This window comes from Metopolophium dirhodum, chromosome 8, assembly GCF_019925205.1.
Source record: "Metopolophium dirhodum isolate CAU chromosome 8, ASM1992520v1, whole genome shotgun sequence".
Taxonomy (NCBI): Eukaryota; Metazoa; Arthropoda; class Insecta; order Hemiptera; family Aphididae; genus Metopolophium; species Metopolophium dirhodum.
In genome coordinates, this window is record NC_083567.1 from 13,919,238 (window position 1) to 14,063,416 (window position 144,179).

The window sequence follows — 144,179 nt, forward strand, 5'->3', positions numbered from 1 at the left end:
ACAAAACACGGCCAATTATCACTGCAGGAAATCCTCTCTAGAGGTATTCGCACACACACACACACAAACATTTACACATTTACATATTATTATTATACACACCGAATGTACGACCCATCTCCCCCCCCCCACCAACCATCACTATATACATATTATTATTATTATAATACTGCGCTGGCGCTGCAATCCGCTCTAACAACCTGAACAGCAGCAGATACCAACACGGACAATGCACAGATAAAGCTGAAATAACTTCAGTTGACATGGGTACAGACGCCAACGACACAAAGCGTCCTCGCTACGTGTACAACAGCCTAAGACTGTGTCACTCCTATTATATACTTATGCGCACCCACAACCGCTCCTCGGCTGTTACGACAGCAATATCGTTTGCTTTGTGTGCGGCGTGAAGTACGATTTTTGAATAATATCTCGTTTTGCGGTCCTGCGTATTTCTATTATCTTAATTCTTAATAAATATATATATATATATAACCTGACCTAACTGTAGTGCCACTGCAGTGACATCCGGGCGAACATACGAGTACAGCCGCAAGTCGCAACGACGTTGTGACGGGCCCCTCACATATCGTATTGGTGAATACAGACACACCATAGGCGGAGAATGGAGGAATCTAAGGGAGCTATAGCTTAGCCCAGCTGGAATTTGATTCAGCCCCCTATCCTAGTAATCTTTTTTAGTTACATTTTTAGAATATAATTTGTTGTGTACCAGAAACAGTGATGCCCAGACAGGTTAGCAAGTCCTGCAACTGCATGTGCTATCGAGAGGAAAAATTAGTGGAGTCACAGGGAAGTTTTTAAATGTATAATATAAACTATAATATGGTCTATAATAATTAATTTTCGTGAACTACAGTGATTAATAAGTGAGTGGATGAATATAGGTGGGTGGGTAACTTTTTTAACTATAAAACTATTATAGATGATGTACTTTCTAGTTCAAACAATATGTTTCTTAAATCCTACCTTAAATCAGTATCATCACTGATAGAGAAAGAAAGTCTTAATGATAAACTATTGACCACGCATCACTGATATTTAGCACTCACGCCAAATTCCTAACCTTTTTCATATTATTTGATACAATAGTTATAGTAAAGGTGTTGTACAATAACTTAAAATTCCTCATACAAGTTCCTAATGCATTGAGGTAGGTTCTAGTTATCAGTAAATACAGCAGTCCACCATCTAGTTGTATATAAACTGTGATAATAGTGACAGTGAAAATAATATGTAATTATTACTCGTGTCATTTTTACGAGAGGATAGTGTGATTGACATAATACCATACAATAATTTGTATAACTAGCCATTAGAATACAACTTTGAAGGTTTAAGTTATGACTTATGGACTTATGGTCATTACTCGACGATGACCCATACACAATATTGAGGCCACAAACAGTGCAACAAATTCTTGATTTTCATTTGGTAGTTAAAATTTTAAAAATTATAATATGTAGAAATAAAGACCGTGTCGAGCATAATTATTTTGAAATATATCGTCCAACTTAATTTTCTACGCTGATCCCATCGCACTAATTTTATTACATCATTACACTTGCAAAATATGAGTTTAATAAATTGTATTGCATTTATTTTGCTTTTTAACTAGGTAACAATTATTACAACATTATAGATTGGTAGGTACCTACATCAAACTTTACGTCTTCTGAAAATTGTTCTTACTTGCTCTTACACTATTCTTTTATAAAGGAGAAAATTCGATTTATGTAAGTTATTACCCATCTTTATGAACCGTTTAGAAAAGTATAAAAAGTCGGGAGCTAAATCTGATAAAAGACATATAATATAATATTATATACACGAACATAAAGTGCTTTAAATTTTAAATATTTTAGATTTATAAATGTTTGCATAGAATTTACCATTTTTCCAATCTAATAAAATGTTGACCTTAAAACTGAGTTTTTAAAATAATAACTATGTACAATATTAAACGTAATTATTAAACGTAATTAGGACCAAACTTATCGCAAAGCGGGCAGCGGAGTTTGAGGGTAATTAGTGAATATTATAGTAACACAGTACCACAATGTGTAATAGGGGAACAATGAAAACCGATGATGATGCATTATTGCATTAATATAATGGTTAGACGTCGTAACCTACATTTTGTGGTTGTATTAATTCTTCTCTATTATTAATTGCACCTAGTTACTACCTATACTTGGACATGAAGAAAAGTTTTGAACCGGAGAATTGTTTTGTTTGGACAGAGACACAAAGTATTACGTATATAGTAAATATTATCGTACGGAAATTCGCCGAAGAATTTACTAGAGTATTACGTATATTGTATAATATTATTATGGTTCAACTTTGTGCCGAGTACTCGAATTAAAATTTAAGCCAATCGGTTTTCAAAACTATTTAATATTGATGTGGATCTTACAAGACGTACTTTTGTACATTGTATTTTACAGGGTGCGTATGTGTGCACAAATGTAATAATTGTTACGTACAATTATACACATCACGTGCATTGTAATATTATATTGTGCAAAATTCGTTATATGTTATAGCAAAATATACGATTTCCGCAGTTTCATCTACGACCATCTTCAAACTATTAAAAATCTGACACATTTATCACTCCGTAAATCTCGTGCGGTTTTATTTATGTTATTATTCTGTAGTCTTTTGTGTGCCCGAATACTGTAGCTGTTTTCAATACGACTACGTATAAGTGCATAATACAACGCTTATAATTGCGGAAAATATTAAATAGTACAACTGACGAAACTACTTATAGTGTTTTATGATTTATTATCCTACACGCTGGCTTAAACATACAAGGTTATTGTTGCACACAACCTATATTGTTATCAAACAAAATAAAATGGCATCGCAAGGTCCAAGGCTTGAATATAGATTGCCCCCCCCCCCCCCCAAAGTATTGTAAAGTACTTGATCAAAAGTATTTAAATACTCAAACACATGATTTTAAATACTTTTTCGAAGTATCGGTATTTAAAATGAAATACTATTTTTTAAATGGTTTAATAATTCTTTTTAGTTTATATTATATTTTCTATTTGTATTTTACGTGATTATTTATTTCGTTAGGTTTAACCGTAATACATACGATTTATTTCTATATTTTATAAAATATAATTTCAAATTTTTCAAACACGACATCAATTTATCAATAAAAAAAAAATATTATTTTACTAGGTATTAATTTCATGATTATAATACCCAAGTTCGAATTTTCCCCTAAACTACATCAATGCATTAATAAAATAAATTCAAATAATTATATTATTTTATGTTGCGATGTCAAAATACTAATTACACATTCATATTGAGTAGGTAAGTACACGTCTAATAGCAAATTTTGTGTTGAAAATTCGGATGACGCCACACTCACTTTATATATTATAATGTCAGTCATCATGGCGTAGAATAAAACCACGATTCATTTAGAATATTATATTGCTTTAAAATGTATAAAGTTGTGCGAGAAATTCTTTTTTATAAGACATAATCTTATAAGAATAATTAAAAACGAATTGCGGATAAAATATTTTAAAATATAAATAATACAATTAAAAGTAAAAACATGTTTATTTATAATTTTCGACAAAGTAATGGTGGCATTTGAATTTTAAAACACAGCTGTTTACATTTACATTTTATTAAATCTTGTTTTTGTTATCTTGATTCTTAAATAATTGTACTCTTAGTAAGCACTTCGAACATTTTTACTTTTGTAAGACTGTTCAGCTACTTCGAGACCCATCGTAGGTGTATTTGATTACTTATTCTCACAGGATTTTTTAAGTTAAACTGCATAGGCGCAATTTAAACTTTTGAATTAGGCGGGGGGGGCTGAATATGTTAAAGGCAAGCAGACCATTGCAATATAGCATTTTTAAATTTTTAGCATTTTTTATATCTCCTAGGTTGTTTTTTTTTTGGGGGGGCTATGGATAAGTTTGGGGGGGCTTAGCCTAGTTCAATGAACTGGATCAAACAAATGGTCATCAAATTAAATTATGTGTTCAATTCATTATATATTATTAATTTAAATGTAGGAATATTAACTTTTGAAATAGAAAACCATAGAAATTATATTATTCTATTTCCCTTCAATAACAATTTTTCGACATATTCATTAGAACATCAATATGAACACAGCATGAGAAAAAAATATCACTTTAAAAACAAATGATAATATACCAAGTGGTTATCAATAATCATTTTTGATTTTGTGCGATGAACGTATTAGATTTACAATATTGTGTGTGTGTTTTTTTTTTGTGTCTGTTGTCAGTTATCACCATTTGGAGCAGTACAATTATTATGCTTACTAATATTCTACTTCAAGGGTAGTTACATATTGGATCTAACTTGTACCTATTTGTGGGAGAGAGAGAGATGTCAAAGTAATTCCCCGTACTTTACTTAATCATTAGAAAACTGAAAAAAAATTAACAAAATAAATAATTTTATACCGTAGATACACGAAATATTTTCCAAATTGTATTCAAATCAATATTTTCTAGACATGGTAACATTTTCAAAATATTTTAGCTCTTTTTCCACTCTTAAAATGTTCAACCATTTTATTTACCAACCAACATATTTTTGAAAAATTGTATGCTAGGTCAAAAAACACCTAATCGAAGATTTCTCATAAGTTGTTCTTACCACAATTAAACTTAAAAAGTTTAGCGTAAAGCCACATTATTTGATTATAAACTTTTAAAGTTCATTGGGTATTCCGTACTTATGTGTAAAATAATGAATTTTCTTCAAAAGATTTTAGTTTTTTAGTTACATAGTTGTACGATATTCAAAAACTAATAACAAATATGGAAATGCTCGGTAATTTAATTTATAACACAAATTTCTGAAAAAATAGCTAATTGAGAGTCAGAAAATTGCTCCATTATTCTATACGTTGGACTAATCTACTTCCAATAAATATGATATGAAACATGCAATAAAAACAATTTTTTTGTTTGCCCCACCAAAACTTCAAATACGCAAATAATCTTCAAGACTTTATAGATTTAAAAATAATAAGACAGTCTAGTTGGTATTTAATTAAAAATAGCTATTAATAAAAAAATTATTGTTAATCGTGTATAGTATTATACTTTCCATCAACAACCATTCATATTAAAGAATCGACTGCTTAAGTTTGTAATAAAGTTGAAATTATCAAATGAATCTTGACTATTTCAATAAAGACCATTCTATCAGGAAATTCAATACATACTGAACCATATTAGAGAATAGTTCAGTCAATTGATCAACATGTTTATTCAAACAATAGTTACTCTGTCCTAAATCTGGATTTCCTAAATTATCAATTCTATGAAAAATTAAAAATATAATGCCCCCCCCCCCCCCCCCCCCCCGTTAATAAATCAAAACTTAGGAAATATTTAAACGAACTTATTACATTATTTGAATTTTTAACCAAACGTACCTATGATGTATGGCACCTATTATATATATAACGTACCCCTTTTATAGATTCCTTATAGGATCGAAACTCGACTAAGGTTCGATTTTATTCTCAAACTCTATCTCGAACGTTTCCAAATATGTTGGACACTGTCGATAAAGTAAAAGTTAGATGTTCAACAAATCTACAGAAATGTGTTCAATGAACTAACAAAATTCCGCTGAACCTAGCACCCAAATCTACACCGATTCATCCATGACTGAAGCCGGCGTAATATAGTTTGCTGTATCAAAATACGAATTAAGTTTAAATTAAACAACCATAGCAGTTTAGGCATCTACATGACTGAATATAGTACCTATGTGACCCCTCTTAAATGATACTATAGCCCTTGTGACAGACAAAACAAAAATGTACTTCTGTTCCGACTCACTTAGTGCAATATCCAATTTGAAAAGTAAAAACTGATCCTCTAACTTAAACTATCAGTCCCCTTATTGACCTTATTTATCAATCAAATAAAAATATACGTTTCATGTGGACGTAAAAGGTAATGACGTGGACTGTAAAGGCTGACAAAGGAGCTCGAAAAGCAATAAACAACACTAGTAGCGAACCACTATTCTTTAATACGCAGAAATATTGATAAATTCATTATCAATCCACGGAATACCGCCGAATGGACCGAATTTACAGTTGAAAACAAATTGAGAGAAATATAACTACTTCGTTGAACTGTTTCCTATCTACATTAGTTCAGACCATAAGAAATAAATTACATTAAAATAATATGCTCACCGTTGGTCCAACGAGGATTTCACACGGATATTTGATGGCAAAGACTCGACCTCCATTATGTCCATCATGCAATTTCCATATAATGACAATAAAACGCATTGTCATCCACTGCCGGATGCAAAAAAACGAATTTCAAATACCATATCCAGAACATTTGTAAATGAAACAATCGGACCATCATAAAATTGTAATAAGTTAATCTCTAATAAAAAAAAAAAAGAACTGAAAATTGGAAATTAATCCGGTGTAAATAACTTGATCTAGGCTGATAATAACCTTTGTAGTTTATGTTAAAAAAAAAATAAAACATTAAATATTAATAAGTCTAATAATTAATACATAATATATAGGTAATAGTATAATAAATACAAATTGCGCAATATTATATTATAACATATTATTATATCGTTATATTGTTGTAAGTATGTCAAAAATCAAGTTTACCTAAACTATTAAATATCAATATACCTCAGTAAAATAAAAACAATCACATTCGTACTTATATGAAAATAATCAAACACACGACGCATTAAAGAGTATTTATGAGTTCAAGCATGAGAAGATCCGATCGATATTTTCTTTTAGAATAATATTATAATTTGTAATTTGATTATGAATATGCATTATATTGGGGTTCAAACGCAAAATTTCCATATGATGATAGAAATGACATCATGAATACAGCTGCGAGAGCACAATTTTATATAACCATAATTCTTATTGTTTTATGTGTACCCACCCACATATATTCTATACATTATATTATAAAGACGATTAAAAACTATAGCCGTTTGATTTTTTTTTTAATAAGCTCAAAATAAACACATATCTTATTTAAATTTGTTTCGGTGTATTTCTTATCTCGTCGGTACATGTAGTTTGCTTTGAAAATGCGATGATTTTACATTTACTCGGTTGTGACGGAATTTATTCTATAGCAACAGCGACAATCAAAAAATGAAAAAAATTATGATGGTGACAATGATAATAATATAGGTAAAAACATTATGCATTTAACTTCGATAAAATCGATGAAAACCATTTTGCGTATAGGTTAGACGCTGAAAATTCAAATTAAAAATTGATTGGACGTCGTTAGACATAATAGCAGTACTTATGGATAGACATATTTTGTCGTTTGCAATTTCTTGTGTCGAATACTACCCGTTTCATCAATATCATAGATAATGGAATAGGTACATCATTAAAAACCAGCTTCTGTCGTCGTTTATAGTCGCAAACAAAAATCATTATAATTTCAAAAATCTAAATTTGTATACATTTCTACTATTCAATACGTAAGTACTTACTTCGGGTTTATGGCTCGTGCATAATAAATTCTAATTATTACCTACCGATTCAGTTATTGTACAATTCCATTATACTATTTCAATAGAAATAATAATAATTGTATTTTAAAAAATCGAAGGCTCTTGCCAATATTGCCGGTTTAAGTAATTTATTGTAAAAAAAAGTACTTATTAATTAGATATATGTACGTAGGTTAAGTATTTATAAGCAAAAGTAAATTTAAACATATTTTGCGAAGAAAATGTACGCAATCATTAATGCCAACTCGTTAGTAGATAATATTTAAATACGTACCTATACTATTAAAATAATATTTAGTCAATATTATTAAGTACTTCTTACTCAAACAATAATTGGTAGAAGTATCTATTACACATTTACAACACTGATGTCTAATAATATATTCTAGGACCTAGATGGGTATTACAGTTTTAATTACATTAATTTGTTTAGAGGACAATACCGCATGACACCCGGGTGTAGTATTGTCTCCGTCTTACTGACGCGAAGTGCACGACAAATTGTACGTTCAGAATAATCCATTTTACTCTGTTATTTTAATATTAGAGAGAATTTAAAAGTGAAGCTATTATGAAATTTGAAGGTAAATATATTATCTAGGTCCCACGAAGGTTTTTTTGATTTAATTTTAAAGCAAGTTATATATCTAGGCATTTTAAAATTATTGTAAATTTATACTATTGCCTAACTTATTTCACGTAAAAATTGTTTATATTACCTAGTCTACATTTTAATGGTATTATAGGGGTTTGTTTTGTTATTTTATGACCATCATGATTTGGCTAGGTACTGAAAATGGGAAATTTCTAATTAATATTCTTTTAGGATATTAAAATCCTCAGCTCACAGTGAAATTATTTATTTATTTATTTATTTTCAAATATATGGGCAATAAGTCCTATTACAAAATTAAAATATGCTAGAGTATAATTACAAAATAATTTTACACATATTTTGTAGGCAAAGAATCATAATTGTATTGGTAATTTATACTGTATTAATAAACATTAAAATAATAGTAGCGTTGTATACGTCTCACATATGACTAACAAACAATAAAATAACTGATTCAGTCAAAAACATATTATTGTTGTGTGCAATTATTTTAATACAATATGAAAATAAGTTTTCGGTTCACCACAGCAGATGATAATGAACAATAATATTACTAATACCATTGAGTATATTATATTAATATGTAAATATATGTACATGTTAATATTTATTTGTTATATATATATAATACAATATATACTCAATGCCAATACCTATTTTAAGTGGCTAGGGGTGATAACAGATGAAATTCTCTCTTGAAAAAACCCAAAGATTTTGATCTGATTTGAATTTGGTCGTTTTTTCTGTTTTTTTTTCTAGGCACATTGCATTTTTAAACGTTGTGAAAATAATACAGAAAAAGTATTAATTTTTATTATCAAACGAAACAGCTTTAACCACCCAAAAGCCTGTCACTTATCTGCACGAGCACGCAATAACGATATTACGGTATTGCATTATAATTTTTAAGAACCAAGAGAAAAATTGGAAAATTTCAAAAATTAAAATCCAAACTTTTCCGCAAACGAAAAAACCATAAAAACACAACGATAATAATATCGTGTTATGATGTATTTTGCACACGCGTCGCGTATTAGGGGTGGTCAGGGGGGTAGGGGTGGACTCCTCTTGCCGAGCCGGCCGGCGGAGGGGTCTCTGCGGTCGGGATGGATATCGGGGTGGGGGGAGGGACGGGTATCGGCGGTTTAAGGTGTACGGCGGCGTATATATATATATATAATATATCGGCACGCCGGCGGGGCAAGCTTGCGCGGCTTTCGGACTTTCGTCGGCTCGCGGGGGGGGGGGGGGGGGTGAGGGGGGGGGGGGGGGGGGGTGAAGGGTTAGGGGCGGGGGTGGGCGGGGGTTGGTATAAACGCGCGCCGCGGAGACTGCGAGCGCGCGACTTGGTTACGACGGGACCGGCATTAGACGTTTCGGCGTGCGACTTATCGCACTATATACCGCCGGCCGCCTCGCTGCAGTCGCGTGATCCGCGGGCGAAACCGTTATTCCGACGGGTGTTCGTAGTAAGTACGTGTTGTTTGCTTGAAAAAAAAAATGTTCGATACGATTTTTCGCACTAATTGTTCGACCGCCGCTGTAGTCGCATCACACCACCACCGCACACGAACCGTTCACGACGAAACATTTTAACAATCGGTACTTATTAAAAATACACAAGACTATTATAATATTATTGTTGTTGTTGTCGATAACCGTTTTGGACGGTAAAACACTATGAGATAACCGCGTCCAGCAATATTATGCCGTCGTAGAGTCGCGTGATACAATATTATAATATTACAATAGTACTATTATTATTATTATTATGTGACAATTTATCTGGTACGACATCACCCGCGGGTTCGTTATACGGACGAAAGACGAGTGCTGACACTGTCATAAATCATATTATATTTTTTACTATTATGATAATAATATTATTTTACAATCATTGTTGTTGTCGTTGTTGTGTACGACACTATAATATACTATGCCACGGCGAGCCAACGCGATCTTCGGAGGACGAACAATAATATTATTTTGAAACGGTAAACGTGTTCGGCACGGATTTAAATCATTATTAATTTTTTCACTTTAATTCCGTTCTTAGACATTACGTAGGTTTTTGTTATTGTTGTTTGTTTGTTTGCCTCACGTTACGTCGGTTTCTGTTTGTGACCGACACCTACACACAACTCTAAATTATACTTATTATTATTATACCGAGGTCGAGGTATGGTGTTTTCTCGAATATCGCGACCAATGTTTACGACTACAATTCCGACGCGTACGATTATAATAATATTATCTCAGTTATTCGTTTTTTACATTTATTTTTTGAGATTAATTTTATCGCGATACGTTTACCCACCCCGTTTAAATCTATACAACCGCCTTGAACGTTAAAATGTTAAAATTAACGGCCACGTTGACATCGACATTTACCTGCAATTTTGTTTGTAGTTAAATTCAATAGTCCTCCTCTGAAGAAAAAATATTTTTTAATGTAATATTGTAGTTATAAAATCATCAAAGTCGACCCAGTTTTATGTAAAATTCAATTTTAAATTTTCATCGTATCTATAGTCTGCACATCATATTATTATATATATTATAATATATACCTAAATATTTTGATACATTATTTTACTTGAATAGAAGTATTGTACCTTTTACAAGTTTGTTTACAAGAGAATTCATTTATCGTTTTTTTTTTCAGATATTGTTTAATTTAAAACGAACGGAATGAACGCTCTATTATATCTATTCACGCTGTACATACTCGGTAAGTAATTAAAATTTATAATTTTTTTTTTTCAAACTGGTATTTGGTTTGAGCGGTAAATTGTAACTCGAAAAAACAATAGCTGATATTATTTGATCTCCAATTACCTACATAATTTCATTATATTAAAATATTACTCTGTCGTATTAACAACCATTACATCTATAATAATCAGTCATATTATCGTATTTACCCGAATTTGTGCTCCTTTGACCTATACACAATTGCGTTATGTTTAATAAACGAGATTAGTATAAGTTTTAGTACCGACTCCTATAGTGACGTATCTAACGGTAGCATAATATTATGATGCGGTGTACACATAAGACAATACAATTTTGTCACAAAATATTTATTTTTTTTGTAGTAGTAGTAGTATAGTGGGTGGTTTAATAAAATGATTTTTCCAATATTGTGAAGAATTATTTATGTGATTGTCAGTTGAATATGTATCGACAGTTCGTAGAGTTAACAGCGTTTGACAATGACACACCGAGAGTATATATTTTTATACAAAGAAAAACAAAAAAGTCAAATATTTTCATAAAAAATATTATTGCCCTGCACTTCTTTATTCTAAATGCATGTTGTAAGCAAATAAATGTGATTGAATCACGTAAAAATTACTTTGACCACAAATGATTTCAAGACAAAAATTCGACGATAAAATGAAATCGTCTAATATTATTAATTGCTCTGGGAGATAAAATTGAATTGTTTTATACATTTTGCAAGACGTGAGATTTTATTTTAGTTCAATTATGTTGAATTTTCGTCATTATTATTACCACCGTAATACATAGCTAAATGTATAATGGCATGCATTGAATACAATAAAAATGTAATAACAACTAAATTACTGTTCAGATACTAAATATACTATTTGATTGATTAAATAATTGTCGTAAAATATGAAACGTAAAATTAGCGAGTTTAGGTATTTTATTTCCTCGTTGGTTTAAAACACAATCATAATAACAATTCACAATATCAAATTTTTATAACTGAGATTAAATCTTACTACATCATTGATTAAAGAAGGACACGTATAGTCTAGAATTTAGATCATAAATTATTAATAAGTTGAAACGAGACTTACAAGACTAATAAATAAACTACCTAGGTATAGTATACCTGGTATACAATATACAAATTAATTATAATTCATAAATAGTAAGGTTACCGCGATTTTATAATGGCTGATCAGTACCTAGTTAATTATGTTTCAGATACATTTTATCTTTTTACTCTAAAACTAAATACAATTTGTTCAACTATACTAATTGTATTACATAGGTAATTGATAAAGTTCACATTAGGTATGAACTCAAAAATACATGTGATTCACCATCTATCCATTTAATCGATTAATAACGAATTTTAATAATTTTAATTAATTATACTATAAACCAGTTATCTTTATCTAGTGCATAATATATGAACTGTAAAGTTTAATAATTCAGAAACTATAGTCGTTCAAATTGCAATTTGAATAGGCATAACAAAATTTAAAAAACACATCTGCTTTCACCTGCTTAACCTTTCGAAGTAAGGAAGGACGGCTCTCATTTGACAAAAAAACTATTTTATGTCGTCTCAGAATTATCCTTAATAAATGTTATAAAAGTATTTTACAGTACCTATAGTATTTATGTACACCTTATTTATAAATTCATAAAATCGGAATTTAAAAATATGCATAATTAAAGGAACAAGTAGGTACCTATATTTATTATTTGGCGAATGATTCTGTGTATTAATTATTATGGGGATGGAAGGATCAAGCAGAATAGCAAATTTACAATTATTATGTAATAATTTTCTATCTCTATAAACCAATTAATTTACTTGCACAGGATTTCAATTTTGCAAGACAGTCATTACTGTACGTACGTAGGATTGCCAAAATGTTCTCGGAAATTGCACTGTGTAAATCAAAAGTCAAAACCCGTGCATTTTAAATTGCTTTTCGGAAGGATGTTTGTGTTTTGTTTGCATGTACTTGGTTTGGGTTCACTTTAGGATTCGCTTACGGCAAAATCATTTACTCAGTCAGCTCCCGATTACTCTTAGTTAAAAATGTTTGAATCTAAAAACATTAACAATTTTACTGGGTTTAATATTATGTAACCGATAAATAATTTGATTGCATCAACTGATCAATTGGCGGTAATTTCAAAGTTAAATATTTATATATAAATTTATTAAAACCAATTAAATTATATAGATATTACATATGGAAATATTATAATATGAAGCGCTCTAAAAAATTTAATATCTTTAATATCAGCAATAGTATTACACGTTTTTTAAATTCTCGAATTAATGGTCTTAGGTATAATACGTATAGAAAGACTACCTATGCGAATTAAAATATATCACAATTCATATTATTATTAACAACACTTATTTTATATTGTGTATGACATATTTTTCAATTTCAATCAAGAACGTACCTATTCGTTGTAAAACATTTTATTGAAGATAGTGATTTATCAATATTTGTATATAATATGTAACAACATATTTGATGAATTGAGTGAAAACTTAAAAGGTAGAAATTGAATTAACCTATCTCACGTTGTTGGAAAATGAACATCTCGCATGTGTGTGCACTAAAACTGTTCACATTAAACGAAGGAAAAAACACGGATCGACCATTAAAATCGTCTTACTAGTTACTTACGTAATAAAAAATGCGTAATTTATTGAAACAAAAAAGCTGTTTGTTTTTACGGTATTTCGTGACTGTGTATATTATGTTATATTATATTATATACAATGGCAGTACATGATACTCCCGTTGCGCGTGGGAGGGTGGGGAGGGGGCGAATGGAATGAAACAGACGAAAAAAAGAAGAGAAAAAAAGTAAGTTTTCCGGACATTGAATTTGAATAACCGGCCATCTGAGTTATAAGTTTCGGGGTTGTCACATAGAAGCCGGAGAAAAAAAGAAAACTTGCGGGGCTTTCTCCCTCGCGTAGCGCAATCTTTGCTGTATCTGCTTGCCCTTCCCGCCAACGGTGTATATATACCGCGATGGTTAAAAACTTTGGAGCTTTGCACATTCACTACACGTATTTTCGATTTTCTACCCCGAGATGATACTATTATTATTATTATTATTACTATGCGTGAAACAAAAAAAAAATAATGATAATCGTTCGATTGATAGTGCGCAGAAAGAAATCGTGGAGTTATAATTTACCGTCTTGCGGGTTCGATGCGGTGCAGCGCGATAACACGAAAATTGTATGTGTACCGTGCCTAATTCTCTCTGTTTAAAGTGTGTGTGTGTAGACTTTATACCAACATAATATGTTATGGAATTTATTGTGAGGCGCGTGACTCGCACGTCGTCCGATTGCAATACGTATTATGGCTCATACGATCGTGTCGATGATTGGATAATAATAATAATAATATGTACCTGTCACGTAATCGTTTTTATTTTTAAAGTTCGATTTAACTTTTGTGACTCGAAAACGTGTAAAATCTACTAGGTGGGTACTGTTATGTATGTATTTGAGTAAGCTCTCTGTGATTAGCCACAACGATTTAATGGGGTCGCAAAAATATACGCTTCTGAGGACTTGACGAATATTAAAATATGCATCATTATGAACGAAATACAAGTTGAACACCTACTAAATATTTGCAAAAAATAAATTCATATGTGAGGGTGCTGGATAAGTATGTGGAAAAATAGAAACCAGCATTAATTTACCGTTAATATTCAAACACCAGTCTATAATATTGATATAACAATCACCAACAACAAAATTTCTAGTTACGGTATATAAGTTTATAATAATAGGTAGGTAGGTACCTAATATATTATTTATTGTTCTTATTGCTTATTAATATGCCAACGGGCTACGAGTGTGTATTATAATATATTATTCAAATTGTTTATTTTTAAATCTTTACCACTTACAGACTACGGTTAAGTGCCATGACGATCAGTAAAATATTATATACTATTACATTCCCAAAAGTCACATTTAAGAGACTCAACAAAATATTTTAAGCCGATGTCTCCTCCGACGAGGGCGAACATTTTCGGACCCTCGAGAATATTGTAAGCCCTCTAAATATAATATCCTGTGTATCTATTGTTATAATATCTTCAATCTCTTATACGAAATTTTTTCCCTAAAATTGCTTACGACCGACGGTATCGCTGCATGGAGCCGTACCGAAAATGGCCTACTTCGATAATATATACTATCGTTATCCAACGCGGCCGGTGCGATTTCAAAGTATTTGCCGAGGAATTCCCAAACGGTCGATTTACCTACTTCGAACTTAGCTAAAAATCGATCGATACAGTCAATAACACGTTTTATTTTGGTTGTCTGTTTGGTAAACATTCGGAGGACCACCGTAATAATTTACACGATTTTTATTTTCATTACTGTAATTCGTCGGTGGCGATGAACGGGGTTTCAACACTTCAACTTTCGATAAGATACAAAACGGTCCATCAAAAACGGTTTTTCACTTGCAATCGACAAATACGATTTGTATCGATGAAACATTGGCAAAAATACATACAATATAATGTAATGTATTACTCCTGCTGCTGCTGCTGCAAATTAAATATTGTTGAATTACATTAAATCGTTTTGAACTGTTTTAATTATTTACAAGAGCTTAAAATAAAAACTATTTAAAACCCTTAAAGCATACATTTTTCTCCGGGATGTCGTGAGAAATTTGGAATTAACAGATTTAATCGCATCTTATAATAATATATATATAGAATGGATGTAATACGCGTATACTCAATACTGTGTAATAATATGATAATATATGTGCACTATTTAATTAACGTTAGCTGAACACCGTGAATATTAATTAAAATGCGTGCATGTTTATCTTAAGGATGGATTTATTTACCCGTAAAAATTCGTCACTTCGATGAATTTTAAAAATTGATTCCATATATTATGCAAATTGTATAGTAGGTATATTCAAAAGCTAGTAGGTAATAGTAAATTAAACATAATTTACACCAGCAGATTCCGTATAAAAGTATATAATTTTAAAATGCATTGCTATTTGAATTTGGTGGATTTTAATTTTTATCCATGCCTATATTGTATAATACAATAAATAGTTGCTACAATTAAAAAAAAAACTTGTAATTGTACACTATTCGTATCATTATTATGGCTGTATCCATGACTGAAGGGCCGCATAGTATAGTCAGCTTAAAATTATATTAAGTGATAATATTTGTACTTTTTATAACCTATTACATACCATTTTAAGACAAACCATGGGGAAATAAAATATAATATACCATATGTGAATATGTGATAATAATGTATTCCAGCATCACACACCGTGCCGTGTTTTTAGAATTGAATATAATATATACTATTATTTCTCCAGAAGATGATGACGAGGGTTGACCTCGACAGTAAAAATAATAATATTATTGTATTAAATATTTTTATTACTGATGATATGATTTTGGCCATTTGGTTAAAATTAATCGAACTAAATATGCATAAAAACGTAGGCATGAACGCGTGTTTAAATAGACTTGTGCTTCCAAAATATATTTATGTATTTTTAAAGTAGTTATTAAACGGAGAAAAATACAACGATTTATTAGTACATTAATATTACATCTAAAAGTTTTGAAAGAAAAGAATAATTTTTACTAATTCAATTGTTGAATTAATAAAAACTAAAGTATTTAAAGTTTATATTCCTATATTTATTTCCAAAATATTTACATTTTGTTATAATATTGAAAATAAAAACATGACATAGTTATTATTTTATAAAAATAAGTATATATATATTTTAAGTGTTTATAGCGTGTCATTATGCTTAAGTTATATTTTATGTAAGCATTAAAGTGTTCAAACTATTAAACTACCTACCTAAATTATTTTAAAAAAGGTGATATTTTAGTATTTCATTTCAAATTTAATCAGAGTAACATCGTTAATATCACTCTGATATTATTTCTTAACAGTGAGTAGGTACCTAACATTACAATATTGATGAATGTGTTCGCCAATGATGCCAATATTATGATTTTCAAACAGGAGGAAGTATACAGGACTGTATGTTTTTGTTTTCCAATGATATGGAGGGGAGGGTTACCACGGCTAAGTATCGGCCACTTGGGGACCCCTAGAGGTTTTAATGCTGGTTTGACTGCGTATCATAGTGGCTCGTCGGATATTCCCACTTTCCCACTTTGAGAATATTCCTGCGGGTGTTTTTAAAGCAAAACTACCCTAAAAATTCAAAATCTTCTATTAATAATTTATAGGATATATGTGCAATACGCGTGTGTGTACCTGTTATAGTTTTTTAAGATACGTCTTGAAGTGCAACGGTGCGTTTCGCTCGGTTCTCGTTTCTTTATCACCAGAATATTTTATGCACTTTAACGACAATCTAAAAGGACTACCATATCCTTTTGTGGGCACATTATAAATATAATAATAACAGTAAGTATTATATTTTATGAAAATTCTTAGAAAAAACATAAACGTATAAGTACATATTATATAAATATGTATAACAATATGCACATTGCATATAAACAAGTGGTATTAAAAAAACTCGATAATATGTAAATAATATATTTTTTTGAAAGTCAATTACAGATAAGTGATATTAATAAACTGTAGGTACACATTATTCCACGAAGTTTGCATAATATATGTTCAATTACGTAGTTAATAATTTGTTACTATTGTTTGTACTAATTTCGACCACTTAAATAAAACTCGCTTAAAGCCCCCGCGATTCACTTAAAAATTACAACTTTAATATTATTACTGTCGTATATAATATATATAATAATATTATGTTTGTTTTCTTATTTTTTTTTTTTTTGTTTAAATCACTTCGGTCGGTCGGTAAACGTTCATACGGTTTTCACTCGGACGCAGAAACCGATGGGTACAAACAATAATTTCAATTCCGTATGATACCATTCAGATAGATCTATTCCCTTTATAGTTCAGTGTACCTATATACAGTGTCTATCTCGTCTATCTACCTATGCTTACGTGGATAATGATGCAGGAGTGACTATAATAATGAGACCTAGAACGGCTAAAACGTTAAAATACGGGCGATCCACCACCTTCTCCCCCCCCCCCACCACATACACACACACAAATCTAGGCGCATTAAAATACCTTTGACGTGTCCGATGGCTTTGAACCAAATCTGATTCAATTACGTGTCACGATAATAATTTGCGATGAACATTTCGGTTAATTACAGACGAATGAGCACGCTAAGAAGTACTAACTGCCGCCGGATAATGATTAGTAGTTGCAGTCGGTCGCGATGTAGATTGCGCCGCGCGGGGAGGGGGCGTGTTGTATAAATCCTTTCATTTCCGGTCGATCCAAATTGCTTAACTCGAACCCGTACCTACCTACATCGGTGGCTATATATGGGTTGGAGTTTACCGCACGCCGATATAATTATATAGGAGCCTAAAGCTCGTAAAACTCGGTCATAAAACACGGTGTATCAAAATATTCTACAGATCATTCAGAGTAAATCGCTCGGAAAATCGGCGTTAAGACTCATTGTCGTCCATCGCTCCGGAAACGTTTTAGCACACCGCCCCGGAGGAGTCAGATTAGGTTCGTAATAATTCTAACTTATGTTCTACATGCATATTGCGAATATATATTATGTGGTATATATAGGCAGTAGTGTTTATAGTGTTTATACCTACCACAACACTGTCTACTCCTGGTTAACACGCAGGACGATCATATTATTATTGACCTAAACAATTAATGTAAAATTAAAACATATTGGCGTGTCATCTACATAATTATTCTAAAATAATTACGAACACGCTGCATAAATTATAATCACACTCGTATGTGATATTGTAATATATCCTCCTCCGACAATGTTCTGCTTGCGAAAAAAACCATCCAACATTTATTTGAACAGTTTAACCAATTCTTTATTATTTAGTGTACCTACCTTATTCCTACCGCCTACTACAGTGCAATAAACAAACAAAATATAATTTTAACGTCACTGCTAACTGCACGATATTCGATAAGATTTATGACGATGAGTTTGTCCCGCGTGGCTTAAAGCCTCACAGAGTTAAGTTAATATAGTCGTTTAATTGAAAACCTGCGTCACGTGCACGAGGTTCTTTTGTAAAGCAGTTCTCAAATAACTCCGTTCAATAATAGGTGGTTTTCATATTATTAATGATTTAATTAATTTCGTGGCATAACAATATCCAAATGTAAGTACACCAATAAAATAGTATATTATGATCTTCTGGAGAACTCGAATGATTGGATTACAAAATGATAGTATCAAACAAATATTGTTGTTAATACATAATATTGGATATACTGTACCACGAAAGCCTCGGTATTTCTCGTCAAATATCATAATATTGTTTCACTATTATTTGTTTGTTTTTTAATTTAAACGTTGACGTATACAAACAGACTAAATGTGCATGGTTATAACAATGTTTTTTCACCGCATACATTAATTCGATTTAAATGGGCTTTTGATGTTTAATTAAATTCAAAACTCGAACATATAATTTTATAAATTATAATGTGTGACAATAGTAAATTTATTCGTAGCGATGTGTATAAGATTATAACTATATTACAACTTGTAATATAGCATATAATATAGTTATTATTGTTCATTAATATGTTTAATTTATCACGTATTTTGATGAAGCTTTTATTTGTTCGGCTTATATAATAAATTCATCCAAACAAAACTATTTTAAATCTCAGTCCACTTCTATTCATCTATGATCGAATGTATACAAAAATATATTCCCAACGGTTGGGTTTTAAAAAAATTTTAACAACAATTTTATAGTAAGTTGCATTATTTATGATACAATTATTACTTTTGATTTAAATTAGTATTTTATGCGTAGTTCTGATACAAATGTCAAATACGTCAAAATCAGTATATTAGCTCTTTATTATCATTTAATTTATTCACTTTGCAAATATTTTTTTTTTTAAATCTACTGAAAACTTCTAACTTATGCATATATTTACTTTTCAATGGTTATTCATACTTCAAAGTTTCTTATAAAAATCTTTCTTTATCAAATACATTCAATACAAATTCACAAGATTTTTTTCTCTGTACCTACTTCACATTCAATAATTTATGTAGCAATATAAAAATGACCATAATAAATCGTATTTTAATATATACGGAAACGAAGACTGACAGAAGATTCAAATTATAATAATATCTTTAATATATATTTGATTTCTCACGTAGGTAGGGTACCGACTGTGCGTGTTTACAATGATGGAGTCGATTCAAATAAATAAATAAATAAGAAGCACACCGACTCTGCTGGATTATACAGACATCACGCCTATATCTTGTGTAGATCTTACAAGTTTCCATCTATACTCAAACCATTTATTATATTATAAATAATATTCGCTTACATTATAATTTTGCATATAAAACATATTATAATATTATCAACGAAAACCTCATTTCGACTAATAATTAGGTGCGTGTGTGTGTGTTGGGATGGGTGGAGGGTGAGAAATTGCGTCGTAAAACAATAGTTTCGTACAAATTATAATAACTTTAAAAGCCAAAGCGCATAATATATATTAATATACTATGCTCGTGCGCATAAAAGAAGAGAGTTATTTCGGATTCGGTCCGTCGTATCCGCCGCCGCGGCCTCCGCCGAGAATGAACAATAAGAGTCGGCGAAACAGCCCTCCGAGTCCGACCAAAAACAACAAATTGGTTTGGAAAATCGACCGGACGACGACTGCGGCGGCGGCGGTGGAGGAGATGGGGGCCAGGAGACGCGTTTATGCGTATAGTATTATATTATTATATTGTAAATAAATGGACCGTCGTCGTCGTCCGCCCGTGTCTATATACACATGCCCAGCACAACATATATTATCATATAATACAGTTGTTGTATAGCATAATAATATGTAGTTGTAAATGCGACCGGAGCGGTAAAACAAAAACCTATACCAGAGAGGAGTCGTCGTTAATTCGGATTCGGGCTTGGATGCCGTGCTGTGGTGTATGGCTGCCGGCGGCGACAACGACGACGACGACAACGGCGCAGTACATGTGGATTAATAAAAACGTGCCTATACACCGAAACACAAACACACACACACACACACACACGTGTACAGACGATTGTCTGGGATAACAATAATAACCGGAGGGAAAAAAATGAGATAAAAAGAATAAGGAGGAGATGAAAAAAAAGAGAGACGGTGAGAGAGAGAGAGGATAGGACAGAGACCGACCGGAACGGCGAGCGAGTAATAAATAGAGGGTGCTGCTGTGACGAAAATATCTGCCGAGGGAATGTCAAAATAAACGATCCCCGTTTATTAACTATATACGCACCACCTATATATATTATACCGTGCACACAGTGTTGTTGTTATTATTATTATTATTATTATCATTATTATTTTTTTTTCCCCTTTCGCGAGACTGTAGTTAATGGCCGAGACATTTGGACGGGGATTACGACACGTCGGGCATCATCGCCGACGTATTTTTAAACTCTATAGTCTATATACCTATACACGAAGAACCTCGAAACTCGCGTGCAATAATGTCACATCCGATTACCTGTGTTTTTTTATTTCTGAATAATTTTTGGTCGAAAACCGCCAGGAATCATGATCATCTATAAAGCAAAACAATTATAAGTCTAGGGACTGGATTTAAATGCCCTAAAACCTATACAATAAAATGCTCTAAAAAATAACAAAAAATTTCTTTCAACGCAATAATGCCATAAAAAATGAACAAAATTTTTTTTTAAAGGCATTACACTATACGCGAGCGATAGGAAAACGATGGTTTAACTTTTGGCATTTTAACACTTCTATATTATTATCTTAACTATAAATATAACAATAATATAAAAACAAAATACCAATCACTTAGGCACGCACAATAAATAAACTGTACCTACATTAGAAATAAATGAGATCCCGGTGACGAATCTCCAACTGACCTATAATTAGTTTTTATTTGTTTGAGTCCCGGAAGATAACACTTCCGATCATCGCTGGTGATTGATATTAAATATGTTATCACATTCATATTATATATAGAACGATTGAAATTTTATACGGATGAAAATTACCTTTAGACTATAAAAGAAAATATTGTAAAAACAATATTTCTTGATGTAATATATTTTGAATTTCTAAAAATTGTTGAAAAAATTGTAAAGGTTCACTCTTAAAGTATCTGTGCTGCGTACTGGCGTCTCGCTATCTGAATTATAATAATAATAATAATAAGAGATTTTACCTTAAATTACTATACGACTATTGACCTCAGAGGTGTAAGACAAGTAGTTATCACAATTCTTAGAATACCGACGACGAGAACGCATTATGTATAATATATCAAAACTCCAGTTGTCGTCGGAGGTTGTATGAAAGTTACGGAGAAATCATTTCTAAGAAATGAGATGGAATGGTAATATACAATAGTACGTACGCATAACCTGCGGGAAGGGTGCATGAAAAGACGGGCTTAGTAACCACATTACAGAATACGGCAGAGTGATACGACAATGTCAAAAGCTATGAGCTATATAAAAGCTAATTGTTAAATAAATTAAAATACAGAATATTGTAATATCGAATTTTATAATAATATAACGGGGTCGGGGCACACATAATATCATGTGATCCGCTGCAATAATGAATCAGTAATATTTTATATAATAAAAACCACACAGTATATGATCGAAAATGCAGGACGCACACTCTTATCCGAGATAGGGCTGTGGGTATTTCCGAGAATCTCGTGAACGGACTCTGCATCCGTGGGAATGAAACTATTATCGCGAGGGTTAGGAGAAATAGAGGGTAGGCCTATTATACATAGGAGAGCCCCAAACGGCCGATATTCAGACGCGATCTGACGAAGCCAGGACGAGTCCTTTCGCGACGACATTCACACTTTTGAAGATTCAGACTTTGAATAATTTTTATCGGCAATATTTTGGACTCGGAAAATAAACGTGTCAAATCGATTATTTTCCAACTACTTAGAATATTATTCGCTATTATAAACATTTACAGTTGAAAAATACGTGTTTCGTTTTGAAGCATTTGAAATATTCAATTTCATAAAATACAAGTAAATAACCAGTCCACGCAAGTTAATAATTGACTTGATGTGTACATGTAAATTGTTTACATCTCCACATCGTCGCTTGTTCCCAACAACGGTACCTTTACGCGGTAGATCGCTATAACATCTGTTACGTATTATTATGAAACAACGAATTGTGTACTTGGAATACATTGTCCTGTAGAACCGCCCAAAAATAATGCACTTATCATTAAGAAATCCTGTCCTTATGACTTTACTAAATTACCTATTATTATTATTATTATTGTATAGCGAAGTCCACGTGCGTGTCTCCATGTTACCTATATATTAATATTATATTATATACATGTCGTGCGATACTACCACCGCGACAAAGGCTAGAAAGTAAATGGAAATCGCAAAACTTCTCGTGTATTATGTATGAATACTGACTGTATGTATAAAGTGACTAAAATATGTATAGATGTGTGCATAAAATGTACATGTACGAATCTATAACGCCGGAGGATAACTGCACCGCCACCACCGATATTACACTGTGTATTTTGCTTTTAAATTGCTTGTCGTCTCCGTCTATAGAGGGTAGAACCATTCCTATAAACACCTACGAAACGTTGTCAAACGATGATGGCGAAGGACAAGTTTTTTTTCTTTTATCGAACCCGACAAATTTCAATATCGTTTTATTAACACGCCAGCACACACACACCCGCGCACGTGTTTTCATTTCCCCGCCACATTATTATTATTACTATTATTATTATTATTATCATTATTATTATTACTATTATTATTATTATCATTATTAATATTACTATTATTATTATTATTATTATCATTATTAATATTACTATTATTATTATTATTATTATCATTATTATTATTACTATTATTATTATTATCATTATTATTATTACTATTATTATTATTATTATTATTATTATTATTATTGTTGTTGTATTACAGATTCACATAATATATAATGTACACAGTACGTATCAATGTATTATGATTATGTTATAGTAAACCATATATTTAAAACGACAAGTCAAAAACCTCATAGGAACTGTTCGTCTGCCTGCACGGTATATCATCAGGTGTATAAATGTATAATATATATATAAATATAAGAATTCGTATAGAGGTATACGTGTATAAATTTCAAATCGTGCGATTTTCAGCAGCCTTATTGGTGTCTAATAAATCAGAAACGAAATTACCCGAATGTGCGAAAACCCGTCTCCAAGAGATGAGCTTTTATTTTCACGTGCGGATGCGACTTTAGTTTATGAAATATATAGTTATATGATATATATATAACATACTTATATATGTATATATATATATATATATATATATATACATATATATAGTATATACACATTACACGCAGACACATACAAAGACACAGTTACCAGCCACAGCGTTACATCTAAAAGAATATTGTATACGATTTATACAGAACCGTGTTTGCGTTATAAACCATTACACATAATATATTACTGTAAATTCACACCGTTTATATCGGGCTATGTATTAGTATGACGCGTACATAATTATTATGATGCATTTATTATTTCAATCGATTAAAAAATCATTCGATCATTGTGAGTATTATATTATGGTATAGTCGATATGACGTCGACTTCGTTTCACTCAAAAAGTCTATAGTTCACAAAAAAATACATATCAACGCGTTTCCTATTCGAAATAAAAATCACCACGTGTATATAGCCCACGTATAGCATCGAAAACTGTTTTAGAATTGAACAATAATAATAATAATATTATGACCATGAGTATTTTATGACAATTATTGAAACCCCGTGGTTATTGTATGTTTTTAGATGCCAATACAATACTAAATATAATATTTTATTAAAGGTGTTTAGACGTATGTGTATAATAGTAATTAATTAATTATAATATTATAGTAACGTTATGAATTGTTTATGATTTGTTAACAATATTAATATCTTAAATCCATAATACATTGCTATAATAATACACGTCTGCAATAATACTTAAAGTCGCAAAGTACAATATATCTTGTATAATTACTACCTATACACAGTAATTACTGTTAATTAACCATAAGATCTTTGTTACTTCGCAAATTTTTATTTTTTTTGGTTCTTTAATGGTTCGTTCAGTCAATGCACTATTTAACCTGAAATTACATTTATCATATTTTAAAATTTCACATTATTCAATTTGTTTTCGTACACCACTTTTTTCCAAAAGTATATTAATATATTTATATAAATAATATTATTATAAAACTAACACTGAACTACCAACAAAAGATATCAATCGATATAAATAATAATTTTTTTTTTTTTTAAGAAATTAAACTTAAAATGTTGAAAATGTATTCACATTTTTTAATGATCTCTATCTGCCAAATAAACTTACATAAACGTAAAACCATCATACATTTCTTATAAATTCCACTTGAATAGCCTACATATTATAATTATTAAGTTTTAAAGATATTTGTTTATTTCCAAAAACGTATATTTACTAATATGATATTTTAATTTTGATGATAATACAATATTTGCGTTAATACTTATATATTTTGTACATAACATATATTATAATATACCTACATCAGGATATTTTCAATTAAATACCGTTATTTTCGTTATTTTAAGACATTTATTGCACAGTGATCTATACGGCTATAGGGGACCAAACAACATAATTTAATCAATTATCTAATTGTCTCATCTGATAAATATACGAGTGATTATTAATGTGAATAAAATTAAATAATATTATTCCTTCGAGTATGTTGGTGATTTCATTATTGTCGTTATTATTAGTTTAAAAGCTCTTAATTTTAATTATACAGAGGTAGGTACACACAAAGCATTATATAGGTTAGTTTGGACTGAAATATCCGTCGCAGTATATAAGTATTGAAACAGAATAAAACAACAGCGAAAAAGCTTTCATCACATTTTACTATGAACATACCACGGAACTTCGCAATTTGAAAAATTACTTCAGATGCGATTTTTATCTTTTGAAAAAATGATTCTTGCGTACATCTATACCCACTATTTATAATAAAGTTTTTTCTTTTTCTTTATTCCAAGGCTATTGAGTTTTATTTGGACTGCCGGGTAAAAATTTCTTGACGTCTCCATAGTTTTCGCTGTATGCATATTACTAAGAAAAATATATTCTGCACATAGTACATTATTATACTCTAACAAACATCAAAATAAAAATGTTTATAACAGCCTAGAAACCATATAATGTTATTTGTACATGGTAAAACTACAGTACAAGTAGGTAATATATTAGTATTTAGTAATAACTAATAACTAATAAGACCTAATATTATGTTGACAGTTATTACAACATAATATCATGTCGTGTATTTAATCATGGTATAATAACGATACCACTACTTTCAATCATGGTACATTGTACTTTGAAATCAAATAACCAACTATTACCTATTTTAAATTTAATTAAATATAAGAATTTAATAATATTTTATTAATAAAACATGGTATGTTTTTTTCTAAAATAGATTGTTAACATTTACGACAATCTTTATTCCGATTACTGCAGAAACAAGTACATATTTACCTAAACTTTTTACTATCATGGTCTATATTTATATTTTACCGAGAACTAGAGTTATACTTTACTTATGACTACTCATTAATTTTAATAAAAAATTAATATTTTATTCAACCCATCACTCCTTGTTTATTCAAAATAAAATTATAACGTATTGTACGGCTATTATTGTATATTTTCATTTAATCATAAACGTAGAGTTTAAATTGAGTTATTGATTTTCATTCACATTCAAATATATTTAAAATTAAAATATAATAAATACGAACCTCATTACTATAATGACAATAATAATTACGTAATTTCAGAAAAGTATTGTGACTAGGGTTACTTCCTGGACTGTAAGCGCAAACGTTGATATTAAAAAATGAAATATGCGAAAGACGGGGTGGGTCAATGCGGAGTCTTGGGGTGGATGTATATGTATTTCAATTTTAAAATAATGATCAACCTTGTATTTAATGTGTAAAACTCAGTTTATCTTCAAATATTTAAAACTTCGTTGATATACGGGTGAAAAATATGTGCAATAACAATCTAAACTCGACAATTATATTTGTAATATTTTTATTTTATAAACTTGCGCTGCGTGGAGCTTTTGAAGATTTTAACAGCCCCAACAAGTGTTTTTTTTCGAAAAATGCGTTATAAATAATACTGTACTGTAATCTATTTTTAAATGAAAAATATAATTTTTGTATATTACACATAAATAAGACACTCATTTTGGGTTATTACTTATTAGCAACAAAAAATATAATATTGTACAATCTATTTCACACTTTCACTACTATATTTATTCTTTAATCATTGTGGTCTATAGTAGTTATATCAAATATAGATTTTATTAAAGTTTAGAAGTACATACATAATTCGATGAATATTCTTTGAATCCATAGATCGCCGTCACTATTTCCGTCTGAAATTAATTTAATCACTCGTAATAGTTTAATATTAAGTTTAACCAGTTTAAATGTTCAAAATGTCTATAATATAAACATTATTTTTAAAAAAATATCCTATTACCAAAAATGCAACTCAAAGTAAAACAATTAAAAACAAAAACTAGGTAAATGATAAAATATATTAAAATGTTTTTTGCACAAATTTAGTGTTACAACTTACAATTAATTATAATTTTAATTAAAAAATGTAAAGACAAACATTTTGACCAAGTAAACATAATATGTTTTAGGAAAATATAACTTTTTTTGTACTCAATAAGAGCACTCAACCCGGCTTAATTTTATTTTATTAGAATCACATATAATATAGTAGAATGTTTATGGTATTTTATTTATAATTTTAAATACTAAAACAACAACCTTCATAACATATGTATTACCATAATAATACATAGCTAATTTATTTTTACAGCATATGTCTTGGTTTTGCTTGAATTTATTTTTAATATGCAAATTGTATTGTATCATTATAGAATTAATTTAATTTTTCTAAAATTTAACAACATAATATATAAATAGGTATGTTTCAAACGAAATAAACACTGATGAATTATTAGCTGGCACTTAAATAAAAAATTGTACTAAGCAAATTACTAATGGAAAAATTATGAAAATCTGAATGGTTCATTTATATCATAATTATATTTTGTTAACCAATAATAAAGCAAACATTTTTCAAGTGTAATCTTACAACGTGCAATATATTTTAAACGATAACAACTAATTTATTACAACAGTTGGAATTCCTGAATTTAATTACTTCTCGCCCTTAGTCTTTTAAATAACCGTCACAATTTGAAGTTACCGCTCCTATAGATATATGATAACAATAAAGTTTATAAATTAAAAGTTTAGTTAAAATTGTTTTATTTTATAAGGTCTTATACAATTAATTTAAATACCAATGTTTTGTAAAAAAAAAACTACCTATACTATGCGACACGAAAAATAAAAAAATAAAGGTAGATAAACAAGTACCTATATTTTTTTTTTAGAAAACCAAAGTATAGATTCCTTTTGTTTTTACATTTAATATTTATACTGCATAAATGCTATTTTCTCCTCTATACACGAGAGATTAAAATAACATTAAATGAGGGAAATTCATCATTTATTTACGAAAGAGTACCAGCAGATGAGTTTTTACCGTGTTTATAGAACTGTTTCATCGCACGGTTAATTATTATTAAAACAATAAATGATAAAAATAATTTAATGTGTGGTATAATAATTTAATTTTGTGTTTACAACCTGCAGTGTTCGTAAGTTGTGTGAAAAACGGTTCGTTTTAATTGAGAATTTCCATTAATTAAATATCCCAAGTGTCGTTCACATTTATATTGCAATCGAGATGTATAATTGAAATTTTAAATAACCTCACGCTCTGGTTGATAAAGACAAGTAGCTGTCGAGTAAAATTATTTAGAGCCATCTTTGTAGGACCCATCTTGTTTGAGAAAAATTGAATTAAACGTATCGCGAATTTCCCTATTCTAATATAAATTAGTATGTACCTAATATGTGATTTACCGCATTGGTTTTGTTCACATGGTTGTGCATAAAACTTTGACAAGGCTTTATTGCGTACGTTGGAGAGTAGAGGGAAAAGTTTCAGTTTGAAAAGAAATCACATCACCGTAAAACTAATTTCATTCCACTATACAACTATAGGAATCGGCGGGGGTTGTAGTTAGCGAAGCCACCTCATAATAAGTTATAGTGTTACATACCCTATATTTTGGGAATTTGCCAGAATAATTTACATTAATTCGAGAACAAGTACCCCGTAAACTTTGAGCCAAGCGGAGACGCTGCAGTGTTATAAAAAAAAAAATAAAAAAAATGCTAATGCATAAAGTATTAACCGTATTAAAACAGTGTTTTTAGTTTAGATTACCGTTACTTCGGTAAGTCAATATTTTACACGATGATTTATTAAACTAATAATGTATATAATGTACCTACGAGTAACTAACTTCAGCCAATCCGACGCGTAGTACCTAACTGTTTTGTTATCGTTATCGGTAACTAATGTGGTCTAATGATTTTGGTGAAATTAAAATGACCCTCTGGAATAATTAAACCAAAACTTAATAACAAATGGTTGTGCTAGAGCGTTTAATCATTAAAATTACTTTTACATTGTAAACAAATTTTGCTAACAATTTTTGTACACAAATACTTACGACATTAAAACATTTAGAGAAACTAATAAAATATAGAGGAACAGCGACAATTGTCGTCCATTGTATAATATATTATAGTACTTAGATCCTCCCATTACTCAACACGGAATTAACATCGTGTTTTCGGTAAAAAGGAAATGGCACAAATTAAACAACTTCCGAAAAAAAACTAAAACAATTTTTAAAACCGACGCAAAACGAGAACGATAATATTTGGATACGTATAAATTATGCGCTATAACTATAACGATCGCAACGTTGAAGAAATCTTACTTCTAAAAAAAAACATGTATATTACCTATATAATAAAAATTATTATTATTATTATTATTATTTACCAGTTAGAAAACCAATATTTCTCTTTTTCGTAGTAGATTAAATGCACAACATATTTTGTTAAATTTAACTTCAAACATTATTTGAAGAGAAAAAAATATTTCAATCGTCTTATTAGCGCTTTCGGGTAGGAATAATTATACTCGACGAGGTTTTGACATTTTTCTTTTAGCGACGTCAAAGACTGATATTAAAATAAAATAATAAATAAACTGTAATAAAAAAAAAAAAAAAGTAAACTACATTATTGAGTACAGTCGTATCAAAACCTAATTTAATTTTTTTCAATCGCGAAATGGATCTAAAAGTGGACGTTAAAATTATTCGCTTCGGATAAGGATAACTATAAATGCAATATATATACAATATATGTATGCCTATCTCGAACAGAGCATTGGCGAGTCTCACCTGCTGTACACGCATAATAATTTTAATCAAATTGAATTTATAATTACTTCATTTGTCCGTTTTAATTAATAAATATACATTAATAATAATTGGAAAACGGCCGAATGTTTTATGAATGAAAGTTAAGTTATATGACCAAGGAAAGGGGTGGAGCACTTGCAGTTTTTCTTGCTTTCCCAATATTCCAAGGACTCGCTCGACGGGTCTCATTGGAGCTATTGTCCATATACACAATTCGTTGGACGCATTGTATTAATTTACATTAAATCCATACTACAATGGGTGGTTTGGAAATAATTTATTTTGGTTCAAAAACAATACAACCGGTGCCAAATGTCCAAGTTTCTTTAATTTTATTATAATTTGTATTTTTTCGAATAATTTATCAGACGTTAAACATGTTCCACCAATAAAAGTTTCGATAAGTATACGTCATTGATCTAGGTTCCAGACCAAATTAAAACGTATTTACTACATAATAAATAATGTACAATATGTATGTACGCAAAATACTTCAACGCGAACAATATTAAAATATAAACATGGTCTAGTACAATAATAATTAAAAGTTGTATAATTGTTTGAAAATGGAGTTGTTTAACTTCCGGTCTCATCAAATAGCATTTTAAATCATTTTTCAAATAAGAAATTATGACTTACTGAACAATTTAAGTTTAATTTATTTTAATCTATTTAAAATTAATTTATATTAAAATGTTGTTCAAAGCCAGATGGTTATGATTTGAAATTTGAATGTCTAACAGTATATATGCATTAATGTCTTAAAATAAACCACTATGAACATTAAATTACGCATATATTATTATAGACTAAGTATGAATACGATTCCAAGTACACAATTAATTAGTTATAAATTATAACTTGAATAATATTAATAAGTATTTAATGGTAATTTTCAAGTTATTTAATAAGACACAAACAGTTTTGTGTTTTTGGAAATGTAAATTTTACGTATACAACATTGTAACTCATTATTTTCACTTACTCGTATAATATCTACGTATAAATCTAAATCGATATTCAACTTTTTAACTGAATTGCGGTGCAAAAACTAAAACCACAAAAGCAGTATATAGAGGAGATAAACAAATGCCAGAGTAATGGACAAATATCGATAGTTAAACAATTATAAAAACAACCAAACAAATAGCTTTTAGTTTTTGCTAAACTGATTGAGTTTCTTATAGGAGTTAGAGGACGGAGGGATAAATGTATAATTTATTGGTCGACAGTGCATCGGAATGGTTTACATTCCACTTTAATTTAAAAAAAAAAATTACGTGATCACATTTTAAATAAAGATAAATGTTCTACTTTAAAGTTAATTTTTCCTCCATTCAGAACGAAGAAACGTAAAAAAGACACAAGTATAATAATTTAAGCTGTTAAACTTTTACATTACTAATTAATATAATTATTTTAAGAATTATAAATATATAATTAATATTTTTCCCAAAACTTTTTTGAGTTTATTTTTGTAGATGAAATTATTTATTAAAGATAAATAATAGTAATTATTACATATTAAAGATTTTTATTATCTAAGAAACATTTAAAAAAATCAAAAAAAAATCGAATTCCTATTAACGTGGACAACCGCGAAACAATTTCATTAGTTCAACCAATAAAAAAAATACTAGAAAAGAATATAGAATAGTTGCATGTAGACAAAGATTTATCTTTTTGGATGGTAGATATGATCAAAACTACTTTGTGCTCTAAAGTAGGTATAGTTGCTATTATAATAATAATATGAAATATCCAACTTCATGAAATCAATTAGAAAAAAACGAGAGTAAAAACATTTTGAGTTACTAGGTATTTATTTAATCCGTCAGCTTAACTTATCAGTAAGACCAATAAGATATTTTAAACGAAAAAATTCTTAAACGATTATGCACAAATATAGATGAATATAGGTATTATAATGCACCTTTAGGTAGTCGTTTTCCTGTTTCGAACATTTCCTGCAATTAAGAAGTTTTTCTTTGAAATTTTGTTTCGTCAACGAAAACGCAATAAATACCATTAAAGGCTATTTATTGGTCGGGCCTAAGACATCGTTCTAAACGCATTATTCAAAAACGTGGTACGGACCGTGCGTATAATATAACAGCACTGAAAAATATTATAATATTTACGTTGCCGTCACAACACACACTCATCGCCGTTTTCCGGTCGAAGTAAAAACTCTATAATATTAATATATTATAATACGTAGAGTTGCGAGTCATAATATAATATTATACCACGTTTGATGGACGTGTATCGTGGTCGAGAAAAACTGAATCTGACCGTTATCACTCGCGGTCTCCGGCCGTATTGCCTGTATAGTAAAAAACGGGCTGTTTAAATTGTGTACACAGCTTTTACTCTTCGTCGTCCCCCGAGCATATCTCCTCCACCGCCGCCGCCGAAGCCTCCGAGACCAATATAAATGCCGATCCGAACGGAGAAGCCCATAAATCAGAATCCACACACGCGACATAATAAACGCCCCCCCCCCCCCCCCCCCAAGAACATGATAAGTTATTATTGTTAGGTATTATATTATTATATTATTGTTATAGGCTCGAGTAAGCGGAAAAAAAAATATACCGATAAACGCGGGTACGCTTTATATATTATATTATTATTATGTTTAAAACGTTGTATTAAACTATTATATATTATTAATCCGATTGGGTCGTCGTACGGCGATTACGCTCGTTTCTGGTGCTACTGTTTATGTGCGCCGCCTCCGTCAAGAGGACGCGTAAAAAGGATTTGATAGATATTATATTGATATTGTTGCCGGGCAAACGTTTGCGTAGCTACTAAACTCCAAATCCCCCTACCCCCCTTCACCTCTCACCAGTACCCCACCCATCGACACACGCCGGTGGTTTTTTTTTTATCGGTATATGCCGCCGCACACTTGGTAATAATATAATAATAATGGTAAAAAAAAAAAACCACGACAATACTAATAATAATGATAATATACAAACGTTTCATTTAAAAAAATATAATCTTTTTATACGCTCGCAATCCTATACGACATTAATAATAATAATAATAATATAATGATAACATTTCGTTTCGATCAAACGGCCCCCGCAATCGTTCACGCGAAACGGGTTCCTTAAAACCCTATCTGTATACCGCGGTTCGGTTCGCGGTAATAAAATAATATGTTAAACCGCATTAACGCGAGTAATTCGATTGTCACGGCGCGTTGTTGCCGTTTAACACAGAAGCGATATCGAGCAAACGGAATATTAACGGATGACGATTTGAATTCATTTTTGCGACGACCTCCGGTTGTGGCCGGTGTAACAATGCGTCCATTTTTTGAATGATATCCAAAAACCAAACAATATTATTGACAGGTGTATTTATTATTATGTGCGCATATTATTATATTTTGGAGTCGTCGTCATCGAGTATAGCTAGGGACAGGCACGTACACAAAAAAGAAATCAGTGTGTGTGTGTGTGGGGGGGGGGGGTATAGTAAATTTCGGGGGAGGGGGGGTCATAATCTATATATTATATATTATATAAATAAAGTACAGAAATATTAATTTTTTTTTTTTGGGGGGGGTTGAACCTACTGTAGGCAGTATCTGAGTTACATTATAATAATATATATTGTACGAGCATCGTAAGGTACAACATTATATAATTGTATGTCGCGGTACTTTTTTATCTACCTATTTAGGTATAATTAGGCATCGAATATTTCAAAAATTAATATTGACATGCGATATTCGCTTAAACAATAAAAATATACTTTGCAGGACAGGACTTCAGGTGTTTTAAACGTCGTCGCTGTGCTCTGCGACGTGCCGACGTACCCTCCCCGAAAGTTTTATCAACAATTATTTTCATTTTCCAATATATTATCATATTATAGAACTGTAATTATTTTTTTTTGGTTGCCATGTCAACGGAAAACTCTAATTAATATTTAAAAAAACTTTTTTGTATAACTTGTAGAAATATTAATTAAATAAGATAAAATATTGCATACGTGTTAATTCCCGCTGATAATTAAAATATTAAAATATTATATTTACTTATATAATTTATGAGTTTATACTTCTGATTTACTGGCTTTTGTCGTAAACCATCAGCATTATAATACTTAAATATTGTAGGGTAACTTGGATAAGCCCGTATCAATTGGTTGCCTCCCTACAGGTGGAACATAGAAGTGGTAATTTTTATGAGTTTTTTTTTTGTCTAAATAAAACACTACGTAATGTACATTGAATGTATTTTATTGTCAATTTGTTGGTGGAAATTTAAAAACCAAATCTATTTATCATTTTTATTGTAAGTGGTGTGAAAGTAAACACATGGATGAACGGTACCATTATATTATTATTATTATTATTACGACAGATAATTACATGTCCTATTGGCTATGAACCTATTTTTTAAATATGCATACAGAATGAAGATGTAGTTGTGTCGAAGTACCAAAATATCCAAAATATGAACTGAACAAATACTAATATACTAAAAAAACTAAATACTAATATTTTTGAAAGTTTCATCATAATATGAATATCATTTTTTTCTTTTAAATGATCACAAAAATATTTTTAACTGTTTTTGTTTACCTCAAAGCCATTAGTATTCGTTAGCTCCTTTGCCTTTTTTTTAAACAATTCAATACAAATTGATGTTCTTAAAAAGTTGTTTCGTGTATGAAATTAGCTCATATATTTTTCGAAATAATTGTCATTGAATTTGTTCTGCATCTGTATAACACTATATAACCCATGAGCTACACAAGTTATCTGCTTGCCTATTCACATATTTTATAAAACGTTGAACAATGATTATTTATATTTTATTTTGTAATTCACTTTTTGTTGAGTTTTAAAAAAATTATGACTGTATATTTAAAAAAATCCTAAAAATGCAAAAATATGCAAAATAAAATTGTATAATATACGGAAACGTTAAGTCATGGAACACATTTTGGTATAAACTAGGCATTTTTTTTCACCAAACAATAAAAAAGATGCAAATTTATATAAATACCTGTCCTAAATAATATATAGGCACAATTTATATAAAGTTCAACGATTTATACTTTTAAAATTATTTTTTATAACAGAACAGTCGGCACCAACCTTAGTGTTTCCATAAGTCCCCGGTTTGACCGGAACTATACTGGGTTGGCATATAGAGTTCCAATAAAGTATTTCGGGTCAACCAATTTTCCTAGAATTAAAATAAATAATTCTTTCTTCTTCTTCTTCGGTAAACTTGGCCACTAGGACCATCCTGACATACATCCTTGCCTCCAGTTTTCTCTATTCGATGCCTGTAATCTCCAATCTTCTGATGAAAGAAAACTCTTAGTTCTGGAAAGAAAAATACTGAGGAAGATCTTTGGACCAGTAAAAAGACATGCTTAGTGGGGAATGGAGAATAAGGAAAAATGATGAACTAGAGACACTCTTTCATAAACCCAGTATACTCGAAACAATAAAGAACAAAAGATTGCTTTGGGCTGGGCATGCCTGGCGTAGTAAAAACCCACTCATACGTATGGTACTGGAGGAGAACCCTAATGGAAAAAGACCGCTGGGAAGACCACGTCGGAGATGGGAGGACGGAGTTAGGGATGATGTGAAAATAAATAATTAAACCTTCAATAATTAATATTAATTATATATTGTTAACATTTGTAGTAGAAAAAAACACAAAAAAGTTTGTTCTGTTTTAAGTGAAGTAAAATATGTCAAATTCCTTAAACTCGTGATGGAGTTTCATAAGTGTCCCGTGATGATGTCGAAATTATAAATACGTCCCTGTTGTAGGGACTTTATAGTAGTAATATCATAGAATGATTAAATTCTGATAATGAACTGATTTTTATTTTATTGCGACCCGCTTAAATAAAATATCCTGAACACCATTTATATACTAAAAAAGAAAATTACATAAATAACCATCATGGAAATAATCACATTTTTAAATATTTTTTTAAGGGGATTCGATACCGTGATTTTCTGTTTTTGTCTAACACACGCGTGACATAGTATTTTAGACATGTTTTTTTGCCAAACATTCCAATTGATCTATTGAAGCGATAAGAATTCTGAAAACAAATTTGAATTCGTCGTCAAGTCTACTTGAAATCAACTTTCCCACATTTTTGATAATATCCCCCAAAATTCCAGAAAAACGTCATATTAAAAAAAATGTATTTAAACATTTTTGTATTTCAACTTTTGGAGAAGCTAAATTTAAAAAATCAAAATTGTGGGAAAGTCGATTTTAAGTAGACTTGACGACGAATTCAAATCTGTTTTTAGAATTCTCATCACTTCATTAGATCAATTAATATGTTTGGCAAAGAATCCGTCAAAAATCCTATGTCACGCATGTGTTAGACAAAAACAGAAAATCACGGTAAGGAATCCCCTTAATGTACCTACTCAATTATCTAATATTTAGTAAAGGTTATATTTTCAGTATCGAATATCTAGTATTGCGAATCCCCTGCAAAATCATGACACATTTAGTATTCTGCAATGGTATAATTGTGATACTGATTTTTAAGCATCTTGCCCGTTCCCATGTGTTGATATTTGATCGGTTATCGTATTGCTTTTCCAGCTATTCATAATATTACATAGACTAAATGAAAATTAGATTAGCGCCCCTGCAGATTATGATGTGAAAAAAAAATGTTCAATAATTGTCATAATAGTTATTATAGTTATTATTATAATTATTAATTATATTATGATGGAAGTAGTGAGCGGTTATACCTGCACGAGGGTGCTTGATTGATGTTCTTCTAAACAATACAAAAAATAAACTATGTTTTTATTCAAAACGTAAGATGCGTGTAACGCCTTTAATATTAGATTGTTCTCTGAACAGTGAATATTTCGACGCGTTTATTATAATATTATTATGTGGACATATTACGGTTATCAATGCAAGAGTGAATAATATATTATATTGTACGACGCCCTTTACAACGATCAGTGGCATTTTATACCTGAAATTCCAGTCATAATATTACCGTTGTTTTTGCTGGATAAACGGAAATGCCGTAAGACGACAACCGCATTCGGCAAACTATTAAAAGCGATTGAACGATGTATTATATTGATTAAAAGTCCAGGGGGCGGATCCAGAGGAGGTGATTGGGACGATCATCCCTCCAGTTTAAAAAAAAACTCAATTATTGTTGAATACGTGTTTAAACCTAAAACAAATACTGTATAAACCCGTAAATACGGTACACCCCGACACGCTGTACATATAAAGAGTGGTGAACAAATTGTTATCGACATGGGGCATACTTTTGGGTGGCTAAGCAGTAACCTAACCTATAGACTACCACCCCCTTTCGTGATCTCGGGTTGGATCTGGCCCGTGGATTGAAAATACCGAGACTGTGGATTCGGATTTAATCTCCACGGTGTCGACATGCACCTTGGCACCGATGTGATGTTATTCAAATTTTGTCAAAAAAAAAGGTTAAATAATTGTCATAAACATTACAAATATGAAAGCGGTGAGTGGTTATACCTGTGGCGGCTGTGCGGCGAGACTGCACTATACGGATGTTTTAGAAAACTTTAAACCACTATACCTATACCAACTACTGTATACCTATATAGTCGTCGATTATAACGTCGGCATCGGTTATTTTATTCAAAACGCAAGGTGCGCATATAACACCTATTTGATATAAGATTGCTTTCGCGCGCGGAACGGTGAATATTCAGACTCGTTTAACATAACATTATACGGTGATCAGAGTGTATAATAATATATTTATAATATATCGTACGACGCGGCCTACGACTTACGATCGGCGGCGTTTTGTACCTGCAGAAATGTACACGATAATATTATCACATACCATTGTTTTGCCGACAAACGGAAATGCCGCGGAGACGACGACCGCACTCCGGCAAACCATTATAAGCGATTGAACGGCGGTGTATTATTATATTGATTAAACACACCACGACTGCGGATACGGATTGGATCTCCTACGGTGTCGACGTGCAGCTGGGACCGATGTGTTATTCAAATTTCGACGTTGTACAGAGTTAAATTTGCATGCGGCAACCGTGGGGAACGCTTCTCCGTGTATAAAATATGCGATTTATTTTCGTTTTGCCGCAGACCACAATACGCGGTGTAACCATTAATCATACCGAAATGTGTACAGTACTATCCCGACGTTTTCGCCGACAAAGTTTGTATAACAACTCGTAATAATAATATTGTCGTTACTATATTAAACAAACAATTCGATAAGATAAGTCACTGGAGTGGATTTTTCGAGTGCAACGCTTTTCGCCCGAAATCGCCTTTCTCCAAGTATATACTTATCTCATTAAGCGATTTTACCTTTTCACGCACGATTTTAAAATCTTCATTATAGAAATCGTCACTCAGTTAAATTGATCTATATTTATTCATTCATTCAAAAAAATATATAGGTGTATATATAATATATTTATAAGAAACACTTACTCCATTTCACTGATAATAATTTCAGTAACTGAACATAACCGCATGAAATCGGAAATAAAAATGAATCATTGAATTGCCTTGCCGTATCCTGGAAGTCTGGAAAAAACTCCACAGGTTTGGTGTATTTTCATTGATTTGTGTGGTGGTATAAATGGTAAATATAACTCTATACGACTCAATAACGTACAATCAACCCACAAGGCTCGAGTGTTCGTTTACGTATTTATTTATTTGTTTTAATATTTATGCATCAATGACGACGTTTTTAAACAGTACAAAATTATATTATTTAGGTAATTATATATGATTATATTAGACTAGTAGGCGGGGATCAGGTTCGTTTATTATATATCTTAAAAGTGCATAACTGCTTTTATTGACGGTGTGAGAGTCGTAGATAGTTTCTATAAAGTTTATGTGTGTGCCTTAATTTGGTAATATTGTAGGCATTTTAGAAGTATGTGTATTTGGCCACGAGGTGCCATGTGTGATGCGAGTGTAGCTTATAGTCAGTTTGTTTATTGTTTATGTCATATACATTTTTTTTTTAAAGATTCCAGCAAATAAATGTCCACTTCTCTTGACTGTGAAAACCCGTTCCAAATAAATAGTTTATGATCGATGTCCCACACGTGTACGGAATGGCTATTGCAGGGTACAAAACATAACATATTGAACCTGTGCCGAGTATATTATAACTTCCGCTGGTCTGACATTGACTCGTTTGACTCGTTCGAGTCTCGGTTATGAGATGTATAAATTTGGTTCATTTTTCTGACACATGAAAATCTCATGAATATGATATTTTTTTTCAATACATTTCAATAATAATATTGTTGTAACACGGCGATTCAGATAGGCAATATAGCTACACTAAGGTACAGTTTTCCAGTATCTCGAATAACAAAAAAAAATAATACGATCTTCATTCGTTACCTACATTATTATATTATTCTTATGAGCAGTAGTGATTTAAAACCAGAAATCTGTCAGCGTATGTTACTATAAGTCTTTTTTCTTCATTCTTCTTTTATTCTTAAAATATCAACTAGATCCAATTCACTGGGTAGTGGAAACCATCCTTAAAGTTGAAGATTGAAGAAATCTATTTACACCAACACTTGAAAACCAACGTAAATTATTTTTTTTTATATAAAAATATCGTCTACCTTTTTTTTAGATATTTTTAGTACATATCATATACTACATTATACGCCAATTTAATAGTAAAAGGACATATAATATATCTACTTTAACATAGTACTATATTTAAGTACCAACCATATTATATGTAAATTTAATCAACGTTCAACTCGAATAAAAGCCACAAATTATTAAATGTTGCTACTAAATTGGTCATATTCATGTGATGTGCTTTTAGGTCTATAGTTAAAGTGTGAAAAACTTCGTCCAAAAGTTCAAACACATAGGTGCAGTAGATAGTATGTAATTTAGAAAATTACAAAGCTTTTATAGATGCAATTTTTATTTGATATAGTTTGTTTCGTCTTTAAAATCCATTTAAATTAAATAAATGTATAACCTAAACAGGAAAACATATCACTTTTTATATTTTTAAATGCATTCGTACAACAATATTATTATACTTAATGAAAATTTACAACCCTAATTATTTTTCAAAACTAAAACAAAAACAATAAAAACCATACAATACGATAAAACTATTAAAACAATATTAAATATAGCAATACATACCTATCTACCAGTAAATAAAATAATAATAAACAAATTAATAAATAATATGTATCATATTGTATAGAAATATCACTCATATTTATTACTTTATACTTGATATATTGCAAGCTTATTTTTATATTATTATGTAATATTATCCACTTATATCTATATAAATAATAATAAAAAAAATCACTCATAAAAAAACTCGTAGGTAATAGATATTTTGTACCTATCAAATATCATACCAATTCTAAAATAATTCAAAACGTATACTTTTATTTCTATCAACTAACTGCCAAAAAAATATATAAGATCAAAAATAAAATGAAGTAACAGCTTTCAGATTAAATAACTACAGCATAAATCAACCCCAATTTTCGATTTCATATACCTCTTATAAAATAAATCACAATGTCTTTAACTGCAACTGTGCAGTCCAATTAGATGGAATTGTATTGTATTTTATATAAATGTTTGTTATAAGATAAATATTTCATACATATTAGTCAAGTCTAATGAAATGCTGAAAAAGTTATTTACAATCTAGTACGCGTATAATACAGTTGATGTTTAATCAATAAACAATGTTCGCCGTTAACGTAGATTAAATTAAGACGTCTCGTAGAGAAAAAATATTATTCAGCTGATTTTTTTTTTTTTTACTATACAACAAACAATTATTAAAATAATATTAAAAACTGCAAAGATAGGCTAAATTCGATGTATTTGTTTTAAATATTATACGAATTTATCGTCAACCGTGCCGAAGTGATTATCCGATAGGTAGGTTACTCATAATCCTTGTGCATTCAGCCATGACACCGATACGGAGACCCGAAGAGAAAATTATTTCACTATCATCATTTTATAATAAACATATAATATATATTTTTTTTTTAATCGTTATCCTGAAATTCATCTTCGTCGTCACAAAAAATAAAATATTATATGCACACATTTCTTTTCTTTTCTTTTCTTTTTTGTTAAGATAGACAATCGTGATTGATTAAAAATACTTACCGTATAGAAACTTGCCGTTACTTGGAAATATGTCCTGCGGAATAATAATATATCCAAACAGATTAAGTAACATTTTGTGTATACAATACTATCATAACGAAAAACGCATTCTGCTGTACAAGACAACAACATACCTAAAACAAACGAAACTAAAATATCTAAGCAAGCATTCCTTATTCCATCCTTATGTTTGAAACAACAAAAATACTGTTGTATTTTGAGACTCTTCGCTGTTTCACGTCGGCCCAAAACTTTGAGCCCATCATCCGAACGAAAACATAGTAACATACATTGTATGCACATTTCCGTTGGGGTGAGCATTTATTCAGGAATATTTATATTTTGAAGAGCGTACACTTTATCAGCTTGAGCATGTACCTATTGGACCAAAGTCTTCGCACGCCTTTGATCATGACGACGGCAATGAAGCCGCAAAAAACAATGAACTCGTGATCGCGTATATGCCCCGAACGCGCATCATCCCTCGCAAAAAATCGTCTTAACCGGACTTCCGAACTTTGATTGTTACAAGAATCGCTCTTCTACGCAATAAACAACTATCAATTACGTTTCCACGTCGTTCGTTAGATTTCATTGTTTTTCGTTTTTACTTACATAATAATATTATATACCTACACATACGTACCTACTTCATATCCGTCGCACGTGTCTAAACGTGTACAACAGTTATAATATAATAGGTATGTTCAATAGTATATCGTTTTATATTTCTCCCGCTCACTCACCTACCCCGACAAAGCAATTCGCTCGCGTTTGGCTACACACAAAGGACACACACTCACAGAGAGAGAGAGAGAGAGAGAGAGAGAAAGAGATCAGTTTTTTTTTTCGCTCCTACTTTTTGCGCTACACACGCGCGCACGTCACGACAACGACTGCGGCGACGACGACGACGACGACGACGACGACAACGACGTGTACAATGCGTTTTCAATTGCCGCACATCCGCCTCCGCGTCGCTTTCAACATCAAAAGGCACATATTATTACTATTATTATTATTACATTTGCCAGCCGTATGACACGGCGAGCGGCGACAATACGAGCCTCACGCCCAAATAATATATATATATATACCTACTTATAACTTGTATATAAGTATATGTATATATTATATATTGTAGGATAATATACACACTTGTCGGCAACAGATGCCGAAATCTTGTATGTGAAGCTCGCGCTACGACCTTTGTGTAGCAGTAGTTTTTTTCCCTATCGCAATTATATACATATAATATATATATATATATTTATATCCGTGTATATAATATGATGGGTTTCTCTTCTCCGCGTATACAGGCACTTACAATATTAATATAATATATCGGTGTATCTCGACAAAAACTCGCCAATGCGCGAGACGCATGGGTCGTGGCGGAGAGGGGTCGGGGAGAGAAAAACTCGTATTGTAAAATATATATCTATGTACACGATCGGTCGTGCAGTATAATATTATATTATACAGAGTGGTACAAAGAGCGGTAGCATATTAATGTGTTTCCATAATAAAATATAAAAGTATATTACTATTATTATATATCGAATATCGAGGCAGCTTTTGAAAAGTGTATAAACGAAAAGGAAACGGAAAATCGGGAGAGGAAGACGACTGGCACGCATATATACCTATATCATATTATACCGTCGGCGGCTGATAAAACATAGAAGTCTGCGTAGGTAGCACGGCAAAGTCACGGCACTACTCGGCAGCAGTGTATTATATATATATATATATTATATACGTATATAATACGACCTACTGGCTCCTGTACGCACAGAGTTTATTATTACGTTCGTTTAATGCACGTTCGACGAGACGTAATAATAGCTTATTATAAGGGTTTTTGTTGCCGTCCGACGATTTTTGGGTCGTTGGATGTATCATTTCCAGGTCGAGATAGAGTGAGTGAGAGTGATAAAGAGAGTATTGACAGAGAGGAGGGTGGGAGTGAAAGAGAGAATAAAAGGCTACCGTCCATTATACATTACTATAGTGTAGTACCTATACAAATGATATACGCGTGCGCATACCGAGAAAAACCTCAGAAGAAGACTTCGTTTTCGCTATGATATTTGTTGTACATAATGTACAGTATAATATTATGAATTATATATTATACGTAGCGAAGATCCTTTCGGCTCAGGGTCTATAATCAACCACTGCGTGGTTCAACTCACTCGCGATCGTCGAAGAATACGCCATTAATCGTCGGTGCAATAATATACCTAATAAAGTGTTATAACGAGTAACGACCGACCGAAGTCTTCGGTATGCCACCGAATGGCCATTACCCTTCCACTCTATCACCCATACTACAATACACTTTTTGTCTGTATAGCATATACTTGACGGGAGTATAAAAAAAAAGTTGGAAAAATACACGATTTCCCCATTATCTATTTGGACACCGCTTTCCGTGGACAACTATATACCATATTGTGCGACGAATCGTGTTTGGTCGAGACGTTCATTCGTTTTTCAACCAATGCGTCTACATTATTCCTAAAATATACATATAAGTTATTGTATGCTATTAATGTTATCAAACGGATCAACATGTGCACGCTGTAAAACAAGACGATTCACCAAGCGTGCTCACCCAAATTTGCACACCTCAATAGTATATTATTCTTAGATATAACTGTAATCAACTTTCAAACATCGATATTAAGTACCTAGTAAAAAATGTAACTCTAGCGTAGTGAGAAAAGACATTTTGCAGCCTATCTAGTACCTAAACTTATTATAGTATGTAAGTAGGTATATATCTAACCTAAACTATATAGGCTATAACCTATAACTATATTTTAGTACTTTACTGTGTACATTTATTTAACGAAACAAACTAGTATTATATTATACTTGGTATATAAAATTATATTGGTAAAAATTATTTTTCATATTTAACAGACCACTGAAGTCCGCTCTGATCCATAAAGTAATTAACAGAACTTTTGGTTTTTGTTGTTTAAACTGTATCCACAAAATCGATTTAATCGCACCCCATTTAAACTCAACATTTTAAAATCGAGCCATAAATAGAAAAATTGACGATAAAAAAATAAATACTTTAAAGCTAGTACGCCTTTTAGTATTTGAGTCTATTTAATTATATGTATAATAATATTAGGTATATGGCATGGTCTTCATCGGACAAAATCTAATATTATGTAAAACTTGTAAAGTATAAATAATAATAACTATAATTTACGACATTTTCATGTTAAAATGCTAATTCTCGTATCTCGATGGTTTATACCTAACTTATAGTATATATTTGTTTTTATTTTAATACTTGAATAGCCAATAAAAACATCTCCGCGATTTCGCTCTAAGAATTTCGAAAATAATTGCATTCAAAATAATTACGTTGGGTTACGGTTTAATGTTATTTTTCCTCGTGTTTCCCTATAGAATACACCTACATCGAACAATAATGTAGGTATAGGCACCGACTATTAATCATTATAGTACTGTGTTTGCATAAACAAAATACAAAATGATAATAAACCCGAGTTCATATAAGTACAACAATATACAAAAGCAGGCCCGCACTGAAAGTTCCATAATTGGATTACATTGAAAGGGAAAATGGTTTAAGTACAAAATTTATCGGATTAAGGACGAATTTATTGTTTTAATATTCACGGATAATTATATCTCTACCTACCTTGAGTTCCTTTTGAAGAAGAATCGTCAGTTGCCTACCTAGTTATACGACCGAGTACCTATATTATTCAGTTATAAATTATATTATAATAGTTCGTCGATTCAGCTTTGCGTTTCCGGGTAGGTACCTCTCTACCTATGATTTCTCAATGTCCGCAAATCGCTTATAAAATAAGACATCAGTATTTATTCCCTTGTACCACAATAAAAATATATTATACTTGATGTTTTGAAAAAGCCAAAACGAATTAAAACTGCTTTTATAAAAACTATTAACTTTATGACCATGCTTGTAATAAAATATCTAATTTTCGACGATCTTGTGTGTGTGTGTTGCACGTGGTTGTCAATGTGACGTATATATATTATATACGTATAATATTATGTTAACGTTTTTCACGAGGTCGGTGGGGGGGGGGGGGAGTTCGGCGCATGAGACAAAATAATAGTAATTGTTGTTTGAAACATATCGATGGTTTATATCGAAAATTACTATGAATTTATTGTTCCTTGAAAATGGCATGATATTTGACAGATTTACGACAGCGATAGTCGGGCATTATACCAATATAAAATGTCAACATTCCGCATTCGATTTTTTTTTGTTTTGATTTTTTTTTTTTTAATCTCATCATAATCTATTTATTCACATTATTCTTTTTCTTGTATTCACTATTATATAACGCATTAATACTTCTCAAAAGTATACATAATATAAGATTTTAAGAACCAAAATTATCTACACTTACTGACAAATTACGTAAAAAAAAATTTTAAAAAACTCGGTCAAAACAAATAAAAATATTTTGTTGTCACAATAACAAGTTTCGAGTACTTACGGAGATTCCAGATGTTGATTTCAGTGAATTAACAAAAAATATGTTTGAAAACCGGAAGTAATACAAAAACTGTGGCGCGAATTTTACTTTTAAGATTTAAGAAGTGAAAATATTTTTTTTAGACGTTAACTGTATTTCTTTTATTTTTTCTTTTAATGGTTTACGGCTAGGAAATAAAGTGAATTTTAAATTTAGTTTTTTTTTTTTTATTATTGGGTACCCCGCAGCAACATAGGCCATTGGGTGTGGGGGAGGACACTATAGGTTTTTAAATTGGTTAGGTTGGTACACGTGTGTGTTCTGTTTTGGCAGAATTTCTAATGGGGCACCCGTAGGTTTCTGCCGTGCCCCGGGCGGGGGGATGGCGGCACTTGTTCTCCGGACTCCGTGACTTGCCCGAAGAAAAATGCCGCCCGCGGCCAAGGTATCGAACTCGGGTCGGCTGTGTCGCAGCCGACGCCTTAGTCCGCTACGCCACTCCGTCCCCCTTAGTTTTTTTTATTAGTAATAGTAGTAGTAGTATATACCGTATGCATAGTTGTAACTTGTAGTTTAATAATGCACAAAATATTTCCAATAAAAATCACTTTAAAAAAACTATATCTGCTGACTGCAAACATATTTAATATAACATTTTTAACTTCCACAATATTTTAATATAACTTATACGCATATAATTTGAAACATTACATATTTACATCGAAGATGCCTATACAATACGTTATAGATACACAATGTACTTCCTAAAATTTAATTTGTTCCAGAATAATTTCCACTATATTTAAATTTTTTTTTAAAGTACTAACTGCAGGTTTTAGTTTAAGATATTTAATTAAAAACTGTTTGGAAAACCATAAATATGTTCTTCATAGAATATTATTATAAGTTTGAAACTATAAGTAAGAATACAAATATGTGTTTGATGTAATAAAAATTGTATTACAATGAAATACAATTCTTCAGTTAGTTTTTGCCAATTCATATTTTGTGTTTACTATTGAACTTTAAGCGAAGCCAAAAAACTATTATTTTTACAGTGAATGTCCTTATTTTTTTTCTAAGTATTCCTTTCTGTAAGCAATGTTACCTTTTCCATTATAGAGTATTTAGTAATAAAATTATCAAATATCATATATTAATTGTTTCTTTAGTTTTAGTAAATTTCATTGAATGCCTTTGATATTTGTTACCCTGACACTTCTGGAGACGTTGAGAAATGTAATATAATATCATTAGGTTTGGTTTGTCAAGTTTTTAAAATCGCCCAATGAAAATAAAACTGTCTTTTCAGCAAACTGTAAAATCTAATAAAATATAATTATTTGGTTTTCGAGTTTATAAATGTAAGTTATTATATTATTGTTATTAGCTTATAAGTTATAACTCAACACCACAACATACTGTAGAACTGTGTGTATATGTTTTTGGTATACATTTTTTAAAATTATTATAAATATTTTGAAAGTTTCATTATGTATGGCAAATAATATTGTACCAAAAAGCGAAAAGTTGCAAGTCCCTACGATTAATATTTTTATTGAGTTACAACAAACAACCAAAAACATTTTAGATTTCAATCCTTAGCTACAAAAGTTGAACATTTTATACATTTTCAACTACAAAATAATTATTACATTTAAAATTTGATAAATTTTGTCAAAATTTGAACTTTAAATGCTTATAAAAAAAAATTGTGCCTATGTATTTTCAATATTTTTCAACTGCTATTGTAACAATATATCAGGAGCCTTCTATTAAATTTTCAAGCTTTTTTAACCAACAAATAATATTTTATTGATATTTATAGAAAAAAAACTAAAAAAAATGGAAACTGAAAATGTCTGTAAACAGCTCGAAATAAGTCAAAATATTTGGAAAATGTTAGAGTGTATAGAAATTGTTTATATAAACATTCAGTCAAAATTGCATGTACCTACGATCATTTTTTTTAGAGTTGCACCAAAAACCAAAATCGATTTTCTCGAAAACAGATTTTGCGTAAAAATTCCCGTTTTTCCTTAATTTTTCTTTTGTTTTTCACGTCGCTTTTGAAAACTACTGGGAAATTTTTACTTTTGACCCCCCAAAGTACCAACTAGATTCACTTTCCAATCAGAAAAGTTACTGTTGAAGAAAATTCTAGCACTTTTACTGTACCAAAAGGTGATGACAGACACAAAAAAAAAATTAAAAAAACACACATCATTGTAAAATCAATACATCATTGCTTCGCTCAGAATCTTAAACCATCATCAAAGTTGAATATTGAAGAAATCTATTTACTCCATAACAGAATGAGTGATGACCAACATAAATTATTTTGTATGATATGCAGGTACCTAGTGATTTAGTATTTTATTTTATTATAATTACTTATTTGTAATTTGTAGTTGAATAATGCTCAACATATTTCAAATAATAATCATTTTAAAATAATTAGGTAATTGCTTCTATAAATTAACTACCACAAAATTGTAATATAAAATGTATACATACGTATTTATGAATTTCTAGAATCATTCAATCAATATAATATGAATATGTAAACCATATTTTTAACTAAAAAACACTATAAATCAATTTTTAAATTTAAATTAAACTGTAAAACTAATGTTGCGAATTGACTTTTTTTTTCATCTTGTATTAATAAACTCCTAATCCTCTGTTTTCCTGCAGAAAAAAATATTCATTTAAATTTTTTAATTTTGACAAAAATACTCTACTTCCAATATTGTAAGTCAAAGAGAGATTAATTAAACTATGCTCATAATATAAATGAACAATTTTATTTTAATATCGAGGTTTTTTTTTTTTAAATGAAAATTTAATAGGTACAGTACCTATCTATAACATGATATTATGTTTCAATGATAAAATTGAACATAATTATTATTTATTAATTATTACTTAAACGCCTCTAAGATAGGAACGGAGTAGTGAAATATTATGATATTATATATTATCAATATAAATTGGATGTAAGTACCTACATATTAATATTTTATAATACAGCGTGTACGATGTTATAATAAATAATAATATAATCTATATAGACAAAACACTTGAAATGTTGTGCTAAAAACTGTACGATAATTAATTCGACCATAAATTACAATGATTGCGCTTAAACCACAATATTATCTGGCAGACAACATGAGCGATAATTTAAAGTTATCAATGTCTAGGCAGGCTGTCAAAATTTAGGGATTCCATCCATCTCCACGACCGACTATAGTTAATAAATCAGTTTACTGCGAAATTAAATTACGTGCTTGGTATGTAAGCGCTGCAGCACGGTTAAACACCGCGACTGGGTATAATTGGGATGGCGAAGGGTAAAGGGGTGGACTCGGTGGCCAAGTAAAACGAATGAAAAAAAAAAAAATTTAATATGAAAAAAAAGTACAGGACTTTCGCGAATACCCACGAGTTGTCCAGCCATAGTAGAATCTTGCGGAACACAATTATAATGGCGACGGACGAGGACGTTTTCTGAATTTAAATTGTTTACAATACAATATATTATTATTATTATACATACAATATACATAATATTATACCCGTTTTCTAAATTGATACACCCACACAATTCGGTTAAGTCTGATTGCTTTGCATGTGTAATTGCTATATTTGGCATGACTATTTTCACACGTCCGTAGGTAGAACCCATAGCAATAATAATATAATATTATTAACTTGCAATTCTTAAAAAATATCTATTAAATGAGTAATATTCATACTATTCGACAAAATATAAGCTGAACGCCAAAAATAGAGACATAGGTATAGAGTAAACATGGGTAGGTACGCACGTACAACAATAGTATGAAATCCACAAAAATTATGAATTGTTTTAATTTCTTGGTGATTTTGCATTATAAATGACGTATAGATTTCGAAAATTTTTTTTAAAAAATGTAACCTATTTTATATAAAAATTATAATGTATGTTTGCATGTTAATTAGTTGTGTTTTAAAATTCTATTTTGATGGTTTGAAAAACAGGTTCATAGTCTAGCTATTTCACCTCGTCGAAATATATTTCGTCAATCTTATCCACAATATAGATAGGTAGTGACAGACAATAGACACGTTATTAAGTTTTCTATGTTTTTGAACGAATATAACTTATAACAAGTGTTTTGAACTTCTACATTAAAGAATATTTATAACAATGTTTATACATTTTAACATTTTATAGATTTAACATCAATTAACTAATAATTAGTCACAAAAAATAAAAATTACACTGATACAATAACTTAGACGACGTTATACCAAAATTAGTTGTCTCTATACTGATAGTTAAGACCCTAACGCAAAACAAAATTTACAATTTTAAAATTATGATTACTTGTTTTTAAATTAAAATATCAAAACAATCCTTCTTGAAACCCTGGATAAATTCTTACCTTTAAATTTAATAATAAATTAATTCACTCTAATATCAAAAACAACAGGGTAAAATAGATTCTCCGAACGTTAAATTTCAAATTTGACGTGTTATGCATTAGTATGACGGAGTCAACGGAGTATGTTCAAAGTCGACGATTGAGGGGTGATTAGGGGGGGGGGGGGTGCTTGGAGAGCGATTTAGTCCCCAAAATTAAAATTATTATTAAAATTAGAATTTTTATTAATTGGCTCATTTCATAAATTAATGAAGATCTTGTCACTACTAAAATTCAATCAAATCGCTACCGTATTCGCTGTTTCTTACTATTTTTATTTTCTACAATCAAGATAAAATTAACAAATTGTAATGATATAATCAGTAAGAGAAAAATATTGATCAGTGAACTAGTTGTATACAATAATAACAGCTAAGTGTATATTATACGCGATATTACTGATGTAGGTATAAGTACAAAGCGTTATCAGTTTACGAAAAGCTTTTTGAAACAACAAACAATCTAGCTATTAACCTTTTATATACGGTGCGTATTTAATTGTCTTACCCCATTTCGGGAATACATGATAAAAGACAACTTGTAATGAGAAACGTTTTAGTGATTACTTTAGCTTAGCCAGCTGGCTGGCTGGCTGGCAATCACGGAACCCGAATAACGGCGGCGGCAGGCGTGAAAGCGTTTTATGTACAAAAGGAAGTCTTTGCGTTCCTGAAAATGTTATACATCGATGTAGACCCGAAATTCACTTAAAAAGTCATTAGTTATCGAGCTGCTCAGCTTGCCCAACGACTACAATCAAAAGGGATAAAATGCTTCGTGGCCGAAAGCGCATTCGAATGGCGCTTAACAGTTTACGGAACCTTTTCACCGCTGAGAAAACTTTTCGAGTTTAAACCACCAAACGCCATGGGAATTAAATATAACGTTCTTGAAGAATTTTCGAACCTTTTTTTCTCTCTTCTGTAATCCGTGCGTATTGTGCTACTCTCGGTAAGTAAGTGTATTTAATATTAAATTTATGTTTACTCGAGTATTTTATTTTTTTTTTAACTCAAAATTAGCTACCTAACAAAATATACAAACGGTATCCTTATATTACTATTATTATATACTCGTCCAATTAATAATTCAAACAAATTATTATTATTAACTTGTGTAGACCTTTCGCGCGCAAATTTATAGGTACACGCTTTAAATGCTTCAGCCCCCAGTATAATCAGGGCTGCTTAAACGCCCCGAACCCATTGGTTTTTTTCTAAAAACTCCAGTAAGGCCCGTGGTAATTATTAAACATCAATTAATTTAAATGATTCAGAAAATATTTTAATAACACCATCATAACATCATATCTGGGAATGAATACCGAAGTTCACATATATTCACGTATCTTAAAAGTTTTTAATTGTAAAATAAATAATATTATTTTATCCATAAAAGAATAAATATTACTGGTTTTGTATAGATTACGTGTCGTACCTATATATATATTATGTGCAAAGCTATTAAGGAATTAGTTTTATAATTACCTATATGTTTTTTATTTTTTTGTTTCTGCATGAAGACACTTTTTACAATAGAAAAATGCTTTGATCTTCAACTTTGACTTTCGTGGGTGGTTTCTGGTAACAAATTAGAAGTAAGTATTAGTCAAACGTAAAAATAAATATACCGGACTTTTCTTAATAAAACTACCTACAATATTTACACTACCTCGGTTTTTGAAAAACCTCTTTTTTTGAAAAAATCAACAACAACATATGATAATTTAATACAAGATTTTTCTTACAGCAACCTGAAAACATGGATAATAGTATAATACATATTGTGTTTTTGGGCTGGTTACACGTTTTTTGTTTCAGACTGATTTTTTGTAAGGTTTTTTTGTCATGGTTATACTTATTAACAAATCATATTTATGATTCATACATTTTTCTTGTATATAATGTAGAGTAGTGTGGTATGATTTTTTATAGATATTTCTAGTTCAATTTTTATCCAAAATATATAATATTATTTAAACGGAAAATAATAATTTTAGATATTTTGTTATAATTAAAAAATTCTTATTTGTAGCGACTTGATACATTTCGTCATTTCGTACATTTTCAAAATAATCAAACAGTTGTATGTTCTTTATACCACATTACCATGAACCTATTAAAACCGTTCTACGCCGTACGTTGATATTGCCTTTTAAGTAATTAATAACAATAATTTATACATGACATCGTGTTATAATTATTAATATTATAATATAGTAGAGTGATACACTATAGTCTATAATAACTGACTATTATCAGTGCCTATAAATATACAATAAAATATCCTTAGGCCTTTATACTTTTTCCATCGTATGCAATGATTTATCATTTAATTCTAAAGACGTAAAATTCACAACTTTAATATTCAAGGAATTTCTAAACAGAAGTTTCTGAAAATGTATTAATAAAGCATACTTTTTGTTTAAGTCGTGTAAAAATTAGTAATATTCGTGGAATTTTCTAAGTACATTCCATAATATTAAAAATATACGGTACAAATTAAATTAGTTTAAATATTTTGTTTTTAAACATAATTAATAAACACAGAGGTAATAATAAAATTTAATATTTGAATGGTAGTATAGCAATAGCATTCACAGTATTGCTGCGTTGTCTGCAGCATCACAACCAAATTAATTCAAATAAAAACAAATAATAATATTTTTTAATGGAAATTTCCTACTTACATCACTATTTAATTCATATTTTACACATCCATTACAATAACCTACTGTAAGTGGCGTGGGCTCTTCCCCATTTTGGACTGTGTAATAGTGTAAATAAATACGTAATTACACGAATAGTCGTCAAAAAATAAAACATTTATTATAAATATAAATTATTTCATGTGTATAGAGGTATTAAGTGTGTAGAAAATCAAATGTTTATACACACATTTTTTATACACAATCTGTAAATCGAATATTTACAATAACCGATATAGGTATGCGCATAATTTATAACATGTGATATGACTTGACATTTTATATGAAAAAGGATCAGCCACCTGATAGTTACCAACACTAAATTTAGAAAATACCTACATTTCTTACCTTTTTTTTTCATCACACTTTTAACTTTTTCATCGTTTTATTACCTCTAGTCTAGATTAGATTTTTAATTATTATTTTAAGTTTTATTTTAACCGAGTATAATATTATGTAGGTAATATTATATAGATTCTTATTTAAATTTATTAATCGTTCTAAATATATATATTAGTTAAGAGTATATTATAACCAGGTCGGCGCTACACTGGGTGTAGCAAGTGCTCCCCCAACATTTTATTTTGCTCCTCTTTTGCCCCCCCCCCCTCTATAATTTAATATTGAACATTTTAATCTAATCTGAAAATGCATTTTATATTGATCATTTTATTAAATACTATAATATATAATATAATACTATCCTAATAATTTTTAATTGTCTATATTCATGTCATACTAATAACTAACGATATGTTGATATTTAGATTATCTAACTTAGATAATATAATCATAATAATTAAATAAAATAAATAATGCTAACATAATAAATTGCATTTATTGATTTTTATTTTCATAGGTAATACCAATATGTTGCTATTTAGATACTTAAAAAACCCTCTCTGTATTTGTTTAATTGCAATGAACATAAAATATGAATGTGCATATAACACATTCGTATGTTACAAGTCATATAACCTTATTACAAATTTATATAAAACATATTATAAGTACTTTAGGTTATACCTTATACCTACTTTGGATTCAATTATGTTAAAAATATGTAAGTAAATAAAGCCATTTTATTAATTTATTATTTTATTATTTTTTTTATTATTTAGAAATATAGCATATTATACCCAAAACATTTTTAGCAATACTTTCTGAATATATGATATAAGCAAATAAGTGGGTGATCGAGTAGCGATACATAAATGCCCCACCAGAAAAAAATTTCCCCTGTATCGCCCCTTAAAATAAAAATATCTGGCGCCGCCACTGATTATATCAATAACTTATTAACAATATAATATTCAACATAAATGTAATTAGTTTTCTCAGTTTAAAATACTCGAATGGCATAGATACAATAGATACATTAAACTTTAACAAAACATAACATTTCTTTGTAGTAATTAGTTTAAAAATCGGGAATTAAATTATTCGTCCTGCCGTATACGACTTACATACCGTATAACTAATAGACAAATAAATCATGGACAAATGAAAGTATACCTAATATTAATAAACTATTAAAAATGAAGACTGAAACGCCATCTCCGCTGATAATCGTTCTTGGTATGCAACTTATACACAAATTTATCATTGAGTTCAAATGCAAACACATCAGTAACCAGTAACCACACTCGTTGACCCACTCGATGAAGAGGTACACTCGAATACATCTAATATACATCAGAACGACTTCTCCGGTTTTTTGTTTATAATATGCGTTTTTATGTAACATAAAAGTTATGTTCTAAAAATTACGTTACGCAACTCATTAATATTAAATATTTATATGACGATTATTTAATTTGACATATATAAATAATATACAAATAATTCCTAATCTAAATCATGGCAAGTAAAGTAAATATTGAATATGTAATAATTATTACTTAAGTACAATAACATGATTATTACCAAGGCATTTAACTAAAAAAAAATTTAGTTGTACGTGTACCTCTTATACAATTGTGATTGTTGAATATTTACAGAATAAAATACGATAATATATTTAATACAACAAAATAAATATGATATCAATATAAGTACCTGGTACCTGATACCTATAATATAGTATATTTATTTATTTAAACTTTAGTTATATTATATATTTTAAAAATACCAAGATTCTTGCTTACAAGAAATTGTCTTTTATATTTTATTCTCATATAAATCTCTTTCAAGGCTGTTTATAGTTAATAGTTTTATGAGATCATCTCTTCACTTATTTTATCTCTATAAATGATTGATGAGACTTGTTACAGCAGATTCTCGAAGAATAAATAAGTATGTTCAAACAACAATTTTTCAAGTGGGTTTTTTTACTAGTAATTACTATATCAGTATCTTCAGAACACAAAAAAGAAATACATCCAATTTTGTTTATGGTATACATAATATTTAGTACTTATGTAACTTCTAAAAATTATTTTGATCGTTATTCGAAATTAATACAATTCTACTTGGCTCGTAGAGTTTCTATTGGAAAATTGGAAAAAGTTTTAATATATTTCTGTGTGTAATGTCTTGCAAGTTGGGCATATTGACTTGAAATATAGCATAGTATGCTATAAACTCAAAGTAGAACTTTTATGACGCAAAGACTTGTATATACCATTTCAAGCTTTAATTTCCACGAGATTTTGAGCAAGAAAAAATATCTTACATTTAACTAATTAACATATTAACCAATTAATGTCATTAATAATACAAAAGTTACCTATTTAATATTTTAATATAAGTAAAATAATATATTTCAAATTAATAATCATAATTTTTTTTTAGGTAGGTAGGTAGATACAGATAATATTGTATGTGATTATAAAAGGAGTGGTCAATAATTATCATTAATGATATTTAAACTACATAGATATTAAATCAATAGAATAAATTAAATCCTCGGTGTCCGTTAGGGGTATGTCTTATATTAATGAGGGGTGAATATCGTGTCGTTATGAATCTTTAGTATTCTCACATTAACCCTGGCGCTTTTAGGCATACCTATCCTTGGACATCTGTTTTAAAGAATTTTTATCTATTTTATTTTAGTAGATTAAGCTGACGTTCAAATAGGGCTTTTGTAAGGCTGTGATAACGGGTTATCAGTGGCCTGATTATATTTAAGTGTATAGAAGGAGGGATGATTTGATTTGAAGTTTATCAGTATACATATATAGGTACAGGTAGGTACCTTATCATTATTACTTTTATGATATAATATTATTTATGAATTATTTAATATGAGCAATGATGATGTTGTTCTGCACATATTGTGGTAAGTCTATACCACAATTATAAATACAATGAATACATGTCATACATATTTAATAACACTTACTGAGTTAATATTTTAATAAGCGATTGAAAAACAAAATATTGAAATAGATAGGTAAATTTATTTTGAAACAATTACAATGTAAAATAAGTAAGTATTTAACTGTAAAACTGACATGAAAGAAAAAAAATTATGAAACATACAGAAATTGATATTATAATAGAGCGGTTGAATTAGCTATTAGCTAGCAGATTTATTTTCTAACGTACTCGTATGTCTGTGATGATATTTTCTTAAATCCATTATCCATACAATGAGCGTAGTAACCACAAGAACCCGACACGTCTATATAGCCATATAGTTAATTTTGTAGGTGTTTCGTGTTTCAGACCAAACACAAACATCTTCTGTTCCTCTCCAATGACGTAATTGGAGTGTTGCTACACATGGCAGCACTTGCAGTACCAAAGTATTTTTATGTGTTGCAAAAGTATTGTTTTACATATTTTAAATATAAGATACCTATGCTATTTACGATGTTATTAGTCTAGGTATTCAGTTATTTATACCGAGATAGGTATACCTGTTTAATTATGTAGTTTATATTAAATTTAGAATTTTAGTCTTTTCCAGAGTCTTTTAGGTTAATAATATTTTGTTGAACAATTTTTTTAAAAAATTGGTGACCCCTTCCATACATTTTTGTAACAGAGTATCAAATAACGGATGTCATTGAGAGAATTTAATATACATCATTCACTACCGTAAAAACATCGGAAACACCAAAAATATGTACCAAATTATTCCACCACTGACCTCTTCTATAGTCTTACTTCGGTCAAGTGTTGGTATTCATCAACTTCAAACGTAATTGTCCAACAAATATGACATCATTTATATGTTACATACTTTAAATTATCGATAAAAAATTTAAACATCGAAAATACAAGGCTGTTTATATAATTAACCGTACGACTACAGTGCAATTATTATTAATATTCATATATACTGCTAATTTAATTAGCCGAGTTAATCAATTTTCACAATTTTTTTTCTACCGATTAAATAATTATTATATTATAGATGCATAAGGTACCCTAATTATTACTATAAATATACCTGACAATTTTTCATTTCTTAAAATAAAGAACATAAACATAAAATGTTTTTTAACTGTTTTCAGAAACATATAGTTGTTAAGTTTGAAATTGTATATAGTGTTATAGTTTCATTTTTATATTAATGGATAATACGAAACGATAAGAAATATTATGCATGTTTGAGAGTTTGAGACCAGCTGCTTTAAACTACCTATATACAATATAACATATTTCTTTGTTATTTAAAAAAGGATATGAGAATGATTTATGTCGTTTCATTAAACCAAAAACAAACATTACCTATAGTATATCTTATGCGATAGGTACATGTCTTAAAAGTTATTTTAACTTTTGTTTTAAATTTATAAACCCAAATGTTTGTGTTGAATTCACTGAAATGTGTAGGTATACCTAAATAGTAAAAATTTAATAGAACAGTTCTCGTTAAGGTAGGTAATTTTCTGACCTAACGATGTACGCGAACAAAGAAAGTGTAGAAACTACAAACTAAACTATTCATTATAATATGTCAAAAATCAAACTTGATTAGGAATAAGAAAAGAATTAGAACCCGCAATACCCTCGTATCGTCATACACAATTTAATAATGAATTCACAAACGGATAGATCGTACGTCACGAAGACCAAAGTCGTCATATTTATACAGCAGAACTACATATTTATATGATACGAAATTGATAAAATGTATTCGTGTGGCGTATTTATGTCAAACAATCACCACCAATCATACAGCTAAATTGTATTATGCCAAAAGAAAGTTTTTTTTTAATACAACGACTCAAAATTCGAAAAAATAATCTTTAACACTGCCGGTATTATGCTCGTGTGTTGTAGTTATTAAACTGCAGAAAAAAAATATCAAGGATATAATAGTTACAATCATATGATTTAGTAATTATTCGTTTAGAACTATCAAATTAGGTAAACATTATAAAATCGTCTTTGCACTAATTACTCACCGTACAACATAATATAATGGCTTATAATTTAACGATAATGGATGCCACGAATCGTGTAATCAAATGAACAACTATAACGATGGATGTGATGGCTTTAAATCGTGTACCAATATCCGGGGTAAATGCTTTCTTTGAAGTGAAATAATTATTAATAAACCAAAAACTATAATACTTCAATAGTTCGCATAGATGTACGTGAAATGTCGGAACAGTACAGCAACGTCATATAAAAATTTCAATATTATATTTTTTGTGCAGTTTTCTAAAAAAAAAAATAAAAATAAAAATATTATCATTTCACCTGGCACTTTCATAATGGAAGGTATTAATTATTCAATTAAAAACCTCAATTACTAATACACCTCGTTAGTATCGTAACGCACTCGAAGTATAATTTATTGCGAAAAACAATAATTGATCACCAAATTATTATTACAAATATTTACGGCGGGATTGATTGGAATATACATACAGTCACGCATGAACCATTTTTCTCCTCAAAACAAACATTTTTAAACTATTTATTATTATTTTTTTTCGTCCGAAAATGACGCTCGTACAGTTTATTAACATTTTAAAAATGGAGTGCAAATAAATTTATTCACAAACCGCTACAACACAATCAATGTCAGACCAAAACTTTTGCAACTGTTGTTTCGTATATATAGGTAGGTACCTCCTTTTTTTCAGTTTTAACCGACGACGCCGCGGGAAATGGTAGGTACCACCTACCTATCATAAAACGTACCTACCTAGGTAGTTTATTTAGCATTATTTTAATATTTAATAATTACTAATATTGTAAACGACATTGCTACCTACAATTTTGCTCCGTGTAAGCGCGACCTATATCTAAATGCATCGTGACTTTAATCATTACTGTTTTTCCGGGGCTATAATATACAATGACAAAATAGAATAATTACAATATTAAAAAAAAAAACAAAAAACATTATTGTAAAGATTTTTAAACTCAAGACTAATGGTTTTGTAAACGGCATGCGTATAATTTAAACTGTGTTTCCCTTACAAAGTGCCGTAATCCTGTCTAAAAGAGTTATAATATTCAAAGTACCTATATACTCTTGAACTTCGAAGTACCCCTACTAACAATAAAAGTTAAAATAAAGCTACAACTTGTTTTCTGCGGTTTCGTTTTTAGATCAAATACTCCGCGAAATGATAACATTTTATCGCAACAATAATGTTCATTATAACATATTATTATCCATCCAACGCGACGTCAGTGGCGCGAGGCTAAGTAAAGAAAAAAGAAAAATCGAGTAGCCGCTAACGCATATTAACAGGTCGAGCCAGCGAGTCGTACCATTGAAAAACCGCGTTAATATTTTTGCTAATCCGCTCTACGGGGCAAACGGCTGAACACATAAGGTCACACAGGGTATCAATCGATCACAAATGTTGTGCAAATATCAACGGAGGAACTCGCAAGCAGATTGATTGGATGGCTGAAAAGTTACAACCAAAAATGTTCAAGTACTCTTAAGTGACTTTTTAATCTTTTACGTTGTATGCGCCGCCCATATTTCTCCTCCCAACCGGACTGTGATTTCGTCCCTATGCATAATGATTTCCGCTGAACGTCTAGGTCGGTTGCAATCGGGTAATATTAAACGAGATTTTCTAGGAAGAAATTGGAGTTCAAGAGCGTTCAATAAGTTACACGCGTGCAATATTCAAGCGATACGTACCATAGGTGCCCAGACTTGAATACGACTATACGAGTGGTACGAAACTATTCCATATCGAAAGGTATCGAATTTTTCTTCTTGGAAATCTTCAAAGCTCGGTAGTGGGGTTAACGCCGACGACTCGCAATTCATCAAATACCTATACAAACTATTATAAACAATTTAAATACTAACGAATTTAAGAAATTACTTAGCCCCTTTTCGATATCTCAACTTTTCTAACTTGAATTTTTTTGTTTTCTAAGCTAGGTTCTTTGCACGTAGTGTTTTTGTTGAGATAGTGTATACATACAGACGACATATTCGTATTGAAAATATTAAATTGTACGCCATAAAATATATTGTTATTAGATAGGTAGGTACGCGAATCATTTTGACATTGAATAATTTCTATAATACACGTTCAGCATAATATTTAAAGCTTAAACGAATAAAATATCTTTTGTATTAATCAATTAAAAAAACATTTGGACCATTATAATACGCCTATATTATTATAATTTCTCTCTTGATACTCTTTATAAAATCATTAAGTTAGAATCTCTGCAACCCTAATCAGCCTAATGAGGCAAACTTTTTGGATAAGCAAAACAGGTTAATATAATAAACGATTTATTAAAATGTACATTTTTCAAGCTGATTTTTATAAAATAAATAAATCTTTCTTTATTTTCACGATTATCTCGTTTAAGTATTTATTCGTTTCACTATAAAAATATAAAATTGAAAAAAATAAGTAATGCGTAATTAATTTTAATGCGCTACGCTTAATTTTTTTAGTTAAAAAAATCAGTGCAGCGCATTATTGATATGTAAGTACTTACGCACAATACATATATAATGCAGTGTGACCTCCCTTAACGTACACCTCCAAATAACAGACGGTTTTTTTAGGAACAAGCTACAAACTTTTTACGAATGGAACCCTCTGAATAGTGGACACATCTAAATAGAGTAGGTATACAACATTTTAACGTCGGAGAGTATCCGGTATTAAAAGGTTTGACTATTATATTATGAACGTAAAAAACAAACCTAAGGTTCCCAAAATATATTTATGAAATTTTTATGATGACTGAGAAATACGAGTATATTAAGTCAAAATAATATTATAATGAGCAGTTAAAGTAGTTAAACAGCCGCGGATCTCTGGTGATCGAGTGTTGGCGTTTAAGGTCCATTTTTAAGGCGTTTAATATAAAACGTTGTTTTCAGAACTCGAGTAGAGACATTTATTTTTTGATGACTAACTACAAAAACCACAAAACGAGAGTAAACCCGTTTATTCGCGGACATCATGTAGGTATGTATTATAATATACGACGACGATTAGTTATAGGCCAGAGAGTGGTAACTCGAATTACCAGTGCACTAATACCAGTGCCAGGCATGTATACAGGGGGAGTTTTGAGGGATCAACCCCCCCTCCGAATTTTTTGTATGTATACGTGCCTGATCAGTGTAAATGATAATGCGTATTTTTTTTATAAGCCATTATACAGTATTATAGTTTTAGACTTTTTCTAAAAATCATTTCATAACATTTCTTCAAAATAAATAAATACATATTGGGGAACCAACCCCTCTTGTATACGCTACTGATTTATCTATATAATACATATTATAATATATTGTATCCATTTATAATAATAAAATTTCCAAAATAGCATTGAGTAAAACATCAAATGATTATGACTGAAATAGTTGATTATAAATAATCTTTAATCTCTCTCTCTCTCTCTCTCTCTCTCTCTCTCTCTCCCCCCTCTCTCTCTCTCTCTCTCTCTCATCATATTATTTACCAATACTTAGATTTTTTCGAATCATTCAAGAAGAATCTACTTCTTTTTTTAAATGAAAACGGCCCTTTTTTATTGTAAATTGTTACTTGGTCAATTTTTCTCGACGCATCTAAATCGAAATTCCAACGAGTCGTTTCTCAGTTATTAAGCCTTGTGGAGTTGTGTACTAGAGATAATAGTCCTGAATTATTATGAATTATTATTCGTTTAAATTTCAAATCAAGTACATCAACATTTACAAAAAAAAATCAGTTGTTTGATAGATTATAGTAAATAAGAAGTTTGTATTCCTACACTTCAATAATGGCGTGAAAAAATCCAAGTAGGTAGGTGTTTAAAAATATGGTAGTAAAAGAATAATTCTTAAAAAATCTAAAAATCAGATTTTAAATGAATAAATAATTTTCAAAAGCAAAAATCGTGATGATCATGACCGATGAATCACCCTGTACAGTACATAGGGAATTGCACTAATCGGAAAAATGCCGTCTCGGTAGCTATATAGCAGTGAACCACAAGCGGGCGTGGTGTTTCGAGAAAACCCCATTTCGCAATGGAAATGAGCACAAATAATATTATCATCGTCTATATGTGTGTTATATTATATTTCCCGTTAAATTGTTACGATATAGCAATCAAATTATTGCTGCAGTTGCAGTATGATCGTCGGAAAGATATTATTATTAACGTCATACGCACTATACAATATATTATATTTTGGCTCAAATTTATGAAATTTGTATCGGAAATGATATCGTTTTTTTCCGGATGCGCTTGTGTGACCGTCCACCCACATTTATATTATATAATATATAATATACGTCATACCTATATTATGTATATAATATATATAAGAAAAAATGCACTGCGCATATCGTTCCACCCCAACTGTTCGTAAGTATTATATGACGTCGTACGAAAGTCGCAAAACGGTTCACCATAAGATATGTCTGACACCAGTTATCCGGTGTACCGATGGCGATGGTGGCGGTGGCCAACGCTGTCGTATGCGTATACCAGATAGTATATACCGCACCCCTGCAGGGGGGGGGGGTGGTTTTCTTCCGCAGTCTTTATCCGTTGCCGCGTTTTATTATGATAATTACACCGCAAGGTGGTGTGGTGGCGTATATCATTATGTGTTTATATAAATTATTATTTGCAACCGGATGATTTATACCGTTTTGGCGCAACGTAATAATTCACCGGGCGATGCCAAGGCCATGCGGAGCTTTAGAAAATATATAAATGAAAAAAATCAAAATCATTCTTTGCTAATAGTACCTATACACACGTCCCCAAACACAACGCAAAACTTGGCCTCGCGCGAAAGCCGATATATTTCTGTGTGGTTGTCAAACGCAGTTAAAATCAACCGTTATATATACCTAGGTAGGCAGTGTGATGGGAACAAACCGCCATGCCGCGGCGGTGGCGGCGCTCATAAAATTAAAAACCAACACCTGGAAAAATGAATCGGAAACCCTATATAGACGATAAATCTCGAAACTATAAATCACTTTCGTTCCAACGCAAAACAATAGGCATCGGAATATAAAGGTTTTTCGAGCTGTTGTCATATTAAATACACATATTTCACGCTATATATTCTGCGTGTGTGTGTGTCTGTTGTATTTAATTAACCCGCGTGCATAATTTTTAGATAAAATTATATTTTTACAAAGTATTTAATTAATCACAAACACGGAATATTTTTTTTATTTAAACGATTGTGTGTCCATGTAATATGATCACTACTCTCATTCAAATATATCTATGACATTACATTTTTGTTCCGATCCAAACCGTGTAAGTTAAGAAATCTTGCACATCATTTTTAAATGGTGTGAAACATAAATTAACCACAATATTAAAATTCAAGTACACAATTATCATATTAGTCAATGGACAATCTTATTAAAATTTAAAAATTACGGTTTAAATTTTAATATGATACTATAATGTCTACATCGCTTATAATATGTCCAACAGACAATTCTTTAAAACTAATAAATTTCAAAATTTTATTTGAAAATTATACGTTTCACATTAAGTGCCTATATATTATATCCACTAATATTGTATTCAAAATAAAAATAAACAGAAGTAATAAGATCCACTATCATATAACATAGGCAAATATTAAATTAAGGTATGATTGGGTTCGCTCGTAAAATTAAGTCTGATCACATCACTCACGTGTCATTGTTTTGAAATATTAAAAATTATCATTATATTATATTATATATTATGTATGTGTATACATTTATATTCAATATTGTATATAAAACACACAATATTGCAAATTGCATGTGACAATAGTGGTGGGGTTTATATTGGTTCTTGTGCGATCCCCGCCATTTTTGCTCTACAAAGACGTTTACAATGAAAGAAACTCAAAGGTAAGGGAGGGGGAGGAGTGTGTACTTTCAAACCTCCTCGTCCCTGCGCAGTGCATATAGGTACCTTTGTTTCGTATAGGTGTACCGTAAAGATATAAGTAATAATAATAATATATTTATTTTAAATTACTTTTAACTTTTGAGGATAATAGTAACTTTTGTTTGCAAGTGAACATTGTAGTATATTATTGTTTTTATTGACTTACAGAATGTGTTGGCTTAAGGGACTTGAAAATCCACGTCCCAGTGGCAGTACGATCTGGATCCATACTGCGAATGAACTGTACATACGATTTGGAAAATACGGCACTGTATTCAATAAAATGGTATCTGAGGGATCAAGAATTCTATCGATACGTGCCAAAAGAATCGCCTCCCACCCGTGTTTTTCCAATGCCTGGAATTATAGTTAATGTGAGTAAGAATAAATGATTTTAACCCCCTTCTATATTGTATCTATTATACCGAATTAAACTGAAAATCGAATAACAGTTTAAAATAATTTCATTCAAATAGTCCAGTATAGTAAGTTCAAGAGTTTTAAATGTCAATTGATTTTGAGCTAAATATATTTTGAATTTTTGAATCATTTTCAGAAATTTGATTTTTTTTTTTTATTACTTTTTACTCATATTTTTTTCTATACTATTAGTGTATTAAATTATTTATTTGAGAAATAGAAATGACTTTCGTAGTTTTGTATACCTATTGAGAAACTTTATATTATATATATTATATAATTTATTAGATAAATTACTTAAATAATAATTTTATAAGTTTAGTAAATTAGCTGATTAGTTAAAAGTTTTCATATTCTGTATTTGTATTTATAAAAAAACATATATTCTGCTTTGAAATATGAAATTATAAAGTAGGTAACCGTTCTGATGTACAAGCTGCGTATGAGTTGATTCCCAGCTACCTGTTTACCTGCACCAATACCGTTGAATAATTGATTCCGTGGCTATGTTCGAGTTGATTCTTTTATTGTTCTATATCAGTAGGTAACGAAAATAATAGGTATTTTAATCCAAGAAAAATAAGTTTTTATGAGAGAAGTAATAAACAAGTATACCGGTAATCTCATTACCAGTTTTTAAAAACAATGTGTTTCACATTTTCACCTAGTGCAAATTAAAATGCAATTCGCTAATTTTTTTTTACTATGACTTACTTTTTTACAAACTATATGGCGATGATTACCCAAAATATTTAAAACAAAAATTCTGTATGGTGATTTTCAAAATATGAAGAAACTAAAAAGAAGAACGTTTTTTAGAGATTTGTCAGCCAACCTCCAGATGGTGTCCCTTGGATAGGTAACGCTAATAGGTTGAAGTGTTCATTCAACATATTATCATATACATATACATTTATTATATTACTGATCTACAACAATAGGGGGATCAACTCGTACATACCTATTAATAGCCAGGGAACCAACTAATACGTAAAGTAAGTCTCGATAATCAACTCAACAACAGTGGATGTACAGTAGCTGTCGAGTGTACCTTGTCAGTCCTCATTGAGTGTAAGTCACTGTGTAATGTATATTGTGATAAATTTGAACTCAATGATAAATCATTGCAAACGAGAAACGTTTCTGATTGAAGAAAGTCTGTCAGTCTAAATATTACTAAGTAATAATATATAAGTATAATAATATTAAATATTAACCCTACCTATGACGGCGAATTCCCTTTAAAAATATATTTTTATTTGTGATTTATCTTGCATCAAACAAATTACAAATTGGAACATTATTTAGGGTTAAAAGTGGGATTATATGCTTACACAATCACTGTTTATACATTACAAATACATTAGACATTATACATAAAATTATAAATGCAACCCTTAAAACTATATGGAGACATTAGTCCTCCTCTAGAATTTGTTCCCACTTAATAAGCCCTGGATAAATGCAACGAATTATCATTAAGTTCAAACTTAACACATCCATTAAAGTGACTTACTCAACGATACCTACACTCGACATATTATTCTACTACTCAGCAGAGTGATTGCTCCTGTTTTTTATTGCGCATTAAGCAATTAGGTTCAAAATATACATGTTTTTAATCGTCGTCAGTTCTAATCATAATAATGAATTCCAAAAAAAACATTATTAAATATTTATTTTGACTACATTAATAGGTGGGTTATAGACACTACGCACGAATAAATTAATCGATAACGCCATCTAGACATGGGGACATAGCTTTTGATTTTATATAATACCAGGGCAAGTTTGCGGTTTAGTTTTAATTATATTTGTGCACGTACAGGTTCATTAAAATAACTTCTATAGTCTTACATTACAATGCCAGGTTTTTACATTTATTATTGAACTAATGCCAAATATGAATTTCTGTGCCATTTGTTTTGTGTACACACACGTGCATAACAAATACAACGAGTGATTAATTATTTTAATATTTTATGTACGGTGCCTATTTAGAAAAGAAAATAATAATGTACAGTATTGTATTTACATGTGAGGTTATATACTCGTGCATCGTGCATGCATTATCACGTCATATAAAGGTGTATTCAAAGGTACACAATTGCTTGTGGTATGGTAGGTGCCTAACGGAAGGACGTCGGTTATAACAACCCATTTTTAATTTTAGTTTTAACCGAATGATTGGTAATTAAAAATGTATATTCCGTCGTTTCAGCAACAATATTATATTATTATTTATTTGTAGGTACAAGCTTCGCAGTAATTTACTATTACTGACTACTGTAAAAAATTACGAATAAAAATTCATAAATACTATTAATTCAGTTGAATTGTACGGCCAATAATATATTGTATTGTGATGAGATTCACGATTCGTTTTCACAACTAGTTTTCGGCCATAATCATTGATAAAAACTACAAAGGGAAAATATTATAGAGAGAAAGAGGGCACTATTGATAAATGTGATCTAATAAAATACAAAAGGAAGGGATTATGGTCTATAGTGTTCAACAACTTCTATATCGAATCAAGTAAAAGTTTTATATAGCTCCGTTCTGTTGGACTATATGTACAATGAATAGAGCCAGTTTTATATTTCATTCGATTTTTGACGATTGAACTCTTTATTAGATTGTTTTTTTTCCTTTCACTTGTATTGATTCATGTATCGTTTCTGAAAACCCATTTCGTGTTTAATTTAAATTCAAATAGGGTTAATGTAAGTGTTATTGTTGTGAATTTGTAATAACTTATATTGTGACCAGTTTGATGTACAAGAATCAAAAAATATTGCAATTATTGATGACAATTCTTAAATCATAATAGTCATAAATAATACAAGCATATATTAATATAATTTATTATGCAGTATTAAAAAAAAACAATAAAATGATGATAAAACTACCTATAGTCAAAATTATTTGAATTACACAAACAACTATATATCAACTTTATAAATATTAAAATAAATTTTACCTTCAGTGTCGGCAATCAGTCATTCTCAGTATAATGACTGGGTAATCATTATTAACAATATTTGTAATAATCGAACGTAACTATCTATTACACTATCATAACCATACATCTTTCCCCTGTGGTTTTGTTATTAATAATTATTTTTACAATAGTAATTAATAACAAAATGTTTATTATAAAATAAAATCTTTACTATATAGTTGTATAAAGCGTTTCCCTTGTTCTCGGCCCTCTTTCTTGAACGCCTAGACTACAGTTTGGTTTCATTGGTTGAACTAGTTTCTGACTTATTTCAGTTTTGTCAGGTTGAGATTGTGTTCATCTTCGTTGATTATTTTAAACTTTCAAAGTGAGATACATTTCATGTTATTCGATTACTATCCTTCTATATGCTGTAACCATTGTAGTGGAAAAAAAACTCATACATTATCCTTTTTCGACCACGCCATTGTAGTAATCGAACGAGATTGTTTATTAATGTATTATGTCTATTATTACATTGTAATATCGTAAATAGGTCTTATCATAATTATATGATTACAACAACGACTAATTGGGTTAGGCAATGTTGACATTACGAAAATGACTAAAATAGATATTCAACGCGAGGTAATTATTTAGTTTATTTATGATTATATTACTTAAACCATATTATAATATTATACTAATGTATTATGACATTATTACACTATACTTATCTATTAGTAATATTATATTACCTATTACTACAATGTATTACTTAAAAAAAAATTAAAAATGTTATGTCATAATATCTTTAATTGACAAAACCTATATTTTAAGCAGGTATAGGCTATTTACCTACTTAGTATGACATACTAAAAGAAAAAGAGTGGGTAAGTGGATGTCGCTCTGCTGTACAGTAGGTTACAAGTGGGTCACTGTAATGGATGGTGTTAAATTTGAATTCAATGATATAAAAGAAAAACGATTCTGAGTGAAAACGGTCAGTCAGCCTATGATATTACCAAGTATATTTGATGATATAATTGTGTAAAGTAATTTATATATAACCTATTTACGTGGAACCTTGTTTTAAATTTTCAATCCTTAGCCATAAAAGTTAAACATTTTATACATTTTTAACTACAAAATAATTAATAAATTATAAATTTGATAAATGTTGTCAAAATTTGAACTTTAAATGCTTATTAAAAAAAATTGTGCCTATGTATTTTTAATATTTGTCAACTGCAATTAGAACGATATATCAGGAGCCTTATATTAAATTTTCACGCTTTTTTACCCAACAAATAAAATTTTATTGATATTTATAGAAAAAAAAAGTAAAAAAATTGAAAACTGACAATGTCCGTAAACAGCTCAAAAAGAGTCAAAATATTTTCAAAATTTTATGGTGTATAGAAAATTCTAATATAAACATTCAGTGAAATTTTCAAGTATGTTCAGTTTTTTTAATTACAATAAAATAAGAAAATTGTTACATGAGAAATCGAGTGAATATCAAATGTTGTAAAAATATAAATTTCAGACGCTCATAAAAATTTAATTTAAGTTTCTTATAGACATTTTTTTTTTTTTGATAAAGGTAGACAAACTTATGAGAAATCTTATATTACATTTTCAAATCTTAGATTTAAAAAGAAAATTTTTCATGAATTTCTAACTTAAAATAATTTGCAAACTGTCGTCATTTTACGTATTTTATCATTATTTGAACTTTAAATGCTTATAAAAAAAAAATTATTATTATTATTGTGAATAAAGTATTTTATATTTAACCTATTTACACGGAGCCTTGTTTTAAATATCCAATCCTTAGCTATAAAAGTTGAACATTTAATAAATTTTTAACTACAAAATAATTATTAAATTTTAAATTTGATACATTTAGTCAAAATTTAAGCTTTAAATGCTTACAAAAAAAAATTGTGACTATGGATTTTTAATTTTTTTCTTCTGCCTTTGAAACAATATACTAGATTCACTTTTCTATCAGAAAAGATACTGTTTAAGAAAATCCAAGCACTTTTACTGTCCTAAAAGGTAATGACAGACACACAAAAAAAATTTTTAAAAAAACACACATCATTGTAAAATCAATACATTAATTTTCAAATACCCAGACACCAAGTTGTAAATAAGTTGTATTTTTAAAAATACTTTATACATTCGTATCTTGGCTCTAAGATAAACTTTAATTTAAAAAATATTTATTTTATTTTAAAACTAATACGCGTTTCTAATGTGTATGTAATATATAATAGAAACACTAAATATCTGAGTAAAAACCAATAAAAATATTTTAACAGTGAATAGAAAAGTTTGTAATCTTTTTACTTTATTTAGAAATGAACTGCAGCTGATGTACCATATAACGTGATATGTAGCTATGCCGCAATAACATTGTTTGAATTCCCATGTAATTTGCATAAGCACTTTCAGTAAACAAAAAAAGAGAAAGACTTATTGAAGCAATCCATTGAATCAAAGCTTTAGACCACTTAGTTTTTCTGCACATATATATGTAAAAGTAAATTTTCCATTAACCTATTTAAATATTCAAAACTCCTTCAGAAACTGTATAGATTATTGTGAAAACGTTTTTTTGTTGTACCTAATTTGTATTATTTATAAAAAAATACTATGTATTTTATGCATACAATCATTTATTTAATGACCTCAATAAATTATGTAACAGTAATTCAGTTTATTTTTATCTTAATCCAACCATTTATACCTACTTTTATATTATTAACATTATATAAATAGTATTATGAAATCCCAGCTCATAATATTGAATATTACACGAAATGTTTAAGTATAATAGCTAGCTAGATACTCAACCTAATAGGTTAGGTACACAATTATACACTAGAAACAACTTAAGAAAAAGAGTACCTATAAAAAACTTTATTTCAACGGTGTTGCAATGAAAAAAAAAATTAATGGCTGTATTAATGTAGTAAAGTTCCAAGACCTTTCGTAATTTTACATTTCCAAACTGTCTGTTTTTAGATTTAAATTTTTTTGTTGGATATCCTGATAATTTTACTCAAATTTGATCATAAGATAGTCACATACACAAGACATACAACTTCGTTATTTCTCCAAAAATCAAGTGAAATTACTAGCAATTATATTGATTGTTGATATGATATTGATTATTGACCTCGGAAACTATATCAAATATTATGACCAAAGAAGGCGTAACAAAATCACAAATATGGATTTTTAAACTCAACTCGGTAAACTTTTATAAAAACAACTTTTTCAAATTTTTCTAAATATTTTTTATTAAATAACAAAGTTTTTTTGTTCAGATGTAAGGTATTATTCAATAGTATAGGAGACCTGGGCTAAGAGAAAAAGGTTAATTTAAGTTGTCAAAATATAATACTAACATTTTACACAAATAACTTTTATTTTCATATTTAGGTAGGTACTTTAAAAGAGTTGTAAAAATACCATGCTTTGACTTTGGAAAATAAAATAAGAATATTTTAATAGTTAAATAAAAATTTGGAAAATGTAACACATTAGTTACTTTCTTTGTGTATCAGGCAAAGTGAAAACAATTTAAATGAATATTATATAAAAAATACTTTATTGTAACCACAAATTTTTTTTATTGACAATTTTAACATGTTATTACAACTACATTTTTATTTATAATTATTATAACTACCTAGATACCAATATAGTATATAACAAAATAATTAAAATTTACTGACAATAGGAAAAGTGAACCACGTTTAACAACCAAATACATACTTTAACTTTCCATATAAATACTTAATATATTATTAACTCAAAATAAGTTTGAACAAATTTAAAAAAATCATAAATATTGATATATTTAAATATTTCATATTATTCATAATATTATATTAATGCTGCACTTAGTCTGGATTATTTTTTTTTTTGATAAAAATAATTTGTATTTGTTAAGCCACAGCAAAATATCAAGCTCCTTATAAAAATATATTTCTCATTCCGGTAATTTTTTTTAAAAATAATAAGTATAAAAGTTAAGAATTTTTATCACTAATGAATTAATAGATTTAAAACTTGGTTTATTTTACTTGTACAACTATATTTAATAGAATCTTCTTATCACTTTCTAAGTCGTGTCTAAGAGAGTACCTACCTACCTACCACACCCGAACATAGTGTCTCGTTGTTTTACAAACGTTCAACGTTGAAAATGTGTGTTTATAGCAGTTCCAATTTTGTGTTGTAAGTTATAATATTATAGTAAATTGACCTATTATCACTATTTAAGCCTTAAAGTAAGAATATTATCTGTTTTTATCAATATTTTATATTTTTAAGCGAGATACAAGTATGTGAAATATCACAATTGGAACAAAATGCTAATATCTCTCGCTTTAATATTAAAATATTGAAAAAACATGTTCTTAGGTACTTTTAGGTTTTATAATAAGTAAATTCTCTATTAAATTAATACTATTAAACACCACATTGGAACTTCTGAAAGCAAATTTTGTATGTGGTACTATTTAAGACTGAGGCATCACCTGCGGGTGCGATGTCCTCTTACGCATGGTAAAGGTCATACGTATTTAACGTTCGTGTTGATATGTTTACAGTGTCATATCACTGACTTACTGTACACAATAATCGTATTGTTATATTTTAAGTGTTATTGACATTATTCACTTTACCCGTGTCTCCCCTACCTAATATTAATCATGTAATCCTATATTGATATAGTGTATAAACGAAACTAGTAACTATATACTTCATAATTATATAGTAACTAATAATGCTTTTATTATTTTTAATTTTAAGCATGCAAGTAATGTGGCTTTGACTTATAAGGTTATATTAGACAGAAAAACAATAAGCTTAATACACAAATAAAATAAGTCTAATGGTTATTGTTTTAAATTGTATTCTGTACTACCATTATTAAATTGACACTAATGTTTAAACTATTTTTAACTAAAATTGATATGCTTTGTCATTAGAAAAATGTAAAAGTTTATTATTGCAAAAATCATTAAATTGTATTTTAAAGAACATACTGAACATTCTATAGTTAGGTACCTAGGTATAAACATCTATACCGGATGATCCATTTAAAGTAAGATTTAATTAAATTAAATTAACATTTAATCATTATTTCAAAAACTCTAAATTTTTTTCAAAACCTTTTTATAGATAATTAATTATTTACTTAATTAAGTCTTTAAAAAAACATTTTTCTAAAACATATATATATTTTACTATTTTGTTCCGTTATCGGTTTTTTTATATTTTTTAAATTTTAAAATGTCATAATGGTTTATTAAAAAATAATAATCCCTAAATATAAATAGTTAATATATATTTATTATTTATTATTGGGAATGTTACACATGATGAACATTTTAATATTTTAATGTAGTCATTAAGACTATACACTATGACACAATGCATTATATATAATATGATGTATACAAATTACAGATTAAAAGTTTAAATTGGCCAATTTGATGAAATGTAATTTTGTATTTAGGTACAAGAATCCGACGAGAACAAAGTAACCATTGAAAACGTCCAAAGGGAATTGACGGGATATTATAAATGCGAAGTCTCAGCGGACGCGCCGCTATTCCACACCGGTATTAAGACAAAACTTACATATGTCACTAGTAAGTAAAACATTTTTTTTTTTAATAAAAAAAAACATAGGGAACTCGTTTTTGCTGCATAATAGACAATAGTTATAGATTTTGAGTGTACCTCTTCCGTGACAAATTCATTGTAATTCTAATTTAAGATAAACCAAAAATCAATTATACGAAAAACAATTCTGAACAAATACGTAAGACGAGTGGGTCAGCAAATATTTAGTGGATATAAAATATATTTAGTGAAAATATCAATTTTACGGTTATTCCTTTCTGAGTTACAACAATTAAAAACGAAAATTGTAAGGTACTGTAGTTGAAAACTGGTGCTACGTATTCCCGTTTTCCTACTGTTTTTGATGATTTTCTGAAAAGTATTTTTTAGGATTTTCCTTCTTTAAACCCCACCCCCTTTCCCCGCGATTTTCTCCAAAGTATCCACTAGATTGAATTTGGTACCAGAAACCAACCCCCTAAAGTTGAAGAAAACGGCAAACTATTTACTCCAAAATGAGATGACAAACCACATAAAAAAAAAAAAATCAGTTCTTTAAATAAATTCAATATACATATTTCTCGCTACGCTCATGAACTATAAAGATCAATATTCTAACAACTGATTTAATATGTACCTCTGGTTAGGTACAGTACCTGGTATCGTATTATTATTGTTTAAAAAGTGCATGAACAACAAACACCAATTATACTGCACCCAGCACCCTGTCCCCTGAAACCCGCCAAGCCTGCAATAATAATAATAATCATCATCATATTATTATTATTATTATTATTATTATATTCTTACTATTGCAAAACCATATTACAACGTGAAAGGAAATTCCAAAGTTATTAATACGCACACTTCTGCAGTTCTGCAAAATGTTTAATTATTACATCGTTGTTCGACGACTACACACTGTTCCATAATATTATAATATGTATATTATATTCTATATAATATGTGTGCATATATGTGTATATACTACACATACAAATGTATAGATATATAGGTATACATCATGAATAGCGTTTGAGCATATTATTTTAAAGCACAAAACCGGGATGATACCATTGTTATGTGTTATATACATGTATATTGCGCATACAGTATAATGTGTATACGTATTTACTACTACTGTTGCCGCCATCACTTTACACTCCCGTTTCCAACTGGGTAATAATAATAATAATAATAATAGTAATAATGTTGAAGGTGGTGGTGGTGGTGTTGGAGGTGGCGGTGGCGAAATTTCTCTATTGTCCCCGCCCGTCCCTTCGGAATCGGTCTGTAGGATCGTTCACATTTACAATCATTATTATTATTGTTTTAAGTCCTAATCCACGTTGGACATCCAAATGTCAACATATCACAACCGGCTGCTAGACTGATAGATTGCATAGACATACGGTTTAAGACGTGCTCTCAAAAAATCAAAACGAACGAATTTAATCAAACCCCAAAGTTGTTTAAGGTTAGTCCAATCAGAAACACGATAAAAAAAAAATTAATGCATTTCATCACCAAATCTAAGTGAAACCATATGAAAAAGTTTTCAACAAACTTTGGCGAAAAACTACTGATATTATTTCAACGAAAATGGTTCGTTACGATTTTCATTGAAAATAGCCTCCAACTATATATCCTAATATACAAGTCTAACCAAAGGCATAATAATCTTTATATCAAGCCCTGTCATATATTTTTCCTAGCACTTTTTCCGATAAGAATAGGTAGGGAAAACTACGCGGGTATATCATAATTCATGAGTAGTATAAAATGCGGATAATTTTAACAGTACATATATTATTACAAGACTGTAAAAACAATAACAAACATTATTAAGCAATGATTAATGCTAGGTATTGAATATTATTTAAAAAATATTTGAAGAGAATTAATTTTAATAATTAAACTATTGTTATTATATAATATATTATAGGTATTTACTACGCCTTACTACCTTTACGGCTTTATACCTAATAATAATGTAACTTAATACTTAGGCCTGCATGGTGGATATGAAAAGAAATTAGCAATCGATTGCCAGTTACATTTTACATTGTTCGCGTAGAATAACCAACTTGATCTGAGCGATTTCTCGCTATAGTAATGGACCAAAGAACTGTGTGTATATTTTTGGTATTATGAATAATGTATGAATATTAATTCAAAAATATAAGTTTTGGTGAAAAAAAAACCATCTGAACACTCTCAGATGTACATTTGGGAACGCATTACTGTCAAAGAAATTCAGACTTGCTGCGTATCGCTTGTGTATGCATGAAAATGTTTCGTCCCTTTTGTAAGTGCCCGTCAAGTTTCCTAGGGTATCATAAAAATCTATAGCATAATACGTCGAATATTCGCTTCGAGAAACGCATACTAAATGTTTTTTAGCCTTCGTGGTATTTAAACTTGTGCACGACGACGTGTTCGGTGTAATTTCGTGCAACTTTTATTTTCTGGAAATAAAAAATAACTGGGTCAGTTAAACATTGCAGTGACATGATTAATGAAACGTATTGAGATAAGCTGCAAAAATCCGGACTAAATCGGTTAATGGATTGAATCATTTTTCTAGCGTCTCCCCCAAAAACAGGGGAAATAGATCCTATCATGCAACGTTGCATTAATAATTTCAAAATATTGTGGTGAACGAGCATTTTCCAATAATGCTAAAATATTGAATAATAATAAAAAAATAAATAATAATTAAACTTATTACACTGTACGTATTATACACATGTTGTTGAGGAAGGACAAAAAACATTATATAACTTTATTAGAATGTACGATGGTATTATACTATTATTATCATACATTGTTTTAGTTTTATTTCCATAATTTTAAATAACACAATTTTAACAAGTTAAAATCAACAAACTGTTTGTTGATAAAGAACAACTTCCCCAGCACTAGTTTCTAAGCCTATATATATTATTGGGTGGGCTACATGAAAGTATATATTATTTTATTTTTGCTTATATTTGTACGCAATTTTTTTAAATAAAATTAAATATAATATATTCTTTTTTTTTTTATAAAACAAGAATATATACATTTGTAATAATCTATACAATGGGTAATATGGGGGATACAAGTATACAAGATGGGACGGCGTGATAGAAGGGGGGGGGGGGGGAATCCAATGACCCTACTTCAAAATTCTAAGCCGGTTTTTTTTTTTTTTTAGATTCTGAGTGAAACGATGAATGTATTGATTTTACAATGATGTGTGTTTTTTTTTTTATTTTTTTTTTTTATTTTTTTTTTTTGTGTCTGTGTACACGATAAGTAGTCGAAATAATGCTTCGATTTTCGACTTCAGTATCTTGTTCGATGGTAAAGTGAATATCGTTGGTGCATTGGGGAGGTCAAAATTTTAATTTCCCAGTAGTTTTCAAAAGCGATGTGAAAAACAAAAGAAAAATTAAGGAAAAACGGGAATTTTTACGCAAAATCGATTTTTAACAAAATCGATTTTGGTTATTGGTGTAACTCTAAAACAAATGACCGTAGATGCATGAAATGTTCACTGGTTGTTTATATTTGCATTTTCTATACACAATACAATTTTGAAAATAATTTGACTTTTTTTGAACTGTTTACGGACATTGTCAGTTTTCAGTTTTTTTAAATTTTTTTTCTATAAATATCAATAAAATTTTATTTGTTGGGTAAAAAAGCTTGAAAATTTAATAGAAGGCTCCTAGGTTATTGTTTCAAAGGCAGATGAAAAAAATTAAAAATCCTTAGTCACAGTTTTTTTTTATACACGTTTAAAGTTCAAATTTTGACAAAATACGGAAAAATCACGAAAAATAGCAAATTATTTTGATGAGAATTCATAAAAATTTTTCTTTTTAAATCTAAGATTTGAAAATGTAATATAAGATTACTCATAAGTTTGTCTACCTTTATCAAAAAAAAAATGTCTAGAAGAAACTTAATTTAAATTTTTATGAGCGTCTGAAATTTATATTTTTACAACATTTGATATTTACTCGATTTCTCATGTAACAATTTTCTTATTTTATTGTAATTAAAAAACGAATGACTGTAGATACTTGAAAATTTCACTGAATGTTTATATTAGCATTTTCTATACACCATAAAATGTTGAAAATATTTTGACTCTTTTTGAGCTGTCTACGGACATTGTCAGTTTTCAATTTTTTTAGTTTTTTTTTCTATAAATATCAATAAATTTTAATTTGTTGGGTAAAAAAGCGTGAAAATTTAATATAAGGCTCCTGATATATCGTTCTAATAGCAGTTGAAAAATATTAAAAATACATATGCACAATTTTTTTTTATAAGCATTTAAAGTTCAAATTTTGACAACATTTATCAAATTTATAATTTATTAATTATTTTCTGGTTAAAAATGTATAAAATGTTTAACTTTTATGGCTAAAGATTGAAAATTTAAAACAAGGCTCCGAGTAAATAGGTTATATATAAATTACTTTATTCACAATAATATCATCAAATATACTTGGTAAAATCATAGGCTGACTGACCATTTTCGCTCAGAATCGTTTTTCTTATACAATGATATTATATCATTGAATTCAAATTTAACACCATCCATTACAGTGACCCACTTGTAACCTACTGTACAGCAGAGCGACATCCACTTATCCACCTTTTTTTTAATTATTTTTATTTTTATTTATTAAATGTTAAGGAGGTCCCTGGGCCAATTTCGTTTGAGACGACGAGGTGAAAATATATTCTTTGAAAATAGCTTTGGTAATTTATAGAATATACCTAATACCTATTATTAATTTTAAAAAAATACTATTAATATACTGTTATTGATTACTCCGATTACACATAATATTCTTACATAATTCTTACCTAGGTATTTTTTTTTTAAATTTCCAAGTATTTATTTTATTTGTAAAACTATATTTTATTTTTTTTTTTTTTTTTTTTTTTATTGATCTGAAATATACATCGACAACTAGGCCATTAGTACATGAATTTTAGATTACATTGTTAGTATTTTAGCATTTACATGGTTACATTAAATTAAATTGTACAATTCTGTTTTTTTTAAGAATAAAATTAAGTTTTTAACGTCTTGTGGGTTTGGTCCTAGTGCTTGACAAATTTGTTCTGATATGTGGTATTGATTTCGATACATGTTGTATTTTTGACATTCTGTGATGACGTGGTTGACCGTTAAAAGTACATTGCACGCGTCGCATAGTGGAGGATCGTCTTTGGTCATCAAATAGCTGTGAGTTAGGTGTGTGTGACCAATTCGGAGACGGTTTATTATGGTTTCTTCTTTTCTACTGAGTTCAAGATTTATCCATAGATTTATATTGTTTTTTATTTTATTGAGTTTGGTGTTGAGTTTTCGCCAGTAGGAATGCCATTTATTGTTTGTGTGTAGTTTAATTTCGTTTTTTGCATCTGCAAATGTGATGGACTTTATGGTTGCAGTTAATTTGGAGGTGATTGCATTATGGGCTTCTTGGTCAGCCATTTCATTTCCTGGAATGCCGATGTGGCCCGGAATCCATACAAACTGGATGTATATATTTTTATTTTCTGCAAGAAAAGTTTCTTCTTGTATTAGCTTAGTGATATCTGTTTGGTTTCGAGTATTTGTGATGGCAATTAAATTGCTGAGTGAGTCGCTAAGTATTATACATTTTGTTTGATGGTTTGAATATTCAGTGTGGAAATATTTTACAGCTTTGTATATTGCCATCGCTTCTGCTGTGAATATTGATGCTTGGGGTGGAAGTTTGTATGCTATTGTTTGATTGTTTATTATCATAGCGAGACCAACACCGTCATTTGTTTTGGATGCATCAGTGTATATGTGTACACTGTTTGGGTGTTCTTGCAATATGTTGTTGAGCATGTTTTTATATATGGATGGCATTGTGTTTTCTTTTTTGAATTGAGTTAAAGTAAGGTTAACATTGAATGTTGTGTTCCAAGGGGGAAAAATGTACGGTTTTCTTTCTAAAATATTGTTTATTTTTATATTTTCTTTTTCGGCTTGCTGTATGTGTGCATTTATTACTTTGATGGCTGGATTGTTGATATTTCTTTTGGTTCTGGCACAATATAATAGCAGTAGTTTTTCTCTTCTAAGGTTAGGTGGGATTTCATTAGCAATGTTTCTAATACTCTCAATTGGGCTGGATTTGAATCCCCCTATTGAAAGTCTTATAGCAGTATTTAGTTTAGTTTGAACCATGTTTAAGTGGTTGGTTTTGGCATTTTTTAACAGTATTGATCCATAATCTGTTTTAGATCGAATTAACGCTTTATAGATCATTAAAAGAGATGCGCTGTCACCACCCCATGATGTGTGGGCAATTATTTTGATTATGTTGAGTTTTTGAGATAACGAGTCACGAATATTTTTTAGATGAGGTATCCAATTGAGTTTGGAATCGAATGTTATTCCTAGAATTTTAATTTTATTATGGTGAGGTATAACTAAGTTGTCTAGTATTATATTGAGATCTTTTATTTTTTTTTGTTTTGTAAATATAATACTTTTGGATTTGAGGTTAGAGAATGAGAAGCCAGTTTTTTTTGACCAATCTGATAAGCTGTTAGCACTTATTTGGAGTAATTCTTGGACGGTTTTTAGGTTTTTGCTTCTGCAAAAAATGTTAAAGTCATCGGCGAATAAATTAGCTTTTACAGGAACTTTGATTGTTTCGACAATATCATTAATGGCCAAGAGAAAGAGTGTGACTGCCAGTGATGATCCTTGTGGGATGCCATTTTCTTGGTAGAACGTCTTTGATAGGGTATGTGATACTTTGACCTGAAATTGTCTTTCTTTTAGGTAGTTTGTAATATACATGAACATATTGCCGTTTGTTAAGATTTTGCTTAGTAGAGCTAGTATTCTATGTCTCCATACAGAATCGTAAGCCTTTGTTATATCCAAACTGATCATTCCGAGTATTTGTTTATGTTCGAATGCATTTTCTATTTCAGTTTTTATTGTAATTAAGTTGTCCATTGTTGATCTAGTGTGGCGAAATCCACTTTGCTCTTTAGAAAGTATTTGGTTTTTTTCTAAGAACCATGTTAATCTTAAGTTTATAATTTTTTCCATAATTTTTGTCATTGTGTTTAGGAGTGTGATAGGTCTGTATCCTTCAGTGGAATGTTTGTTTTTCCCTGGTTTAAGAATAGGAATTATTATTCCCTTTTTCCATTCTTTAGGTATAACTCCTGTGTGCCATATATTGTTATATATATTCAATAGAAATTTTTTTGCTGTTATGCCGAGGTTTATAATAAAACAATAAGGGATACTGTCTGGGCCAGGGCTTTTGCTCTGGCATTTATTTAGTGCAGTTTCCATTTCATTGAGTGTTATACTGGAGTTCAAGACAATTTGGTCGCTGTTGTTCGGGTTTATCATTGAGATTATTTGTGAGTTTTCGAATGGTATTTTTATTCCGTTAATAAATTCTTGTGTGTAGATTTTGTTGCTAAAATTATCTTGGAAGTAAGCGCCGATTTTTTCGGCGACATCTTCTGGAGCTGATGTTGTTCCTTGTTCGTCAGTTATATGAATTTCTTGGTTTCGGTTTATACCTTTCAATGAATGGATTTTGTTCCATATCTTGGATGAGTTAGTTTTGGAGTTTATGCTGGTTGTGAATTCTTTCCATGAGTTTTTTTTTGCTTTTTTTTATTAAAAATTTGGCTTGGGCACGCAGTTTTTTGAGTTGTATGAAATTTTCTAAGGTTTTATTTTTTTTGTACGTGTTTAAGGCGTTCTTTTTATTGATTATAGCTCTTTTAATCTCATCATTCCACCAAGGAACTTTGGGTTTTTGGTTATGGTTTATACAGCTACCGATTGATATTTCTGCTGCTGAGGTGATTATGTTAGTTAATATTTTGACTGCGTTTTCTATATTGGATTGGTCATTATATTGTATTTTGGTAATTTCTTCCTCTATAATATCACTGAATAATGTCCAGTTGGGTGTTTTTAGATTCCATCTACGGTTTTTATTCGTATTAGTATCCCCTATCCTGTGCATGAAGTTTGTGAGTATAGGTAAATGGTCACTGCTATAGATATCAGGCAGCACTTTCCACTTGAGTCTTTGGGCTAAGGAGGATGTGCACATTGTTAGGTCGATAGATGATAAGGTTCCATTGGCTAGGTTAATGTGGGTGGGGGATGTGTCATTTAGAATTACAATGTTTTCGTTTTCTAGTATTTTTTCAATTATCTTGCCTCTATGGTCTGTTTTTTCTGATCCCCACATGGTACAATGTGCATTAAAGTCGCCTAATATCATAAATGGCTTGGGGAGTTGTTTAATTATGTTTTCGATGTCGGAAAATTCGATTTTAGTTTGGTTGGGTAAATACAAGTTGCATACATTTAAATTTATTTCATTGAGATGTATAGAAATGGCAATAGCTTCGAGATGGGTTTTTACTTTTATTTGCTTGCTAGGAAAGAATGACTTGACATAGATTGCTACACCACCGCTGGCTCTTAAACCATTAGTTCTGTTTTTAGTGTAGCATATATAGTTCCTTAAAGTTTTGTGGGTTTGGTCAGTAAAATTGGTTTCTTGTAAGCATATGAAATCGGGCGAATGCTCGGCTATTAGTATTTTTAATTCATTTATTTTTTTTTGAAAGCCATTAAGGTTCCATTGTATTAGTTTTGTGTTATGTGTGAGGTTGTTTTCTTTTTGATTTACATTCATTAGAATTTGAGAATTTGATTAATTTATTTGTATATGGGCTTTACGAGTATAACTCTTGTGGAGTTGCTTGGAATAGTAGATTTGCTAATTTGGTGAGTTTGGTTTTTGTTGCTCGGTCGTTTATCTTAGGTCTGACTATTTCGATGGTTTTTAACATTGAAGGTATGTCAACTTTTGCTTCTTCACAGAGAGAATGTATGTTAATTGATTTATTGGAGAAATTTTCAATTATGTATTTGAATTGGTAAAAAGAGATATTGATTTCTTCGTTTTCGGAAAATAGGTCTTGTGCAGATTTTAGGTGGTCCTCATCATTTGTAGCAATATTTTCAAGCGAATTGCTTTTTTTTAATTTTTTAATTTGATCTTGAGGTGTTTTCTTGTTTTTTTTTGATTCTAATAACTTATGTTCAAGGTTTTTGGTCTGATTAGGTTTCTCAATGTTTGGCTGTGTGTTTGATTGTTCAGAAATTGTTGGAGATGTAGGACAACTTGATGTTGGTAGAGATCTTTTGATTTGTTTATTGGGTAAATTTGTATTGGTCGTTGTTTGGCTTAATATATTTGAGTTTTGACTGTTTTTAGGTATGGCAATAGTATTTACTTCTGTTATGTCGTCATCATGTGTGGGATATGAGGACGTGGTGGGGGCATCATCTATTGTTGGTTTTTGTGTAATATAAATATTGTTGGTCATGGTATTTGGTTCTTTTTTGCAGTGATTAGATGTGTGGCCGCTTTGTTTACATGCGTAGCAAGTAAGAGTGTCGTCCGTTAGAAAAATTCTGAAGTCTGTATTGTCATATTTGATTATTATCGATCCGGGTACATTTGCTGTGTCGTCGGGGTGAATATATACCTGTCTCCTAAAACTACTGATGTGAGCGAGCTCATCTTGAAAACCAGCTTTAAGGAAGGTTATTGGAGATAATGTCTTGATGTTTTCTAGTAATAAGTGTTCGGTAATTACTTCATGAGGTATTATCGGGTGTGCGTTAGAAATTATAAATCTCTTGGCAGGGTTTACTAGACGACGAAATGGTATTTGATTTTCATTAACGGTTATATACGAATAGTTTTGTGTCAGTTCGTCAACAGTTATTTTGTCTCTAAAATATATACAAAATCTGTTGTTCGAAATACGGGACGCAAAGATGATGTTTTTAGGCGGTGTTATTTTGCTAAATGCTTTAACATATTCTATTTGTGGTATTTCGTTTATCGTATTTAATATAATGGCTTGATCTTTCTTAGGAAACGTTGTGTTGGCTGTTGTTTCGGCAAAGGTTTTTGTGTTGTTTATTTTTGGTGGTGATGACAGTTGAGATAGTTTTTGGTTGTGCATATTAGATAAAATATCCGTAGACATTTTATCGGTTTAATTGGCCGCTATGTACCGGCGGCCGGTGTAATTTTGCGTTGCAATTACGAGTAAGATAAGATTACATACCTTTTTCGCTGTTGATTTTTGTGTGCATGTATATACTGATATTGCTATCGGGAGCTAAGAAATACGGAACACACGTGTGCTTGGGACGGAGGTCAAACACGTACTGTATATTTTATTTTATTATGACATCCAACCATCAATATTGTATTATGTGGTAAAGTACAAAATATTTTTCAGAAAACGTTTATGTTTTATCGTCTGATTTTTGGTTAATAGCCTATTGAAGTTTATAGAAACGGAGTTATGCAATAAAAATACACAAGGGAAAAATAATTCTCACCACTCGTCTTGATACAACAAATAAATATAACTTTATTGGCTAATTTATATTATGTGTCGAAAGTTAAGCATTTATTATTTATCACATCAAAATTTTCAGACAAATATTTCAAACAATTATATTTACGGATATCTCATACAAAAATCTACTTCATATAGTTTTATTTTGTAAGAAATAAGAATAGTGGGGAAACATTTAAGTCATTTAACATGCCCACCCCCTTTTTTCTTTAATACTGTTATTCAAAATTTCATTTTTAAAATTTTTAAATGTAATCAATGTCATATTTTTGAATAGATAGTAAGTTCCTGATATTCATTTTTTAACCATTTAATAAGTGCCATGTAAATAAAAACTTCTGCTTTTCAAATGAAAACCTCCATATTTTTATTCAAATTATTCAGTAAGTTATTTTTTGGAAAATGTTAATAATGCATCTAAATCAAAATTTGAAGGAGTAGTTTCTAAATTATTAAATATTATGAATTAACGATAATATAGGTTAGGAAAATATGGAGATTTGATGATTTGAACATTATTCTAATAATTATATTATAAATCTACCAACATTTTATAATTTGTAAAAAGTTACAAGTATAATGAATACTAGAATACTAGATTCAATTTTATATTATTTTATTCATTGTTGTCCTACATCTATTTTATATTTTTGTAGTACCATTTTAAGGACAATAGTTGAAATAATTATTATCCTAAGTATAAACATTTTAACCATTGTAGCTGAATTGGTTTCTGTTTAAATTTGTGATGTATCCCACTGGCTATTACTGGTCGAGTTGGTTCTCGGTTTCTGCAGTTAGGTGGCTTACTGGCTAAGTACGCACATTTTCCTTCGCACGTTTACAGGAAAAAAATCTCGGTTAACCAAAAATATTGTCTATGAGTACCTATATTTAAAAATTCCAATAATCATATTTAGAATAACTTCATTAATAAAGAAAACGGTTAGTGGCCATGCTGTGCGTCACCCATTACCGCCAGTGTTCGGACTTATCTAGATAAGTTTATCTAGATGAATAGTTACAAGGTATCTAAACGTTCATCTTAGAAAATTTTTTTACTAATCTAAATAAATTCATCTAGATACATTTTTTATTGATAAAAATTTCGGATTTGTATAAACGCATTTTAAATATTTATACAAATTCTCAAACAAAGTTTATGGTTTATAAATAATGTAATTATTTTTATTTATATCATTATTATTATTATTTTCCTAGTGCCCAACTAAAATATACCTAAGTATATACCCAGTAGTTTCTGGTACTCAGTTGATCAGTTCCAGCCACCTCACAAAATGTATTTTTGATTTTCATAAAGTTTAGGTCTACCTTCTGAAAACAGGACATTTTAGTGTCCCGAAGATTCCCCGGGAGACAACAGGGCAGAGGTACGGAAACGGGACATATGGTCACTCTTTTATATACATCTACTGTATAGATGTTATTTTTAATTATTTTTATGTTACACACACATTTTTATTTTTTATATGAATTGAGTATTTTGATTTTATGGAATATGAATAATTTATATCTATGCAATATATTTGTATTGGTTTTAATAAATTTATGTATGCGGTATTGTACTATTTTTGTGTGTGAAATTAGGCTATATATTTTTATAAATACGTGCGGTATTGGGTTATGCATTTTGTGCAGTATTGGGTTATATTTGTGTATAACATATTATCATCGTGTTATTATATTTTTATTATAAGACTAACTAATAAGGTACAATAATAATAATAAATGTACTCACAAAATGAATATAATATCTTATTAAAACAAAATTTGGGTACACATTGTAATGCTGTATAGTGTATACTAATGTCTACTCCATCATTAAACTATTTCAGATGAACCATCGTCCCCTCCAACGTTGCAGGCGAACAGAATGAAGTACTCAGCGGGTGATCTAATCAACGTCAGTTGTATTGCCGGCGAAAGCTATCCAGCTGTCAACATTAGTTGGTTCTTAAATAATCAAACGGTATTTTTCTATTTTTAATTTAATTTATGTCATTGAAACACAAATCCACTTGAATAGTTAAAACGTTCCGTTTTGTTTCGTGATTGTTGCTAATTGATAATTACCATTTTAGATAGGTAGGTACGTACGTACTACGCATTATGTATATCTGAATCTAACAACACATGATTATAACTACCTACAATATAATGTTGTTAAAAAAATGTTAAGTTAAATTTTTCAATAGTTGATAGAAATCGAACTAATTTTTTTAATTTGAATTGGTATTATTAGATATTTAAAAACTAAAAACGATTTCACAAAAAAATACATACCTAGGAACGTTTTAAAAAAATATATAACCTTCAAATTATTGAAATGTTGTCTAAATTCATAATTTATATAAAATATAATTCGATAATGCATACGATTTAATTTATTTTATACATTTCAGATAATATTAATCGATTTTAAGATGAAGACCCAGATAAGCTTAAAATAATAGGTGTCACAAAATTCAGTCATTTATTAAAACAATAGGTTTTTTTTTAATATTTCAGTCGTAAAACATATTTAAAATAATAAATTATTATTGTTATACATTGTTTAAATATTATGTTTTATGTAACAAATAGTTTTAAGATAAACTGAAATAAACATACCAGAATCACCACAGGGCAATAACTGAAAATGAAAATACATATATAATTTGATTTTTATTGAGGTAATAGATATACCTATATTATATAATATACATTTAATAATTGAATATTTTCATTAAAAACAACGTCAAAGAAAAACGACTGAGTAAATATTATGTATTTATAATACCTTGAAGGTTGCAAATAATTAACATCATCTTATATAAACGAGAGTTAAAAACAGGTTAGATTTAGTTAAATTTTTAAAATATAATTACCAACTTTAAAAATCGTATTTTGTTTTCTTTAGATAATTATAATATTTTATTTATACCTATAAAATATATTTTTTAATTTGAGAGTAAATAATGATAAATTAACCTAGTAAATACATTATATAGGACATAAGTACCTAAAGTCTAAAGTAATTAAGGAAAATATTGCATTATTTTGTATAGCTAATGAGAACATTTATCGCACAATTGTATTGAAAACAGATCAATTTATATGTTTATACTACATTTAAATTCATCGATCTAAAGTTTTTATCACTTTAATCAATTTCCTTTGCGTTATTAACGGTTTATGTTAAAGTTTTTTTAAAAAATCTCGAGTAGGTACTAAAATATTAAAGGAAATGAAACAGTCAGTAGTTAGGTATAGTATAAAGTATAAAGATTAAAAGAAACATTTTCTTCATTTCAAATTTTAAACATTTATGCATAGATTCATACGAATTTGAAACTCAAAATGCAAACCATATCAATAGGTAGAGTAAATACTAAATATATAGAAAAATTGATATTCAATACATTCAGTTTACAGACAATTACGCAGCTGTACTAATTAACTTCGTAAACCCATTAATATATTATTATTATTATTATTATATTACAATATCAAATTAGCGGAAACAAGCGCGAAGACGGAGTGATGAGTATAGCAGGGGCGTATCTAGGATTTAATAGTTACAGGAGTCCTAGAAAACTTAAGTTAAAAATAACTTGTGGGATGTAAATCCCTCACAACCCCTACCATAATGATCATTAGAGTTTAGAAGTCACAGGGACTATAGGAAGTCCTGTAAAATAAAAGTTTAAAAAACGACCCCCTCCCGGTCATTAAAAATAAAATGTAAGCAATAAAATAAATATAATATATCGTATGTCCACTAAAACAGGAGTCACCCTACAACTCAAATACTCAGTAGTTAGTACCCTATACAAATTTTGCCCATGACAATCATTTTTTTGTGCAATAATTTGAATTTTAACCAGAAGTGGCTAAAAAGTAAAAACTTATAGGTGGTCTGAAAACGTGTATGCATGTGGGCCATTTGAGGGCTAAGCCACCTGTAGCGCTAGACCCACTATAGTTACGCAATTTCGAGGTGTCTCTTCTTTTTTTTATGCAATACCATATATTATATTTCTGTGTAGGTAATACACCTCATTTTAATTTCTCTAATTCGCCTTCAGTGAGCCACATGAATAAGATAATAATTGTCGTTTGGAACGCATATTTTTCGCGTAGTAATAGTTTTGGGCGCCTTTACTCTTATTGCCGTGTACAAACACAAACTATAATGTTAAACATTCTGTTGTTGGACAATAAAATTACAGTCGACAGCCAAAAACCAAACCAAGTGCACGCTGCACCCGTACCGCGGTATGACAATAATTACATTTAAAGCGCGTAAATACATTTCGGAAACGCATCGTTACCATTGGCCGCATAAATGCGTAGGTAAAACGCGAAAACAAATGCTGGAGTGTGAATTATTATTAAACGTTATAAATTATAACTCGTAATAATAAAACCATTACCATAATATTTTAACCACATCTCTGGAGCGTGGCATTTTGACCGGTGCCGAACGTTAAACGTCCGAACACAGTTTTGTACAAACACAATTATTATTTATTATTATCCTGTTAGGTATGCAATTGTTTTGCACCGTTGTAATTGCCTGCAAAATAAATACTTTTCGATCGTCCACTGCAGCGCATCCGAAATACTGGGAATCAAAACAAAAAAAAAATCAGCGGCATTGATAAAAGCGCGTCTGTAATTATAGCGTAACATTAATTTGCTACCTGTTACCCGGTAGTCCGTACGTCATGCACACACAAGATTGACCGACCGAACTCGTACGTTTTAATATAATTCGAACACGATACCTATATACTGAATATTTTGTTACATTTGCCGATCGCCACAATCCATAATAATAATAATAATGATAACTAAATTACAACAACATACGGTTCGACATATTTCCACGATCCGTACAGGTACGAATGTACCATATATAGGATGTTCTGGCACTCTTCGCGAGTATAGTTATATGGTCGACGAAATAATAATTAATCGTGAAACCCGTGAATTGTATATTTCTACGATTTACGTCAGCAAAAAATATTTAATTTTTCACGTTAAACGTGAAATTTGTTTCATTCCAAACGCTGCAGAGTAAATATAAATTTTTTACTACAAATAATACTTCTACATGAGTGTTATTACTTCATGAGTATACCTATGCGTTATTCCGAGTAACATTACTATACATATTATTATGTTATATTAATAATTGTGTTACTTATATTTTATTTTATTTACTTACCTATTATTTAAGTGCACGATAATATAATATAATATTTAGACTAAAAGGATTTCATCACGATTGTTTGTGCAAGCCATTCGAATAAAATTCTTACTTATTTTTTTTTATCTTATAGTTGATACGCTTTGACTTGCAGTTAGTCTTCTTTTGTGTTGTCTAAAGCAATACGTTTTTTTTACTATATTTTCAATAAGGTTTGTTATTATAAACATTATTTTCCTTCCTGTGAATACTAACATTATATATAGGAAGGTATATATATATTTTTTTTAATTAAAAAGATACATAATTGTATTTACCCATTATTAAGATGATTATTCTTATTTTATTTCATAAATAAATTAAATAAAAATGAAATTACTTTATAGATAGTTACCTATTTAAGTTTTAAATTGAAAACTTTTTATATAGTAAAATCCAAATACCCATAAATACTGACTTATGCTGTTTAGTGTTTACCCAAGACACGCTTTCGATTCTATACTCCTCTATCTTTGTACAACGTACCCACATTTGATCCACTTTCCGGAATTTCATAAATCTTAATTTTGAAGTTTATACCAATTTACGAAGTATTGCTCATGAAAATCCGGCACCAAGAATTGATTTTAAACTTTGCGTAATTGCGTCGTTGCTGTTATCAAACGAATTTATAAGAAATGTAAAGAATATAACGTCATACTGTATTAAATCAATTTAATTTCTGTGCAAAGTGAAAAATAAAATGCTTTTTGTCATGCATTTCAATCATATAATAGTATTATCATCACACGGCGTAGTAGTTCTACAAGCACCTATTTAATTTATAATATTTTTTACTTCGTCCATTTATTGTAAAAACATTACGATTTACGAGTATATTAACTGAGCTTTTAAAATAAATCTCTCTAACCTAACTTAAACTCTTTTTGAATCAGACCCTGTCCGCCACTGAACCTCAAGAAGACATTGTAACTATATTCAACGTGTTACCACCGTCAAACGAACGCTTAACATAATATCACATTTTATGTTCAGAATAATCCATTTAACTCCGTAATTTTTAATACTATTGACATGTTATTGAATTCAAATATAAGATTATTATTTAGGGCCAGACGCAAGTTCTCATTAATATTTTAACTTTAAAAAAAGTTATGAATATTTTAAGAATTGTAAAATTTTTGTAAGATTTAAAATATTCATAACATGTTTAAAATTAAAATAACACAAAAAAACCTAAACAATATTCTCATCTTTAAATTTGATAACAGGTAAATTCGCTATAATAATATAATATAATAAATAAATAACGTAGTAAAATGTATTATTTCGAACGTCAGACAACACAATAATACACATAGGATGAGGTACCTACGGTTACGATGTCCCCTTTCAACAAACTTATAAAAATAAAAATATTATATTTCATAATAAGCAATTTAAAACTATATGTATAGATAGTTAAAATATTCAGTTTTCGCCCCCTAAAAATAGATCTAGAGACACGGGATACCCCTTTTATGAGTTACCTGCATATCAGATACTAATCAGATGTCAGACTATAGTCCATATACTGTGGTCTGTGGTTAACAAAAATAAATAAATACCTACTTATGTTGTGTGGCTTGTGCGCTAAGGCAATATTTCGGTATCTGGTAAAATGCACGTGCCACACACGCCATTTACAACTAAAGTAGCTCACTTTCCGCCCTTGCCACGCAATACATAACATTTTATACCAGTAATTCCTATGGATTTAAATATTAAATCGAGAGTAATTATTATTATATTTTATATTAAATTAATGAACTAAAGCTACCAATAATTTTAAAACAAACCCAAACAGTACAGTTAATAAAAAGTAAACTTTGATACCTATAGTTCATTTAAATGTATAGAGTTATCGAATAATTAGGTACCTATATATTATTTTGTACATACAATTGACTGTTTAGTATTTACCACCCAACCAACTTTTTTTTTAAAAAAAAAATTTTAGTTTATACACAACAACTTATGAAACAAATTTTTATTAACATATAATATTCTTATTTTTTTTATTTTTTTTTATTCTGTTCAGGCCGAAACCATGCAATCAGTACGTATCAATACAGTTTTCGTACGTAAGGACAAGGTTACCGAAATGGTGGTCATGAGATCTTATCTAATCACTAGAGCTAGTACGTTGTTATTTCCGACTGGCCGCATTAAAGTAATGTGTGAAATTTATCAATTCGACTTGTACAAATCGTCGTCTGAAATAGAACTGGTTGACAACGCACCACCAAAATCGGCACAGGTCATCGCTCCGAGTCTGTCATCACATTCTACAGGTAAAATAATAATCACTAAAAAATGTGAAAACTTTTTTATAGTCTAAAGTTTTACCCTTATCAATCTACATATAATATTACCATATTAAATTGAATATCGCTCGTTCAATTTTATTCAAAACTTGTGTATAAAAGTAGTACCTACCTAATGTTGATAACTGATAAGTATATAAAGGTAGGCTATAATCAACTGAATTTTGTAATAAATAAATTACGATTTATAATATAATTAAAATTTAAATAATGTCATAACTCATAAGATATTATAATTTATACTATTATAGCCATTTTATTAGGCTCTCGACAGTCATCGAGCGGGCCGGTGTGGATAGTTCTGTAGTAGATATAGGTATATACTTACTTTAATATATCAATCAGTAGGTAATAACACGTTTAACATATCTATCTATCTTCATCTAACATATCTATATTATTTTTCATATGAATGTTGCTTTTTTCCTCGCTCGTAGTTTTAAAAACTACCCGTCCGCCGATTTACTTGAAAATCAACATAAATATTCAGCTGGATCTGGAGAAGGTCAGTCTATATGAGGTATATCTTTAGGAGAACCACTTCAAATCTCTTCCAATATTCTTTTTCTTTTACCCATTGATTTTTGTTGAAGATGTGTCATTTCACCTTAAAATTCATATAAAATGTCAAGACTTAATTTCTGTCTTATCCTTCTGGGTCAACAGAATAATAATTTATTATTATAATTAATAACTGCCATTCAATAAACAAAACTATAAAATCCTATCCATAGGTAGTTGAATGATGGCCTGGGTGAAGGTAACCCCATGCTAGTCGATAATAAAATTATTGACAAACGTTATGAGAGTCAAGAATTTTTAAAGCTTAAATAAAAATTGTAAGGATGCCATCATTATTAGAGAGCTTCTCGTGACTTTTCTGTAAATATTATTAATAGTTCGTTTATAAAAAAAAAGTTGGGAAAGGGGTACTGCTTTTCTGTACAAAAGGTGTCTAGAGGGGTCGCTGTAACGGATGTGTTAAATTTGAATTCACTGATATAAAATCATTGTAGGTAAACGAAAACGATTCTGAGCGAAGACGGTAATTTATTATCCCACTATATTACTAAGTATATTTCATGATATCATTGTTATTAAAGTAATTTATTTTACTATTAGACAATACCTACTAATGCTAATATAGCAGGTTAGCTAAATAAATTGCATTTAACATTTTCATAGTGTGTATACAATATAATTATATAGTTATTTGATAAGGTATAATACAGATGTGTGAAAAAAAATTATGATTATATTATATACTTAAAGTTTAAAAAAATCAAGTATACCAACAGATAATAGTAGTAACAAAATAACTAAACGCGTTGTTCATTGTTTAAATATCTAACTTTGTCCAAATTTGAACATAAAAATATCAATAAAAAAATTGTGTTAATATATTTTCTAGATTGTTTTGGTTGCAATATGAACTACTTATGACAAACAGGGAAACATTGTATTAGATGTTCAATCCTTACCTAAAAAATCAGAACATTTAATACATTTTAAACTGAAAAATTATTTACAAATTTTATCAAAATTTAAAGTTTAAATGCTTATAAAAAAAATCGTGCCAATGAATCTTTAATACTCCTGAAATACTATTAAAACAACTCACTTTCGAGCATTTTGACCGAGCGAAAAATTTTTTATCGTTAATATTTTTTTTAAAAAACTAACACAAATTGATAATTTTATATACCTATAAATAGCTCAAACAGAGCCAAAATATTATGAAAATTGTTTCTTATGTGGAAAATAATAAAATAATCATTTGATGAAAATTTCAAATATCTACGGTTAATTGTTTTTGAATCACAATAAAATAAGAAAATCGTTCGTGAAGAATTCTTTGATTAGGTACGAGTCAATATACAATGTCAAAAACAATTTAACTTTAAACACTCATAATAAATTATTTTGACTTTCCGCTAAACTTTTATTTTGTTAAATGTATAGGAAAACTTTTGAGAAATCTTGTATTAAATTTTCAAATATTAGCTATGAAAAAAAAAAAAATGTTTATGAATTAGAATTTGAATTTCCAATTACAAAACAATTTGCAAATTTGACATAATTTTAACGAAATTACAAAATTCCAACTTCAAACGTTTTCAAAAATTATGTTGGATTTATTATGCTCTACTCTCTTGGGCATTTCCACTAACAACAACATATGAGTAACATTGTACATTACATTTTCTAGTTTTTTATTTTTTATCAACAATAACTTGAAAGTTTGATCATGTATGGAAAATTTTCTCATAATCATTGGGTGGATATTTAAAGTAACTACTGTTATTATTCATTAGTTTTTGAAAAAGGTGCCTACATCAAAAAAACTAAATCAATTTTGTCAGAAACTGGTTTTGCGTAAAAAATCTCTGTTTTTCCTTTTGAAATAGAACGCATTTGAAAACTACTAGGAATTTTCTACTTTAGACCTCCCAAAGTACCAACTAGAAAATATGCTGAAGTAAAAAATCGAAGCATTTTTATTCCCCCAAAAAGTGCTGACAGACACGAAAAAAAGAATAAAACAAACATCATTCTAAAATTAATAATCGATCCGCTCAGAATCTAAAATGTTACATCGTATTATTATACTTTACGTATTTTGTAAAATATCTTAAACATATTTTTAAAAATGTTATATTAACAGCAGTTAACAGCAACAGGTGGTACAACAATGACGCAAGATGCATTAGAAAGCGTTTTTTATTCTTTCATGTATAGAATTAATTACATAATTATGTAACTAACTATAGCACTAAAAGTACCTACAATTCTCGATAACCAATAGGTATAGTTACTCCAATCTTTATTACTATCGGATTTTGTGAAAGTGTATTTGCTTTTGCAAGTATATTATTACAAATGGTAAACAAATACAACAAAATGTTATACCACTGATCTCTATAAATACTAACCATTTTTTTTTTCATAAAATATTTCTTACTTTTAGGTAAAGCTCCAAGATTACAGAATTGGGCATTGATTACGTTCATCGTGTTATTTATCGCCAACACCATACTACTGTAATTATAATATTCATAACTGAGATGGAACTGACCGGCTACGTTACAATTATTCAAATAATACAATAAAATATAAAATAATAGAGAGTCGATATATAGTCTTATAATATTTAAGATAATTAAAAATATATGTTATATTATAATGATGTTTACCTATTGACCTGTGCAAACCCTAGAGTTTTTTTTTTAATTAATGTGTTCTATTAATTTGTTGATTATGTGTAATTATTATTGTTAAGCTGATAAAAAAAAAATATTTGATATAATAATGGTTGTTATTATTTATTGTGTAACAGTTATAAATGTTCTTTTTGTCAATGATCGCATCTGGCCAAAAGTCACTCGACAATTAATTATTCAAGAAACAAGCATCTGTTTTATTTTAGAGTAAAAATCTCGGGGAACTCATAAAATATATTACTAGGTAAATACCAATAGGCAATAATAAACTAGATTCTATGGGCTTTTGGGGTAGGTACTTAAGTAAAAGTAAGTAAATATATGTAATAATATTATGTATATTATATTATTTTGTCAATTTATAAACACATTTGAGCTAAATATATCAATTTTCAAGTGGTCAAATCGAATATATATTATTTTGGTTCAATAAAATAAAAACGAATTTGTTGACAACAATAATAATGCCTAACTACGTCCTACTTATATAATATTATTCTTGGAAAGTGGGTAATAATTGTTGCATGTTGTCATATAATGCATTTCTATAGTGCCTACTTACACAAATACGGAATTCTGGATAGATGCAAAAATTATCGGAAGAAAATGTGAAAACTGAAAAGAAAAATTAAAATTTAGGTAGGTAATAAAAATGTGATTCACACTAATAATTTTGCAGAAGGTAGATTAATAGAGTAACATATTACAACATTCATATATTATACTTTGATATCACATTATATTAAGAAATACAAGTTTTGAATTGTGACAATTGGGGTTTTTCTGTGTCGTATAATATTGTGATAAACTATGGTGTAATACTAAGACTGTGTCCCACGTGTCCGAATGAGTTTACATAGGTAGCTACATAGAAAGATCGACGTATGTACATTACCACATTAAAGGACATCACAACTCTAATTTTTTTTTTAATTTTAAGTATATTAGTGAGTTATTGTATTTCAAATAATGAAAAAAATTTTGGTAAAAATCCGAAGCTAAAAAAATGATTATTCAACGAGATAATGAAAGTTGATGAATAGCCCCGTGACGTCTTTGAGCCGACGAGTTATCAGCCGCCCATGTTTTAGTGTAAAAGTTGTTTGTTTTTCACAATGATTTTTATAACTTAAGACAGTATTTCAGAATTTTTTTTTTCATTATCCTAAGTATATTAATTATGTGTTTAAGACGATCGCAATGGTGAGATTTAAAATTGAATATATTATCTTGGTATTGTATACATACTATAAGTTATAATTAAGTAAAATTATTAAGTTCGCGATTCGCGTTGTATTGCTGTATAAACTAATTTTTACGAAATTTACTAATAGTTTTACCTACCATAAAAAAACTAGAAAGTATATCAAAACTATAATCACAACAGTGTGAAAAAAAACTTAAGGGTACATAAATAAAATTTAAAAATTATTATCTTTAACGATTGTAATCTTTGTCTTAATCCAGACACTTTTATACGTAAAACATATGCCACCGTTTAGTCTTCGGCTCTATGACGTCACACGCATATTTTCAAACGCCTGTATATCTCATTGAATAATTAGTGTTTAAGAGTGAGACCCACACAATATTCCTTAGATATGATATGCTTTAAATCTAAGCAAACTTGTTTTTAGATGTCCTTTAAGTTTACAAATCAATGGAAAAATCTCAAACATTTATAAATTATAAGAACTACCTAGACGTTTGAAAACATTGCAACACCTATAATCATATACTTGCCCAATAAACCACGCTATAATAATAGAAAGAGAAATATCATACCTATAATAAAAACGTGCAAAAAATCAATGAATAAAATGTCTTGGTGAAATAAGTGGAGCTGAAAAAATATGTTTATTTATTGTATTCTTTCATTGTCCGCAATAGCCTATAAATTTGTCGCAAGGGCAACGGTTCGGTTTTTACATTATTCAATTCACTTTCATCTACCTAATCGTCTGCAATGTTCCTGTATTTCCAAATAATAAAACATTTATTAAAAAACCTTATACTAATAAATTATTAAAGTAAATACCTATAGCTGTATAAATTAATATTAAGAAAGTATAAATACCTAGGTACCAATGATAGCCCGTGCAGGCATTAGGAAGTTTTCGCCTATAGGTACATTATAAATGATACCTATACACGATATTATATTGACTATTTACAGTATCTAATAGTACCTATTGACCAATCATACAGGGTGATTGACTCCCTTTTTTTCTTCAATAATATAGTTATTCAAAATCTCATTTTGGAATATTTTTAAATTTACTTTAAAGATTATATTTTCAAATTCTATAGATTTTATGTACTACTATGGATACTATATAATATCATGTGGAAATACAAACTTCTGTTATTTCAAATAAAAACCCCCATTTTCTACTGTAGGCATATAGTTTATTTTAATTATTTAGTGGATAATTTTTCTGAAAATAGTAGTCAAAAGTATCAAAATCAAAACTGGAAGTAGTTTTTAAATTATTTTACTTTGCGCAAAATTGTCTTTATACTTACGAATAAGCTACCTAAATTGTAACATAAGTAATAAGTAAAACCAACATAAAATATGTTGGCCACATGGCCTCCAGGAATATACCTATAACAGAAAAAATTGGATCCAATATATTATACATAATACTATAATACAAACCTATTTTTAGGGTTTGGGGGATCCACATTCAGGGGAGGGGAGCCCTGAATAGTTTTTTTTATATTCTAAAAGTTATAACTTCTTATTTACTTTTGACATTTCTCATACCTTTCTAGTACTATATTGACGTTATTATCATGACCGTGAATAATATCCCAGCACTGCAGCTGCAGATGTCGTCCGAAGTCGCAATCCGATCACCATCCACGACGGACTTAATGCACCAGGTTTTCCCAAATTCCGTTGGTGAATCGTGATTTCGCCGGTCTGGTTAGTGGTGGTGACCATCAGGCGGTGGTTTTCAATACCAAACATTGCGGAACTAGATGGGGATGATGGATCTATATAGATCTCCCCAGAGCCTTTATAATATATATATAATCATTATATATACCACTCACCACTGTACTTTAAAATGTATGCATCGGCTGTCTGAGCGCTTCTAAATGTAATGTCAGATCAATACCTAATAAGACGTGGAAAAAAATAGGAGGTTCCAAAGACCACCCTTTCATAACCCCCCAAATAACCTCCCCTGGTCTTGCAATTTTCTGTACTTAGGAGTTAGGATATGTCCATGATAATGAGTTTGGAAGATATGTATAAGGAATATGGAGATTTTAAAATCTATCAACATTTATAATTTTAAAAAATGGTCCAAGCGTAATAAATTCCAAATCCAATATTACATCTATATTGTATTTTTTAAAACCATTTTTAAGGACTATTATCCTTAGTACAAACATTTTACTAAATTATAAATTAATCGTTTAAATGTTTAATTAGGCAGGTGGATACACCAACATTTTCCAAAAAATACTACAGAATAATATACAGTAAAAAAATGGAATAATTTGAAAAACAGATGTTTCTATCACCACCACCACAGGATAGTCATTAAGTAATACAAACAATTTAATGAATTTAAAAATATTGTCTATAAGGATATTAAACATTTCCAAAAATCAGAGTTTGAATAAAATATTTATTACTAAACGAAAACATAAGGATTTTCATGCTTGGGAAACCACTTTATATATATACCAACCATCATCAGGTACAACTGTACAAGTAACAATGACTTTTAGTTCCAGTGAATATTTTTATTGAAAGAACAAGAATAACATCATTGTTTTTTTACCAGCTACCTCTATAATATGAAATTGAAAATATGCAGCACATCTATATGCGCGTATGGTATTTACGTAAGGGAAAGAATATGATAACATTATATGTACCTATTTAGCAACACACAGATAATAAAAACTATGCATTAACTGTATTCGTTACTTTGTTGGTATTTTTTAACATCGAAAGTATTTCAATTTCTTCTGTTTGAAATTGGATTTTGAATTTGCATGTAAATGTGACAACGGGCACTAGAACAAAACCATCGATCGAAATAACGCATTTTGTCAAAATGGCTATTACGGACACCCGGTGTGTATAAGTAAGTATATAAAACACGACATAGGTTTCTGAGCAAATAGCCAATAACAACGGAGATATAAACGATGAACAGAAATACAGAATTCAGCAACATAATATACCTACTACATAGCCTAACTTACCCATAATATTATAATAATATAATATAATGGAATAAAATATGGACTAGGTACCTACTTAGATACGTTTATATTACTTATGTATTAGATTATGTATATCATAACAAATATTGTTTTATATAGGTACATAATATTACTATACTAGGTATGTTCTTTACACGACACACGCCCCACACATAACTTCACATGGTATTACCTGATTCGACTCCTAAGTTATTTTTTAAAAATACTGTGGAACTATTTTTGTTCTTCAATTGTCACGTATAACAATATTAAAAATATGATGTGTTCTATAGCATTTCAAAATTATAAATAGATCTGGTCGACCACATTTTCATATTAATTTCACAACATCTTAAGTGCATCTATTCATATAACGAGGCCTCCAGCAAATGTCCATAGTAAAATGATCAATTTCCCAAAGTCCTGATATTTATGTTGAGTTTAAATTATATTGGTTAAAAATCTGTTCGTTTTTTAAATTATTTAATCCCACCTGGATTCAATAAGTATTGAATTAAAGTTTAAATTTAAGTTTTATTTCATAAATCGTTGCTGTACCATGCCATTTATACCTTTTCATAGTTAATACCAAAATATATAGCATTTATTGGTATATTGTTAATATAATAATATAGGTACAAACTATAACACTGACCACAAAACAATAAAAAAGAAAAAAAGCTTTGATTTTTTGGTGGTGCTCATTTTAGACTTGGAAGTGCACAAGTCCCCTAGTTTTTCCATTGGTACCTATCATAATATACAACGCCTATCTTTGCAATAAGCTGAACGTGGGTATAGGTATACTCTATCTCAATGGACGGTTCCATTTTCCTCCACAAAAAAAAAGGTTGGTTTTCATTTTCCTCCACATTATTTTAGACTGAAATTATGTCTATTTTCCTTCAATATTTTAGCCATTCCCAAATTAAATTCCTGTCGGAATTGAGAGTACCTATATAGGTATATAACCTACTTGTATATTGGTTGTTGCTAGCCTATATCCATTTATTCATTTAATACGTGTAAACAAAATATATTACAAAAATGTTTAGTTTGCAAGCATACCTATTACCTACATATGACACACTTTCCAATTTCCATCCTTAATTTATTGTAATAAGCAGGTATAGGTAATAACTAATAAATATAACAGACAAAAACTTCGGGACTTTGCTTCTACGATAAGGTAGGTAGGTAGGTACGACTATGAGACTAAAATAGGCATTTACGGCTAGAGTATTAGAGCAATAAATATTGCAAACAACGTAGATGATAATTTAATATTTGTATGTATAGCGATATTATTTAATATTTATGTGGTAGAAATGAATTTGAGCATGAAATAACAGAGAAAGAGGGTTAGACGATTTCATTCGGATATTGCCCAACGCGTTTTCATCAGTATGGTTATTTTTCCCTTTCGATTTTATCAGATTTTTATTACCCACAATGTCCCACACCAAGTATATTCGTTTGGGGCTTCTTTATTTTTATCTCTTTTCTACTCTCCCCGATACGGATTTATCGTTTTTATTTTACACAACGTCGATCCGTTACGTTTACAGGACCACATAAACCGCAGGCTAGCGAAATAGAAAATAAAATTATCTTATGCCTCCTCAATCGCTTTATCCGTCAAATCTCTCTAGCACACGTAAATAAACTATATCACACGATTTACGACGGTATTTTATAACAACATAACACTCAATGCAGATAACATTACATTTTTAAAATGCCACTATACACAATAATATAGGTACCTTATTTTATTACTATTAAAAAATATTGTTATGTTATTATTTAATAACATATAATAAATAATATTATCAGACAATAATAATTCTTAGATAAAAATTGAGAATATAGTTAGCTACTTACATTTATCGTCCATTTCGAATATGTTTATTTTAATTTTATTTAACTTCAATACCATCATTTGAAAATATCTTGACCATATTTAAAACTAAATAAATCAAGATAAAATGTATTTTAATATATTATTGGGGGACGGAGTGGCCGAGCGGACTAAGGCGTCGGTTGCTACGCGCGCCGTCGCTGGTTCGATCCTCGGCTTCGGGCGGAATTTTTCTCCGGGACTGTCTGGAGAAAGATGCCGCCATTCCCCCAACCGGGGCATGGCAGAAACCTACGGGTGCTCCATTAGAAATTCTGTCAAACACAACACACACATGTAAAAACCCTACCGTTACAAACCCTACTACCTTCACTCATAAAAACCCCTCAATCAGCTAATGGCCATAGTCGCCGGCCTTAAAGATCAATTAAAAATATATATATATATATATTATTATAATTATAAATAGATAGAAAACTGAATAATGTAAATGTCTATTTACTTCCGGCCTAATCTTTCACAACTTTCCCATCCACCATCCTACAAGCCGTGTCAGATTGAGTTAATTAACTAGGTAGTAGTTACCTACTAGAATTATATAGATAATAACATTAACGATTGTAAACCAACGTCATCAGCAGTTTTCATATAATACAAATAGGTAATTAAAGAGGCGATAACAATATTAATATTAATTATAATGTAATATAATAAATTTTGCTTCAATAACTTGAAACTTCCCTACACGGCAGATCAGCTGGTCACGTAGGTAACTAAATTATATGATATACATGGGCACGAATATTATGCAACTCCGTTTGCACCTTTGCAATTGCGTGTTTTGCATACTTTATTTTATTTAAACAATATTATTTTTTACTCTTTAGCATAGTAGAAAACATTTTTAATGCACTTTTCCATTTTTTTAAAACATTTTTGTCGACTTTTAAGGCATTAAAATACCATTATATGTAGGTAATAGTTCTATATTGACCACCTCCCATTCCTCGAGGTAACCGGTAACCGGAGTAAACAAACTAAATAATAATAATAAATCAATGACATTTTAAATTATCATTATTCAAAAATTCCATTAGAGGCTTCATTTTGCACATAAAAGCAACCTTTGTTGGTAGTTTGGGCGATCAAAAGTAAAATATTCCAATAGATTTTAAAAACGTCAGGAAAAACAAACAAAAATTGAGGATTTTTACGCAAACCCAGTTTTTGAACTAACATTTTTATAGAATGTTTATATTAGCAAATTCATTGTACCATAACATTTTCAAAATATCGCACTACTTTTTAAGCTATTTAAAGGCATAAGAAAATTTTGAGTTTTACTAGTTAATAAAATATTACAAGTCCATAATTTTTTTCTCGTCAAAAAATTTGAAAATGTAATACAACGGTCTTCATGATTTTTTGTTACTACACTTGTTAGTGGAAATTAAAAAAAATTCGAGCGTAAATCCAGTCATTTGTTATGGGTGGTGTAAAGTTAATATATTGACAAAATTCATGAAAATCAAGAAAATTGGCAAATTATTTCGAGTTAGTAATTCATAAAAATTGTTCTATGTATTATGTATATTTAAGATTTGATATGTTCATACAAGATCCTCTTAAGTTTTCCCCTGTTTACGAAAAAAAAAAATTACTGGAAAGTCAAATTAATTGATTCAAACAGGATATTCACACATAAATTAACAAATTCTCCTAAAACGATTTTCTTATTTTGTCGTTATTCAAAAACTATTAACCGTAGGTACTTGAAATTGTCGATAAATGTTTATTTTATCATTTTCTTTACATGATAATATTTTCAAAATATTTTAACTCTTTTTGAGCTATTTATAGCCATATATAATGTTAGTATTTTGTAAATTTTTTTAAAAATTATTTTCGATAAAAACTATTTGACTAAGTAAAACTTCTTGAACATTTAATGCAAGACTACATAAGTTGCTTTAATAGAAGTTCAAAAATATTAAATATATATAGCCATGATTAATTTTTTATATGCATTTAAAGATCAAATTTTGACAAGATTCATGACAAATTATTTTTCAGTTACCTATTATTTTAATTATTAAAGTTGATTATTTATAGGAGAACACAACGACTTGACTCCGCTCAGAATCGTATTTCATATGCAATGATAAATCATTATAACATAACTATTTACAATGACATGCTCAACAACTAAACAACTGTACAGCAGAGCAGTACCCACTCTTCTGCCTTTTCTTTATTTTGAAAGTCGAATACTTAGTCAAATAATAATAATAAAATATAAAACTGATATGTCAAACATTCAAAAATATAGGTATTATCTTCTATGATTTTTGTAATGGATGACTTTACTCTAAGATAACTCTAAAATCATAAAAAAAAGGATTTTAAATCTAAGTGTTTTATCTATGCTGCTCGTGGGTCTGAGCAAGAAAACAAATATTGCGCTGACATCCTCTTAATGGATATTTATCATCTATTCAAATATTGAAACATTTAACTTAGTAGTTTGTACATTAATTATTATTCTTCAATAATTAACAGCCGAAATAAAAGTAATAGGTGCATTTTTCATTGCATATGTAAATAAATGATTAGGTATCTATATTTTTAATCAAAAAATATATTTATGATTTTATTAACTTGGTGAACACATAAAAAAGCACAAACTAATAACTATACATTTTTTTTGTTAATGGACATATATAATAGGCTAATATCTATTAATAGAAATAAAACATTGTTTAACAATCAAATAATATGGATACATAAAATTAATTTTTCTATAACTACTTATTTTCCAAACACACCAATATTCTTTGTGTCTTCTTTTCCTTCTGAGTACTTTTGATGCCAATCCAAGTTTCTTTGCATTATTGTCTCACCGCGGTCACGGGCCCTCTTGCCTGTAACAACCATTGCAATACACCCCAAGATTATAAAGAACATTGTATAGTTGGCCACTTTGATTCGTACAACAGAACGAACTTTGTTCCATACTTCAGGTCTGCACAAAATAAAACATAATTTAATAAGTAATATTATAGGTATTATAGTGTAGACCATTTACATAGAGGTTATATAATTATTGTATAAGTAATATTTTTTGTACTCATATGTTTTAGATTCTGAGCGGAGGAATAAATGCATATGTTAGGATTTTGGCTCTTTCTGTGCTATATATAGACATTTAAAATGTTTACTTATTTAATTTTTTAATTTATTAATACATTATAAAATTTTTATTTTTACGTCAAAGAGCTTGAAAATGTAATACAATGTTCCTCATAAGTTATAGTTGTAACAAGTAAAAAATATCGAAAATACTCACAATTTTTTTCATAAGTGTTTTAAGTTAGAATTACAAACATGTGAAACGTGAAAGTGCAATTAAATACTAACATAACTTAAGTACCTAATAAGAACGTATTATAAGTACCACTGATTAAATGTACATGTAGTACAATGTGCATTGTACATGGTACTGTAATTTATTATCAATATTTATTTATCAATCAAGACAGTATCTATTTATAGACATTGAGGAAGTAGTTTAATAAATGTGTGAAAGGAAATTTAATAATAAGTGAACCTAGAATTTAAATTTATATCACCCAGCGTCCCAGCTATGAAAGTAATAATATCCTGCTAAACTTATTAAATATGAAAAGAAAGGATCTACACTACAAGTTAATGTACTGAAAAAATTTACCATGTCAGCTACATCATTCAAATTTGGGATGTGAAAGTCAATATTACTACCTCTATAATATAATAAGGAGACAAAACAAAGCATTCTAAACCCTAGTGAAATAACTACAAAGAAATATTGTATGGGTATTCTGTGTTTGCACCTAAATAAATGTGAGTGAAAGTGAAGACAAATAATAAACAATAAAATTAATTAATAACAAAATAATGCATACGTGACATGATCTGGAACATCTTTCAGTGACGGATATCGTTTAGCCCAGACGCACATGATTTTTCTTGTATTTGTGAGTGGTAATTTAATATCTAAAAATATATTCAAAAAAAAATGTATTCTATTTAAAAGATGTTATTGTTTTTGTCCCAACATATTATAGCCTTTAAATCGGTTATACTCTCGGATGACTCTCAATAATATATTAAGATAAAAATATCCCCATGAAACTGGTATAACACATGTTTTTTTTGCTTGCTTAATTTTAATTTTAAACTATTAACTTTGAGATATTGAGAGTTGACTTTATTTTGTACTATTGATAACTATTTGTATCATCAAATTAATTACCACTTTAAAACAGATTTACATTTCTATAATAGTTATATTATTATTTACCTTACTTTTATTTTAATAGTACAGATTAATAAATAAATAAAATGTGAATCCTTAAAGTAATTATGGTTAATGATAGTCATTAAATTATAGTTTGTACCAGGAATATGATGTGTACATATTATATTTATGTAACACTTAAATAGTGGGTACATAATTGTTTTTGTCTTACCAATAAATAAACTAATTAATGACCAAATAGCATAAAATATTATTTTATTATGGTGTATAGTTGTATACTTCTGAAAAGCTTATAACATTGATTATAAATATTAGTATAATAATTATAATCAATACTTATAATAAGGAAAAGATAGAATAAATATATTATATAATTTGTTGTTACAGAAAATATCAATACTATTGATTAAATCCTATTTGAATTATTGAAAATAACATAAAATGTTAATAAATGTACATACCTAATATTACATTGTAATATTATGCATAAATAACTTATTACCCAACTTCAGCTAATACATGAATACTATTGTACCATATTATTATTAAACAAATTTGATCAAATAAATAAATTGTCTATGATATTAGTCTGTGAAGTGAAACTTAAAATAATTTTGTAGGTAAAAAAATTGTTAAATAGAATTCTCTTAGTTATTAAGTACCTATTTCATATTTCAATATTAAAAGCACCCTTAACAATTAAATTCTGGATAGGTGCCATTTGTGCCAATAATAACAATCTAAATATATTTTTTTTAATAGTTTTATCATTTATCTTTATTTTATTCAATGCCCTTTATTTTAGGACATTTAGGAAGGAGGACCCTATGTTTATTTTGTACACTATGCCACCATAAAATATTATATTCAATAAAAGGTTTGAAAACGAGCCAACAACAATAGAACATAATAGTTTATAATATGAATTAAGCTTATAATACATTTTAAAATAAAATTACTTGAATTGAATGAAGACGTTACACTTGGATTTGTAGCCGGGGGGTTCGGTGGAGTGGCACTTGGGGTAGTATACTTTTTATTCATGTTGAACAATCCATTTTTAAAATTTTTTCCAAACCTTGGAATAATATTCATCGCGGATGTGTATATTCAGTACAGGTCGGCACGAAAGTTAATAAACAACTGGAATAGTGGTGTACTTTCTTGTAGTCACGAACACCATAAATATTAAATCATAATAAACCAATAATCATAATAAAAATTATCTAAATGGATTGATAACGGCCGTACAGCTGATTAATTGGAAACTGATAACAATATCAGATTTCACGTTGCCGCAATCAAAATGAAATCGTGTTTTGGCGGATGGCGATCGGTGAATGTACCAGCAACCTACTCATGTGGTAATTAAAATAATTTTTCTCTTCGAAAGTTCGAAACATAATTATAAGTTGTGTAAGTACAAACATTTTTGGTTACGTTTAAGCTCAGGATTTGTGTCAACAACTTAATTGGATTTACCGGTTATAATGTCCGCGTCATTGGCAAATAGAACATGCGAAACAGCCGGATGCGGTTCGAAAGCAAATCTTCAATGTCCCACCTGCATTAAACTTGACATCCCCGGTTCCTATTTTTGTTCTCAGGTAATCTTATTGATTATTTTCCCACATTTTGGGACATATTCCCATCATTTGGTGCTATTCCGACAAATGTGTATGTCGTCAGCAAGTTACCGAATGGCTATAAGTGACCGATACTCTATCTGTTATATTTTTTGTTTGGCTTGAATAGTCTTAAGCATTCAGCTAAGTAATCAATACTTGATTTTTCGAACAAGAGCGACTCCTTGCATGGCGGTCCGTCGTTAAACGTCTGAATATTTATGGAAATATTGCATAGGCCATATTTTCACATTTTTCAATTTAGTTTTACTTATTCAAACCTTATTTCAGCTAAGAAGTAGAGTTAAACAGTTTGTGTATGATGCGCTTCTCAAATATGATACTTGTAATTTATTTCATCAAACAAAAAAGTAACTATCATTAATTAGGTATTATACCTAACCAGTGTTTGAATTGGATTTTAATGAATTCATTTTTCCAAACAACAAAAAAAGGAAACGAGAGTCTAGCAAATTTAAAGTATATTTTATGCGTTCCGACTTCTTTTTTTATCAATTCAAGTACTGCTTATACAGTTATACTAAATATCTTAGAGGATTTATAGATAAATTAAAGTTATCAACAATTTAGATGATATTGATACCTAATTTAAATTGTTATTATATAGATTTTTATACATAAAATTTTAATGTTAACCTTATCATTATAATTTTGAAACTATGATTAAATGTTCGATAATATTGAATAATAATATGTAATGTTTAAGTTCAACATTTAATGTTTTAATTAAAATAATTACCTATTCTGTTTTATTTTTTTAGGAGTGTTTTAAAGGAAACTGGTCTACACATAAAGCTCTTCATAAAGCTGGCCGTAAGTGTAATTTTCTTATAATTATAACAATTATTATTATTATTTATCGTTTAATGTTTTTTTTTAACTATTTAAAAGTTTTAAGATTTAATTATTCATATTTGCATCATTAAAAATTTACAAACTAATAACTATAGGTACAAAAATTAATAATATTTAACATTAAATTCATCATCATTGGTGATCTAATAATTTTACACTAAAAATCTTTTTAGTTAAATGTATACAAAGTCTTACTGTCAATTGACAACATATTATTTTGAGATTACTATTTAAACATTTAGTTTTTCCTAAAAATTATTTTTTAATTATTTTACTTGTTATATATTTCATTAATTAATTTATGAAAATCTAAGTCAATGTGTGTATAATGGTGATATACACTATTTGACATCAGTTAATTGACAAACAATCCCAATCAACAAAAAGTCAGTGTTCATCAAAGGAAAGTATTTGTCGATCGACCATTAAAGAACCAATGCAATACCAGCTTAACATTGAAGAAAAATGATAATCTTTTTTAATAATACATATTCTTGTTATCTAAATAATATTTTTTTTTTTAAATTGTGTTACAGAAAATTCAAATGGTATTATTGAGCCATTTAATCCATGGCCAGATTATGTATTTACAGGTAAAATAAATGTTATCACTTATCATATTAAAAATCATAAGATGTACACCATACTGAAAAGTTAAAGTATCCTCTATTCAGAATAAGAAAGATACTGGGCGGCAATCGGTTTTCGTCCGGTAGTGGTCAGATGCTTCTCCCACCAAGTCAACCACCTGGTTCGGCATCCGTAACGTAGCTACGCCTATGTGCACAAGTCGGCCGCCCGGTACCTTTTTATTCTGAATAGAGTATAGAACATTTTAAACAGTCAATGAAAAAAGAAAGTAAATAGAAACAACTTTAAATTGAGCATTAATTATAACTCTTATTAACCATTCATTGTGATCTATGTATTAGTTATCAATATAGGAAATAGTTAATTAAACTATACATCTTCAATCAAATAATATAAAAATTGTTTATTTTTTAGGTCCATTAAGACCTCATAGAACATCTCCTGCACGTACTGTTCCTGGACACATACAAAAACCTGATTATGCTGAACATCCTGATGGCACACCTTTAAGTGAACAATCAGTAAAATTATCATCGCACATTAAAGTATTAAACGATGAGGAACAAGAACAAATGAGAATTGCTTGCAAGGTATTTAGATACTTAGAATTCCATGTATAAAAAAAAAATAAATACATTCAACACCGGTGATGTTTATACTCATCATTGGTAATTGTATGTGTAACGTCAGTGACGCGTTTGTGCGTCATGTCAAATTTTACCGAGAAGCCACGTGTATAATGCAAGATAATATATAGTGTAAACTGAGTAGAAGCACGTCAAAACACCAAACCAAATAATATATATTTATTATAAATGGATAAAAATATACATTTATGAAAATAGTATATACAGTAAACACGATAATACGATTATAGTTCCCTCCAGTCTAAAAAAACTGATTTCAAAAACCAACCAATTTTTTTTTTTATGTTCCCTATACTCAAATTTCAGATATTTACAATAAAAGCTACAATAATTAAATGACATTGAAAGAAATAAGAAATTGATGTCTAAACGCGTCAGTGGCCCGTTAGAAAAGAATACATATGATGTGTCAGTGACCAAATGCAAAAATCTCATGACGCATAAACACGTCGCCAGCATTGAAAATGTTAATTAATTAAAGGTACCCTATTGTTAATTTTGTTTTTTTTTAGCTTGGGCGAGAAGTATTAGATGAAGTAGCATTAATGATTGATGTTGGAATAACAACAGATGAAATTGATAGAGTTGTGCATGAAGCATGCATTGAAAAAGAATGCTATCCATCACCATTGAATTATTACAAATACCCCAAATCATGTTGTACATCTATAAATGAAGTTATATGTCATGGAATACCTGACATGAGAGCATTAATTAATGGAGATATTTGCAATGGTTTGAAAAATAATTTTAAAAATAAAAAATAAAATTTGCTTTAATAATATGTATTACTTTTTGTAGTTGATGTAACTGTATGTCATCGAGGATATCATGGTGACTTGAATGAAACATTTTTTATAGGAAATGTTTCTAAAGCTGCAGAAAAATTGGTAAATGTTACTTGGGAATGTTTAGAAAAGGCTATAAAAGCAGGTAGAATACATATATTATTTATTAAGTAATTATTTTAAATGTATTGAAAATTATTCTTATTGTACAGTTACACCGGGTGAAAAATATAGAGAACTTGGTAATATTATACATAAACATGCTCAATCCAACGGATTTTCTGTTGTAAGAAGCTATTGTGGTCATGGTATTCATCAATTGTTTCATACATCTCCTGGAGTCCCACATTATGCTAGTAAGTTTTATAAATATATTTTCATAAAAAATGAATTGTTCTTTAATTAATATAATAAAATAAACAATTTTAATATAACAGAAAACAAAGCTGTCGGTGTAATGAAACCTGGACATACATTCACAATTGAGCCTATGATATCACAAGGTAAGTTAGCTATATAAAATAATAAAATCGCATGTTTAACAAATTAGTCTATTCTTATGAAAAATGTAATTATGTGACGTTCATACATTTTGTGCAGCAATATGGCTGTCAACATGTTTCCTACCAAACTTTTGAATTTAGTCTCTTAAATGCAATAATATTGTAAATAAAAATGTATTTTGATCCAATTATCTGTGAATCAATTTTAATACACATAATTTTTTTAATATTAATCAATTAAATTTAAAATATGATGGAGATCCAAAAATTATCAGTATCTTGTTTGATTGAAAAGCGAATCTAGTTGGTGCATTCAGAAGGTCAAAATTTAAAATTCCCAATATTTTCAAAAAACTCCGTGAAAAACAACATACAAATTAAGGGAAAACGGGAATTTTTATGCAAAATTGGTTTTTAACAAAATATATTTTGGTTTTTGGTGTAACTCAAAAACAAATGTATAGGAAATATTCACTGGTTGCTTATATTCACATTTTCTAAACACTTTAAAATTTTCAAAATATTTTGATTTGTTTTGAACTGTTTAGGGACATTTTCAGTTTCCAATTGTATTAGTTTTGAGATTCTGAGTTGAGTGATTTTTTCTATGAATGTCAATAAAATTTTATTTGTTGGGTATAACAGCTTGAAAATTTAATACAAAGCTCCTACTATATTGTTACAATTACACTTCAAAAATATTAAAAATCCTTAGTCACAGTTTTTTTTATAAGCATTTAAAGTTCCAATCTTGACAAAATACGGAAAAATCACGGAAATTAGGAAATTATTTTGACTATTGAATAATAAGGTAATATTTTTGCTTTTTTTTTAAATTTGTTAATGTTTATTGCAGTGGTGTTTCCATAGTGTATAGTCTCAATAATATTTAAAAAATCATCTGTATATTATTGCGTGTACTCAAGTCTCAATATTTGCGAGAAAAAAAAATACTTATTGTTTTTGTGTTGGGGGATTCGTGTCTTTATTAAAACAAATTAATAAAATATAATAAAAATAATACAAATGAAAATTTTGTTATTATTAACACTACTCCTTTATTATACCAACTACCGAGGTCATAGTCTGGAACTTAATATTAGGAATTCCGCATATGGAAGACCTTTTTTTTAGCCCCCTAAAATGTATCATTGAAATTTTTTTAAATTGTGCTGAGTAGCAGAGTATACCTTCAAAAAATTTTAAAAGAACATCCCTGGTTTATTGTGCTTTCAATTCACAGCCCTATAGTAATAACTTTTTTAGTTAATAACTCACAGATATTCTAAACTCAAAGAACCCTATTCATAAACATTCAATTTATGAGTAACATCATGAAAATATGACTATTGTAAACTACTTTTTATGTTGGTAAATATTCCTGGTTGTAACTTTGTTATTGAATTACTTTATATTTTTTTCCTTCATAACTACTCGCTTTTTTTTCATAAATGTTTACTCTAAAATTGTAGGTAGTTGGCGAGACAAGTGTTGGCCAGACAATTGGACAGCCGTGACTGTGGATGGATTGTTATCGGCACAATTTGAACAGACATTATTAGTTACCGATACTGGAGTTGACATTTTGACCAAACGTTTGGGCAATAATGGAATACCGTACTTCATGGACAAAAAATCCTAATACATGAATTCCATTATGGCATTATGTATTACGAAATAAAAGAATTTAAACATGTGAAAAAATATTATTTTTACTAAAGTATTTGTGAAAAATTAAAATATATTGATACTGAGTAAACATTTATACTTTTTTTATATTCATACATTTTTGGTAAATCTTCTCTAGATCAACTACATCCTACTTAATATCCTATTCTAGGATATGTATATCTCTATGCTATTTGATTATAAACATTAATCCTAATTTGTACAAAAAAAAATAGTTGTACTTAAAATTCTAAATTATATACTTACACAAATACACATCTATATATATAAAAATAAGTGTACATTTTGAATAAATGTTATAACTCAAGATCCACCAAACCGATTTCGATAAAAATTTCAGGGGCATATTGAGATTGATATGCAGATGGTTTCTGTGAAGTTTGTACGCTGTGCGATAAGTGGTTCCGGAGTTATGGCCTCTTAAGTGCACACTAGGCGACATGGCCAAAAACAACAACAACGTCTATTCCTTGGTCATCGCATCACGCGTGAACGGCTAGACCGATTTTGCTAATTCTTTTTTTGTTGTATTTGTAATTGTCAGGAGAAGGCTCTTATGTAATAAAATGTTAGGAAACTTAACCGGAAAAGTAGGAAAAATGGATGAAAAAACAACAATAGTGGCGCCATCTGTCCAGAAAAAATAAACTAAATAATAAAAAATGTAGTTTATTGTTTCAGATTAAAATAATAATAGAGTATTATATTATATTGGTTTCTATCGGTTAATTGGGCATGTTTGTTGATTTGTATTATTATTTTTTGTCAATATATATATAATTGAATGTTTGTGTGTAGATTAGATCTCTGGGAAGAAGATAGGCTAATATAAAAATGGTTAAATTTGGTTTTTTTTATTAATCTGATTTTAGTAGAGTAAGGTTAGAATTTTGTATTAATTGATTATATTAATCCACCATAGGTAGAATATGACAAACTTGGTATAACTTTTATACTTTAGAGTTTAAATCATACACTTACGTGCAAACAGCATGGTGTCCGCGATCTACCGGAGGTAGATTGCTATCTGATAATGTACTGTTGCGAATCAGAATTTGTATTCTGGGCAACGGAAAAGTTAAGATTAATTTTGAACACCATACACCGAATATTAAATAACGAATTGAACAAAGTTTGAGTCATATAGAGTTGGTACATTTAACAGGCAACGAAGTGCACGGGTTCAGTTATTTATTATATAATTTATGTTTTCATACTTACTTAATCTGTCTTTATACACATCACCATTGATCAAGACTATAACTACCTGCCTACCAAATCACTAATAATAAACTACACTCTGATCTACACGAGGTCTTTATATTTATTTATTTCTTAAAACCATGTTTCATTCTTGTGAATTAATAGTTCAAAATTATTGAAATTTATTGTTGAAAGATACCTAAGAATATTTAAGAGTAAGCTGATTGAATTAAAAAATATATATTTCTAAATTCTTATCAAGTAATATATCCAGTCAGCAATTTGACATGGAAATAATATGAATAAATTTGAAAATTAAATAATAAAACAAAAATTGTAAGTACACATTACATTTACATCAAATGAGAGCGACAGTAACTGTTGTTCTGTTGAGCAGGCGTATGGTTCAAAATATACATCAAAACGTCTGGTCCGAATGTCGTCACCAGCACGTCAGGCCTAAATTATTGGGAACCATGGATTACCTTGTTATAAACACAGAACGTTATAGAAGCGACACTTACCCCTCCACTTTTTTTTTTCATTTAGTGGCGGTAAGGCATCATACTCCAACTCCGTAGAACCTTATGCTATAAGGTCTATGCGGTAAGATTGATGTAAACTTGGAGGTAAGACGGAAGTTACGAACTATTTCAAGACCGTTCAAAATTCTCGACTCATTAACATTGAGAGTGTCGCCTCTATAAATGTTCTATGGTATAAATAAATCAAGTTAATTTTAGCCCATGCACACCACTAATAATATAATACAAGTAATGCAGCCTGAAACCTGTGCTAAGGGCGCGTGACTGACAAGTGACAACTGTGTAGGTCTTAACAGTTTACCATTGACGAAAATTGGGAGAGATCTTCCCTAAATCAAGTACATATTATAAGTAAACATTCTTCTTCTACAATTTTGAAACTCTGTTCAATAAATACCTATTATTGAAAACAAATTATATTATATTAAAAATATGAGTATAGACGATAAAAATAGTTGTGTTTATGTGATTCTCATGGAAAATTGATGAGAAAATAATAATAATATGACCTACTGTTTAAATAGTTTAGTATACTAATGTTACCACAGAAGACAGGTAGGTACCTACATACTTACCTATTAGGTATAAGTGGTATAACAATAAAATTTACATTTTACCAGTGCCGCAAAAACATCAGGGGCAGCCGGAGCAATGCCCTTGTAAAGGGGCCACTTGGTGTTGGTTCCGGGACCCCATCACCATCTAGGTCATTGCATTATGTTCTCATCATGTTTAAGTAAAATTATATAAAAGTTATTGATGAGTACACTAATTTTTATAATTTTACTATGTTGTTAGTTACCTACTATTTTATCAGAACGGGGCCCTCCGGATTGCATATATTATAAATTATAGTCGGGGGCGTCATTTGGGGTATCGCAGGGTATACATTGGCGGCCCTATTTTTCACCGCATCATATTGGCCTGCTTCAATTTAATGCTGGCGCCGATGCCCGATGTATCAGTTAAATTTAATTAATATAAGGTAAAAATATTTTATAAATAAAGGGATATACATAGATATAATCAGATATTAAAAATGTAGAAAGAAAATGTATATTAATGAATAATGATATTATACTTGTATCACTTAAAATATTAAATTATTTTTCATCCTAAGTAGTAAGGTTAGAAATAACTCCAACATGGCTACATTTCAATTTTCATTGTTATGACTGTGGCCCGGTGGTAGAAAAATGTGGCCTGGTAAAAAATTTGGCAGCCCTATTTTAAAACTGAAATGGCGCCCCTGAATTTATAGTTAATATTACTATTATAGTAGATAGTATAATAGTGTTCTATGAGTTATTTGTATGTATACAATCAGGATTCTCGAAATAATCTTTAAATAAATAAATCTCGATATATTGACCATCAACCAGTGGCGTATTTACGAGGGGCGGATCAAGGGGATAAACCCCCTCCCCCCATATGCTGTGTATAAGATACAAAAGTTTTCGGAGTCCTAACTTAAGGCCTTTAACATTAAAGGTGGGGCTACTGAATAAAAACATATCACCCCAACAGCCCCAAGACAAAAATCTAATAGGTTTTTTTTACCGAGGTACGCCACTGCTATAGCTGGTGCGCATGTCCTTTTGACAAGGGAGGAAAGAAGACTTAGTGGTATAATAATATTGTATAAGCTTAATAAAATGTAAGAAATGTTTGGGGGGCTAAGCCCTTAAAGCCGTGCCGGGGGGGGGCTATTTGCATCTATTGCTTTTTTTCAAATTGATATTATGGGGCAAACTTGCTAGTTGATCATGGTATACGGTTACATTGTTTAAAATGCATAATACGGACACTTTGTACGGTCGGGTAACACTTTAGATTGCAGAACGCGGACACTTTGTACTATTATAATATACATAAAATATATATTTTAATATAAAAAATATAAATATTTAATAAAAATAAGTATCATGGCCAGACCATGTTATTAAGTTTAAATATTATTTAGTAAATCTAAGTACATACCTATCTTGTACATTCCTAAATCCAAATAGATAAAATCATGAGAGTATGGGACATTACTTATCGATAATAATTTTTATTTGTCAGTTTGACATATTTATATTGTACACATTTTTTATTTACTTTTTAACATAACTTTTGATATATAATAAATAATAATATAATACAATTATAATTTATAATCATATATTTGATTATTTGATTATCTATTTTGATAATTTCAAGATTTTTAGGTCATCAAGTTCCGAAATTAATTATTAATTTATATAAATAATTTATTATTAATATTATTTTTTATATATAATAATTTATTTATATTATAGCACCAAATAATATTTGGTTGTTATCTAACCAGTTAATTAAAAAAACTTTGATTATTTTTACTATTGCTAATATACTATATTTTGAGACATTTTTAGTTGACTTTTTATTTAATTTTTAATTTTTACATTTTAATAATTGACATTATAATATTATATATACTTTTTACTTAGGTCTATAACTTATATTTACAGTATATGCTTTATGTATAATGTATATTGTATATATAATAGTACAAAGTGTACAATATTCGCTTGGATTTTACACTGTTTTAAACATACTTACCTATGTTTTATTTGTTTTAAACGAACGAAACTTCTCTCACGGATTCCATTAGATTTTTTTTAATACAACATTTCTATTTTCTACTTTATATAATAAAAATTAAAAATATAAATCTTGCTAATGAACGTCATGTCCACCCAAAATATTGGCCTATTATTACACAACATTATTTTAGTTGTCGGCTAAAACCTGTTTTGAAACTCTGCAGCACTCGGCGCTAAACGCAAAACACGTTCCGGAAACTTAAGTTCACACAACAAGAGGCAATGTCGTATAGTGTCCTACCTATCTATCTTCATAGGACGGAAGACGGACCACGGACGGACATGATATTTTATAATCAACAAAGCCAAAAAAGTTGTTAAGTTCACACGTTGTTCATGCCGACGAATTCCGTTACGGTCAGAATCCGTGAGTCATCGTCGTAATGAACATTGTTTAGGTACAAACGTCCAACAGTGAAAAACTCACAGAACTAACCAACTCTTATCGAGTAATTATTTTTACACAGTAGGTGTCGCGTTTCCGGGTAAATATAATATAATTGTAAATATAATTGTATCACAGATATCAGCTGTTGTTATATTATATAGTATATATTCTGCGATTGTGTTGTACCCATTTGTACACACCATATTAACCTAGTTTGGAATTTAAAATATGTACTTACCTACTAATAATATAATTTATTATATATTATACAATTTCCAATCCCTGGAAACAGTTTCACAATCAGCATTAGGTTTAACTACAATAGTCATGTACATAATATTATATTATGTATTTAATATTTACGTAGGTACTTCACTACATTCAATTACCTATTATAGACGGCATAATGTAGCTACCTACCTACTAGTTAGGAATAATTATAAGGAAATATGATACTACTAATAAAAAAATTACATAATACCTACATATTTTAACAATAGCGAAAATGTTCAATAGAAAATTAGTGCTACTTTTAAATGGAATTAACATATTTTAGTTTTAAAAATCTGATTGTGCAGCCTTATAAGTTTGACGGGCATATTATAATGATTTATGGTAAACTCTAAGCAACCAAACTTAAGCATTTACTAATTTATGTTGCAGCTTAATATTAAAAAAATCTAAAATATCTTTTCATGAGTAGAAATTCAATAAAACAAGAAATTACTACTAAAAGTTAAGCTTAGTCACTCTGACATTGGATATCCAAACGTGTATTTTATCCGCAGTACATTTTTGTAATTGTTAAAAAAAAAAAAGGTTTGTCGTAGAAACTTGAAACATTTCGCTATTAGGTACTTAGTTTATCTTTTTTTGTACATATGCACAATGATATTTTCAAAATATTTAATATTTAGACACATTTATCGAGACAGCTATGCGTAGGCATTTGAAGTTTTTAGTTTTTTTTTTCATTCGTAAACAAATTATTTTTATTTTTCCTTTTAGGTACTCTTTCCAATATTCAATTGCGAGTGTCTTAATACAATAATATATAGTTACCTGTTATAGAAATAGGGGCAAGAGTGTCAAAATACAATAAAAATAAATTTAAACGTAAAAAATTAAAGTATAATATATTTTTAAAAATGTTTGACATCCCCCTCATGGCCTCATCCACCAAAATAAAAAAAAAAAATGTTTTCAGTTATGGACTTGTATACTCAAGTTTATATGATCCCAGTTCGCCAACTCCTTAACTAAGCTTCAGATCCGTTATTGTAAATTACCTATGAACAGACAGTATACTTATTCGTCTTATTATCATATTATGTATATATTATAATTGAATTGGGAATTTCAAAAAGGGCCCATCCCGGAAAACTTAATCAATCACTTTTCTAATCAAATTTCACTTCAAGAATATAAATATTACATGGGCAAAACATTACATAAGTCTGTAATTTTAGAGAAAATAAATTATAAAATTAAAAAGAAAATCAGTTTTTTGAGTTTCTCGAAAAATTTTAATTTTCAGATATGAGCCCTTTTCGAATTCCCAATTCAACGTATAAGCTAATAATATAATAGTTATCCGCTTTATATTTTATTTGAATACAATACTTTAATTTGAAACTTGTACGTATATATAGGTATAGTTTGCTACATAGATAGAAGGAATAATGTTACCTACATCGTACACGGTAAAAAAAACGTAGGTATTGTGTGAGTTTGTAGTATAATATGTGCCATTCTCTTATAGGCGAACGCAACAATTTAATTTGTTCGCTGTCTATCTCACGCGTAACATAATATAATAATATAATATGGCAAATTGGTTTTCGTGCAACAAAATTGGCGAGTCACAGAAATACGGTAGTCATAGACTAAACCACTAAAGAATAAAGATTATGCACAAGTTGTAAATAAAAACTAGGTATATCTAAACGTAGCATTAGATTATACCTACATAGTTACGTAATAAATAAATAATATTATATTTAAAAATATATCTTAACAATAATATAATTATTACCATGTGTCGTAACTCGTAAGTTTGTTTAAAAATAATTATATTGTGTTTTTGGGCATTAAAAAAAAAAAAAAATCCCGAAATCCATGTAATATGAATAAAATATTATTATTATGTTAAGAGGATGTCGGCGCACTGTTTTCTCTCTCTGGCACACGCGCAACTACATGGACAAAATCATCTTTTTTTATGTTTTTGAGTAAACTTTACAAAAGTTATAGACAATAATATTTTTGAGACACATCGATTTGTTTAAATGATCCAATACTACCTATCATAGGCAATACAAGCATTTCTGTTATTTTTCTTGATAAATTGATTTATTAGGTATATATGGATAATATAAAATAATATTTGTTAAATTATTAGTTGTAAAATATTTAATAATCATGTAAAGTAAAACAGGTATATACGCGCTGTACATTATGATACAAGTTCAAGTGCATTGTTTGTTATAATTTAGGAAATTAGAAAGAACGCAGTCACTCTTTATGTTATGAATTGTGATCCATATATCAATTAAAAAAAGGTGGATAAGTGGATGTCGCTCTGCTGTACAGTAGGTTACAAGTGGGTCACTGTAATGGATGGTGTTAAATTTGAATTCAATGATATAATATCATTGTATAAGAAAAACGATTCTGAGCGAAAACGGTCAGTCAGCCTATGATTTTACCAAGTATATTTGATGATATTATTGTGAATAAAGTAATTTATATATAACCTATTTACTCGGAGCCTTGTTTTAAATTTTCAATCTTTAGCCATAAAAGTTAAACATTTTATACATTTTTAACCACAAAATAATTAATAAATTATAAATTTGATAAATGTTGTCAAAATTTGAACTTAAAATGCTTATAAAAAAAAATTGTGCCTATGTATTTTTAATATTTTTCAACTGCTATTAGAACGATATATCAGGAGCCTTATATTAAATTTTCACGCTTTTTTACCCAACAAATAAAAATTTATTGATATTTATAGAAAAAAAAACTAAAAAAAAAAAAACTGACAATGTCCGTAAACAGCTCAAAAAGAGTCAAAATATTTTCAACATTTTATGGTGTATAGAAAATGCTAATATAAACATTCAGTGAAATTTTCAAGTATCTACAGTCATTCGTTTTTTAATTACAATAAAATAAGAAAATTGTTACATGAGAAATCGAGTAAATATCAAATGTTGTAAAAATATAAATTTCAGACGCTCATAAAAATTTAATTTAAGTTTCTTCTAGACATTTTTTCTTTGATAAAGGTAGACAAACTTATGAGTAATCTTATATTACATTTTCAAATCTTAGATTTAAAAAGAAAAATTTTTATGAATTCTCATCAAAATAATTTGCTATTTTTCGTGATTTTTCCGTATTTTGTCAAAATTTGAACTTTAAATGCTTATAATTAAAAACTGTGACTAAGGATTTTTAATTTTTTTCATCTGCCTTTGAAACAATAACCTTGGAGCCTTCTATTAAATTTTAAAGCTTTTTTACTCAACAGATAAAATTTTATTGATATTTATAGAAAAAAAAACTAAAAAAATTGAAAACTGGCAATGACCGTAAACAGCTCAAAAAGAGTCAAAATATTTTGTAAATTTTATGGTGTATAGAAAATGCTAATATAAACATTCAGTCAAAATTTCATGTCCCTACGGTCATTTGTTTTAGAGTTACACCAAAAACCAAAATCGATTTTCTCGAAAACAGATTTTGCGTAAAAATTCCCGTTTTTCCTTAATTTTTCTTTTGTTTTTCACGTCGCTTGTGAAAACTACTGGGAAATTTTTACTTTTGACCCCCCAAAGTACCAACTAGATTCACTTTCCTATCAGAAAAGTTACTATTGAAGAAAATCCAAGCACTTTTACTGTCCTAAAAGGTGATGACAGACACAAAAATAAAAAAAAAAATAAAAAAATAAAAAAATAAATAAAAAAATAAAAAAAAAACACACATCATTGTAGAATCAATACATTCATCGCTTCGCTCAGAATCTAAAAGTAGACTAACGATTTTCAAATTGAGTTAAATATAATTTTTTATATGAAATGTTCGAGTTAAATTTCATGATTTGTTTACTGTTAAGTGTTAACTTCTAACTTATCGATCTTGTGTTCTCTTAACTTAACTTGAGTTAGGTATATAGTTAATAGTTATTTTCACTAACTTGCACACCTTTGATTGTTGTAAGATTATAAACTTTGTTTGTATCCCTATATATTTAACTATTGATGTTTATCACGTCCTCGGTTAATACTTAAGACTGTAGCAATAATTATTGAACAATATACATTGTACATTTTGCCAAATATTGGTCCTGTCTGGTCCTGTCTGGTCACTCGTTATATTGACCGAATTGCGTTATAGACTGAAATAATTATCTACTCATTATACAAATCAAATATCAATGTATTATAATATAATTAATATATACATCAGTTGTAACGCATAAATGTGTAATGTGTATATTTATGTTTTATTTTTTTTTTAACGCAGCGTCAAAGGCCTTTGAACGCAACGTATTTTATTAAAATAATATTTAATCAATAATAGTATAGTTTACAAAACCAAAATATTTAATCATCTAAAGTACCTATAGCATACAATATTATATTATATTTAAATTATGAGGTATTTTCTATTCATAGGAACTCAAATTGTTTGAGACTTTGAGGATAGTACTATGTTTTTCTGGGTTCTGGGTTTTAGAACTTATGTGCAAGGTGGTTGTAAATCAACAATTAGCTCCTCTCCTTCTAGCGCGTTTTGTATTCGGTACTGTTAAATAAATAAATAATACGTATTTTATATAATATAAATAACAAAGTAAAATCATAAAAAATATAACCAGTTAAAACTAACTTATTATAATTTACAACTTGTTGTTTCTATTGAAATGCCTTTATGGCATGCTTACACTTTTGACTTCACTGTCACGGGGCTGGTGTTTCGTACTGTCGTATTATTAATTTCTCTCTCCCTCGGAACTCTGGTTAGTTATTAATGGTCTACAATACACTGTTACATGCCCGCACGGCCGCACCAGTTCAAGGATTAAGGTACCTAGGATACCTATACCTACTCAGTAGTCAATAGTCAGTACCTACTCTCGTCTCTCCTGGATTTACTTATACCTATAAGGCTATAACTTGAGAATGGCTCACACTTTATATTGGCCCTTGTCCGTAAGTATATAACGTATATGATGGTCATATTATGGACAGTATGTATTTAGCAGGTACCATTGACTCGTATGCTAAACTGCATACCTATTGCAAGGTATTGTAGTTCATCTGCGTGTCGTCGTTTCACTGCAGGCCGCAGGATTGGTCGGTCACCTACATAAGTTATTTCTTAATATTTAAGTAATTAACACACACAAAACAAGAAAGACTTATGTAAATAACCACCATGTATTCGTATATACCTACTCGCTTAATTGGGCGTAGGCCGATTCGTTCGAGTACAGGTCCGGTAGAATCGGGCGAGGTTTCTAGAAAACGAAGTTCGTGCGATACATGCAACGAACGATCATATAATAAAAATAATAATAATAATAATAATAGTAAAAATAATATATTAGGCACCGAATATTATTCAGCTACAGTATGGCTATCGAATATAATATTAAAAATATAAAATATAGATATTGACACGTTGTGCTCGAAACATAATAATACATTATTATTAACGAATTCGTATCGAATTTACAACGAGAAAACCTTTTATGGATTGCTAATGACGAATAGGTAGGTACTTACTAATTCGTATAGTACCATAAGGACAAACACAATCTCGTATTTACGTAGGTACAATAGGCATGGCTAAAATACACACCGGTACATGATCTCAACTTGGTTCTTCTGTGCATCTGCAGTGCTTCGTCACGCTGTCTGCCTGTTAGTATTTTGTCCACCGTAAAACGCAGACTGCAGGCTTAGGTAGGTACGTCATAATTAAATATAGTAATAATAAAAACGTGTCTGCATCGACGACTGTACAATATTTCAACCTACAAGTTGAGATCATGTACCAGTGGTACTCGTATTTTAGTCATGGATGTAAATATATAGGTACCTATCGTATTTATACGAGCACTTGGAAGCAGCGGCGGATCCAGTATGTGTGTGTGTGGGGGGGAATTTGCCTCCCCCCAATCGCCATAGTTTCCCTGTGTTTTACACTATGTTTAGCCAATTTTGTAGCCAATTTTTGTATTTTTTGTACTTTTGTTCCCTATGCCTTCCCCCACCCCCCAAAAAAAATTAAGTCCTGGATCCGCAACTGCTTGGCAGTCTGAATTTACTATAGTACAGTGGTTCTCAACCATTTTATATCCGCATACACAGTTTGAAAATATTTAAAATTATTATTAATATCAATATAATACAATAAATAAATTACTAATAATTACTAATTAGTAATAATAATTATATTATTAATTAATAAATAATGATACATATTATTATATAATGATTAAACTATTTGTTTTTATCAATGCGCCATGACAACCACTTCGGTCCGTAACACAGTAATTTTAAAAAAGATTAACAAGATTATTAACACTTGTTGACTATAACATTATAATATTATGTCTATCTACTTTATAGTTTATTATAAATAATTTCCTAATTCACATAATTACAATTGACTCGCCCTCAATTTTTTATCAGAAGGTTGTGATCGGGGTATTTGTTTTTATAAAACCGAATTTAAGAAAAATTAAATAATAAACATATTAAAATTGAAATTAACTCCGCAACACTATTTTCAATTATTAAATGTATGTAACAATGAAAATAGTCATAGTTAACCGTTGAATATTAAAATAAAAATAACTCTTTGTTGTTGTTTTAAATTTATCTGTTTAATTATATAAGTACATACGTATAAAACCTAGGTCACAGAGTACAGACCAGAATAATAATAACAGTAGTTATCTTTTAAAATGTATTGGCACAATTATTAACGGTTAAAAACTTTCATTAATTTTTATATTTCACACTGTGTATCAACTTCAAAATCCATTTTTAATGAGCTATCATTTATCAACTAAATTTCTAACTCCCATAGTTTAAGAGAAAAGTTAAAAAATAGAGTTTTCAGGGTTGAACACGTGGACGTTTTTCTCGATTCAAATCCCCTTATACCGCTTGCAGGACATGATTGATCTATCTCATTAATATCTTATATTTAGCTAACTTAATTACACACCTACTCATTATTACTCTGTTACTCTTTTTGATTATTTGCCTATTTACCAGTTACCATAAACTCTTGAAGTTTTAAAAATTCAGATTTTTTCATTTCAATTATGTCAGTGGTTCTCAACCTTTTTATATCCGCGTACCATCTACACAAATTGAAAATGTTCATGTAACACTTGAAAAATTAATAACCTTTTTGTTTTGGCTTATTAAAAATGTATACGCTATTTTATACTTTTATATGTATGGGATTTTATTTTTTTAGGAACTACGAAATTATGACAATATCAGAATTTAATACAAAAAAAGAAAATTTAATATTTACAATATTATTATTTATATTATTATTAACTTCAAAATAATAATTAATGTGTATAATGATCTATTCTATTATTTTCATAAAGATAAATTTTCTTTGAGTTACCATCTATGAGCTTTCCACGTACTACAAGTAAGCCTGAATTAGATACCATACTTACGTGATTAAAAATCAAGAAATTAAACAAAAATTACGAATAATTAAATACGTCATATATTATAAATTAATTTTTTTATAAAAACAACAATTTTCCTTTATAAATAATTGGTCTAAAAGGGTTTTAAATTTTCGACCCGATTTTTAAAACTATTTCAAACCAGCCAAGTCCATTTTTGTACACCCTTTTTTTGCTACTTTGTCACTTCGCATGAAACCGTTTTAATGACTATCCATTCAAAATTAAAAATTAAAAAAAATATAGGGTATCATTATATGGTATTAATAACTACTATTATCGCTGAACACTGTAATGTAACGAATATCGGAATATGCATATCTACCTTGTCAAAACTCAAAATGCCAGTGGACTAACGACCAACCGAAACCTCTTTATTTAAAATAAATAATTGATTGTTGATTCTATACAATAACATTTATAACGACAGTGAACAATAATATTATTATCTGTCCTAGGATAATTCATAGATACATATTACTATATTATTATTCATTGATTACCCATTCTATGTTATAACATTTTAATTTGAATGGTTCGTATAAAACTAATGCTAAACTACTGTCCATCGGCATAAATGGACTATTGAGTATTTATCTTATAATATTATATTATATAATGATAAATGTACCTATAGTTTGTATTTTGAATTAGTTAAACATTTTAATTTGGTACAGTTCATAAAGAGATCGCAATAATTCGTGTCTATCATTTCTATTGTTTTATTTTCATAATATACTCGGTACTCACGAATCACGATAGTCACAATCGTCAATTATAAATTAAAATTGTATCGTGACTTTTGTTTCGAGTTTCGACATTAAGCGTGAAGAAGTTGTCGATTGTTGAATTACCATCACCAGCCATCCAAGTATTGAAATAATATAAAAAAAATACACATTTAATACTTAATACTCAGTGGTATACTGCAGATAGATACTACTTAGCTGATACGTAGTGAAAATAAGTCTGAGATATTTGGATGTCATCCTCCATATTATATTTTTCTCCGAAAAATAATACAAATAATCAAATTGATATAAGGACTTCAACGACACTTGAAAAAGCAAATGACTTACTTTTTGAAAGAATTAGGAATGCAAAAATGATTTGGTCTTTTAGAAACTAATAGGGTCCACTTAGGTAAAAAACACAAAAATATACCATTATTACTACTCACTTACAGTGCTATACAAAAAAACTCTTCATTAAAAATATCTTTTTTACCCTATTAGTTATTACCGTAGGCTATACTCAGTGTATTGTATTACCTATATGGAAAAATGTCATACTAATACACATTAAATATTAGATAAGGTCGAACTGCACATAGCGTCATGGCTTAAAAAAATAAGGTAATGGTCGAAGTGCAATTTGACTATTTAATATAGGTAAAAAGTGCAATTCGACTATCCCGTAACTATTGACGCTTTATCACAAAATTATTAAACGTATATAATAACCAGCATTATGATTAAGTCAGTAAGTATACAGTATACCTACTATATATATATAGATTATAGGTGCATTCATTGGATTTTTAAGAAACAGACATAGAAAATAATGTAAAATGTATTATTTAAAACTACCAAGGAAAAACTACCTAACTTATTGTTTGTTATTCAAGGGCCTGATCATTATAGTCGACTTCATGTACTGTGGTTTGATCAGTCGCCAAAAACTAATAGTAATACGTACTAGTTCTTTAGCCTTCTACAGGAGCTGGCCAAGACGTAGAGATAACTATTTTTACTTTAATTAATTAAATTAAAAATATTTATATCAGCCTATGACTTTTGAACTCGGACGCTCTGAATGAATACAGCGTATAGAAATAATTTTTAACAGTAAAAGAGGAGAGTATTGAATAACTATTAATTTTTCTATCAAAAATGTTATTAATAATAATATTTAAATAGTATTATTTGAATTATTGCATATTATGCTATTTACAGTATATAATATTATGTATTATAATACGAATTATGTATAACTGTACCATGAAATCTTTAAGCGTTCACTGTTTAGTGTATATACAAAGTTTGAAATATTTTACAAAATCATGAAAAAGCTCAACTGCTGAATTTAATGGGATTCGTAATCATTGCTAAATTTTACTGCCAAGTACCAACATGTTATATTATATTATAACCTAAGATAAGTAAGTAAATGGTAATACAAGAGTTTCGAATTTATCGATTTCATTTTCAACAATAGCATCAACATTTTAACGATGGATGATGATGACGATGACACATTATAATATGATGATAAAAAAAAACCCCATTCATGTCAATTTGACGTTAATATAGGTTCGTCCTTGATATTTTTGTCATTAAAATAAATATTTAATACTTATACGTTATAAGGGTCGTGTTTGTTTCCCGTACGGAGTTTTTAGTACCTACTCACGTTTTCGCTGTGTGAACCTATTATTTGTTCCGAATTTAATTGAATGTAAATAATTGAGGAAAAAATGATTTTTACAAAAACATTATTATATTTATTGCGATTTATAAAAGGAAATGTCGTTAATGCTGAAACCAACCTGTGTATACAGTGTTGAGTGTACACAGTGAATAGATCCAATACCTATTAGATAATACCCCTCGCACGTAATGTTTTAATCAACAGCTTTATTCCTCGCTAAATACAACTTTTAATACGTATAATGTATTATTACACATTGGTTTAATCACCTACATGTTACCGTCAATTGTCAATGATGTAATTTGAGTGTTAACGTAAATGCCTATAGGGCATAGGCTATAATAGCCAAATATCATTGACGCCTATAATAATTGTGGACGACATCGCCAATGCTTATAATAGGCATTAACAGACAATATTATAGGTTAACATATCTTACAGCTATGCGACTAAATAGTATACTGTGTGGCAAGGGCGGGAAGTTAGCTATTTCAGTCGCAGGCGATAGCATTTCGCCCATGACTGAAATTGCCTTTCCGCACGAGCCACACATACTATTTTTTGTCACACCTCTGCGTTCATCGACCACAGCAAAAGCATTGTGGGGATCTATGTAACAACCAGACTATTCTACGAAAACAATATTTCATGAAAGAAAAGATTTGGTTTTATTTATTTTAAGCGCCATACATTAAAGTTATAATATGAATATATTAAGATGTACTTAACCGAAAGTTTATGTTTTGTAAGGACCATGTTATAGATTCCAGTGTCTGGTTGTGCAGGGGATACGCGTGATAGCGCGCCCAGCACTTTTTGGGATTTCCACTTTACCGTCCTCTGGACGAAAAAGGCCGCTTCAACCGTCGTCGAAAACTAAACTTTCAGTGCAAGTGTGACAAAAAAATCATTACTGCTACTAATAGTTATAGATAATGTTGATAATTTTGTTTAACAAAATATTTAAATTGGTTAGAAATTTAAAATTACTCTCTACAGAGCGCAGAAAAATCGGTCGACTATAATAGCCGGGTAGATAATATTATATACGTATATAGGTATACCTATGTTATGTGCAATGCACTAATACGCGTGCAAATATTTTAGCAAATAAGTCGTCAGTTATCGCGATTTATATTGTTTACCTACTATGTAGACGTATCCGATGGACGGATATCTTTTACTGTGGCACGATCGTTGACATATTATTATACAGAGCCCGAAAGTAGCTGCAGGTGTGTTTATTGTTAGTAAATCAATTTCTAAAACGCAAGCCCGTTTCTAATTCAACAAGCAAATTTAATAAACATTTTTATAAATTATTGGTGAAAATAGCTGGAAGTTACGCATTGCCTAGGAAATATTGATAAAATATGCACCATTGAATGGAAATAATAGGCATTTACATGGATTTATTTCCTAGTCAATATCGCTGTATAGGTACGTACAGTCTAATTTGATCGGAAATATCGTTAATGGCTATATTATAGTCATATATTAACGTTAGCTCCGTCCATTTTACATCTTAGACGGTAACATACATTTCATATATTACATGTTTAACTATATCATATATTATTAAACTACGATGTTACCTTTGTTATTAATTTTATCTACCACAAAAGCGTGGTGAAAGTATATATAGTACGGGTATACAACGATTTAATGTCAAAAATATACGTAAATAGGAATAAAGCAAACAATACATAAATTGATTGAATAAAGGGAGAGATCGAAAATTGTAACACTGTAATATTTTCGTGCAAATGTAATTTGTAGTAATCAGAAAACGATTTTGTTATGTCTTTTTTCCTTGCTATCTACTATTAGTAATTTTATGACAACTCTTGTAACGCGCAGACTACAGTACTACACTCTATATTATATATATAGAGACAATTAAATTAATTTTATCATATAATGTATATATAAAAGCATAATCAAAGGCAGGCAAGTTAATGAACATAATTAACTCAAGTTACCTTAAGTTAAGAGATATCGTTAACAATATCGATAAGTTAGAAGTTAGCAATGAACAAATCATACATTTACCTCGAGAAGTTATAAGGAAAAGTTATGGAAAATAATATTAACTTAGCTAATTTATTTAAATATTATGTTGGTCACGTAAAGTGCGACTGCGTTCTTTCTAATTTCCTAAATTATAATAAACAATTTTTTGAACTTTTATCATTATGTACAATGTACCTATATATCAATTTTACTTTACATGATTATTGATTATTAAACATTTAAACTATACACATCTTGATTCATAATTTGACAAATATTAATTTTTATTTTTTTTATATCAAACAGCAACTAAAGGTCATATAATATTATGCCTATCTAATCTACTAAAATATATCTATATACAAAATTATTTTATCAAGAAAAATAACAGAAAAGTTTATATTATTAAATCGGAGAAATCACTCATCTGCTGTATTATATAGTAGGTGGGTGTCGAGTATCGAGTATGTTTTTACTTTGTCATTGAGAAGGTCACTATAATGGATGTGTTAAATTTGAATTCAGTGATAAACCGCATATTTTATACAAATACGAAAAATGCTAAGGAAATGCCAGAAAATGCTAATATTAATATTTGGTAAAAATTATAAGTCTCCCACTTACAAATATTAATTTTTTAATTACAAAAAAAAAACCAAATCGATTTTGTCCGCAATTGGTTGTACTTAGGTTAACTGCTTATGGTTCGCTTGTTATCCTCAAAATGCGCAAGACGTCAGAGATCAAACACGCAAAAAATCACATTATTGTAAAACCAATATATGATACATTCATCCCTCCACTCATCAGAATCTAAAAATAAAAATAATAATGCACATTCCGTCAATAATTCCAAATGCATTCTAAAACAGAGAATCCATTAAATAACCATATTATGTAACTTTTTTTTATTAGTTGAGTGAGTAAGATAGGTACTTAGGATGTAATATTGGTAAAGTCACTTTATGAAAAAATAATTTATTGTTTTCTTTTATATAATAATATATACAATATAATATATCAAACACATATACATATATAATATAAATACAACATAATAATTATTTATAATGTTTAAAAACTCATACTTTCAGTCAATTGTTCTGATTTTGGAAAAAAAATTTCGTATCATATACATATTATGTTGTATAATTTTAAATATTTATAACACTATTAAAAAAAAAATAACAATAATACTAAAACATTTCATAATAATTTTTCAGTTTTTGATTTTCTTAAACCAAAACTCAAAAGTATATTATCATTTATTAGTAAGCATTTAATAATTTGACCATAGAAATAGTGGACCAATAAATTGTAGTAATTCCTCAGCAGTCCACGCTTATTATCAAATCCTTAAATGATCAATAATTTATAAATAATAGAATATTGGTTTAATGTTCGATATATTTGTAAATAAAAGCTGTCTGTCTTTCATATGAAAGTAAAAATATGATTAATAACAAAATGCATTAGTATAAAAATAATAGAAAACTTATTTTTTTGCAAAAAAGTAATATAACATAATATAAGTTTGCAACTAAAGTAGGATGTCCTTCAAAATGCATAATAAACAAATTTACAACTCGAAAGCTCACATAAAAAGAGTGTTTTACATTCATAAAATCACCCTATACTAGTATACAGGTATATATTATATAATATATGTGTTATATAAATATAAATAAACAATACAAAATAGTTGATAGCTTAACTTAATAACGAAATACAATCTACATCAAACTTAGATCACGATGGGCTTAATAAAATACTTGGTAACTCAAAGAATTGGGAAATTCTAATGATCGTGTACGTGTTCGTGTTCGTGTTCATGTTCGTGTGATGAATGATCGTGATCCGAATGTTGATTGTTGTCAACTGGGCCGTGACTGTGTTGATGAGCTGAAAAATATCAAAATATATATTATTTATAAAATAAACTACAAACTGACGTAAAACTGTAATAACGAAAAGTTAAGCAATAGTTATATTGTCATATTATTAGTTATAGAATTAAATTATGAAAACGTATAGGTAGGTACGAAGTTTTGTTTTTCGATCAAGTATTAATATTAAAACTATTCTATAATCTTGATTATTTCGTTCATTTTAAAAAGTAATACCATTGATTATAAATACTAGTATAGTAGTATTTATAATCAATGGTAATATTAAATTGTGTACCTAATATTATAATTTATAAATGTTTAAATAAAATAGGTTAGATAACTATAAATAAATAATATTTATTGAATATTACAATTTTTATTTCATATTCTATGATTGTAATAATTAAATGATATTTATTGAAAACACTATCAAGTACTAACTAATGGATTATACCTAATAATAATAATCAACACATTTATACATTATATACAAATCGAGTAACATTTTAGGTAGACATATTATTATAGAAATAAATAACAATGTATTTTGAAAAACGTCCGAAATTATAATATGTTCACTGTTATTAATAAATTGGAATTTGATGTACATATTTAAATTAAATAGAAGAATGTTTGGTACTTAGTTTTAATTATACTTTAATAGTTATAGGCATAGTTATATCATTTTAGAATACTGGATAATTGCAATGAACTAGTCGTCTAGTCATAGTTATAGTCCATAGTCAATAGTCATAGAACATAGTCATAGTTAGAACTCTTTATTTAAGTATCTTTTTTAACATTATACCGAACAAATAAAATTATCAATTATCAAAAATATTTAGAACATGAAATATAATGTAAAACAATAAACAATAAGATTAATTATTAATTAAATTATTATTAACCTATTTATAAAGTTATTGCTAATCGTTTGTCTTTAGGTAGTTTATCAATCGTGCATAAATTGCGCATAATATAAAATATGAATTTATACAAAATATTGTTTACTAGTTTGATCGCTTACTAAAACGTGATATCTACAACTGTGATACACATGGTTTCTGATTAAAATGTATGGGTAAAGACATTGTAAACTAAAAACAATATCATCAAACGATAATAAATGAGTCACGAATATCAGGTACCTGATTACAATATATTATTTGCTACTATTACTGAAAACATAAAAAACTAATTTATTATTGTTAAACCAAATTGGTTTATTCGGTGAATAATATTAATTATTATCTACCTACTATACAACATATTACTATATAGGTAGGCACGTGAACTTATTTTGTATATCTATTAAAACGCTGTTTTGATAGTAATAGACAATAATTTATAATGCCTATAATTAATATATTTCAATCGCATCGTTTACTTTTTATAATGCATTAAACAAAAATTATTCATATTTTCATTGTACCTACAACCTATGTAATTTATAAAAGTTTCTATTTACCTACAATGTGTGCCTATTACGAACAATAAATTGTTGTGATTTGAGTATATTATAGTATTATACTTACATTATTAATATGTATTTATTTTATCTGATTTCATAATATTTCTAAAAAAAATATATTTAATCGGTTTCGAAAAATGTTGGAATTTTGTCCGTATCATTCAACTTTTATAAAGAATTTTCATATTTGATCATATATTCTGAGTTTTTTTTTTGTTTTATGTGTTAGGCATTAGGGATTACACAAATTTCAATAAACTCCAGTAGCATTACTTTTTTTTTTTTTGTTTCCAAACTAGAAATTAATTAATTCCTGAGAGCGACAATATTTCTAAGCAAATGAAATATCTATTAGTTTCTTGAACGTTTTATTTTTTATACATTTGTTAAATTTGTCCTTCTTTCTGAATTTTATATGAATGTGTAAACCACAATTTAAGACTTTAAACATCACAAGTGTACATCAAACAGTTGGTTACAGTCCTTGTAATGCCTTGATTTAGGTATAATTCAAAATTGTCAACAATTTTGTTGTTTTTACTGCAAGGTTATTCCAAGTTTAACACAAAACAATACAAATAATTAAACAAGGTTCACACGTGTGATGTCTACCCACCCACCTTTTAAGTAACACTATACAGGTTTGGATATTGTTCAACAAATCCATTTAGTCAAAACCAGTTAACTATGATTATTATATTACACACCTAATAATATAACATAATATGCATTATAAGTTATTACTAATAACTCTTAGTTTACTTGATGTCGATGAATTTTCATGTGTGATTTTGTTTTATTAACAAGTAACAATGTATGTAACACGCTAACACGTATGCATTTAAATTGAGAAACATATTTTAAAAAAAGAAAAATAATCAATAAACCTACAATATTTTTAACTTTACTTCAAAGATTCAATGATACTGGCATACTGGTAAGTATATTTTTAATTTACTATCTTATGGCAAATTTGAGTTTATTTTTAAAATCCATTGAAGGACTACATCTACCTATGTATTTTTAATGCTGATTTCTGAAGATAGATACTTTTGGTTTAAATCCAACATTTTTCGGACTATATAAAACAAAAAGGCTCGTAAATCTCAAAATCATCCGAGGTCAGCTTGTTTCCTTATTTTACACTTAAAAAGAAAGATTTTAATTTGAAGAAGATCCTTCCTAAAATGCTACGCGTTAAGACCCAGTGAATCTTTAATACCATTTCAATTTCTAATATTTTAATTATTATACAAATGGCATATCGTATAATCTATGTAAAGTCATCATGTACTAAATACATGATGTAGGTAATACAACATAATTTACTAATTTTTATAACGTACCTAATTCTTTATCACATAATTAGTACATCATATTATGTAACTAATAACTGATAATAATCAATAGCTATAGGTCATCAATGAACATTGTACAGTATTAAATTATAATATTTTAATAGAAACACAGCAGTGATCCACTTCGAATATACGAGATATTGCTTACAACGTTTTCAATTTATGCGATTATGCGTGTAAATGTGTAATAATTACTAACGTCTTCAGAGTATAGATTTTGTTTATAATAATATAGGTACCTAATATTAACAATTTTAAATAAGTAGGAAGCATATGTATTTTCTCATAGATCTCCTCTAATAAAAAACGCATCTTGCGATTTGAATTAAATTTAAATTGTCTACGTGACTGTGTGAGATAGGTGCTATATTAGATTAGGTACTTTGTCAATTTGCCTGTTAATGCCCATCACGAGCAATTAGGAAGTAAAAAATGAAAATATTTAAACATCAATCAAAATTAATTGTTTTCTTTGCATAATACAATATTTATACCGGTTATGTAACACATTGGTACCTACGTTTAGAATATAATTTAGATTTTGTAGTACAATGGTACGTTACGTGTGTATTAAACTGCACGAGCTATTGCGACACAAAGCTGACAATTGGGTCCTTATTTTTTCTCCTATTCACAGCCCTTTTGAAAAATAAAAGTTTGAATCATGACATTAATTAAAGAACGTATATTGTGCAGCCATCTAACTTGACTATAATATGTACGTTATTGTTAGATATAATTTGATGTGGTATATAATATACTCGTGCGCTTGCAGCCTGCTGGCCATTTTAACTGTTCAAAGATGATTTACAGCTGCAGCGCAACGCAATAATTATATTTATTATTTTAAAAACCAAATAACCCCATAATATAGAAAGTTCGCATCGCCCCATTTACTTTAGGGTCGATTACATAGCTATATAATGTATACGTTAATAGCTATTATAATGGTCAATGAACAAAATGTACAAAGGTATTTCAAACACATGAACGATCGATGTTTATATCGAATTTATTTGGTAAATTAATTGCGTTCTGCAATTGTAGGTGACCGGAATGCACACTACAGTGGGAAAGAGCTTGTGCATAGTATCATGACTTTATAGCTTATACCTATCAGGCGCCTAATATTACATATTATTACCTATATTGTTTATTATATTATTATATAAAATGTTTAGAAAATCAATAGAAATAGCTAACGCTAAATCATATTATGTAAACTGGAAATAATACATGTATTTAAATTTTAAATATATTTGACAATTTATTGACATACAAACTAATATGAATAAATTTAAATTTCGTGTCTCGACATATTCCAATTTATCAGTTGTTCAAAAAAATATCTGATAAAGAGTAATATTTTTAAAAAGCATAATGCAATTTTAAGCGTGATATATCATTTTTAGTATTACTAGCAGAGAGCAAGTGTAATGTAAAGATATTTTATTTCGTCAAAAAGTATTATAAATTAGGTCAAATTGTCAATAAGTATAATATTGTATGTCTATAATATATTATATCCATATTATGATATAAAACTATAAACTAGTTACCTACTATTATTAATGGTAGTCTGTAGATAATGTAACCTTGTAGACAAGTTAACTCGATTATAATTATTAACGTTGAACTAGAAAGTACTTTTATCTATGAAAAATTTGAGAAATTTTTTTCCATTCTTAAAAAAATAATAAAACAACTTTAGAAATATTCGTATGAATATTTTAATATGAATGTATATACCAAATAGTCCGTATAAATACTACCTATTATAAAAACTACCGTAAAAAAAAAGGTCGTAAATCGGTGGAATTTACATTCGCCCGCATATATGAATAAAATAATAAAATAACAAGGAAGTCTAGTACATAATATTATAGAGTAATTACTATATTATATTATATTATTATTATGGTTAGTATTATATTATGCATTTAGAATTTTAGTGTCATTTACGATAACTGATGAATATACATAAGAAAATCATAATTCTAAAAATACAATAGGTAACTTATGAGTTATAAACAATACAAACAATTATTATCTACTTTCCTAAAAGGGTATAATTTATATTTTAGTGTAGAACTATTTTTATTTTATTTTTATTTAGTTTCAACTACTTTGGTAATAATTACCTACTAACTATATTATAGTAATTAGTAATTACTCATTAGTCATTATAGTCAACATTGGGGTACATTGCACGTATTGTTGAATTTATCACAGAGATCATAATCCATACCTAACAGGGCAATATATTGTAACTATTATATTAGCTCATCTATTATTTATAACATTTTTTTTTCGGAATAAATCATTTAGAGTGCAATATACTGCCTAAAACTCGCTGGCTTATAATAAATTAAAAGATTTATATTTTGTTTGTTCACTACTTCACTGCGAAACAAGTGTTGAACATAACATACTATACATACCTACAATATATTGTACAACATATTGTATTAGTCACATTAAATTATTATAAGATTGTCTTCGAAATAAGATAGTTTTCAATTTTCACTTTCAGTATAATATTCACTGACTCACTAGTCACTCCATCCTCAAAAACTGCAATCTATTATTATTAAACTTTCTAAATCTATTAAATATGTTTATAGAATGTATACGTTATACGCTTATACCTAAGTATATTACTATATTATGGCATGGCTCTTCCAGCTAATTTATTCAGCATCTATTCAATATGCATTCCACGTATGATACTACTCACTTTTTAATACTTAGCAAGTTTTACAGTCGTTGAAAGATCAGATAGGTTGTGGGTTCCATTCCTATAGGAGGTACACATTTTTTAAACACCTATAATATATGACTGTGCTGAAAATATTCAAAAGTTGATTCACGCGTAATATAAATATATAATAATAATCAAGTACCTAGGTAATACTGTAGGAAATTGGTAAAATGTTTAATATAAATGTCATAAAATAAATAAAACCATATTAGATCTACCTACTTAATTTTAAATCATGCACAGGGCATGTATATTATAGGTATGATAGGAACCATTTAGTTGTAGGTTTAAAACATAAAACTTTTTTTTAAAAAGCCAAGGAAGTAGCTCTACTTTATATTTGATTGGTACTTATTCAATTATTCTGAATCAGTATAACATGGGTAATTACTAAATACTATATAACTGATCTATTAAGGTTAGGTATCATTTTTTTTCATTAGATATTTATTTGTACTACCATATTTTATATTATTCTAACTCAAAATTAATTAATTCCTATAATAAATACAATTGACTGTAACTGCAATGAAGTCTCTAGGGCGAGTAGTAATTATTTATAATATATAAATTACCATATAATATAATACATAATATTTACTCAAGTACTTAAGTTGGTGATACACATTGATAAGTAATAATGGCTCATCAATATTTGTCTTGATTGTTCAAATTTTTAAAATATTATGAACGTGATTAAAGTCTTCGTGTCATTTTTATCGCAAAGAACATGGTGAACATTATTTTCTTATTAAATTTAAATGTGTCCAGCTGTGTAGCTCCCTATAATGTATGACACCAAAATTCTAGCATCTAAAAACTGTTCAGGAAAAAGCAAAAAATGTCCATAAGATGCTCCACGCGGCACGCTCGCCGTCTTAATACGCATGACTTATCAATCAACGTAATCTTCCAAGACGTCCGATAAACGAAAGTGATGTAGAGACTTGTTGAACTAATAACTGATAATAATAATAACAATAAATATTAAATAGGAAGTGTCACCACTCCAGGGTGTCTTCTTTCATCAATCAGCAGTTTACTGCAATATTTATATTCACTTATCAGTTATCACATATTCTTATTTTTACTGTGCCTGAGCAACTAGGTATGGATTTTAAAAAAAAAGTTACAAATGGTTTCAAAATTTACAATGACTGTAATTAGAACTGACGAGTGATGACTGATGAACTACCAATAATATGACTGTTATATTAATAACAATTGTTTAAAAACAATCAACCGAAATTCCAAGGGCACTGCCCACTTGTGTAGTTAGTATAGGTTAGGTTAGATTGATACGTAAGTATATATACGCTATTTATTAAAAATCTGTAGTTGTTTATCATTGCAGTATGCAGACAATAAATTTAAACACTTAAATCTAATGGTACATGATTAGAGTCTGAGATAGATGAATTTAAATTTGAAAAAAATATGAATTATTGAATTCCAAAAAGTATTTTGAGTAGAAATCGATAGTCAAAAAAATAGTTTTGATTTGACTAAATACTGGTGTTAACCTAAACATTAATGACAATTTTATTTTGATTTTCACGGAAACTCAAGGAATGCCGAAAATTGCTAGTGTTAAATATAACTTGAATATATCCAGTTTCAATCTACACAAGGTTACTTGATACTTCCATCACTAAATTTCCGATTTCTGTTACGAAGCCAAAATTTGTTTTCCGGAAAAATATAATCACCATAACTAAAATAATAATTATTATCTAGAATCTTATAACAGGTAGATAGTAGATACCTACCTAGATATAATACTTATATTATAAAGTGCAAATTATGGTAAACCCATGTTATTTAATATTCATGTCAAATAACTCTAAATCCTACAGTGAGTATGGATATTAATATTTTTGAAAGGTACATGTTAATATATTTTATTAGTATATCTTCCTCCAGTAGTTATATCCATTTCCGTATGTTGGTGTTCAAATTACTTTGTTTGTTTACTCGAATAACATATTGTGTTTAATTAATAAGTATACCAAAGGCACTTAACTACAGTAGGTATATTTAGTAAATAGGTACGCGTATTTGGTCGAAATTAATTTTGAATTTATGAATTCTACACGAGAATATAACAAACATATATATAGGTATTATATTATTTTATATAATATGGTATTATAATTTTAAGTAGATGTATATCATCACTCATCAGTCTACGCTCGTGGAATTTTTCAATGTCTATAAAATGGTCAATAACCCTTATGCCCTTAGAATTTAAATACGGTGAGTTAAAAATAATATAAATCACTTTAAAAGAAGTATTGTACTATTGTACTTACTATCGTTTTATGTTTATATATTTTTAAGTTATTTTTTTTACAAATTCCATATTAAGTTCAGTGTAAATATTTTGTATGTTCTCATTTTTAAATATATTCTCTAACTAAATACTAATTATTTATTTACATTTGTTTAACCATAATATTTTTACATACAATTAATTAACTGTTAGTTTTACATGCACATTGTAATAAGTAATAACTGTTATTATAACGTGTTATTTTGTCTGTAATTCTTTATACGTCTTTTAATTCAAAAATATTATACTACATACAATTCTACAAACTAAAATAACTTTTAACATTTTATAATTTAATTTTCTAAAACAACATTGTAACAAAATATGGTACTTAAAATTAATGAATTTCCATTACAATAAATTATAGTTAGTTATTTGATAATAATGGGTTCATATTTTAAAGTACCTATATAAATCATGGCTAATTATTGCTATTCCTAATAATTTACAAAATTAAATCAATACTTAGTGAGTATAATTTTACTAAGATTTACATTTTTTAGTCAAATTGTTAGTCTGTAAAAGTGTAAACTGTAATTAGCAAAAACCGATTATTGTTGAAATAAGTTTTAAATATTCGAAAAAAAATTATAGGAAATAGCCAACAGGTGTAATATTTGGTGAAATAAAAAATGACAATATACGTAAAACGACTGGTCATGTGCAGATAACAGGGAAGAGTAAAAACAATTACCCTAATTTTTTCTAAACAGTAAGCTACATATCATTAACTATATTATGCCATCCAAAATATTCATCTATTTAATTACAAGTGGGTAAAATGTAAATACTAAACATAGGTACACATTCATATTCAACAATCACAAAGAGAATTTTAAATTAAAAATATCAATACTAATCAAATTTAACGAACTGTGCAGGAATATTTTAGTATTTTATTTCCATAAATATGCCTATCGTGTATAATGTGTATAATAAATACATTGTTTAAAACTGATCACTTGATGTCCAACCACCCATCAACAAACGCAGAACCTTCCCCGCCCTTTGAATTTTGAATTTAATATATTCTGTAATTTTAAAAACACGTAAGACTTATGGCTTTGAAATTGTATTACACTACATTTTTTTAGGCACAGTATTTTTTGCGTAGGCTACTTGGCAATAGTACTAATTGTTAATAATAATATGTGGAATATTATTTATGTTTTAACATAAATATGTTTTTGGGTTGGATACAAAATGTTTTGTTTCTGACCGATTTTTTGGTAAGGTTTTCGTTGTTATGGTTACTTAATAACAAAACCATATTTATGATTCATAGATTTTTCTTGTAGAAGAAAAATATCGAGTAGCATGCCATGGTTTTTTTATACATAGTAGAAGACTATGGAAGAGATTATATTTCATAATAGATAGTAGATAAGATATTTATAGTTAAATGACTTAAATATAGTATTATTGATATTTTTTAGTATCGAAATGAGAAGGTTAAGCCTATATGCAAATTATAAAGCACATAAGTACTGTATGCAAAACCAAATCCGTTATGAAATTGAAAAATTTAAACACTATACAATTTTTAATGGTTTTCATGGAACACTGGCTATCGGATATTGTCTTTGTCTTTCGCATAGTTCCTGCGTGTCCGTTGCGAATCGTTGTCAATAACCCAATATATCCTTAACCTCAATGGTTGAGGTTGTGGAGTCTGTGTTGCGTATTAAAATTAGTTCGCTTCAGATATTATAATAATATGTACAATATACGCAACAGGTACGCGTGTGATAGTAAACCGCATGTGTTCACAAAAGAAACACGCGAGAATAATTTCAGTACATGTATTGTTGTTTTAACCGATTAAAAAATCACACCGGTCATTTTAACACGAATCTCGAATTCTGTATATCACATAATATAATATATTTGATATTGTATTTCGTAACATTCTAGTTGTTTTTCTTTTTCGTCGATAATACTCAAGACCGAATATAGGGTTTCAAGTACTACTCGGTAACTGCGGAAAATGCGTAGAAAGTCGTTGAGAATATTATGTAGAGGAAACGTTCAACAATATATCCGTCACAAACGTCTATACACTTCCTTATTATATAGTGGTCAATAACACAAGAAGCACAGTATGTGTTCAAAGATACGAATGCATGCATTATTATTATATTGATGGACACTGACTGTTTGTGAATTCACCATTATGTCACAGTTCTTTGTTTCGATTCGTCCACCCGCCACTGCAGAAGTACATGCGAACAAAACGTGACCGCCGTGACCGTGACTCTTAACGTGTTATATGAACGTGATGAGTAATATATTCGATAGAAAAGGATTTACCCATTCTAGTTCTTCGATTTTTGACAGTATCATCTATTCTTCCACCGCGTGTTTCGTCACCGAGCTAATCCGTAGTCAATATTTTTTTAAGATACAAAATATAAGTAACCACAATAACAATATACATTCAATTTTTAAGCATAAATAACTATATATATTTTATCTATAGTTGTTTTTTAAGTCAATAAGATGGACACGTGATTTTTTTTTAATATCTTTTTTATGTTACCAACATTTAAATTTTAAAAACATACATGCAAAATAAAGATTTAATTTTTTAGCTTTCATCATAAATCCATAAATCTTTGTAGCTCTACGAATATAAGCAGTTCTACGTGATGAAAACTGGTGGATCAGCATATACAATATAGTATTAAGTTCATCAAACACCGCGCGCTGCCACCGTCTTATAATATATTTATGTTAACATTAATATTTTATTAATTTGATACGTTGAAAAATTTTTGTCAAAAGCATAATATTACATAATATAACTTATAAACCAATACCATCGTACCATAGAATGGTTCAATAAAAAAATAAAGCTTTAAAATAAGTACAAAATATATTTTATTAAATTTCCTCGTCTACGCAAAAAAAATAATGTACGTAACGATGAAAACTTTAATAACAAGTATTTATTTTAAATTACAAAAATAAACAGGAACAACTGGAAGTCTTTGTTAAAAACATTTTTTTAAAACATTGTAAAATTTTATTTTGATATTTTATAATAACAACTTAAGGAATTTACCTTTTTTTTTAAATTTTCAACCCTTTTGATCGAGAAACAAAAATGTTATCTTCATAAACCGAAAACAATAAAAATAGTCAACGTTTCAAATATTATGAATAATGTATAGAAAATACTAATTTAAATATTGGTGAAAATGTTAAGTCTCAACTAATCCTTTCTGAATAAAAACAAAATCGATTTTGTCGAAAACTGGTGTTACGTAAATTCTTTCACATATCCACTGTCTTTTATTAAATTTTCTCGATTATAAAAACTGAGGTTTTTATAATTGATCACCCCTTGGATCAAATTTTAATGTTTGAAATAATTTTTTGTTAGTAAAAAATATCAATATTAAAACATATTATATTATTGTAAAACCAATATATTATTCCTAGCTTCGTTCACAAATCAAAATCTAAAATAATGAAACACTTGGGTAACTATTAAGTATTTTATCGTTGTTTATAGAAGTAGAAATAAATGTATAAAACAATAAAATAAATATTTATTGGGCACCTAGGTCCTAGACTCCTAGATAAAAGATACTTAGATAACACAAAACTTATATTATTACCTAGTTATAACAATAATCAATAGCCAATAGGTATATAATATGGTTATTATACTACAGTATTATTTATTTTTTTATATTTAATTCCTTGTAAAATATAATTACAATGTTCTAAACAGTAAACATAGAATGCAGTAGGTATACTCTTTAGAAGTATACAATACATAGTACATACATAGTTTTTATATTATTAGTAAGTATATCGTATATGGCAAGATGGACACCTGCAGGGAGGTTATTGTATGTTAAATCCATGATTAGTGGATTTACGTGATTTAAGAATCGATTTCTAAATAATTTATCTTATTTTAACTTAGCTACTTCATTTACAGTGAGTGAGAAAGTATCCTCATGGCTTATGAAGTGTTTTGTTTCATCAACAATTTCGATTATTTCGTTTTTACGTGAAAATTAATATTAACATTATTATTATTAAGGAGGTACATACCTATTTAGCATTCATTATGATACTATTAATTATTATAAGCTACCTAATATTTAATTTACTTTTAATTCTTATTTTAAAACATGAAAGCATCCGTTATCGGTCTACTTTATGACTTCTCCGTTAAAAGCAATTCTTTATTAATATCTGTAATTACAGTCCAAATTATATTATAACGATATAGGTACTTAAGAGACAATTTATTGATACACTTTGTCTCTTTCACTTTGTTAAAAGTAGGTATATAGTGTACATTTTTATACAGCAATTAAATTCAACTTAACTACCTACTAAAATTTAATTGTTGTATTTAAAAAAAAAATTGTGTACTTATAGATTTTTAGTAAAATACCTATAATATGAGGAAGATAAATATTATAGTAATGTTTTACATTTAAAATTATTTTGGAGTTATTGATATAATTTTCTATAGGAATTGTAGTGTCCCAAATTACTATACCTACGGCAAAATATAAATATTTTACGAATATAAATGTTAACAAAACTATTTAAGATTGTTTTGGATTAACGGTGTCTCGTGCATTTTAGCCAAATAAATATTCTGAGATTTCTTTAGGCGTAAGTAGGTTCTTACTGACCAAGTTTACGTGGTGAAAATTTTATTTTTTTTTTCCCATCATATTTATCATGTGAGGCCTATAGGACGCTTTGAATAATATGTTGTTTTTGAAATGAACCGGTTTTTTTTTAATAAATATAATTAATAAAAACAAGACGTGAAAGTCTTGACATTCTTGAGTTCACATATGTTTAAATTAAGTTAAAACTGTTAAATGGTCATCAACTTCTAGCTTAATGATTGTAGAACTAATAATGATAAGCACCTTTGCAAGGTCCTTATTATTTGTGTGCAATACACTACATAATTTGTTTATTATAAGTGGTTTATTTAACTACCTAAAGCGTACTGTCTATAATACTAATCCTTCCTAATCAATTTCGTTGTAACTAATAACATTTGAATCCTTTTGACTTATGCTAACTATAGGTATTATTATATATAAATAAAATAATTATAATACATTTTTGATGTTATGTATTATTAAGTATTACAAAATCTTTTGTT

General features: G+C 29.0%; 4 protein-coding genes across 7 annotated transcripts in view; 2 read left to right on the forward strand and 2 right to left on the reverse strand.

Moving 5' to 3' along the window:
* Positions 1 to 9,579: 9,579 nt before the first annotated feature.
* Positions 9,580 to 95,556, forward strand: LOC132950448 (uncharacterized). 3 transcript variants are annotated; one of them, XM_061021915.1, is made up of 7 exons: positions 9,580 to 9,814; positions 10,878 to 10,943; positions 65,022 to 65,227; positions 73,760 to 73,895; positions 86,214 to 86,347; positions 91,653 to 91,905; positions 94,907 to 95,556. In XM_061021915.1, exons 2-7 carry the CDS (start codon positions 10,904 to 10,906, stop codon positions 94,981 to 94,983), a joined length of 846 nt encoding a protein of 281 aa, XP_060877898.1. In that variant the 5' UTR covers positions 9,580 to 9,814; positions 10,878 to 10,903; the 3' UTR covers positions 94,984 to 95,556. The 3 variants fall into 3 exon arrangements, with proteins under 3 accessions (XP_060877898.1, XP_060877900.1, XP_060877899.1); XM_061021917.1 differs by having other exon boundaries at positions 9,581 to 9,681; XM_061021916.1 differs by lacking the exon at positions 9,580 to 9,814 and adding an exon at positions 9,857 to 10,206.
* Positions 95,557 to 103,871: 8,315 nt separating this feature from the next.
* LOC132950791 (UPF0389 protein CG9231) lies at positions 103,872 to 106,756 on the reverse strand. The gene is made up of 3 exons (XM_061022352.1): positions 106,510 to 106,756; positions 105,195 to 105,285; positions 103,872 to 104,275 (listed from the first exon to the last, which is right to left on the reverse strand). The coding sequence occupies exons 1-3, from the start codon at positions 106,643 to 106,645 to the stop codon at positions 104,062 to 104,064; spliced, it is 441 nt and encodes a 146-aa protein (XP_060878335.1). The 5' UTR covers positions 106,646 to 106,756; the 3' UTR covers positions 103,872 to 104,061.
* A 38-nt stretch (positions 106,757 to 106,794) lies between these two features.
* LOC132950789 (methionine aminopeptidase 1) lies at positions 106,795 to 112,341 on the forward strand. 2 transcript variants are annotated; one of them, XM_061022350.1, is made up of 10 exons: positions 106,795 to 106,914; positions 106,998 to 107,157; positions 107,958 to 108,009; positions 108,588 to 108,644; positions 109,057 to 109,232; positions 109,802 to 110,024; positions 110,091 to 110,222; positions 110,290 to 110,433; positions 110,515 to 110,580; positions 112,053 to 112,341. In XM_061022350.1, exons 2-10 carry the CDS (start codon positions 107,041 to 107,043, stop codon positions 112,220 to 112,222), a joined length of 1,137 nt encoding a protein of 378 aa, XP_060878333.1. In that variant the 5' UTR covers positions 106,795 to 106,914; positions 106,998 to 107,040; the 3' UTR covers positions 112,223 to 112,341. The 2 variants fall into 2 exon arrangements, with proteins under 2 accessions (XP_060878333.1, XP_060878334.1); XM_061022351.1 differs by having other exon boundaries at positions 106,851 to 106,914; positions 107,003 to 107,157.
* Positions 112,342 to 130,224: 17,883 nt separating this feature from the next.
* Positions 130,225 to 144,179, reverse strand: part of LOC132950486 (zinc transporter ZIP3-like) — an 18,254-nt gene continuing 4,299 nt past the window's right edge. Inside the window, exon 2 of the mRNA XM_061021977.1 lies at positions 130,225 to 131,118. Within this exon, the coding sequence (XP_060877960.1) occupies positions 131,015 to 131,118 (104 nt within the window). The 3' untranslated portion in view covers positions 130,225 to 131,014. The remainder of the gene's footprint in view (positions 131,119 to 144,179) is intronic.

Coding starts and splice junctions, on each gene's coding strand:
- LOC132950448 (XM_061021915.1), top strand. CDS start 10,904: ATGAACGCTCTATTATATCTATTCACGCTGTACATACTCG. Junction 65,228..73,759: donor TGCCTGGAATTATAGTTAAT/GTGAGTAAGAAT, acceptor TTTTGTATTTAG/GTACAAGAATCCGACGAGAA. Junction 91,906..94,906: donor TCTGTCATCACATTCTACAG/GTAAAATAATAA, acceptor TCTTACTTTTAG/GTAAAGCTCCAAGATTACAG.
- LOC132950791 (XM_061022352.1), bottom strand. CDS start 106,645: ATGAATATTATTCCAAGGTTTGGAAAAAATTTTAAAAATGGATTGTTC. Junction 105,286..106,509: donor AACGTCTTCATTCAATTCAA/GTAATTTTATTT, acceptor ATATATTTTTAG/ATATTAAATTACCACTCACA. Junction 104,276..105,194: donor GATGTTCCAGATCATGTCAC/GTATGCATTATT, acceptor TATTTTGTGCAG/ACCTGAAGTATGGAACAAAG.
- LOC132950789 (XM_061022350.1), top strand. CDS start 107,041: ATGTCCGCGTCATTGGCAAATAGAACATGCGAAACAGCCGGATGCGGT. Junction 110,025..110,090: donor TAATGGAGATATTTGCAATG/GTTTGAAAAATA, acceptor TACTTTTTGTAG/TTGATGTAACTGTATGTCAT. Junction 110,581..112,052: donor TGAGCCTATGATATCACAAG/GTAAGTTAGCTA, acceptor CTAAAATTGTAG/GTAGTTGGCGAGACAAGTGT.